This window comes from Crocodylus siamensis, chromosome 15 (genome assembly GCF_052110815.1).
Source record: "Crocodylus siamensis isolate JL-2025a chromosome 15, ASM5211081v1, whole genome shotgun sequence".
NCBI classification, from domain to species: Eukaryota; Metazoa; Chordata; order Crocodylia; family Crocodylidae; genus Crocodylus; species Crocodylus siamensis.
Window position 1 is genome coordinate 42,749,211 of NC_143409.1, and position 144,179 is coordinate 42,893,389.

The 144,179-nt window shown below is 48.8% G+C and overlaps 1 protein-coding gene across 1 annotated transcript; it reads left to right on the forward strand.

Annotated features, from left to right (window-relative positions):
• Positions 1 to 42,332: 42,332 nt before the first annotated feature.
• Positions 42,333 to 117,374, forward strand: INSYN1 (inhibitory synaptic factor 1). Its single transcript, XM_090029972.1, has 3 exons — positions 42,333 to 43,006; positions 43,556 to 44,402; positions 115,838 to 117,374. Exons 2-3 carry the CDS (start codon positions 44,238 to 44,240, stop codon positions 116,555 to 116,557), a joined length of 885 nt encoding a protein of 294 aa, XP_089886098.1. The 5' UTR covers positions 42,333 to 43,006; positions 43,556 to 44,237; the 3' UTR covers positions 116,558 to 117,374.
• The last annotated feature ends 26,805 nt before the right edge of the window (positions 117,375 to 144,179 follow it).

The window sequence follows — 144,179 nt, forward strand, 5'->3', positions numbered from 1 at the left end:
ACTGCCCCTGGGACTGGGATGAGTTCCTAGGTGCCTCCAATCTGTCTGGCTTCTTTCCTCCTCTTCCTCAAGCAGTTGTCTTTCAGTATGCCCCCTCTCTGCCTTTTATGTAGCTCCTGAAGTAAGCCCATGTTTCCGTTTGCCAATTGTGTCCCACTGTTTCCAAGTGTGCCCTAGAGACATTAATTGCAGTTTCTAGTTTCCCCCCATAGCCACACCAACACATCAGGTATTACTCAGTTTCCATTAAATGAGCCTACCAGCTCAGATACTAGATCTACCCATCTGGTCAGCCCCTCTGTCCAGGCTTGAGCTCTCTTGGCCTTAGCCCTCCTCCTTTGTCTGCAGCCTTTAGTCTCAGTCCACTGACGCAGGCTTCAGCTCCTCAGCCTTAGATGTCCTTGCATCCCTGACCCTTGCTAGGGCTCCAGCTGCAAAGTGTCTAAGCACCCAAACCTCCCTTTATAACCACACACAAGCCACCAGTCAAACTCAATGCATTCCTAAGAGAAAGTTCAACAAAACTTTTAACCCATCCAGGCATGCTCACACACTGAGTAAGGAAGACTTCTCTGCCCTGACAGCAGCCCCTGCTGTTTATAAGGCTCTCCCCTCATCCTCAACTTACCCACACTGCCAGAGAGCTCCTTCCTCCCTGCCACTCCAAGGTAGAATGCCCCCTCTTTCCTAGAGCCAGTTTATATGCCAGCCCAGCTTCAACCCCTTACCAGTCTGCTGATCCCTAGGCAGCCCTGGCACAGGGGGTTTCTATCATCCCTTTTCAGCTTCATTTGCCTCTGGCCACCTCTGCTGAAGGCAAGCCCCCACCTAGGATCAGTTTCTCCCTCATCAGTGCCTCTGCACTGGTTTTGTTGCCTGGAGCTCCGTTTTGGTCCAGAGCTCAATTTCTGTGCAGCCTCTGATAAGGCAGATTGTCTCCTTTCTTAGTGGGGGCACAGCTGACACCATGCCCTTGCTGCTTTTTCCCCTGATCTAGGTTCTTTGCTCTGTAGGGTCCAGGGCTAAGCCTCTTACCCTGCTCTAGAGCAGCACGCCCAGTCCCAGTCCTTGCCCCTCTAGGCCACAGAAGTTCTGCTCTTAAATGGACCCTGTCATCTTTTCCTGCCCATCAGCCCTTTCCATGCAACAGGGCTTGCATCTTCTGTGATACCCACTCCCCCTAACCCAATGGATATTCACCCAAACATGAATCTAGAAATTTTTAGGGGCTTATCCAAGTTGCACAGGGTTTTTTTTAACCTGTGCCTTTAGCATGCCATATGCTTGATTCTAATAGTACAATATTGATTAAGGCCTTGACTATAGACACCAGACAGTCAGCCACAATATGGACTCATAAAATCATAGAAAATCAAGGTTGGAAGGGATCTCTAGAGGTCATCTAGTCCAACCCCCTGCTCAAAGCATGACAATCCCCAACTAGATCATTCCAGCCAAGGCTTTGTAGAACCAGGCTGTGGCAGGACGGTCCCTAGGGGTGCCGTGACCTCCCCTAGCACCCTTGCCTACTGTGCCGACCTGGGTCTTGAATGCACCTTCTATCTTGCCCGCCACGTCTTTGATCTTATATTATTAATGGGATGCTGCCTTCCTGCCCTCCTTGGCACGGGGCTGCTCTTGCTATACCGGGACTCTGTTCTATTCCCTGTGCTGGTCCTCTCCTAGGGCCTGCTCAATATGCGCGCTCCTTCTCGGGGCCTACTCGATATACTCGCCCCCTCTCCCAGGCCTGCTCAATATACGCCCCCTCTCCCGGGCTCCTTGCCACACGCACCCGCTCCTGGGGCTCCTCTCCAGCTGCGCCCTCTGCCCTCACCGGGCTTCTCAATGGGCTTACTCCCCTTTCAGGACTTCTCAATTACAGGCAGTGCCCGACTCGGGCCCGCCTCCCGTATGTCCCACCGCCACCCGCACTCAGGCCTGTGCCTCGCGCTTCCCGCGGTCTCACGCACACTCAGGCCTTGTCTCCCACGCTTCGCACGGTCCTGCCCTCACTGGGGCTTCACTCACACTCCTTGCCCTCACCGGGGCCTTGCTCGCGCTTCTCGCGCTCGCCCGCACTGGGACCCGCCCGCACTGGGGCCTTCTATGCCTGACTCGGGCTTGTGCTTGCGCTCCTCGCGCCCCTCACCCGCACTCGGGCCTGTGCTCGTGCCTCTCACGCGCCCGCCCGCACTGGGGCCTTCTATACTTGCGCTTCTCGTGCGCCCGCCCGCACTCGGGCCTTCTATGCCCGACTCAGGCTTCCCAAGGTTGGGGCTCAGGCAGCCTTAGCCTCACCTGGCCCCCAGACCCACCTTCTCGGGCCTACGCCCCACTGGGGCTCTTCCCAATTCAGGTTCCCAATTGGGGCTTGTCCCGATATCACCCCTGCTGAGCTGGGGTCGGAATACCCCACTAGCTCAGACCTGCCTTCCTGGGGCTACGCCCCACTGGGCTTCTGCCTACACCGAGCACTTCCCGAAGCTGCCCACACTGGGCTGGGGTCAGGACACCCCCACAACACGGCACCCTCTGGGGTGCTAGGGACTCCCCCTCTACCAGGGAGCTCCCTTGAGGCCTCCTCCACCCCTACAGCCTCACCCGGTCCCCCGGTGTTGTTCAAACAGCCCAAACAAACTCAAGACCATAAGCCTGCCGGCTGAAACACAAAATAAGCCTCCTAGCTATAACCTCTGTTCAACACCACCCTGGCTACTCTCCATCTCCCTGTCAGGGTTCTCGCCACCACATATCATAATGCCCGTGGTCGGGCTGCTCTGCTTTACAGCAGAGCTTCCTGCTGTCCAGACTACCAGAGGGGAACTGGCTCTGGCCTCAGCCTTATCTGTTTATGAAGGCCAGGCCCTGCCCCCTGGCGCTTTGGCAATTCACAGCTGTGCTGCCCTATTGAGTGGCAGCTAAGCCTATATCACCATTATCAGTAGCAGGCCTTAAAAACCTCCAAGGTTGGAGATGTCACCACCTCTCTGGGTAACCTGTTCCAGTGCTTTTACACCCTCCTAGTGAGAAATTTTTTCCTAATATCCAGCCTACACCTCCCTTGGTGCAAAACTAGCACCACCCTCTTTGGAACCCTCCCCCCACCTCCCATGTAGTTAAAGGTGGCTATTAATAATGAGTATCTGTGGAAGATTTTAACAAGGCAAGCTGGGATCTAATGGTGGCTTTGAGATGGGATCTAATGGTGGCTTTGAGATGTCTGGACTAAGGAGCAAAGTCAAGGACTAAGGGTGCAGACACATGACATATTTACTGTAGAGTGATTAACCCTGGATTTTACTTTATAGTAAATTTAGTCTGTAGTAGGGGGCACACATATGATCACTGCTCCCAAGCAGGATGTCCAAGGTAGGCACTATTTCCACTACGTGGCACGGAGTCAATCTGCATTGAGCAAGTGGTGACTCCCAAGGGAAAATGAAAAGGGCACAGCATAGTCAACACTGTCACTTCATCTGGGGTAAACTTGCTTCTGACTTCCTCAGAAATAAACTTACTCTGGAGAGGAGCATTTCCTCCAGAGTACATGCTGTGCATTGTGTATCCTCTCCAGTTTTCCTCATTGGAAATGAGAGTGCTCCAAAGTAAGCGTGGCGTGTGTCCATAGCCTAAGTGTCGCGGGGCACTCCCATGCCCCGCTCCTAAGGAGACGCCCCCAGGAAGGGGAGAGGTGTAGCAGGGCACCAGGGTGCCTGCTACTAGCAGGAGGAATAGAGCTGCTGAAGCACCCTGGAGCAACACAGATGGGGGTTGCTAGGGCAACCAGGCAGGTCATGTGGCCAGGAGGGGGCAGGGCTAGGCCCTTATAAACAGCTAGGCCAAAGCCTAGCTAGCAGTACCCTTCTGGATGCCACAGGAGCAGGAGCAGGAGGGGATACCATCAAGGTGCCGTTAGGTGGGAGTAGGCAGCCTCCCATTCTGAACCTCAACAGCAAAGACGTGGCGGGCGAGTAGAGGGTGCCAGACCACCCTAATTGGCACGGCAGAGGGGCGCTCGCGAGCTCACGGCCGCTCGCGGGGCCATCCGTGACACTAAGCTAATGAGGATGGGAATGATACAGGAAGTCTAGGGAGACCTTTTGGCCAAGAAGCAAAAAACCAACATTGTATTGTGCTTTGGATTTTCATTTCAAACAAAGGATGACCACAAGCCACAAACTTCATACCTAGATCCAAACAATCCCAGGATGTAAGGACTGTTCAAGTGCAAGAACCAGAAAAAATGTTTTGCTTGTCTATTCTTTAGTGTATCTGAGGGGCTCTTGTCACAGGACAGCACAGGAGAACCATCTTTATTAACAACAGCAAAGTACCCTCAATATGAAAGCAGAATAGCAAACAGCAGCACTAGATAATGCAGCTGAGGCAACACCTTCTGCTAGGGTACAGAACATATATACAGACACTCAATACACAACATGCGCCATAAGAAAATGCATGGACTTGAGTGGTGGTCCTCCCATGGGTGGCTGTAGGTTTATTGAATTAAATTGCTGCTGTTGGTGCCCAATGATTCTCTCTAACATGATTAGTGCTCTAACAGTGATGGCCATAGCATGGATTGAATGGTGGCTGCATGAAAACAGCTGATGGCAGAATAACCCCCTGCCTCTTTTATTAAGGGGTGCATGTGAAATAAGTGCATTTTCTCCATCTGAAAATGCCAAGTGACAGGAAAACAAGGATATGGAGTTCCAAGACAGCTCTCCAACCCCAACCAGCCCCATACCAATGTCAATACAGCTGCTGGAGTGTGTTGGTTATAGCCCTGTTGGTCTAAGGATATAGGCAAACAAGGTTATTTGGGTAAATGTGATATTTTTTATTAGACCAACTGAATAGTTGGAAAACTCATTCTTTATTGCAAGTTCTTAGTTCAGTTCAGGTATATTATAAGTGATGCGCACCAGTGTCCCACACACATACATACACACCCATCCAACAAATGAACAAATGGAATTAGCCATTTTCAACACACAGAGTCCAGCATTATAAGTGTAAAACCTGCTTTCAAGATTTGCTCCAGCCTCCCATCATAGGGGAAGAAAACAGATTATGACATCAGGCAAGAAGGAATTAAAAGAAAAAAAAAAACTTTAAATAAAGAAATGAGGAAAAGAAAGAAATCCCCAGCTCTAACCCTTCAAAGTTGGTTCCACAAGGTTTGAAGGCAAGTGGCCTTAATTTCATCAGCTGTGAAAACCCATTAGCATCCTTCTCAAGTCCATTTAAAATATTCATCTGGAAGATATTTTATGCAAAACTGCCACTGTCTCTTAAAAGCAGCTGCAAAATGTTAACATCAACATTTAAACTTCTGATCCATGTCAGCCATCCCCAGCAGGTTTGTGAAAGGTCTTCTCAATGGCACAAACATGGGCCCGATGACAGGGCAGAAGGCAGCAGTGGGGAGTGAAAGAAATCCCCCATGTCCTTAAACAACTTTGAAAAAAATGGTTTCTCTTTAGGGTTGTAATATAATGACTGTGCCTGTGGACCCTGACCAGATTGGGCTCTGTTGTATCAGGCCTTTTAAACAGAGTGTAAGGCCTTGTCCACACTTGCTTGGTCCTGCCAGCAGAAGCTCTGATGGCAGATAGCAGCTGCCACCGCCACGTTGCCAGAGGACATACACATCCACACACTTCTGGAAACCCCCGGCTGTTGAAGGGACACAGAGCAGGTCAGCGGCAGAGCTGACAATGTTGCCGTCTTCTGGAGCCTACATCCATCCACTTCCCAGCTTTGTGCTGCCCGCTGTCTCTCTTGCGGCGACTGTCTCTCACTGGGCGCATCTACACGAGACGCTTAATGCGCAGAAGACTAATTCTACTGCGTATTAGCACGGTTGGCAAAAACTGTGCTAATTACAGCACATTAATAAATGTGTAGATGAATCTACTATGCACTTGTACAGTCCCCAAGACAGTGGGGGTTTGACTGAGATCTCTCTACTATGACACCAATAGTAAATAGGAATCTAGTGGAGGATGGAGACAGAATGACTGCTGAAGTCCGGGGTGGGAATCCAAGTACCAGTGAATGTGTCCCTTGTCCTGCAGGACCAGCAAGGTAGAACAACTCCAATGTATGGCCACCATCATCCCATCATGCCGTGGCACACATTGTGGCACACTATGGCAAGCCAGTCTCTTGGTAAACAGTCCTGGTGACACTACCTGCAGTGATCCAGCCCTGGACCACTTCAAGGAGCCTTCTGGAGAACACCGAGGTGAGATGTTGGACAGGAAAGAACGGCTCGCTGGGGTCCAGCTCCTCTTGCCTACAGCTGGAGTTGAAGGACTCCAGCTTTTCACAGGAGATTTTCCCATCAGATCCAAAGCCCAGGCACTGAGCACCACATACGGTTCCACATCCCACTTCCCTGTGACTTGCGCATGAACGACTGGGGTCATGGGCATGATCTTCTTTATTTCCCTGTCCCTGGATATTTTGAAGTGCCTTTAGGAGCAGATATTGCCTCTTTCCAGAACTCTGTCCAATATTTCCAGGGTTCGCCATTGTTTGCACTACTGTTTGGTTAAGAAGGAGCAGCTCAGATGTGAGAGGGAATTGGAAGGAAGGAATCTCTCAGCTGTGGCCTTTGCAATTAACAAAATATATTATTATTAGCATCCAATAGGTGAGATTTGCCAGTGTCTATAAATATGAGCGGGCGATGATTCAGCAAAACTGCAGCTATTCTTTTTTTATTTCCTAGGTAGCTACAGTGTGTGTGCGAGTGTGTGCGTGTGTGTGGTCCAATCTCCCAGGATTCTTTGCAGATGTATCCATGGAAACACAACACTGCAGAAACCATATGTACTACAGGATAAACCTTTAAAAAAATTCCTCTTTGCCCCAGACAAAATAAACAAGTCCATTTGGGTGTTGAGGAGAGAATCACATGGGTTTGAATGGAGTGATAGGAAGATGCTAGCCAATGCCTGATTACCTGCTAGGGATAGAGGAGAAGAGCAGAACAGCACTTATTGCCAAGAGACTGATAAAGCTAGCTGTGGAGCATGCATACCTGCACGCTCTCCTGGCTCATTTCCTAGATGACAACTACAAGTTGAGAAGTCCTGTCCTGTCCAGACTCAGGAGCTGGCTGAGGTTCAAGCGCAGGGATAAAAGCTCAGGAGCTGGACCTGAGCTCTGTCCGCTCTAGGTAAGCATTTGAAGTCTAATCCAGGACAATGGCAAGCAAAAGTCACTGCTGTGGGACAGCCCCAGGTGAGATGAGATGGCAGGTCTCATGACAAGTGCAAGGTGCTGCATTTGGGGGGGAGAACCAGCAGCATACCTACAGGCTGGGGAACTCCCTTCTTGTCAGTGCAGAAGCAGAAAAGGATCTTGGAGTCATCATTGATGCCAAGATGAACATGGGCTGTCAATGTGGGGGTGCAGTCAGGAAGGCCAACCGCACCTTGTCATGCATCCACAGATGCATCTTGAGCAGGTCCAAAGAGGAGATCCTCCCCCTCTATGCGGCACTGGTCAGGCCGCAGCTGGAGTACTGCGTCCAGTTTTGGGCGCCGCACTTCAGGAGTGATGTGGACAACATGGAGACGGTCTAGAGGAGGCCACTCGCATGATCGGGGGCAGCAGGGCAGGCCCTATGAGGAGAGACTACAGGACCTGAACCTGTTCAGCCTCCACAAGAGAAGGCTGAGGCGGGACCTGATAGCCGTCTATAAACTTGCCAAGGGGGACCAGCAGGCACTGGGAGAGTCCCTGCTCCCCCGAGCACTACTGGGGTAACAAGGAACAACAGCCATAAGTTGACTGAGATAAGATTCAGGCTAGACATCAGGAGGCGCTGCTTCACGGTCAGGACGGCTAGGATCTGGAACCAGCTTCCAAGCAAAGTGGTGCAGGCTCCTGCCCTGGGGGTCTTTAATCGGAGGCTGGATGAACACCTTGCCGGGGTTGTTTGATCCCAGTACTCTTTCCTGCCATGGCAGGGGGTCAGGCTAGATGATCTGCTCAGGTCCCTTCTGACCTACCAACTATGAAACTATGAAGTCAGCAGAGTAGAGCATTGTAAAACCACCACAGAAATAAGTCCTAATTGGAAAACCTCAGCAGGCTGATGATACCAATAAGCTGGTTGCTCCAGGGCACAGCTTAGACACATTGACAGAACAGGCTAAAGAAACTGATCCTTACCCATGATGCACCTGTTCTCTAGACATCAGTCTTCCAGATGACTACACAAACTCTGCGTTCCTGTGGTTTGGCAGGTACATGGATGCTCAGATGAATTCATGCTCCACCCTTACAAAGGATCCCAGGGAATCAATCATTTGCTTGGAACATTCCTGACAGGTAATAAGGAAGAAATAAGGAATAATGTAGGCAGCTGCAACACACACCTGCACAGGTGGCCCTCCACCACTGCATGGCTCTGGCCTCCTCCTGACCCCAGCAGTCTTTCCTGCCTAAGTGCAGGGGGGCTGGATCCAATGATCTCATGAGGTCCCTTCCAGCTCCTCACATCTATGAATCTATGAGCATCCCATGCCATGCCATGCTGCTCTACACCAAACCCCTGGAGCTGGAATGCAGGAGCTGGAGGAGAGAAGAGAAGCCCAGCTGTTATTGCAGCTGGAGTGATGGTGGGGGAGCGGCGGCTACGTGGAAGTCTTCCTACAGCCTGCGGGCTATCAGTTGGACAGCGCTGAACTACTGAAAGAAGAAAGGCTGGATGTGGAAATGATCTTGGAGGCCTCAAGTACTCCACTGCCTCTTCTTGGAATGCAGAGTGTCTGCAAATGGATATCATAAAAATTCTAGTAGCTTTTTAGCTCTTCCTCTGCCAGTCTTCCATATACTTGCCATACTCTTGTTCACTGACACCCACTGAAATCAGTAAGGAATAGGATGTTTCTGCTCCACTCATCCATACTGCACATGCATTCTCCTTAAAAACACCTCCCATCTTTCAGAGTATTTCAGGTGCACATTGTACCTGGTCCTAGCTGGGATGTTCAGCGGCACAGCAGATGCATTTGGTCTGTATATGGGAGACATGTTCAACAGCAAGCAAGGAGTTAATTCATGCATTTAAAACAAATTCTAGGTTGTCTGAACAATAGCAATCAAGGAAGAATGTGAAATGAAAAGCACACAACAAATATTATAATGAAGTCTTCACAGAGCAGAACATTGTTCTGTCTGGGGTTAATTAATCCCTGCCGTGACACGGGAGGCAGATTTACGAACAGCCTTAGTACATCTTCCTAAAATAAACTGATGACACTCGGGGCTTCCAGAGCACCTTCCATCTTGCCATCTGATCTCCAAGCTTTCTAGAAATGATAATGAATGAAGGCTGTGCACTCTCCCTTTTTACAGATGAGAATCACAGGCAAGTGAAAGGAGTTGCCTAACCTCTCACAGTAGAAATGTAAAAGAACACGATCTTCCTTACTGATCCAGCCAATCACACCTTCTCCTTCTGCTATTCTGAAGAGTAAATGAATCATTTCTTACCCCTTCCTAAGCAATAATGCTAAACATAACTCAGTATTACAGCAGGACAACCTTTTCCAGCTAATTTTTTTCTTGCAGTGAAAAATGGAGCTTGATCAGCACCAAAATGCTTTCCCTGTTCATCTGTTTTGTGCAAAATTATTGCACCAGGGGGAAAAAAACAACCAAGAAATGTGAAGAAGTCCCAGTCTTTCACATCAACAGTTTTGAAATGCAGCGCTGCAATATACTGATGGAAAAACAACTTTTCATCTTGAAATCTCCTTCAATCTTTTTTAAGCTTTTAACAATGCTTCAGCCTGCAACAAAGTGTTTCATTTGGCTAGAAATATTTATTTCTTTTTAATTTTTTAGAATTACCAGTGATCTGAAAAAGCAGGTGACTGGGGACAGCTGTACTCAGAGTTTGGCCCTTGCCCAGATATCTAGCAGTAATGCAATTAAGGTTGAATGAACGGGCCGCCATCCCTGGGTGCCAATTTAGAGAGGGTGCAAGATCAGTGGGCACTGTCACTGCCAGCCTGACCACAGCACAGTTGCCCAGGGTGCTTGTTACATCTCTTATATTCAGATACCACAGCGACAGGTGCCTTAGAAGAGCATTGTAGACAGCTGGGGTAACTGTAGGCCAGCAGTTTCCTCCATTACAACTCCTGCTTTGCTGCTGTGCAGCAGTTGACTTTTATAAGCTAAACAGGGTTAGGCTTGAGAGATGAGACCTCTAAGGAAAAGCCAGTGTAGGACGTAGGAAGAATTCAAGCACTTTTCCATAGGAAGCAGTTTTGTGGGAGGTGCTATCTCCTGCATGATCCATAAAAAGGCAGCTTTCAGCACTCTTGGTGACTACTTCTTCTAAATGAGCAGTATTCACTTCCTGCATGGTGCTGCTGTGGGCTGCTAAGCAGTTGCTATCCTCTGCCCCAGAGGTGGCTGCATTTCAGTGTCTGGTGAAAAGACTTGTGTCTGTAAACTCCAGCACAGTGCTCGATGGTAAAAGATGTTAGAGGCATGTGAGAAACTATTAATAACCAGTTATTATGAATAATGAATCATGAAGAGTGGAAACTTTTCACTGAATAGGAAACGAGGTTACTTTTTCTCATGACACTCTTCAGCACTTGTGTCCTGTTGTTTGCGCACCTGATTTGCCACCGCTATAGATATTAAACTGACATCACGACAAGAGGATTGCTGTAATTGCACCTGTCCCTCATAACATTCAAGGAAGGCTAGTTTAAAAGGTTGAAGAAAAAGTCAGATTCATTCCCTCTCCCCACATTGCTCCCCCATCAATGCTGCTGCCTGAGTTTTGTAACCCAAAGGCATGAGACAGGATTGCGCTTGCATTGTGTTATCATCTTTGCCTCCCAGGAAAGATAAACAGAACCCAAAATGCTAAGGACTGGGGAGAGCTCAGACTAGCAGTACAGCCTGGAGTTTATCAACATGCCCCTGTTAATAAAGGCACAAAGCTGCTGCTGATAAACATGTTTGGCTGAGTTGGGGGACTGGAGACAATAGATCTAGGCAGTGTATTAAAACAGGACGGTACCAGCAGGACTCTGAGAGGCAGGCCGTCCGGAAAAAGATATGATCAAAACCCTGACAGGAGCAATAGGGGTCTTTAATAAGCTCTCAGACAGTGAGGCAAACACCACAGCTTAGTCCTAGAAGCAAGACAGCAGTTCACAGACCTGGTCTAGATAGCTAGGGGTAGCGGGAGTATTTGTCTAATGGGTGGTGGACCTGGATTCAAAGCCTTCCAGAGTGACCCTGAATATACCTATACTGGGTCCTGAATACATGAGACAAATGTGGTTTTTTAGCCAGTCCAGACCTCAGTCCCATGCTTGATTGAGAGCAGTCATGGATGATGCCCCTGAAGCAGCCTCCTCCCTGCTATACACCTAGGCATGGTGTGTGGGCAGATGTAACAGGACCCAGCCTCCGTGTCTGGTTGTGGTGAGCCCTTGGCCCCACTTGTCCTACTTGCTCCCCTCTGGCCTCTCTGGGTGTGTCCCTGCTATCTCACCTGCCACATCTTGATGGTGAAATGACACAACTGGGGAGTTCAGAGGCCAGTATGAGCTTTGAGGAGCTTCACCTGGTCCTGCCTATCATTGGGCTCAATTCCCTGCCCAGAGCAGGACTCCTCCTCTAGCTATTGGTCTTAGCCAAAACAGATCTCTTTACTGTAGGGCGTCAACCCGTCCAGAGCAGCCTCTCTCCCCCTCCCTCTCTCCCAACCACTCCCTCTACATTATATTAGGCTACTGCCCCTGAACCAATCATGCCTCCAAGCCTTAATCACTTTAAGAGCTTTAACTGTGGTCCCCAGACATCCCCATACCCACACCCATGCCTCACAGAACTTATTCCACTCCATTCACCAGGCCCTCTGGCCCTATACTGGCCTCAGCTCTCCAGGCCCCTGCCTCTTTCCAGGCTGTTACCCTCAATGTGAACTCCTTGTCTTTGACCCATGTTGCCCACCAGGTCCCAGACTCTTGCAGGGCTCTGTCTTGGCCTTAATCCCCTCTCTGTCCGTGCACTGGGCTCCTGGTCCTGTCTTAGCTTCAGCCCATGCAGCACACTGAGCCCCATATCTTTGCAGGTGTCTATCTGGGCTCCAGCCCCTTATGAGATGGAGTGGCCCCAGAAGACCCCCACTCCAAAACCACCTGTCAGCCACTCCCAAAGCTCTGGTTTCCTGGGACTCTGGGTCCCAGTAACCTCCAGCCTTCCGCCTGCTGGCTCCCTCCAGCTTCCCTGGACACCTAGGCTGACTGGGTCCCATGCCTTAGTAGCCTGGGCTCTCAGGAGTTCCTCCCTCTCTGCAGCCCAGCTGACTCTCCAGCTCTGGAGGTAGGCTTTAAATATACTGGGGCTCCATCCTTTTCTGGTCACCTGATCTCTGACTTCGGGGTTTCTGTTTGGCTCATTATTTCACTTCCCCAGACCTCTGCAGTCTGCCCAGCTGCAGACTTCATTTGCTCCTTAGCTACCTGTCTGCTGGCAAGACTGCCCCTATGGATTATTGTAGAGAATCTCCCCTTCGATTGCTATCTGTACCTTTGCAGCTCCTCTGCTTCTCTTCCCCTGTGCTGCTTACTTCTCTGCAGCTGGCCCTTGCCCAGCTGCCTACACCACATTGCAGCCCTCCAGCACTGCCCACTTTTTTTCTAAGTAGCATGTGTTAGCAGACCTTGCTCCAGTGGGGCATGCTCAGGATCCTCCCTCTGTAGGGATGTAGTGTAGGTATATTTAGTCAATCTGAGCCTAAGTTTCCTCACTGGCAGATGAGGATAACAGCACTGCCCTGCCTCTGAAGTGGGAGACTGAGAGGGCAAATATATATTGACAAATACAATACCATGGTGATGGTACCATATAGGTGCCATAGACTCCTGCATACATCACCAGATGACAGAGGCCCCAGAGTCTGCACATACTCCATGGACAAAAGAGATGCAAGTCCTCTAGGTTAGCTGTGCTTTCTCCCACCACTACCACTTGAGAGTATAAGAGCAGTGGGGCTTGGGCTGAACTCCACACTTTCAGGAGCAAAGCCTTATGTCTAGGAAGAGCAGGCTGAGATTCTGGGTGGTGTGATAGGGAAGAGGGAGCCAGTGAATCAGTGCAAAGTGATGGGCAATGGAAATGGCTCTTGGAGCTGAGTGGGGCAAAGCTATACCCATCCAGCGCAGAGTGTTGAGGGCTTATACCAAGACTAAAGCCCCTGACTTCAGAAGGGTCAACTTCAACGAATTTAGGAGATTAGTTGTGCGGGGGGGGGGGGGGGGGGGGGGGCGGCACTGAGGGCCCAAAAAGTAGAGGATATGGGAGTCCATGAGGGATGGTTGTACCTTAAGGGGACGATCCTCCAGGCTCCGAGTGTGACAGTCCCCGAGAGAAAGAAGAGGGTAAGAGTGCTCTGAAACCCCCACAGCTCAGCAAAGGCATTTGAGAATGCCTGAGGGCCAAAAGGGAGCCTTACACCCTCTGGAAGAGAGGGGCTACAACCAAGGAGGAATACTTCTCCTTGGCTCGTGGGTGTAGGAGGGCTATTAGGAAGGTCAAGGCGGGGGTGGAGCTCAGGCTAGCGACCAGGATTGAGGACAACAAAAAGTCCTTCTTCAAATACATTGGGAGTAAGAAGAGGGCCCCTGTTAGAATCAAATGGTAATCTTGTGGCTACGCCAGATGAGAAAGCAGAAATTTTTAACAAGTTCTTTGCCTCCGTTTTCTTGGACAGGGACCAGGACAGCTCTCCCACCACAGGTAGGGGCAATCTTTGGGATAGCACTGCCAGGCCTTGGGTATGCACAGATGTAGTTAGGGATCTTCTGGAAGGGTTGGATGTTTTCAAATCTGCGGTCCCTGATGCCCTCCACCCATGGGTGTTGAGAGAGCTGGCAGGGGTAATTGCTGTGCCCTTGGCCTGGCTGTACGAATGATCGTGGTCCACAGGCCAGGTGCCTGCAGATTGGAAACTAGCTAATGTGGTCCCCATTTGTCAGAAAGGGAGAAAGGAGGACCCAGGAAACTATAGGCCCATAAGCCTCACCTCAGTCTGGGGCAAAATCCTTGAAAAAATGATCAAGGAGCACATCTGTGAGGGGCCAGCAGGGGAGATCATGTCCAGGGGAAATCAACATGGGTTCATCAAAGGCAGGTCCTGCCAGACCAACCTGATGGCCTTTTATGACCCGGTAGCTAAATCCCTGAATGATGGTGTCGCCGTGGACATGGTCTTTCTGGACTTTAAGAAGGCCTTTGACACTGTCTATCACCCAATTCTCATTAATAAATTGAGCGACTGTGGCATTGATGCCTACACAGTTGGATGGGTAAAAAATTGACTGATGGGGTACACCCAGAGAGTGGTGGTGGACGGGTCATACTCAGCCTGGTGGGATGTGGGCAGTGGGGTCCTCCAGGGCTTGGTCCTGGGGCCTACACTGTTCAACATCTTCATCAACGACTTGGATGAGGGGGTGGAAAACATGTTGTCTAAGTTTGCCAATGACACCAAGATGTGGGGAGAGGTAGGCACGCTCAAAGACAGAGAGGCTGCAATTAGATTTAGACAGACTACAGAAGTGGGCAGATGGTAACAGGATGGGGTTCAGTGTAGATAAATGCAGGGTGCTGCACCTGGGGAGAAGGAATCCACAGCAAACATACAGGCTGGGGAGCTCCCCCCTTGTGAGAACAGAGGAAGAAAGGGATCTTGGAGTCATTACTGACTCCAAGATGAACATGAGCCGCTAATGCCAGACCGCAGCCAGCAAAGCCAACCGCACCTTGTCATGCATCCAAAGATGCATCTCAAGCTGGTCCAGAGTGGTGAAACTCCCCCTCTATGCAACACTGGTCTGGCCTCAATTGGAGTACTGCATCCAGTACTGGGCACCGCACTTTAAGGAGGATGTGGCCTGCCTTGAGAGGGTTCAGAGGAGGGCCACCCACTTGGTTGGAGGGCAGCAGGGCAGGCCCTATGAGGAGAGACTGAGGGACCTGAACCTATTCAGCCTCAGCAAGAGGAGGCTAAGGCAGGATTTGGTGGCTGCCTACAAAATCATTAGGGGAGATCAGCAACAAATAGGAAGGGTCCTATTCCCCCCAGAAGCACCTGGGATGATGAGGAAAAATGGGAAGAGTCTGCTGGAGAATAGGTTCAGGTTAGTGATTAGGAGACACTGTTTCACTGTTAGGGTGGCTAGGATCTGGAACCAACTTCCCAAGGAAGTGGTCCTCGCTCCTACCTTGGGTAAATTCAAAAAGAGGTTGGATGAACACCTGTCTGGGGTATTGTGATCCCAGTGTGTGCTCTGGCCAGTCGTGGGAGGTCAGACTAGATGATCTGTTCAGGTCCCTTCTGACCCCAAACTACTATGAAACTATATTTGTCTAGTGATAGGGTAAGTTTTATTTACTCAGCCAACCTACCACCTATCAACCTAATGGTCTGAGAGGGGTTGCTATTGGACATCTATTGGATGTCTAGCAGCTCACACTTGCTCCCACAAAATTGCATCAACACCTTTGCCCAATGTGAGGCAAATGTACGCTCAGGTATACACTGCCTTATCTGCAGCAGGAGGAGTCATCTGCACATGCCTGCAGCCTGATTGGCTATCAAGTCCTTGATTCTCATTGGTCCACATCAGATAGGCAGATGAGTGCTTTTGGCTCACCAGAAATCTTCACCAAAACTCCTCCCTGAAATGTTTTGGGCCAACCTGAAACAATACTTTAGTTTTTCGGAAACCCAAAATTAAACACCTATTCATAGTTTCATTGTTGGTAGGGTCAGAAGGGACCTGAGCAGATCATCAAGTCTGACCCCCTGCCATGGGCAGAAAAGAGTACTGGGGTCAAATGACCCTGGCTAGGTGATTATCTAGCCTCCTTTTAAAGACCCCCAGGGTAGGAGCCAGCACCACTTACCTTGGAAGTTGGTTCCAGATCCTAGCTGCCCTGACAGTGAAGTGGCGCCTTCTAATGTCTAGCCTAAATCTACCCTCTGCCAGCTTGTGACCTTTATTCTTCATTACTCCTGGTAGTGCTCAGGGGAACAGGGACTCTCCCATTGCCTGCTGGTCTCCCTTGGTCAGCTTGTAGAGAGCCACCAGATCCCCCCTCAGCCCTTTCTTGTGGAGGCTGAACAGGTCCCATAGCCTCTCCTCGTAGGGACTGCCCTGCTGTCCCCTGATCATGCGAGTGGCCTCCTCTGGACCCTCTCCATGCTGTCCACACCCCTCCTGAAGTGCGGCGCCCAGAACTGGATGCAGTACTCCAGCTGCAGCCTGACCAGTGCCGCATAGAGGGTGATGATCACCTCCTTGGACCTGATCGAGATGCATCTGTGGATGCAGGACAAGGTGTGGTTGGCCTTCCTGACTGCCTCCCCACACTGCCGGCCCATGTTCATCTTGGCATCAATGATGACTCCAGGATCCTTTTCAGTCTCTGCACTGACGAGAAGGGAGTTGCCCAGCCTGTAGGTATGGTGCTGGTCCTTCCTCCCCAGGTGCAGCACCTTGCACTTGTCAGTGTTGAATCCCATCCTGTTCTTGTCTGCCCACCCCTGTAACCTGTCCAGATCTAGTTGTAGCCTGTCCCTCTCCTTCAGTGTGTCCACTTCTCCCCACTTCTTAGTGTCATCTGTGAATTTGAACAAGGTGCTTTTCACCCCCTCGTCCAAGTCACTGATGAAGATGTTGAACAGTGCGGGCCTGAGGACCAAGCCCTGGGGGACCCCACTGCCCACACCCCTCCAGGTCGAAAATGACCTGTCCACCACCACTCTCTGGGTGTGGCCCTCCAGCCAGTTGGTGACCCATTTGACTGTGTAGGTGTCAACGCCTACAGTTCACACAGGTCTGGTTGACGATGGGGCAGTAAGGCAACTGGTTCAAAGAAGCTCGAGATTTCATAGGCAATGGCCTACTTCATCAGATGCTGGAAACAGACTGCTAGTAGTCTGCCCTGCCTTCTGCCTGTCTTCAGGCTAACCACTTCGAATAGTGACCACAAGCTGCTAACATGTGATGGCTGAGTGACAGGCTGTGAGAAGGAGTTGTAGAGATCAACCCAGCTCCCAAGATGCAACATCTTCTGACATGCGCTCATTCTCTCTCACAGTGACCACCCCTTCCACTGGCATTGATTGGCATCCTTGTGGTGGCCTCTGCCAGGGGCTTAAGAACAAAATAAACTATACTGCCTGCTAAGAGTGGGGGGTGAGACAAGTTTTCTAGGCACCCTGAGCAAAGATTGTCTAACTTGCTCTATGAGGGTCCTTATAAAGGTTGAATCTATTACAACAGCAGGCTGTGTGTGTGTGTGTGTGTGTGTGTGTGTGTGTGTGTGTGTGTGTGTGTGTGTGTGTGTGTGTGTGTGGAGGGGGAGGAGGAGGAGGAAGATCTCTGATCTCATGTGGTGGGGAATGTAGATCCCAGCTTCGGTCCCCATGGGCAACCCATGTGCTGTCAGTTCCCCTTGCACTGATATCCTCCTGTGTCTGGGGATGAATAAAAGCTTTGGGGGCCCAAAGTAGAGGTGTCAGAAAATCATGAGCACCCTGCCCTTCCCTTTTGCTAAAAGGGAGGGGAGATCTGAGCTAAATGGAGTGTGCAAAAACCACTGATAAAGGGCTTTGGTCTCCAAGGCTGACAGTCTGGCATCTTTTCCAGCTCTAAATTCACTGATTACTTTTTTTCCCCTCCTATTTATATCCCTTTCTCCCTACCCCCATCCCGAGTCATACTAGAGCATCTCAGCTGAGCCTTCTCCAGCACAGCTCTGTCCCCATAGAGGTACAAAGTAAGGACACCAAGTAGAAAGTAGGCTAAGGTCATTGCAAGGCTTTTACAAATGTAAATGAGGACCAAGGAGCTGGGCTAATGCTCTATACAAGAGGCATCCCGTCACTCTATAAAACAAAGAATCAGATTAGCCCAAGGTCCCCTTGAGATGGGTCACAGGTGGGGTCACTGCAATCTGCTTGATATTCTCTTTGCAGGGGTCTCACCATCATGGGGTCAAAAATCATCTTTGTCAAATGCACTTTCATCCACTGTAGCATCTCCTGCCAGTCTGGTCCTGATCTCCTTCTATGTTTTGCTACTGTCTTTCTTGTAAGACTGGGTCAAAAAAATTGATCCCAGGAATGGTTTTGCATTGGAAAATGTTTCTTTGACCTAACTGAAAGTTTTCACAAAATAATATTGATTTTAATACCCTTTTTTAAAGGGAAAAAATGGAAATTAATGTTCTGAAAATATCAGGATGTCCTTTTTTGCTATGCAAAGGTTGATTTTTCAATTTGAAGTTCATAGTATTTCATGTACTTTTTTTTTAAAAGCAGCACAATTTGAATTGATAGAAACAAAGTATGTTGACTGCCCCTAAATGAACTGTTTTCAGTATTGTTTTGTATAAAATGATGAAAGATTGGCTCCCCTATCAAAGTGGGATAAAGAAACAGAATGTTTGCAATTTTGTAAAGCCATTTTCCAATCATATCTAAACCACAGCCCTTCTGAACACTATGGAGATGCCCAGAATCCTGATATGCCGACTCCCCTAAACATATATCCCAGTCCCGGCATGTAGCATCCTCTGCAGTCACAACCTTGGGGTCCCCCACACCTCCGCTGATAGCCCTCAGCCCCGACCAGCAAGCCTGCTGGCAATTCTAGTTCTGAGCCTCTTGATCATGATGAATTATGACAAACTATGCTGCACTCATGTTTTTTAATTAATTTCTCTATTAAAGATTTCCACATAAAATACAGCAGCAAATAAAGATCAAGTCCAAACAAGACAAGGTAATGTGCAAGTCGATAAATGTAGAACACAAGGAGGGGCCAGCAGTCAGGCTGAGCAGCTTTTTTAGAGCAAGGACATTCAAAAGGGTCTTGGCTGAGACCCACCAAATTCATCCCTCCTGCGAGTTATGTTTGCAGTCCTGGAGCTGACCACCATGCATATGTAGCGGCAGTGGTCTCAGATGGGCCTGGAGTTTGAACAACTTGTGCTCTCCTCTCCTTTAGCCATTGCCTGCTGCACCGATTTCCAGGGTGCGTGGTGCATTCAGCATTGGCTCAACACAGGTAGCTTTCTCCCACTGATTCTTGAACAACAGCTGCAGGAGATGGGTCACATCCAAGAGATGCTGCATCTCTGGAGGCTTTTCTGTAGCTAGACAATTTTGCTGTGCTTGCTTGCCCATCAGTCCTGAATTGAGCTCTTGAGTCTATCAGCATGGGAGGCACAGCCAGGAGAGGGGAGAAAGGTGGGAAAGAGTCACCAGGCAGTGGTAACTACATCCTGGATGCCAGTGCTCACATCTCAGTGTTGCCACAGGTCTTGCCTTCTGGCTGTCAGCCTATGGAGTGGTGAAGTGTTCACATGGACCCTGAGGGCAACCAGAGGATGAAGGAGAAAAAAGCCTGATCCCAAGTGATCTGAAACATGATACTCCATCTCCAGAGCCAGCCCACAGAGAAAGCTCTCTGAGTGATAGTGTGACACAGTAGCATCACTAGGGGTGGGTGACCAGGCCACCAGTCCCAGGTGACCACTTATGGGGAGGAACAAGCATGGTAGCTGCTGCAGGGCCCACTGCCACAGCCACTGCACCCACTGCTGCTGCTACTCATGGCACAGATCCTGGTTGTTACACCTGTAGCATGAGACCGTAAGCATTGGGAAGCCCACACAGCAAAGCATAAGACTCCAGAGCCAGACACCTTCTGTTTGGTGCTAGCTGGGGTGCTAAGAAGTTGTCTCTTTCTTTAAATAGTCAGCCCTTCTCTTTTCTCCCTCCCCACACCCCACAACCAGGGGCCTTAAGAAGCATGTCTTATAACATCCCAACCCAGTGCCCAGCCATGTCCTTCCCCCCACCTCATCATTGTCCAAGTTCATGAGGTTTTTTTCCCCTTGCCCCTCCCTCGGCCCCTCTTCCTTTGCAGCTCAGGGGTGAGACTTGCCCCTTTCCCCTTACGAATCTCACTGTGCTTGAACTTGCCCATTTGTTTTAAATCACGGAGAGGTGCTATCATCTTGGAGAGATGAATCTTTGACTCTTGAGTCCCCTGCTGGAATAAGCTTCCCTGTGCCCCTGAAACAACTGCCTGGCATGGCACAAGTAGAGAGATGAGCTGGAACTAAGAGAGCGTGGGACAATTAGCCTGAGCCAAGACCCACAAAACCTTTCTATTGACTTTAATGGGACTTTGGATCAAGTCATGAAGGGGTGGTACATGTTCAGTGTATCAGTTTTCTCATATCAGAGCCTCAGTTATTCATTTTTCAGCCTAATTTGTGCAAGTGGCTTTGGATAAGAATGCCCATATTAAAGGAAGAATGGCTCAGGTACTGGGGAGAATATTTCTGTGTGCACAAAAGAGCTGGACAAATTTCTTTCTTTCTTATTTGTGGAACTATTTCTCCCAGAAGGCATGAATGGATATATATACAGACAAAAATAGAGATAGATATGGGTATCTATGTGGATAGACAGATTTTTTTTTTAATGAAGGAACTGTTTGTTCCTTTTAGCCCTGCTACTTCCATCCTGAACCATGCATCGTAGTGAAATGTAATGAAAAAAATTGCTCACTGAACTCTTCTAGTGTCAAAAATCCCTTGGTCTGAGTTCTGTGCAAAGGCTCAGGCTCATAAAGGAGGTTTCTCATTTCATCTGAGCTGGTTTTCCTGTCTATTTTTTCCCCAGAGGTCACAGAGCCAGTAGGAAAGCTCTTCCTTCACTGACCTAAACTTGAGGCCATTCTGCTCAACAGCACAATACCCTGCTATTGAGAATGGCGCTTCCTTAATAAGCCTCTTGGCAAACTACATGGAGAGATGAGCATCAATACCACATCTGCACAGCACGAGAGAGCTTACAACCAATGTTAAGACAACAACTTTGAGTTTATTATTTCCTTTGGCATTGGGAGCATTAGGAAGTCACATGGTAGTGATGAGGAGCCAGTCTTTGAGTAAGGAAATTGCTTTGAAGCTTTCCTCATATCTATGCTCATGCAATTCAATCCCTCCACACCCACTCCTGTTGCAGCTCTGATGCAGAGGCATAACAGGGCAGCTTGGTGCCCTGGGCAGCAGCAGTACAGAGAACAGCAGCAGGTCTCAGCTTCCAGCAGTGGTGACAGCTGTTATTTCTGTGCCCCAATCTCCCCACCACCCTGAAGAAGTCAATGCCCAGGGCTGCTTCCCTAGTCACCCCCTTTTAGTTATGCTACTGCTGTGATACATCTCAATCTTGCTGCACAACATCCCCTACTATTGCAATCCTTGTCCCTTGCAGCCATATTGATGCCCTTCATTCTTGCACTGTAGCCCGCCCCCGCCTGCTATCCCAAGCTACTGGTGGACTAAGAAAGGATTGGTCATTCCTGGCTTTCTACAGACAAAGTCCCTTAAGCTTTGGATTAATGTGTTCCTCCACCCACAAACAATGATTGTTCTACAAGTGCATGTACCTCACCTCCCCCTCCTGCCCTCCACTTACCTAGAGCACCTCTATGACTGACCTGTTCTCACAACCAGCTTCACCACTGTGGGTTTGAGACCTCCTGTGTGCAGTTCTGTCCATGGTTTTCACAAAGCAATCTTCCTTCATAGAGCTCAAAGTGCTAGAAAATCAGGAAACCCCTTTTTATATGCAAGGAAACTGAAGCAAGAAGCAGTAGCATGACTTGCCCCAGGTCATCCAGTAGGACAGTGGCAGAGCCAAGACTAGAACCTGGATACTCTGTCCAGCGCTCCTTCCATGAGACCTGCTGCCATACAAACTGCCCAGCAGGGAAAGCCACGGTCTTTGAGCTTCACCGGAGTTGAGCCTGCTGCAACCGGGCCCAAACTCGCTGCTGTCTCTTCAGCAGCTAGGGAAGTGTTTTTCCTTCCACTGCTGAGTGCTCAAAGCAGCAGGATTCATCTGATCCAGAAAGCAGGACCCCATTGGTACAAGGAAGTGCCTCCTCCCTTCCTAATCATCACAGAGCTGAGACTCAAATGCAAATGCTAGCATGCTGCCCCTCTGCTAATTTCCATCCACCGTTTGCCTAGATAAGTTTCGGTTCAGTGTGATCCCTGAATAGATTCAACTTCCCACACTGGGGTGATTAATAGTGGTTTTCTGGTAAAACAAAAGGCCATTAAGACCTCTAATATTTGCTTTTGCTGCTCCCTGCCTACTTCATTTCATAGTTCAATGAAAGTTCTGTGTGCTTTTCCCCCCAATGAGAAATTAATAAGAGAGCAAAGCCACATTGATTTTGGATTCCTTCTCTGCTTTCCAGGGTTTGGATGAGAGCTGCTCTGCTCTCTTAGGAGTGGGGGCAGGGAGGACTATCCCCCTCCTCGTCCCTGCTTAAGCATTCACATCAGGTTCTGTTTTATGATATCGTGCTGATGCCTCCGTTGCACTGGTCCAAGCTGCCTGTTAAGGACATTATGCTGCGTTTTTAAAAAGAGTTTTTCCTCTCCCCCTCCACCTCTTGCAGGCTAATCAATAAAGGTTTTAAAGCAGTAGGAGGGAATTGCAGTAGCAAATTGCTGCCCCCTTTTGGGGACCTTGTGGAGGGCTCTGATCCACAGCCATGCAAAGGCCGTATGCAATGACCTTACCTTGCATGGCAAGGTTCTTTCGGTAGATGTGATATCTTTTATTAATGATCCCTTTTATTAGACAAACTGATCAGTCTACCTTGCATGGTCGTTGTCAGCTGCTGCGTCACACAATTACTAACACGTTTGACCAGGGAGAACGCCTGGGAGGATCCCTGCTTTCAGATGGGAACAGAGGGAAAGTTCTTGAGGCAAGGGAACCTGAATCAGAGCAGATGCAAACTCAAGTCTCATGGAAAGCCACACTGGTGCCTTAGCCACTGGATCACCACCAGGGTGTTAGGCCCGTTGGTATAACAGCTGCTGTGCAGGCAGAGCTGGAATTGTTGGACATTTCTCCTTGGTACTCAGGAGAGTAGAAAAGAGGATTAAATGTGTCATTTTGACCAATTTTGAGATGTCCTTGACATTTTCCTGCAAATAGGAAACCATCTGAGGCAAGTTTTTGCACCTTCTGAAGTCCTAAGATGATGCCATAAATACCACCTATGTCCTCATCCAGTGTGTCCCATTCACACATAGCAGCCCTGGCAAAAGCAGGAGGTGCAATGAGCAATGGTGGATATTTGTTCTGGACAAGCCCCTCTAGAGAAGTTCTTGCAATTGGGGATTTTGACTAGGGAAGACATTTTAAAGAAAGTTCTTCAGGCTTCATTTGCCCCCTATTCACATGTTTTATATAACACACGGGGCCACTAAGTGCTTGTAGATGTCACGAAGACAAGCCCTCTCTTTTGGAGAACTTGGGACTGAAAGATGCAATGCCCAGGGAGAACTAGGGCAAAAGGAGAGACAGACTGAGCAGTGGGGAATTACATTTGTACAGTATTATTTGTATGAGAGCAATTCCTAACAGCCCCAACTGAGACTGGAACCCAATTGTCCTAGACGCTGCTCTCGCTACGTGCAACACAATGGGACCCCATCTCAACCAGGGCTGTCTAGTATGACTAGTGTACCAGTTACTGTGTTGTCAAAGTCACTTGTCCGAGTTTTCTACTTAGTTCCTAAGCTGATGGATTCTGTTACCTTCCTTCTAAAGCTGCTTTGAAAAAAAATGTCACTGGTTACAAAAAAAATGGTGTCTTTTGTTGATTTACAAAAAAAGATCACATTTTTCCATTCCTGTCATTGTATTAGTTACCCTGACACACTCTCACTGGGTTGAAAAAAAATTCCACTGCTTTATTTTGGCCAAGTTTTTTATGATTGTGACACTTCTGTGCATGTATCACAAACTCCCAGCACTCAGGAACAAAATGCAGATCCTCCCAATGGCAAGACCTGTCATGTCAGCAATGCTTTTTTTCCTGCCTCCCACCCAGAAGTCACTTCGTGGCTGAAAGGAAGAAGATCCCTGAAATCTTTTCTGGAAGATCCAGATGTCTGAAAGAGGATTTCTGTTGTTATTGTTTTGTGCTGGTAGAATGACCTATATTAATTGAACCTGCCCGGCATATCCAATGAGGCTGTACTGGCTTGTTAACACCCTGGTGACCGTGCAGCCTGATCTGAGATCACTGCCTGTTATCTGAGGGCTTGCTGCAATTCTGTTACACTCGTTCATTGCTCTTGGCACACAGCTTTGCCCCTTCGTTCCCTATACTTCTCTCTCTCTACCTTTTTCCTGCTCTCCTTTTTTCTTGCCCTCTCTTTCTCCATTGACCACCCTTTCCCACCACCTTCTGGATTTGCTTTTCATAGCACAGGTCTGAGTCTTGGCTAGGACTCTGAGTGGATGATAAAATAAAAAGGAAGCAGATGAAAGAAATGAGAGCACAGGCCAGATTGCTATGTTAGGGACTGATTATTTTTTCAGACTAATGTTCAGCCATTTCTCAGCACCGGGAAACCAGACTTAAGGCACAGCCTCATAACTACCTTCATGCGCAGGCTATTTATTGCTCCTTATATGGTTTCCTGCCAGGTTCACTTTAAGCCCTACATCTTGCAAAAGCCAGATAGTAAGTTGATAGCTCACTGGAACCCAAGGCTGGAAATGGAAGAGCACTGCTACAAAGCGTCATTACAATGTATGGCTTTACTCATTCCCCCTTCAGCTTTTGCTTGCTTGAGGTAGACAAGCAAATCGAGTTCTGGGCCTGGACTGTTTGAAGAAGCTGCTTGTGCTATGAACCATGGAGGTACAAAAAACCAGTTCTGTGGCCAAGTTCCCAGACCAAGGGAATAACTCCAAATCCTGGTTCAGCCACAGCACTACTGTAGGTAGGATGCTAGTTGTGTCTCTGCCTCAGTTTCCCTTGTTATGAATTATTGGCATTGACCTTCAGGGCACTTGATTCCATCTGTAGTGCAATGCAAATACATGATAATTACTAAAGGGACAGTGCCAACACTGATTTGTGAATATTTCCAGGTTCAGTGCGCTGCAAACCCCCTGGTTTATAATCCATGATTATTTGGATGGACATTCACGAAGACGTCAGGAAATCTCAAAATGTTGCTCAAACTTTAACACAAACTATTACTTCCCCAGGAATCCAAACCTGAAAGCCTCTTCTGCATAATTTTGCCACTGAAAAAGACTCGGTCACCTAGTCCAAGAGAAGATCCAGTAGCATCTGATTTAAACGACCAATGTGCAGTGTGATTATGGAAGAGTCAAAGCAAACAGCCTGTGCATACCATGTCATTTGAGAGAGATTCACTAAGCTATTTAAAGGCAAATGCATAGATATGTTCCTAGCCACTCCAGATTGATTTATAAAGGAACAAAGGGTGGTGTTTTCCAAACTGCCTAAATGTCAAATGTGCGTAAGTCTCACTTGAAGTCAAAATGACCTACAAGCATAAGCCCCATAGACTTGCTCGATAGGGTTATGCTCCTAACTCACTCAAGTGGTTAAAAAAATTCCCCTATAAATTCTTACAGCTGGAGAACGACAATCTTGCTTATACTGAGTAGCCTCTTAATCCACAAACGATGCCACTGAAGACAATAGGACTACCTCATAATTTTGGTGTGACACAGTATAATGCACAGGCATTAATTGGATGAAGCCTAGCATGGTAGTGGAGCTTGCAAAAGTAGCTCTTCTGATGATTTCTACCATCCAGGGCTTGAATTTAGTGGGAACATGTTTCAAGATTTTAGCAGCATCTAAGATAACCCTTAGACTTTGAACATACACTCCAAGGGTGATCCTAAACCTATCCTATACCCAGAACCAAAACACTAATATGCTGTGCACACACCTTCCCTGAACATGAATATATTATGCATGTACATAGATGGACTCGCTGGTGTCCCCTCTCTTGCATGCATGCTATATACACAAGCCTTCAACAGATGCACATGTATAAATGGACTGTCATATACACAGATGCATGATGTCTGCACACAAACATGTGGTCCCTCACATATGCACTCCACCACGCATAGGCTATATGCTCTTACACATGTGCACATAATGCACGTGCTCCCCCATGACCATGCACACATTATGCCACTCCATCCCAGCCCTGAAAGGGGGAAGGCGACATCAGTGAATAATTTCTAAACAGTACAGTTCCTTTATAATGTCACCCATGAATTGTAGACACCAAGTTAAGCTTAGATGCCTCTTAAATTGGCCTCAGTGCCTCACGAAGATCCTTCAGGGTCTAAATTGAAAAGATTTAGAAACCCAGCACCATCCTGCGAGAAATGGAGAGGGCCTGAAAGAGGCCAGAACTGACTTTTGGTTATCAAGGTAACTCCAGGACTGACCCCCTGTTTCAGCAGCAGGATCTGTATTTCATTGCCAAGGTTGCACTGGGGAGCAGGCAGAAGGGACCCTATACATTTCCCTTGTGAAACCAAAGAGGCGATGAGGACAAAATGGGATTTTTAATGAGGCAACTGGACACAGATAGCCCCTGTGGTTCCTTCTGACTAATGTAGTCTGTGCTGTTCAAATATATGAAATGGGGTTTCAGGGAAGGGACTGCTGACACTAGGAAGACATAGGGCTTTGGTGGTTTTCTTTGCTTTTCTGTTGATTCCATAGGGGATCCCAGCGACAAAATAAACCATAGTTAAGCTAGTGACAAAATCAAAAGTGGAGGTAAAAAAGAAAAATAGAGCTTTTCTGCTTTCTCCTAGGAGATCAAAAGCAGAACACAGCCGCACAGAGAAAGCAATCTACACCAAGCTGGATTCTGCACGTCCCGAGTATGAAGTCGCTGCAAGCCTGATCCAGTAATATTCTACACACACTGGGGCAAATGCATCTTTGATCTAAATCAATGCTTTATCATTTAGTTTCCCATGGAAGTGACCCTTATCTACACCCACTGTGGGGCAGTCTGGCTTTGCACATGTAGGAACCACAAAGACCCATGTACTACTAACCAGGAAAGATTGAGACCATCAGCTGGTGTAAATCAGCGTAAGTCCATTTGTTTAAATAGTAAGTATAATGGAGGTAAAATACTTGGTACAAGCTGGAGATCCAGCTCAGGGTGCAGAGGCTTCTTTCACCAGGTCATTGTCTTCACCCTGTGTTGCTCCACGTGTGTCCACCATGATGCCTGCATCATTTCCCTCCTGTCACAGCTTTGTACATTGGGGAAGATGTCCCCTGTAGTCTGAAGATTGATAGGGCCTCCATGGTCTTGTTGGCAGAGAGCTCTGCCCTGGTGTACAGAGAGCTCTCTGATGTATACAGGCGTTCTCCACCTGCCTTTGGTTATCACTAGAAAGAAGGGCCAAGGTCACTGCATTACTACGTTCTGGTGTATACAATATTGTCCTACCTCATGCTCTAGCAACACCAGCTCTGTCCTATAGGGCTTTATCTTGACACAGGGCACAAGGTGGCTCAGGGCGGCACTGTGATCCATCTCCCTTGTGGAGAAGGATCACATTCAGAAAACCCATTGGGAAATATTACCAAGGAGGTGTCCTCTTGAATGCCCCCTTTCCTAGTCAATGCTAAAAACAGGTGCCCATGGCTAAGCAGATGGTCTTTCCTATCTCCTTCCCTGGGGTGACCTCTCTGTGCCCAGGAACTACCACCAGGATTATACCAAGAGAAGATGAATAGAACCAGAAGCTTTATTAGGAAGGTCGGTCACCTACTTAAGCCACTGGCCTGTAATGCAAAAGATTGGGATCTAAGTCCTGATTTGGCTAAATTAATTTTGGGGCAACTCATGTCATCTCATGGCCAAAGAACCCCATCTTTAAAACAGGACATTAGACAACCTCAATGGGAGCTGATGGTATCACTTCATCAGTATGTGTGAGGTGCTTGGGACCCAAGAGAGACATGGACTGATAGCGGAAGGCAATGTTCTTGGCCTTTTCCCAACTCAGGCCTGTGGAAACCCAAGAGAGGAAGCTCTAGTTCTGCAACTCATTGCATTACTTTGTTGAGAGATTTAAAGCAAATTCACACAAGGCAGCACAGCTGTCTTCGCTTAGTGGGATGGTAACCAAAGGGGCTCCCCCACCCCACCATCTCTTTCAATTTGCTTTTCCCCTCCATTGTTTATGGCCCCTTTAGAAGCTTGGGAAGAACATTTCATTCTACCATTTCTCATTGGCCTTTGCTACATCAGTATCAGACTTTGCTGCTTCTCTGTTGTTTCTGAGACTAACGTGGCCACTTTCAGTTTATTACTTCGTGGACATTCCAGGGCTAATGAATTAATGGCCACTGAAGTCAATAAGTATCTTTCCATGGATGTCAATGAGCTGTGGATCAGACCTCTTAACAATATCAACGTAGCTATCATCAGTAGAGTCAGGCTAATACAGAGTATTTGGGAATCTTAGGGATGCATCACCTTTGCACGCTGAAGTGGCATTAAAAGTAAAAAGGAAAAGAAACATCCTCCCATCTCAGCCCAATAGCCACACAATTGCCTGGAAAGCAAGGGACCCATGTCTTAAGTCAGTAGAGCAGGTTCAGACCTGGATCTCCAACTTCCCAGCAAAGTGAGACCTTGAAACTGATGAAAATTGGGACGTGGGTGTTTCTGAAACTACTTTTGGTAACAAGATAGGACTATCAAATGGAAAAGTTTGCAAAGCCCTGATTTAATGTCATCATTTTTTTCCAGCATTGTTTCAACTTTGGAAAATATCTTAGTGATTTCACAGAACATACTGGGATGCAAATGGGTCATGCCCTTGAGACAGCAGGAAAATCCCTGGTATATATATCAATTAATGGGACAGACTATGTGGTTTTGTGTCTGGGACACCAGACTCAACCTCCACAAACCTAGCTTCTATTCCCAACTTTGCTATTGATCTAATGTGTGACTTTGTGTAAGTCACTTCATCTGCCCATCTCACAGCAAGGTAGGTGGTGGACATTCTCCAATGAATGATATTAAATCCAGCTGGCAGTCAAATTCTGGCTCTCACCCAGATAACACAGTCACATATGGAATATTTGCTTAATTAGGATCAGTAATGTTTAAAGACCAACTAAAAACAGGCCCCATTATGGTAAGCACATTGCAAACACAGATTAGTAAACATTGCCCTTTACCAGAAGATCTAAATAGACAAAATGGGTGGAGATGCGGGGAAGAATGATACAAGATATAATCATGATTGATAACTTAAAGGTCTTTAGTGCTTGTTTTGTGTCCCGGTGTCACCAGTTGTGATATTCCGCATAGGACTGAGTCACACTATTTTAAGGATCAAGTCTAAAATTGCTCTGGGGCAAGCTTGATTGTATCAAAGGCTGCTCTCCTCTGGGGAAGTCAACAGAAATTCTCACATGAATAAATACACTTCCCTTGAGGAAGAATTGGCAGTATTGGACCCTATGGTTTAAAGGTTACATGGGAAATGGGTACTGGGAATACAAGGGAAAAAAAACAAGACTTCAGAACACAGCTGTGAGCAGAATAATTTTAAAGGAGATTCCCCCCCCCAAATATCTTAACATATTCACTGCAGGTTTCCTCCTAGCTCCTGGAATTCAAGGCTTTCCAGAGCTGGGCGCTGATAGCATGTATTTCTGTATTCTCACATCTCTCCTAGATAATCTTTAGGGAAAGGAAAATTGACAAACTGGTGAAAAACTGAGTGACGTTCCAATCAAAATACAAAAGAAACAGAAATAAATGGCTCTGGAAAGAATTGCTATTTAATTAGAAATTACATCTGTGCCAGTGAATCACAGCGGGAAAGCTATATATCAGCAGGCTTCATAGGGAAGGGCACCTGCCACTAGCATGAGAATTGCCGACAGCAGTGTGTAGCCTGGTTACTAACATTAGTGGGTGAACATGCCACTGACCTTTGCTGGATGCTGCCAGACCTGCTTTTTCCATGGACTATGGACAGCCCTGACCACTAGTGGCTGGGGATCTAGGGAAAAGACAGAAGCCAAGATGTGCTAGGAAACAGTCTGGGTGACGAGTTGTTGGAGCACAGCTGTGACATACATTAAGTGACAATACACCACCTCACCAGGGATTGAACCAGAGCCTTTCAGAACTACAGGCCTAAGTTACAGCTCCTTGATCTAATGCCCTTTGGAAATCAGGCATGGGAGGGGGGACCTGAAATGCCTTCTCATCTGTGGGTTGCCTTTGCAGTTTGGCGATGCCCCGAAAGTGGATTAGGACAAAGGTGTCACTTCTGTAAGTGGCTTCCTGGGCCTGTATGGAGTTGCACTGAAGACAATGGGCTTCCACATAAGCACAGATTATATCTACCCAGCACAAATGCAGAATCAAGGCCTGATTGCCTTTTATGTGCAAGGAAGAAAATGCACTAATTCCAGAAAAGCACCAGGTCTCAATGGCGAGCTTGACGGTTGGTGTCCAGACCCCTATACCTGCCAAAAACAGCTAGTTCAAGCAGTAAACAGATTGACTGGTGCTTTCATTCTAGTGTCAGGAAAGCCTTTAGGTGCATGCAATTTCCTTGCCTTAATGCCTCGATGTACAATGCCATGGGTCACACCCAACATCACTCTCTGATGCCAAAAATAAATTAGGAGAACTTTTACCAATCTGCATGCCTGATCTCAGAATGAAAGTAAACTGAACAATGATGCAGGTAAATAAACCTCCTGGTTTCCAATACCCTGAATTAGCTCCATGCTTTGTGGTTGTCACTACCACAGCAATTGGCAGGGCATTTGTGGCTGTCTGACACTATTTCAGAAGGCCCAAATCAGACTCAAACACAGATCAGCTCAGTAGGTATCTAGAAATCTACAGCTTCCAAGAGCTAATAGGAGTGGATGAGGATGTGCTATTGGCTTTCAGAGGTGATAGGGAATTAGGGTGATGTTACAACCTAAGGGTTTGATCCTGCAAGGTGACAGACCTATTTACTGCTCAGGGTCAGTGAGCCCATCCCCACCAGGAAACTATAGCCCACCCTTAATCAAAAGGAGGCCACTAAGTGCACAGTAACAAAACTCTTGAACATAAACGTGCATGGGGGAATGACAGGGAAACAGCCCCACAATCATCTTGGCAGCACCTCCCCTCCCCTAGCTAGGGTCTCCTTCCTGGTCTGGTAGGTGGCAAATTTGGCCACAGTCAAGAAAAGGGCTGCAAAGAGACAGAGGTGGTGGAGATGGATAGATTTCCATGGCCCAGTGAGGCTATGGGGAGTTCAAGCCCAGCTCCTCAAGGGTATTGTAGTACCTAAATCCACCCTTTAGATTCCACTGAGCTCCTCAAAGCCTCTGCTCAGCTGCCACCTAATCCCAGAGGTGCAGAAGTTTCCTCTTATCAGCATGTATACCGCTGCCTAAATGCTCCACACCACCCAACACCTGTGCAATAGGCCTCTAAGCTGCCACTTGGAAAACAGGAGCCCCAAGGTCTCCAAGGACATGCCATTAGAGGTTCTCAGTTCCTAGAACCCATTTGCTAACAGGAGAGGGTAGGCAGCATTAACCTGTACTCAGCAGTTCCAGGAACAGCTAATGCTGAGATCAGAGAGATTTAAACAAGCAAGGCATGGAGGTCATAAAATCCTTCAAAGCCCCCCCACCCCCCTCCCCAATAGAGCAAGGCCCCCTCCTTTGTAACCAATGGCCTTGAAGAATGCAAAAGACCCCAAATTAATGGCACATTGATAGGCTGGGTCACCTCTGATGCCTTCCTGGCACCACCCACTGGAAAATTAAAAAGTCTCCCAAGTCTAAGCTCTTATAGAGAAAATATCATCTGAGAAGCTTTTCTCCTGTAATAAGAAAATCTCCAATAAATCAGATATAACGAAAATCATAAATAAACATTGTGGAAGGAGAGAGAGAGATTTTGTGCAAAGCGGTGATAAAAAGGCACTTCTCATTACATTGCAAGCCAGAGATTCATCTAGGGATGGGCCTGAGGCCCAGAGACTGGCTCAACAGCTGGCATCAGCCTTGGCCAAAGTTTTATGGTACCTAGATAAGGAGATTTTGGTTCAGTCCTTTTAGCGATGGGGCCAGCTGCAATGTTCAGGTCTGAGTCTGGAAACAGTTCTGAGGTTGCACGGGACAAGATAAGGTAGGGTGGATAAGGGGGAGCTTTGGGCAGCACTGGTCAGGGATCAGAAACTACATGATGGTTTGCACTGTAGGAAGATGGGCAAGCAAGGGCTGGGTTCTATAGCAGGGAGCTGGTAGCATGGCAGAGGGATGAGCAGAAGGGTCAGTGATGGGTGGCACAGAAGGATGGGTAGGAAATTGGTGGCATAAAAAGTGGATGGGCAGGGAGGTGCAGAGGTGTGCAGGGGATGGGTGGCTTGGATAGGGGATATACAGGACTGTGCAGGGGGGAAACTAAAGACCCAAAACTGAAAGCTTTTGTTTTTTTCCTGGGGCAGACAGGCTGTTCCCTCCTTGGCACAGGCTACAACTCCCCAGGAGGATGCGTTTGCTTTCTGGGATGCTGGTGCTTGGAGCAACACCATCTGCCATGCTCACCCCAGCAGAGTGCACGAGGCCTTTGTACGGCAGCAGCTTCCCCACCAGAGAAATAAAATACAGTTGAAGAGTGTGTGTGTGTGTGTGTGTGTGTGTGTGTGTGTGTGTGTTTGGGGGGCATCTTTCCCATCTTTGTGCTCCTCCTGACAAGCAATGAATCCACTGGCAGCTGAGCCATTATGCCACGGACCAGATGGGAACAACACAAACTCTTACATTATCAGAACGGCTAAAAGGGCTATGGCAGCAGACATCTTCTCTTCACGGGCCTATCTATTCCCATGTGCAACAGTGGATTCAAATGCAGCAGGCCTGGACGGGAGCTCAGAGGGCCTGGCTGCTATTTCGAGCTCCAACACACACCTGATGTGCAACCTCTGAGCCTTGGCTGCCCACCTTGCATAGACATCCCACCCCCAGTGATTAGACTGTGCACAAAGAGCAGTCCCAGCCACAGTAGGGTCCTGGAAGTGCTACTCTAAGACTACTTAGAGATGTCTGGTGATAAAAGTGTTACAGACATTGCAGCTGTTTTGAATCCCAATGTTTTAAAGGGTGGGAATCCTCCAGCCAGCAGCATCTGCTACCAGCTCATTGCATCTTCCATTTCAGTGCCACAGATAGGGTGCCAGCATGGGAGGGACAGGGCATGGGAGGCTACCCAAAGGGTCTATGATGCCCCAGGAAGGGGCAGTGAGGTGCTCAGTTTCCATCGAGGTTAGTTTTGGACAGTCAGGAACCGAGTGGAGGAAAGACTGAAGGGACAGCTCTCTGCTCTAAAGGACTCAAGAAAGATGGTACAGGCAGTTGCTTGTACAGGAAGGACTTTCACTGAAGGGAGGCAGGATACAGCTCGGTATAGCTAGGTCTTCTAGGCACACATGCTATCTGATCTGGGACACAGCTGTAATAGCTCACTGGAGGGAAGACAAGGAGCTTGGACTGATGGGTAGCAGGAGGGGGAATGTTTGTTGGAGCGTGTGCATCTGTGTACACACCCATATTTTATCCCCCTTTTTAGTGCCAGAACTTTGCTACCTTCAACTTAATTTTACCAAGATCTTCAGTCCTCTCAAAACTCCACTTTTTGGCCAATTCACTATTCGTCAAAGCAACCTCCCTCAGCTCTCTGCATCTTTCTCTCTCGCTGTCCCCCAGGGTCAAATGCCACCTGCTCTTTAAGCAACACAGCATCACTCATCTCCCACCTGCTGCTCCTCCCTGGCTGCTGAAGCAGAGGGGTGAAGGCAGGGAGATTTATCATCACTTGTTTGCATCCCTGGCTTTGGAGTGGCATCAGCTACCGCCTTTCCTTTCATGCAAATGCAGGCAGTCCTCGGCCTTAGAACACAATTAGTTCCTGAAAACCACGTCTTAAGTCAAAATGTCATAACTCGGAACCAATTTTGCCATAGGAACAATATTATAAATGGAGGATTGGTTCCTGAACCAAGGCCTGATACCCTATTTTCTCCAAGAATAACACAGAATTTTGTGCTCAATCAATTATAGATGAGTAATATAGCTACATTAATGTATTTATTTTGTAAATAGCAATCACGTTGATTTGGAAGAACTTCTTTGAGGTGACTTTGCTGGACTTTTTGAAGTGCTCTTGGCTGGAGTCTTCTCAGGAGTCTTGGCTGCAGGTTTTTCTGGAGTCTTGTCTGCTTTCTTAAAGAAAGTGTCCAAGGAAGTTTGGACAGATGCTCTCCAGGAATGGGCAATGCTGCAAACTTGTTCACTGGCATGGTATGACATTGGACCAAGCATTGTAAAGTTGAAACTGACATCAGAAAGTCAAAAAAGGGTGTTGATTTATAAATGTCTTAAGTGCTGTTCGTTGTAATTCAAAACATCTTAAGCCTGTAGAACCTTCTTGGACAGAAAAAAGTCTTGCAAAACTGAATGTAAACCAATCCTCCTTCCCAAGGTGGCTTGAAATTGTCTGTACCCCGGGCAAGACAATGCCATCCCCAGGGTTAAATTCTCAGCCGCATCCAAAGAAGTGCGGACATGCGGTATATGGTGCTGCAGACCCATCTGCAATGCCACTCACCACACATGCAATTGTTCCCTGTGCTGCTACATTGCAGCATGGCAGGAGTGGGGCGGGGGGGTTGACCCTAGAAGAACCTGGGGTCAAGAAAGACCCACACCAATTAAAAGTGGGGTGGTGCATGTAGCAGCAGCATGTGCTGCTCAGAACCAGCGCCTGGCCAGCTGGAGCCACGCTCCAGCTGCAGGCCAGGCTCTCAGTTGCAGGAGTGCTGTGGCTGCAGCTCCAGGAGGGCCCCAGGACACATACCAGGGGTACAAGGTGTGCTACTGCTACTTGTCCTTGGGGAAAAAAACTTCTGCACTTGTGTGGACGTGGCCTATAGGGGTGACTCAAGATACCTATAGAAAGGATCTCTTTCCCTGGTAAAGATTACAGCTACTGCTTCAGGGCCTGAGGACTTTGCTCCTTGTTACAGTGAAGAAGACTCCTCTGTACAGGATGGTTTGCTGTGATTGATTTGATCTGCAGAGCTCTGAGTCCTGATCCACACCACACTCAGGTTGCTGGCTGCTGCCTTCACTACTCTGTCTTCATGCGACCTACAAGAGGCACCAGAAGGTATTTTTGGTACCTGCTGCTAAAACCTCTCTGTCATCTGCACCCTCTTCCCCGTGCATCTGTAAGACAGGCTGCAACTGCTGTGAGGGAAGGCACTGCAAAGCTTGACTGGCTCTTAGACATGTGAGGTCTGGCTTTTAACTCCCAGTCCCAGGTTGCTGAGCCCTCATGGAAGAGGAGGGAGAACTTAAATCTGAATAGCCATCATTATTGTAATTGGGGAAGTCATCAGCCCTTGGGGCGGCTTGGATTAAGCCTGGATGAGCATCTAAACTCTCAGAAATGTTCACTGAACTCACTCCTTGAATGGTTCTTCCATCTCTGTCCAAACCCCGTGGCCATTGCAGCCTCTGATGGGGACATCAGCTTCTTGAAGCTTCCCCCTGCTATTGACTCCAGCTGTTTCCACACTCTCTACCTGCACTCAATCACAACCAATGGATAGCTGCTTTTATAGCCTTCTCCAGCCAGCCACGCCATATGACAAGATGTCTCTCAAAACAGACAACCTCCTTGGGCTCTGGAACAGCAGCTTCAATACATGTCCCTCCAACCTGCAGCTCTCCTCTGCCTACAAAGCATCACAGCACCACAGAATCAATAGACCCTTGACTGCAGGTGTTCAAAGGCCTGATCTTGTTCCAAGGGAAGTCAGTAAGAGGTTTTCAAGGGATTTCAGTGTGACAATAGGACAAAGCTGGACCCCAAAGATAGGTCAAGAAAGCAGGGCTTGTATCAAAACCCAGATCTGGATTAGGATTATATTGGGATTTGTGGGTCAGATACAGGCTGTGCTAGTGGCAGGGTTCAGATGCTGCCATGGCAAAATCTCATTAGTTGTTCCCTCTGCACTTCACTTGAAATTGGTGGCTGTCTCTCAACAGCAGCTTGATTTCAGCTGCCCTCACAGCAGACCTTACAAATGGTCTCAAATCTGAGCTGGAACCATAATGGCCTAATTTGGATCTGGCAATCAGAGGGGGTGGTGATTGAGGTTGCACTTCTCCTCTAAAAGTCCAGCTATGCTTTGCGGCAGATTTGTCGCTTGCAAAGAGGTATAAGCCTTGCAGGAGGCAACATGACTGATGATGAACTCCCACTAAGAGCATATGTACACTGGAAAGTAATTTCACATTAACTTGGATCTTGTGGGGATCAAACTGTCTTGTATCCACAAATCATTTCATTCCATATCAATGGATCCACTTTAGGAGCAGATTATTTCCAATACAGGAGCAGTCTTCTTGTATTATCATTTTTGTGGATGCATCCACCCTTCAAATGATTTATTCTGCTTCTCACAGCCCTCTTCTTGCTATCTCACACTGCATTGCTCCATACCTGTGTCACCCTGTTTATTTACCTGTGCGCCAACCATAGCCCTAGTTCAGCATTTCTCAACCAGTGGGTTGCAAGTCAAAAGTAGGTTGCAAGAATATACAAAAGGGTCATGAACTGTCATGGAAAAACATGGGAAAAAAATCACAGATTGTATCCTTTAAAGGAGAAAAACGTGGGAAATTGCAGGTTTCCCCTTGAAGGCTGGCAGGAGGCTAGCTACTTGAGCTAGTTACTCAGTTGGGACTGGCCATAGATGTTTACAAATGGGTCCTAGTACAAAAAGGTTGAGAACCACTACCCCAGTGCAATGATTCTCAACTTTTTTAGATTCAAGACACCCTCATTAGACTCAAGGTACCCCCTGGAAAATGCAGGCTCCTAGCTTTCAACCATTGCTTGGCTATGGAAAATCAATAGAGCAATTCTTCTGTTGCAAAGTACTCAGAAAGACCTCAACAGGGCAGGATGTTTTTGACACTCTGGATTCCTGTTTGAAATCTCTGAGTTTATCTTGAGAATCATATGCAAGTGTTTGGACACCTAGCAGTGCTAATATTGCACAACAGCCTAAAGGATCTCACTGCACCCCAGGGTGTTTCAGCACCCTGGTTGAGAATCACTGCTCTAATATGACCTTGAACTGAAGTCACCTCCCTGTTTAAATGCTGACATATACTAAGTTGTATCCCCTTGCAATTCCAACCCATGGCAAGTTAATTCTCCTGAAGGTATTCACCATTATTTAGGGCCTGTATACAGCAGTCAGGTCCTGAGCTTCTGTGTAGACCTAGGCTGAGCTCCTGGACTTTGGGACAGGTCCAGTCCCATCTGACCCACAATCACCAGAATGCCAAGATATACAAGAGGACATTGCAGCAAATGAAGGAGATGAAGCACACCTGGAAGGCAGTCCAGTGCCACAGAAGTAAAAGGAGCTCTGTAAGAGTTATAGTGTGCCAGGCCCACAGTGAGAACTCTGGCAGAGGATGCTGTGCTTGTGCCCTACTACAATGGAGCTGGACTGGGAGGTCACTCTGACAGCACTGGGAAGTGGATCTCATCCAATAACTATTATGTGCTACATTATGATACAGCTGCCTTGGGCAATTTAAAGGTTAAGTGTCAGTGACTCACAGGCCTGGCAAGAATGGGCATAAATCAACACACACAGGTTCTCAGAGGGGAGAGGAATGACTTTCCTATGACTGTGTTTGTATCCTCAAAGGCAGTTGATGCAATTCTGCAGGCTTTATCCAAGGAAAAGACCCACTTGCTCCTTTGTGTTTCACTGGAAACTGCCTTCCAAAGCTGGCAAAAGGGCAGGGCAGGCACTGAGAATTAAAGTCCATAATGCCGCTAATCTCAAGGGATTAACTAATCCACACTTTATATACACACACTCCCCTCTGAGTACCAGGTCCCCTTGCTAAGACCCTGCATGACAGTTCAGAGGAACCCATGTCCCCTGTAAGCATATGGCTAACTGAAAGTCATTAGTTCTATTGGAAATACTTGTTGTTCATTGATTTATTTAAGTCCTCTTAAATATTTGCCATGAGGTTAGTGCTGGTGTCAGAAGTTGTACTGACAGCTCTAGGGCTCCGCTTAGCCTCAGAACAATTGCAGGGAAGACAGTAACTCCCATCCAGACTCCCCCATCCTGCCCGTGTGCCTCAGTGCCGGCCTTTCAAAACCAAAGCTTTTGAGATCAGAGAGGAGTAAGTCATCATGGCCCCTTCAGTTCTCTGCAGGAACAATTAACAAGGGAAACAGGCATGGTGCTGCTTGGACATGGTTTTGAGATCCAACAACCCACTTCACCAAACCAATGTAGAACTACGGTCATTTTCTGCAGCTACCGTCTTTTAACAGGATGGGAACCAGCAGCCTTGAGTGAAGAGGATCATCAAGCTATTCCACTAAGCTCTTTCTCTCCTAATTATACCGGAGATACAACAGAGATACAGCATTAGCTTACATTACCTAGGTACAAGAGCCACTATCAAAGCTGAGGGGAGATGGCTGTTTAACTTGGTGGAGGTTCATTAGGGGTTCACACTACTGGAGTTTGAGACCAAGAAGTGAAAATGCTCAACTGAAAAAGCTGCACTTCACCTAGCTCGACGGCAAGCCCTTAAGGAGCCAGGATTTCTTATCCACATGGGTTGAGATGCCGTACAAATTTTTCATTCCTTTGAAGTAAGGGTCAAGTTTACAGCAAAACCTGAAACCAGAGAAGCCATCTGTGATGTGATTAGGTCTGGTGGTGAAAGCTGCGCACCAGCCAGCCTACGTACACAGTAAAATAACATGACTATCTCAAGGCTTTGTCATTACCACTATGAGACACACCAGTCATTTTCACATTCCTACCCTCCAACCATATCTTGCATGTCTCTAGCCCACTTCCTTCTGCCTCTGCACTTCCTGACAGATACACGCAATATCCGCAAAGTGGCACTGTACCACTGTGGCCTTCTAGACCACAGGTGGCCAACCAGCAGCAAGGGTGCCACAAGTGGTATGGGCAGCCTCTGTCCGTGGCATGCCACACATCAGCAAGGGACAGACAGCACAGGGCAGGGAGCAGAAGATCAGAGGAAGGGAATCAGAGAGGCAATCGGGGAAAGCAGAGGGCCAATTTGGGGCATGCCTGCCAAAAAAACATTGCCCGCCACTACACCATCACTGCAACAATAAATTTATGATGTGTTATCCCTAGAAAATGTTGTCCATGATGACATATGCAACAGCACTGACCCAGCAGGGAGCAACAGCATGCACGGGCACACAGGCACAGACAACGTGCACATACAAATTGCTCATTCACAATGTTGAATCACCCATGTCAAAAATGGCTTCCAACCATGTCATTGAGAAACTTTCTTATCCCTGTGCTTTGAATAGAGGACTTGAGGTGTGTAAGGGTGATTCCCCACCCTGATATTAGGGATGTGACCATTAGCTTTCCCATGAAAAATATGCCATAAATTAACCAAGTTTTGAGCCTTTAGAAGTGGCATACAAAAACCTAGAACTCTGGGTCCCAAAATGATACCTTTTATTAGACCAACTGGAAAATGGCAAGAAAACTGTCCTTTTCTGCATGCTTTCCGGATCAAAGTCCCTTCATCAGGCTCTGGGAAAAGTGTAGATGGTACAAGATGGTAAAAAGTCCCCATGGGGAACCTAGGTTCTCTCTTTTCCCCTCCATCTTGGTATTCACTCTCTCCAGTCCTATGTGCCTTAAGAGCTAAATTCGTGACCGCCACCCAGCTTCCCCCATAGTCATGCTTGTCTCATGGGTGTCAATCAGATTTATGCACCAGCTTGTACATGAATCAGTCCCCTTAGCTTTAGCCTGCTGGTCACTCTTTGCTGCAGACTGCCAGCCCAGGCCCACTCCCTCTGGCCCAGCTTCCATCTCACTCAGCTTGGGCCTTTGGCCCATGTCTCTGTCCTGGGCCCCCGATCACCCCTCTCTAGGCTCCAATGCTAAGCTCTCCTGGCCTCAAGCCACCTGTACTGCTCATGAAGTTTTAGATCCTAAACCTCCCAGCCTCTACTTGCCTGTCATGAGCTCCAACCCTTGCCAGGGCTTCAAACACCTTGTGCCACTGAGGCACACCTTTGGTCTTAAGCCTCTATTTACCCCCTCCCCAGGCACCCTCCTCTAGTTCAAATCTAGGTGCACCACTCATGTGCCCCCCCATCACCTCTTCATCCCCACCCTTTTTGGCCACAACCCAAAAATAAGCCCTCCAGCTATAACGCAACTTCCCAACTGGGTCGGAGCACAAATCCCAGCTCCTTGGCAATATCACTCAGCTCCCACCACCTTGAGTCCTATTCCCTTGCAAGTCAACAATGTTCAACTTGCATTAACCCCAGGAGCAATCTTGCATCTACAGTCTCTGCAGCTGTCCTGCCCAAGAGCTCTTTCCTCAATAGCTCCCAGAGCCTAACTGACCACTCAGGCATGGGGCCTGGGTTTATATGGCTGGAAGCCACTACCCATTTTGGTCATGTGCCTTCCCCAGCTCTGCACAGGGTTTTCCCCCTCAAAGGCCAACCTGCCTTCCTGCATCCACAGCCAGCTGAGCCTGCTGTGTCCTCCTAAAGGGGCAGGAGCCTCTGGGAACTCTTCTCCCCTTCCCTCACTCCCCAAATAAGAGGGTCCAGGTCCCTAGTGCTATGGAGCTTCATAAAGGACCTGCAAAGGAAGAACACAACCCTTGCCCTTAGTCTCAGCAAAGAATAAATCAGCAGTGCCTGCCGTAGAACAAGGTGGGCACTTCCCACCTTGCCTGCCTCAGGGAGCCATCACGGGGTACTGCGGCTTTCTACCACTTGATGGCTCTTTGCTGATTTTTTCTTCTATGTGATAAACTTGCACCCAGCATTTCTGGGGTGTGGCTTCAGGCCAACTCACCGCATCCCTCATCGTATGCACCAGAGTGGATTCCCTTCACCCTGCCAGCACTTTGAAATTGGGACTAACTGAAGGCAAAACTGAAGGGAGAGGACAATCCAGCACCTCCACATTGTGGCTTTGTATCAAGGACCAGTAGGAATAAAGTCTGCTGTACAGCAGGGATACAACCAGTGCTGCAGCTCCTGATTAGAGGGTGTGCACTGGGCTAAATCTCACACAACTGGGCCCCTCACAGGCCCCTCCCTGCCCCTCCTGCAGTGGGACTCTCTTAGCTCCTCTCCACCCGGGACTGCCAAACTCAGCTCTGCTCCTGCCTCCCTGGGTCCTGCAACCAGTTAACCCAGTGGTGCTCAACCTTTTTGTCTGGTGGGCTGGACAGGCAGTGCCTCATCTGTTTGCAGGCTGGATCTGGCTGAAGCCAGGGGTGGATGCAGCGGGCCTCATCCAGCCATGCAAAGGGGGAGCAGGGGGCAGCCCAGCCTTAATCCAGCCCTGGGGGAAAGGGGCTTTTGACCGGCCCCGCGGCCCTATCCAGCCTTGGTGTAGGGTTGGGGGCATCACCCAGCCTCCACCTGATCCTGAAAGCAGGGAAATGGGGGTGGTCCAGCCCCAATCCAGCGGCGGGCCGGGCGTGATCCTGCGCCGCGAGGATGCGGCCAGCTCCCGGGCTGCGCCTGGCCGGGCTCCCGGCGCGGCAGCTGCGGATGCCTGCGCGGCTTCGCCCGTCGGAACAGCTCCTGGCGCTGTGGAGGGAAGGAGGCACAGCTGCATGCAGGACTTGGGGTTTGGAGATTTGGCAGGGTGGAATCTGGGCACCAGATTCCCCATGGGGAGCCCCACAGGCCAGATGTGATGGCTCCACAGGCCACATCTGGTCCACGGGCTGGAGGCTGAGCACCCCGGCTTCGCCCCTCGGCAGCTGCAGAGAGAGGCTTTGCCCTGAGCATGAAAGCCCAGGCGCGGCGGGCGCAGGGAGGGCAGGTGTGGGGACACCCAGGTGCAGAGTACCGTACGCCCACGCTGCGCCGAGCCTGGTAGATGGGTGACGATGTAGCTCGGCCTGGTGGACGGGCGCCACCGTGGCCCAGGCCGGCGCACGCGGCTTCTCCCGCGCGTGCCTCAGTTTCCCCAGCAGCCCCGTCCCCGGCGCCGCCCTGGCCCTTTAAACGCCCGCCGAGGCTCTGCCTCCTCGCCTGCCACAGCACCCGGCCGAGCCGCCGGAGCCCGCGGGCCGGCAGAGCCGGGCTGGGCCGGGCCGGGCCGCAGCGCCGCCCCCCGCTCCCGCTCCCGCTCCCGCAGGCGGCGGGCGAGCGCGGCGCGCGCAGGCGGCGGCGGCGGCGCAGGCGGAGCCTCCCCTCATGGCTCCCCCCGCCGCTGGGCAGCCGGGCGGCGGCGGCGGGCGGCACGGCCGGGCGGGAGGCGACCCGCCGCGGGGCTCTGAAGCCGCCGCGTCCCCGCCGGGCCGGGCGTGATCCTGCGCCGCGAGGATGCGGCCAGCTCCCGGGCTGCGCCTGGCCGGGCTCCCGGCGCGGCAGCTGCGGATGCCTGCGCGGCTTCGCCCGTCGGAATAGCTCCGCGCGGGGGGGCTGCGCCGCTCCTGCCCCGGCGCTGGGCTGGGCTGGGAGGCGGCGGCCGCCTGGACCTCGCCCGCGGGCTGCGGACCGGCCCCTGCTCCCCCCCGCAGATGCCGGGGCGTCGGATCCGGATCCGGATCCGGGGAGGCGGCGGGGGGGAGGCCCCCGGAGCCCTTTGCCTCCCCTCCTCGGAGGAGCAGCGCGGACCAGGGCAGGGAGCCCTTCGCCGGCTCTCGCCCGAGATGCTGCCGGGGGCTGAGCCCCCCTCCCCACTCCTCGGCTGCCCAAGGAGATGCCCGCTGGCCCCTCTGGGCACCGCCAAGGCCAAGGGACAGCGGCCGTGAGCCCCCAGCCCCGATAGCCCAGGGAGCGCAGAGAGGAGCAGGGGCCAGACCCGCCCGGGCTGGAGGAGACGGGGGCGCCGGGGCACTCCTGCGCACCAGTAAGTTGCCTGCTGCTTCCCGGGGCTCTTGCTGGCTCCTTTGATTTCCTCCTGCTTCCAGCCTGCACGTCCCCCCGCCACATGCCTCTGCTTGCTTGCCGGGCACCCGGGGAGGGGGCAGTGGGGCACACGGCCGTGCCTTTCCAGCCGCCCAGGGCAAACCTGGGAGCTCTGCACCCCGGGGAGGGGCTGGGCAAGGCAAGGCAGAGGTCAGCGGGTGCCCGCGTGGGGGAGAAGTGGGGGGCACTTTGCTACTGACTCTAGAAGGAGGCTGCGTCTGGGTATCCCCCCCCGCCCCCCCACTGCAAGGCAGGGCTGGGGGCATGGAGAGGTCCTGTGGGGTCAGGGCTGGGGATGTGCTCTGGAGCCTGGGATCCAGGGCCCCCAGGCTTGTTGGCAGCTGGCGGTAGAGTGATATGGGGACATCCCTCGAGGTGGAGGGGAGCGGGGCCAACTTCCTTTCTTCCCCCGTCTCCAGCCTGGGGTTGGGGTTGCCTGCAGGCTCTAGCTGCCCCCATTCCCCTGATGCTCTCCTCTTTCTCTCTGTAGGAGGCTGCTGTGGACCTGCTACCCTCCAGGAAGCCATCGTGGGGGTTTAGGTGCATTCTTCATACCCCCCCACTTCCCACTGCAGGCTTCCCCGGAGCAGGCCTGGGTGGCATCTGCTTCCTTGGATGCGCCTGGGTAGAGCTCCCCTGCGTCCCCCAGAAGAGGTGGCTGCTGACGCCAGGATCCGAGCCGCCCCATCGGGGGCCCCCCAGGCAGGAGCAGGGCAGGTGAAGCCTGAGGATCACAGGGCAGGAAGTGGGGGGGTAACCCAGGGCCAGGATCCCCAGGCAACAGTCCCCCTTGGGCCATGCTGATGCCCCCTCTGAGCCACCTCCCCCTCACTCCCTAGCCCAAGGACTCCCATTGCTGGCAGCCAGGACAGGGACCCCCCCCTTTTACCCCCCCTGCCCCTAGGCAGCCCCAGAGGTGCGCATCGCAGTGCAAAGCAGCAGCCCAGCCAGTGGTCTCCAACAAGCCCTATCCTTGGATCCCCCCCAGAGCGTTACCTAGCTTGGTGGCGGGGGGAGGCGAGAGTGTGGCTGGGGCTCCCTGGCGGTGGGGGACGTTAAGATGGTGAAAGCTCCCCAGCCGAGAGCGGCTCCGCGGACTCCAGGCCACCAGGCTGGGGGGCAGCAGCATGGACAGCGCCGCCTCGCCCGGGCACCCCAGCAGCTGGTGAAGGATGAACGCGCGGGGCTCGCAGGACACGCAGCCCAGTGACGACCCCGGCAGCGGCAGCAGGAGCCACAGCGAGAGGGAGCGGATCCGGAGCCGTATGAAAATGGTGATCGGGCAGCTGGAAGGGATCCTGCAGGAGCTCAAGGAGGTGGCCAAGGAGCTCCGCGAGGTAAAGGCACCAGGGAAGGCAGTGGCCGGGTTGGGGGCATGTGGTCTCCTCCAGCAAACTTTAGGAGAAGCATCGTTGGCCTGGAGTGGGATCCACTGGGTTCTGCTGGCTATATGTGTCTGCTCAGGGTTGGCTGAGTGTGCCGTTTTTCCACCCCCCCCCCCCAAGTGCAGATCATTCCCAGTGTCCTGATCTGCGCTAGGGGTAGGGATGGGGGTGGAGAACTATCCCCACAAAGCAGCCCAAGGGTCCCTGGCTTTCCCCTGCTCCCCTGGCTGGGAGATCAGATCAGATCCACTTTGAGATCTTAGAGAAGTAGAGATCAATCCCCTTGGGTGAATGGAACAGCTCCATCCCAGCCCGGAGCTGGAGGTCTCCATGACTGTTGCTTGGTGCAGGAGAAACAAGAAGGATCTGAGCTTGCAAAAGGAGGGTGCATTGCCTGCCCAGCCCCAGCTGTTGAGCCACGGTTCCCTTAGCTGAATCAAGCCCAACAGGGGAGCAAAGGTCACTAGGCTGTAGGTGGATTGGGTGCGCCCCAGTGGAGCTTGGCCCTGGTGTGTCTAATGTGGTGGCGCCCTACAACGTGGTCACTTGCTGACTCTTCACATTTCTGGCTGGTTTCGACTGTTCGGTGCGGCTGTCACAATTTGTTTGCATGTAATATCCTTGCTTCCTTCCCCTTTAAGAGCATGGGGAAGGGGTGGAGAGATGGGGGGGCTATGTCTTCCAGTGACCCCAGGAGGTGCTGAAAGCCATGCCTGCTACTGGTTGGTGGGGGGAAAAGAGGATTGAATTGAAATGTTTGGCTAAATTTGCCCCCATGCTGTGTGGGGCTAATTAGGGCAACAGCCTGTCAGTCTCCCTAGCAAAGGGTGGAGCTTGGCTGCTGGAGAGAGAGAGAGAAACTTGCTGCTTTCCAGCTGGGTTTCCTTGGCTTGTTTGTTTTTTTGGGAATTTGCAGTGTTGCAGAGTGCCACAAATACCATAGAGAAATCTTGAAATCGGGGGATTCCCCCCACTGCTCCCTGCTGCCTGCAATTTTAGTCGCAAAGGCATTTTGCTCAGACCTGTGAGTTCTTGGCACCTTCCTTTTTTGCGTCTTTTTTTTGTCTGGATAGCAGGCCTGGAGCTGCACAAGCTAGTTTGGGAGCATGTGCATGGATGTCCCAAATTGAGGCAGGGCATTAATAGGTTCTGCTAAGATCACAGGGCCCAGTCCGTAAACCCATATAGTGTCACTGACTTCCTTGGCTTTGTGCTGATGCAGCTGCAGATCTGTTCCTTCAAAGCCTTCTGACTTTTTTTTCAGCCTCCTGAGATTCTGTAGGTTTGAGTTCACTCCTGAAGCTAAATGAAGGAAAAGGGCCCAATTCTTCAGCACCTGGAGCTTTGTGTTGTGAGAGCACGGGAGCAGGTGACATCAGGGTAGTGGTGTCTCATACCGCCTTCACTGGGGTTAATGATGGAAGGTGAACCATGCTCTCTGACCCCTTTTCCCCCACCCTGAATGCAGTTTGATGGGACCGGTATCCTGGCTGACCTTTTTCAAATGTGACCACTTACTGTGGGTCACAAATGTTTTGGCCTTGAGTTCCTGCAACACAGCACCTCTGGAATTCAGGGCATTGGTGTCTCACCCTGGAATCCCAAAATTTAAGGCCTGTAATATACAGTCGTCCTATATCTGGTCCATCTGAATTCAGACGTTGGCCATTTTTGCTGCCACCTTGTTCAAAGCATAAATGTAGATTGAGGTTTGTCTCAGTGAGGAAGTGTCAGGATGCTTGTTTACTGTTCCTGTGAATTAAAATAGGTGCAGGGAGTGGGCCCCAAATTTTCCACAGGTTGCATGAAGGGGATGGAGTAGCAACTTTGGGACAGAAGTTGGGACATTTCAGCAAGTGGAAATAGAAGGTCTTAATGGAAAACACTGGACAGCCTAAAATGTAGTACTAGAAACTGTGTATAATAAATGCCTTGTGCCAGCTTCAACTCTTACTTGACTCTGAGTCGTACCAGGGATGGATTTTGTTCAGTGAATTTCCACTTTCCAGTGGTTTAACCTGGACTCCCTTTCTTTTCTCTTGTTGCCCCTTCCCTTTCAAGGCTGAATAGGGCCTTGTCTGCAAGATGGGGAGGGTCACATGGTGTTATCCTCACATGCCCCTGTGTGTCCACGGTGTGGCAGGAGAGTACAGCTGCTGCTTCATGGACCTGAGCCAAAGCCCACTGGAGTCAGTGGGGACCATTATTAGTCTCTGTCAGGCTCTGTATTTGCACGTCCAGCAGCAATAGCCACCTGAAGAGTGTTGTGACAAAGATAATACAAGGGGGGATTGCGTTCACCCAGGTGACTTAAGGGAGGATTGCCACCCCACCATGGACCTCTGGCTGAGCCCACCAGCTAACTAGGACCTTTTTTGGTCGCTGGAAGCTGCATTCATTTCTGTTCTTTCTCTTGGCCACAGCTTATAGCTGCAGTTCAGCCCTTGCTACCTTCCCCAAAATAGCTCTTCCTGGGAAGTAGTAGGGCAGAGCTTTATGTGGGAGTTGGATGGGACTCACGGAAGAGCCTCTGGATCAGCTCCTACTCTACTTGCCTTTTGGCTACTGGGAGTTCCTCCAGCACCAGAAGTCGATGTGCAAAAGGCTCACAGAGGTATGGAGCGAAGGAGGGACTGCAGCCTGTTGCGGCTTGTTGCTTTGCTCCCTAATCTGGTTATACAGAGATACTTGACCTGGGTGCTGGGGTGCGAGCTGGCTGGGGAGACTTAGTGCATGTGTGGGCATCTTAGCAATGATGAATTACTAAGTCCGGAGCTGTTGGGTTCATGAAATACATGTGTTTGTCCTCTTTGTCTCATGGACTACCTTGTAGTCTAGAAGGTATAACATGTCATTAGGACAATCTGGCTGATTTATGTGTCCTTTCATTTTGGTTGTAAGCCAGTGTAAACTCTCCGTAGCCCTGCTATGGAGACAGCAATGCCCAGAAATCCTGGACAAATAGCTAAGCTGAATAGAAGGAAAAAGACGAATCAGCCTTGTATGTGATCACTTGACTAATGAGTAACTTGTCTCTCCTTTGGAAAAAGCCATTCATACCTGCCACAGGGGGAAGTAGAAATGATAATGTTAGTGGTTTTGGGATTACGGAGCAAAAGTGGGGATGGAGGGAAGAAGAGAGAATGTGTGTTTTCATGGCTATCAGCACACTAATAGTTAGAAAAGAAATGCCTCTGAGGGCAGGATTGCTGATCTTGTAGTTAAGAAGATCCGGGTTGTAGTCCAGGCAGGCTGATTGTTAGTAAACTCAGCTGGTTAGACTGTAGTGCTAATAATGTCTAAATTGTAGGGTTTATCCCTGTAGGAGCCAAGAAAATCAATTTGCATGTCCATGCAGCAGGGAGTGTGATGTTTAACTGCCTCACTAGGTTAAATCCATCCATGCCTATAAAATACCCTGAGATCTTCAGATAGAAGGGCAGAAGTGTGGGTTGCCTTATAAATCCTGAGAGCTAGTGAACAGAGCAGTCAGGATACAGGGCTCCTACCCCAGCTCTGTTTCAGTCTTGTGCCCACCCGAGATGGGCAGCTGCTCAGAGAGCTCTTGTGTTTTATTTAGAGAGCTTCATCTCACAGCTGGCTTCTTGGAGCCCATAGGTTTGACTCTACAACAGACTCCCACGCGATCTGTTCAGCTCTTACAAATGCAGTAGGGGCAAGCCAGGTCGGTGCTGGAACAAAGACCTCCAGGGAAAAGTCTGGCTGTGGAGTTGGATGGCTCAGGGCCTGTTCTCCACCTGTAACGTAGGTCATGATTCTGATAGTGGTTCATTTATTCGGTGGGAATGCGCGAATGAGTTGTGTGGCAGGGTCCAACATTTAGTACCTGGTTCGTTTCCCCTCTGAATCAGAAACAGCTAACGTTTCGGCGTGATGCACTGTACATTGTACACTGACAGCCTGCGCTTTTATGTCCTTTTAAAGTTTGCTTGGAACTTCTCACAAAAGCAAAGCCCCTTAACCCCAGCCTCCTGGCCCAGCTCCAACATAATAATTACTACCTAAAATCCCCCCTGCCATTTCACTTGAAGCTGCCTTTTCCTTTCTTTGCTTTCTGGCCTAAACTCACACTCATTGTTACTCCATGGTTGTTGCTCAGTTAACCAAGTTTTCAGTGAGACGGCAAAGCAGCTGCTGGAGTATTTGCAGCCCGCCTTGATCTAATATATTCTGAAATCCTTCAGCATGGAAGGCAGGGAGCATGGTATTAATACTGATTAGCAAGTGAAGGTTAGCAGGAACGTTCCTTTTACCAGCCAAGCCCAGAAGAACGTGTGTTAAGGCTTGTCCCTTTTGTGCATCGTAGTGTTGCCCTTGGGTTGGTCATTGGCTGTCCACATGTGACTCTCAACCTTGGAAAGCATCTTTGTGTTTCTAGGTGAAGTGTTTCAGTTCCTAAGGGATTCCTGCCTCCCACTGAGAACCAGACCTCGTTCTACCCCAGGATAGCTACAGTTTGGCCTCAGAAATGTAAGCAGTGTTTGGCTTGCATGCGTCTCGTCTCTAACAGAGGGAATCTCCTGTGCGTCTAAGGAACACGTAGACGTGTTATATCTGAGAGGAGTAAAGAGAAGAGGATGTTTCCTTCATGCTTTTGAACACATTTCCTGTAAAGTCAAATTCACTGGTTTTTCACTTTACAGTTTCTGCCTTGGTTGCGGGGGAGCCCTTCTGAACATCAACAGGGGAACCAAAAGACCCTAATAACAATCTCCTAGAGGATTTTAAAAAATAATAATAATCAGAATGTGAAGCCATTTTTCAGTTATGGTGAGATGACTTCACACTGCTCTGACAGCTTTAAAGAGGCTTTAAAATGAGAGCAAATATAATTTATGCTCACTTTAAAGTCTTTCTCGTAGAGTCATAGATTTTTAAGGCCAGGTGGGACTCTTCTGATCATTTACCCTGACCTCCTTCATCACACAGGCCAGAGAGGTGTAAAGAGACCTGTGGGGAAAGGAGAATCCTGTAAAGGTTGTAGTATCAGAACTGACCTCAGCTTTTTGATTGAAATTTAACTTGAAAGAAAGATTGGACAAATGATGTTGCTTTGCAGGAAGAAAATGCTCTTCTCAGTCTTCCCGTACAACGGGTCGTTTCATAGGCTTTATTAGTCTGTGGATGGGGGGAAAAGCTTTTGTCAGGTTTTATACATTGAAATGTTTGACCTTTTCCTAGCTATGTACCTTTTTATGCTAATTTATTGGAATTGAATGTTGTAATAATAACAGCAGCATAGTGCTTAGCCTCCCCCAAGTGAAGTTTGCATCCCTCTGTGCCAGGTGCTGTACAGTGAGTGAAAGGCAGTTCCTATTCCAGAGAATTTGCAATTGAAAGAGAGATGGAGGGAAACTGTGGCACAGAGGCTTTAATTTTTTTTTTTTTTTCCATGGCTTCATGATAGCTGAACTGGGTTTTCTGCAACCCCCTTCTGCTGCCCAACCCACTAACCCACACGGCACCACCCTGACTAGGAGGTTTGTGCAATCACCCAGTGGTCAGAACCAAAACAGCAAAGGTTTGGGGCGCAGCCAGGGACACAAGGCAGAACTAGCTCAACCATCTGACTTCACACGCCCAGTCGAAAGAATTCAGCTTGTGGAGGCCATCTAGTCACAACCATCCACTCCCACATGAGGCAGAAATGGGTGTTTCAGTAAGCGTTTTGCTCTGAGCAGCAAGCAGACCTAAAGAAAATGGAGCTGGTTATACCTCATGAGAGCTGGGTCTGTCTCCCAGTCTTATCACTGTCACCTTGGGTACTCCTTCCTTGCTTATTTTCTAAGCTTTTTTGCCAGTCTGCCAAGTGGAAACAGGGCTCAGTGAAGATCATGACCACACAGAGGGTACTTCATCACTGTGAACCTCAGGTCCCCCTATCTATTCACTGGGAATTGAAACCCTTCCCCTGTCTCTCTTGCCTAGTTTAAACTACAAGGTTGTATGATGGGCAGCTGTTCTGGTTGTATGTGTGTGTGTACAGTAATGTCTCAGTCTTGGCTGGGAAGGGGCTCTTAGGGGTTCCTTTGGCATAATAATATGCATAGTCATCTGGCTGTATGTTCACAAGGAGGAAGAGGCAATACAAAAAAGAGCATAAACCCTCTTATTTATTCACTCTGGATTGTCTGCCTATTCTAAAGGTGGCAGTGACCCCATTGCTATAGTCCAAGTTTTAGCAGCTATTGCGGAATTGCTCCATGCCCCAGACTTTCTAGTGCTGTTCCCAATCTGGTTTTTTTTGTATCTTGATTAAAAGATTCCATCAGTTGCATGGAAACGGGTTGTGCAGTGGAGCTGAACTCTTCAGGTTCTTGGTCTTTTCCATTTGAGGAGCAGGATGTGATTTAGGAAGAATTTAAGGCTGCGGAGTGGGGTAGGGATTCCCTTATCTGAGCCTTGGTTTCCCTTCTTACCCTCTCGCTCTGTTTAGATTGCAAACACTTTGCCAGAAGCACAATCTCTCACTAAGCATCTGTATAGTAACTGGCACAGCTGGATGTTGATTGCCAGTTGAGGTTGCTGGGCGCTCTAGCACTCTGGGCTAGCACAAGGAGTTTGTCCCCTTTCTGATCATCCAGCAGAGATGTCCAAAGGTGCCCAGCACCAGGTAAGCCAACTGCCTTGAAGTGAGTGGTACAGCTCCCCATGGCCTAACTGTTCCCAGACACAAATCAGCCGCTGACTTTTTTTTTTTTTTTATTTTAATGGGAGCACCATTTGGCCCACTTGAATTTGAGAGAAAATCCCACCCAAAACACTTTTGCTCCCCCTCCTGGCTGGCAGCAGTCTTTACAGTGTGAGCTTTCTTCCTCCAGGCAGGCTGATGTCAGCCTGTTGCTGCTGGTTTCTGCAGGAATGAGATGCGAAGAAGCTGGGTAGCATTGCGTGTCGGGCACCCCTTCGCTGAAAAGATGCAGCAGAAATAGCAGATGGCAAGAGACATGTTCAAAGGACTTGGAGGGGTGGGGGCCAGCATTCATCATCAGGAGACCTGAACAGGTTTACTTTAGAGCCAAAAGCTGCTATGACAGTGGGAGATGTGATAACAGGCTACTTCTATTTTTCCTTTCTTATAGCACCAGATTAAGGGGACATAGGCCAAAATGGAAAAATCCTGAAAGGAAACAGAATTTACACAAAGCAGAATTGACTTGTGGCACTTCCTGTTACTGGATACCAGACTAGACCCAGATCTTTTTATGGGTAAAGCAAACATCTGCTCTTCTATTAAACAGGAGAGAAAAAATACAAAGGACATAAACTATTTTATTTAGGCAATAAGGCAACCATGAACTGCGAGAGTTAGGAAGAAACTCCTTTTTATAGCCAGGTTCGTCTGTAACTGTCCATTATGTGGCTTCTGAAACAACTGATGTTGGCAACTGTCAGAAATGGAGCAGTGGCACTGATGGCTTATTAGTCTGGGCTGATCTAGCAATTCCTATGTGCCTGAACCAGGTTCATTTTAACTTCGTTAGAAATGCAAGATGAAAATGATTAATTTTTGTCAAGTAGAATAGGGCAAAACTGGTCTGTAAAGGAATTGTATTTTTCAGCTGTGACCTGGATATTAAAATTGGTGGCAAACGCCAGCTAAGAGCCACATGGCTAGGGGCAGAGGTGGAGCTGGTAGTTTTCATTAGCACTTCTCTGTGTCTGAGTGCATAGAGACCTATGGGCCATGGCTGGGTTTTGTGTGGGTTTTTTTGGGGGTGGGGTTGGTTTTTCTTTGGGGGGGTTGAAGGCCTGCCAGCACCTGCCTGATGGCTGTTTACTGCAGGACCCTTTCACTGTCCCCAGAACAACCCTGCCTCCCTACTCTCTACCTTGCCTCCTTATGCAAGGGGCATTCCAGTTGGCCTGCGGAAATGCTACCAGGCAGGTCTCTTCTGAATGGTTGAGGATGTGATGGGAGACGCATCCACTGTGAAATACACTTCATTGCTGGTGTGCAGTGTACCGTCCCAGAAGAAGAATGGCCCAGTGATAAATTTTACCATGGAGTCCAGCAACCAGACTGGACATCAGCTACTTCGAAGCCCTGGCCAATTGAGCTGTGGTTTTCCCTAGAAGAACCATATAGTGTTCACAGATGCATAGACTGCTTATGTGTGCCTAACATATCCAGGACATGAGGCCATCGCCAGAAGCGGAGTCCTAAAGTTTAACAGTTTAAAATACTTTAACAGCATGTCCATATAAGTTTATGGCAATTTATACCATTTATACAGCGATTCATTAAACTGTACACAACATGAGCTGGGTGTATAACACACCATCCCAAAGACTTGCCAAACAATCCGCTGGAGCTAGAAAGAGCCCTGAGCCTTTTGCTGCGTCTTTGTTGGGAAAAGCTGTGAAAACATAGGTAGGAAACGTGCTGACCAGGGTGTGCAAGCCCTCAAGCCTTCCTTTCTTGCTTCATGTCCTTGTGACAAGGTATTTAGCAGTATTCACAGATTTCATTGGAATCTGACAGGCTGTGACATGAGCGCCTCTGCTATATTAGTGCCCACACCACCCCATCCCTTAAGCAAGAGGCTAAGATTGCACAAGGACAGCACAAAGAAACTCCACTAGAGGGCATTAGCAGAGTGGTGGGAAGCCCCCCATGATTTCAGGTCTGATTGGCATGAACCACCCAAACTGAAAGCGAGGGGTTGCAGACTTATGTGGACTGAGTGCACATCAAAGAACTGTGTGAGTCTCTGTAATGAGACAGGTTTGAATTCATACCCTGGCTTCAAGATGCCAAGTAATTTGGTGATGAAGGGATGGGTACTAAGGAATCTCATGTCAAAGTTTAGCTAATGCTAACCCCCCAGAAGGAATATTCCTTGGCTTTTAATGCTTTTGAAATCCAGATCCAAATTTTGCAGCTCAGTCTCCATGTAACAGGGACCACAGGTCTGCCCCAGCCTAGCAGCCCATCTGCCTGTTATGGTTAGGGTAGACCATGTTCTGTAGCCAGGCACATGCAAGGGGGTGATGTGGTTTACACTACATTCAGCCACAAATGAGTCCTCAGATCATATATCTATATACGGGATACAGAGCAAGAGTTGGACTCAAGTCTTTGGAGCTGTAGGAATATACTTTAAGCATGTAGCTGCCAAACCTCTCCCTCCATGGTTTGCATGTATGCTTGCATGTGTGTGTGTGTGCACATGCACACACACATGCACAGATACACACAGAGAAAACTTAAGTTAGAGATCAGGCTAGTAGACTGCATGTTCCAGTCATACAAACCAGAAACAGCAAGAAAATAAACAGCAGTCCTTATTCAATGTCTCACTTGTATCCACCTTCCTTCCACCGCTCGCATATTCACCTGCCTGAACAAAACCCCAAAAAGCAGTCTTGAACTTGAGCAATTGCTGTTTACTGATGATAGGTTCATGTGTTTCCATCATTAATATGGAACTAGAATGGATTTCTTGAATTGTAGTGTATGCAGTTCTGTAAACGGCTCAGTGTTAGGCTGTGCAGGTAGCAGACCTGGTTGCAAGGCATCTTTAGCTGATGTGTTATGGAGAAGTCATGTGACTGGGTAAACTGGGCTGTTTGTTCTAAATTGTAGGCATTTGGGGTCAAAAGGACAGCACAACTGTGTGTGTGTGTGTGTGTGTGTGTGTGTGTGTGTGTGTTTGGTTTGAGTTCAGGCCACACTTTTGCTGTTCTACAGGTAACACAAGTTGCAGTACCTGTACTTACAGATGTCTAGCACTGTCAGGTTGTCTGAAACAGCTCTTGGTATCAGTTAACTTGAGAGGCAGAGGCTGGTGGGGTAGATCAAAAGTTTCCAGCCCTCCTGATGACCCACACAAATGTCAATATGTTTCCACACAGTGAGATTTTGGGTGAATTTTCTTCTGGTTGCTGTTTTTAAAACCTCAGGAAGTCATACGCACAATTCTGCTGAAGGGGCACTTCTCAGGTGGTCATTAATGATGTGTTCCTCATTTTCTGGGTGTCCAGCTTGTCACCCTAATTTGCAGAAGTGCTGAGCACTCACAGCTGCAGATGGAAGTCAGTGGCAGCTGCGCCTTGAACGTGTGAAGTGCTATGTTAATGCTGTGCAGGCCTGGGTGTCTCAAATTAGGCACTCAAACTTAGTGGACACTTTATCTCTCTCTGTGCCCTTGCTCCTCAAGTGTATAATGAGGATAATACCACACCCTTGCCTCCAGGAGAGCGTGGATGTGAAAATAAATCAGTTCTGTGAAGCCCATGGATGCTCTACTGATGAGTGTCATACACAGAATTATTCATTTATTTTTCTTTGGAGGAGAGTTTGAAGGACAGGCAGTACATAAGGAATGGGTCCATGCATTGAACAATGAAGAGAGCATGAAGAACTGCATATCTGCTCATCCATTGAGCACCAGCCAAAATGAATGAGAATCTGTGGCAAAAATAGTATGTGATCACATAATCAAAGATCGCAACAGAGCACATCAAGTGGCTGAATTACATAAACAGTCTTAATTCTGCTATTCCCTGGTTTCAAGTACTTGATTTTTGCAGTCTGAGCACTGTTCTGGGGTGCATTTTTATGTGCTATATCAAAACTGGATGCCTAAAGTGATTTGTCTACTTCCGTATGTAGGTACCTCAATGACCTGATTTTCAGCTGCCAACAACTTCCATATAGTTCCGCCTCATGAAGCCATTCCTTAACTCCGAATGAGCCATGTTGGTTCTAAACTGACCCTGGAGCCCATCATCCCATTGACTGAAGGCAATGAGAGTTGTACATGGAGTTCACATGGCAGCAGACCCTCAGCTCTGTTGACTTCAATTAAAGCAGCTATGATTTGTGCCAGCTGAGGATCTGGGCTGATATCCAGACCCCAAGCATTCTAGCACTGCAGTCCAGACCACTTAGCTGGGTACAGAAATAGTCCTTGCACCATGAAAGCTAGATGGGGAGAACACTGCAAGGTTGAGATCCTGAGGATCCAGAGCTGGCTCAAAATCTTGCCTCCCCCTTCCCCTCCCAAGAGAAAGGCCCACTTCAGACTTTGATTCAGATCTGAGTCTGTGGGGAATTTAGATCCGGTTGTTACAGCCTTCTGTAATGGAGTTACAGCAGGAAATTGGAGCAGTGATCATCATCAGAGATAATATAGAATGACATGATAACAGAGGCACAGAATTGCCAGTGCTCGTGGTGTATGGGGTAGTGCTATGGGAGAGAGCAGTGTGGAGGCAGGAGCAGGGGGGAAGGGAATGGTTTGCAGAGATCTGGAAAGAGATGGGCAGGTGCTTCCCATCAAGCAAAGCTGTCAGATCAAGGAAGGTGGGAGCTGACTCTGTGCGGAGGCCCCCAGCTATCCCAGATGTTCCCCTCTCTGGTGGCCAATACATGAGAGGCAGGCAGCTGTGGGGAATGTCGAATTCAGCTGAGATATGAAAGCTAGGAGGCAAGGAAGAGATGGATCCCATGCCTCTTCCTGAGGGCATGATGCAGTTGGCCTGCTGGATCTAAGGTGACAGATAATGCAGATTTGCCTATTATGCAACCCTGCTGCCCTAGAGACATGGGGATTCTTTAACACAGCAAGCTGAGCTGTGCTCCAAACAGTATGCATTACCTACCGGGCTCAGGGAGGCTGCTAAGAATTCAACACCAAGCAGCTTTTACAGTCCTAGGGGCTCACTTAGATTAAAGGTAAATCTCAATTAAAATGAAATTATATATACAGGCCTGAAAGTTCTCGTTGAGTGGCGACAACATAAAAAGAACCCTCTCAGTAGAGCTGATTGAGCGGGATGCCAGCTGGGCACTTAATAATGATTGATATGGTGTCCCATGATCACAGCTGTGCTGAGTTGATATGCTGTTGATGGACGTATAAAGCAGAGCAACTCTGACAGCAGTGTAGTGAACTGGCTGGTGGGTGTGTGCACTAGGCTAGGGCCTGGACTTAACATTGGTCAGCTGAGAGTCATAAACCCTTATAGTGAATGGGGATCCTGTTTTATCCCAAATGATAAGAGACATGTGCTTTAGGTTCTTGGTCTTTCTCAAAAGCCCTAATGTACAACTTTGGGCATGTCTACACTGTGGCAGAAGGGCTTTCAGGCAAGGCAGTGAGGAAATGAGACCCACCTAACTGCTTCCATGCACCCACCCAACAGCTGCACTCCATGCACAGCAATCCTGGAAATGAGGTGGTGAAAACACAATGCTGAACTCTGTGCTCAAGACCTGGCTTTCCAACCTACTTAAAACCAGTGGTTTGGGGCACCCCTTAGGTGCCCTCAGATCCTCGTGCCTGGGACCGATGCAAATAGAGCCAAAGTGGTAGCTGGGATGTATTTCCTCAGTACAGTGACTTAGTGCCCTGTAGGCATATCCTGGTCAAGGTCTTAGGTAGTCATCGATTTGCTGCAGTGTTAGTGGATTCTCAAACTAGGGTGCGTGTACCTCTGGGCATATGTGGAGAACTTTCTCAGGTATGTGAGAGTAGGGCATAGGAAAGCAAAAGGGAAATGAAGGGGAAAGCAGAAAGAAAAACAAATGGAAGCCAACTATACCATATCCCCTAAGCTACTGAAGAGGTTACAATGCGGTAGTACTGGCATGAAGTGTTACCTTTTTATGATTATTATCCATTACAGAGACCTGTAGGTGCACACAGAAGTAGAGCAAACTTAAAAAGGGGACCCTCACAGGGAAGTTTCAGAGCTACCAACAGAAGTCATTGCCCTTTTTGAGCTCTTACAGACTGACAAGCTACTTGATTGACAGGAATGCTCCATTCTTAATGAGCCATGGTCTGGTGTGATGAAACCTGTCATTGAGCACTCTAGGGTCATGGTGGGTGGGGTGGGGTGGGGGGTGTTGTCGGCAAGGGGCAAAGGACTGTTTGGTTTTGTTCCTGAAGGAGGTGCCATTGGGTTGATTTGGGCCCTGGTAAAAGATAAGGTCAGCATTAAGTAAAGCAACAATCGCCACTCCACCCTTTGTCCCTGGGGATGAGAGTCCTGCTCAGCACTCCCAAAAGTTCAAGAGGAGGGGGCGGTTGGCTGTAGCCCAGTGTGACAGAAACCTGAGGAGCTCAGCTGATGGGAACCCCACAGGCAGGACAACCACAATTACAGAGTCTTGATCTCCAGGCTGGTCTTGGAGCAGCCACCAAAAATAAGCCACAGCCACCCTTACCTCTGCTCTGTGCACTCCACGGTCAGATCTGGAGGTGTGGTGAGGCCACTCTGGGGCATCCGCTCCCCACTGCTGAACAGCACGCAAGAGGCAACGGTCGTGACAAGAGTGGAAGGGAATATCCAGTTCTAGTCTTGGAGCATGCAGAACAGGAGTGAGCTGAGTGGAGATTATTTTCCAGCAGCAGCCTCAAGAGCAGTGCCAAACTGGTACACAGAAGTCCATCCTAGTGTTGGATCACCCTCATGCCTCAAGCCTCTGCTGAGCCATAGCTTGCAATATCTCAGCAGCCCAGCATCTCTCTCTCTCTCTCTCTTTCTCTTTCATTCTTCCTTTTTAATTGAAATGCCCGTGGAAATAGTTTGTTTGAATGTGTATATTCCCTGGTTGCTTGCTCTGCTACTAATTTCATGCGAATCATTTCATGGGCCATTTTGCATATTCCCAGGTATTTTGCATATGACCATAAACATTAGCTCATCGTCAACACACCCCATTGCCAGCAGCAGCGGAGGTAAAACACAGTAGCATGATACTTGGCAGCTTTAATCATTGAGATGTTGGGGTAGGCATGAGGGAGGGTGTCCCTAGGTAGGTGCATTAGTGGACGGTGGGGGATTTTGAGGTGCCTGGCAGCAGCTTAGTACCAACTAGGTGCTGATGGGGCAACCTCAGTGTGGTGAACAAGTTAAACAGCTGAGGGCCATGGAGTAAGTGCTGGCTGGGAGAATAGCACAGTCTTCCTGGTGGTGGAAGGATCCTGGTACCAATGAGTCTTCTGTTCCCACCAGCATGCTGGCATCATCTCACCCCATTACTCTCTACTGTTCCTTCCATGCTGGGGCATAGTGAGAGGTAAAACAATCAGGCCACTGGTTTTTGTGAAGCACATGCTCCCCAGGCTATTTTATTCTTCAGCCCAACTTAAATGAGTGACAGGGCTGCCAGATGGCAGGACAAGCCAACCAAGGACATGAGAATTACATGAGATGCCTGGCATCTGGGAGTCCGGCGAATTTGCAACCCAAGCACTGCATGCATGAAGGGGGGAGGGGGGTGGGAAACCTGCAAAAAACCAATGTGGAATTGATTGCTTTGTTTTCCAAGCTGAATGCAATGCACAGCGTGAGCTATAAAGAATCTGATTTTAAAACACTCTTTACCGTAATGGACTGTGTTGCACTTCTTTGTTTGGTTGTGTGGTGCATCTCAGCATAGATCCTTCAGTGATAACGTGCCTATGCCAATTTAGATCTGATGAGAATCAGGCGTATAAATTTTAACCTGAAAGTGACCCATTAAGTTGTCTCTTTAGGCCTCTGTGTTTGTGTGCGCCAGGTACTAGATGATGTACTGTGTTTGGATGTGGCAAACACTGGATTTTATTCTTCTTGCAGTTTCCCGAGCAGTTTGTGATATGATCTGTGAAACTTGTTGCCCTGAGGTGTCAGAGAGCTTTCTAATTCTGCAAAGAAACAGGCAACCTTTACACTGGAGAAGGGGGGGTATACGTGTGTGGTTTTGATTTTGCAAAAATACTGCTGGCTGGGGTTTGTTTTTGTAAATGCAGGGATGATTCTGATTCTGGAGCACAGTTCTTTGTTCCCCACACAGTGTGGGCAGGCTTGGATAAATGGATCCATTTTTGGCCCATATCTCCTTTATAAATTAGAAATGAGCTTGAGTCACATCCTGGATTCCGATGCCATATATTTTTATTAATTTATTGCATTTCAGTGGCATAAAGGGAGCTGGATATGCTAGGCACTCTACAAACACATGGTCAAACCAGTCCTTCACTATAGACCTTGTAATCAAAATAGAGACCAACGGGGGGAAAGGTGATTTCTCAAGATCGTGCTGTAGATCAATGGCCAAACTCGGCATAGAACTCAAGTCTCTTAGCTGCCTGGCTGTTTCTCTAACCCCTGGCGCAAACTGCCCTCCCACCAGCCTATTTGCATTCTGGTTGGTGGGTTAGTGTAGCCCTCTGGTTCTGAACCTTTTTAGACTCAAGGCGCCCTCAGAAAATGCCAGCTTTTAGCTTCCACTTGTTTTTTTGACTGCAGAAAAAACAACAGAACGATTTTTGTGTCTCAGAGAACTCAGAAAGACCACAGCAGCGCAAAATGTTTTTGACACGACAGATCCCTATTTGAAATATTTGGGTGTATCCTGTGAATCACGTGCGGGTGTTTTGCACACCTAACAGTCCTAATACTGCGCAGCACCCAGGGGCACCCTTAAAAGATCGTACAGCACCCCAGTGTGTTGTGGCACCCTGGCTGGGAATCACTGGTTTAACCTATTCATGAGACAAAGACAAGAGGAAGCAGTGATGGTTGGATCTGAATGTGCACTTCACCAAAAATCAGGGGTGCTCAGCTGTAGAATTCTAGCTTGAAACTGTCTCTGTTTTATCAATTTATTTATTACAGTTATCCCACAGAGAAATGCCACCTTTCTTTCCGCAGGTATTAATCTTGGTAAATTTCCCATGAAGTTGTCCATTTTATTCTCGATTATACTTTAACAACCTCTCTTTCTCCCCCTCTCTTCTGTCTCCTCTCTCTCTTTCTCTCTTTTCTTTTGTGTATATAATTATTCCCCAGAACTCCAAGACAGGGCTGTATTATGTGGAGGGAAAATGATTATTAAATCTTTGACTGAAATCGCACTTTTGAAATAAAATAAAGCAGGGAAACGGGTAATGAGTGAGCCTCCTCTTTGGCATTTCCAAACTGATTCACTCACATCTACCTCGTGCTTGGTCAGCCCCAGATGCATAGTCATCTGTAGCCCTAGCATACTGGCAATGCCACCTGTCAGCTCTGTGCAAAGGGCAGTGGCTAGTATCAAAAGCCATTTGTGAGCCTATGGTAATCTTCTCTACAATCTTTTGTAAAAGCCCAAGGGGAGACATGGGCAGAGGTGGCTGGCCCATCAACCCCACACCCTCTTGACTTCATTTTAATCTGTTTAGGCTGGGAGCTCCGGCTGCAGTGTAAGGAGCTTCCTGCATGCAGGTCTATCAAGGCACTTTATTCTCTGCTTATTGCCATTTTTATCTCAAGTTCAAGGTTCTCCACATGATCCTGAGGATCCCCGTAGTCCTGACCCACCGTCAGGCTTCTCCTGGGCAGAGTTCCCCTGTTAGGTTGACAGATGTCTGCACACCAAATACCTTCAGCTTATGCTTTGAACAGGAGTGGAATTCAGCTGTCTGGGTCCTCCCCATCCTTCAGACTCAGGTGGACGGAGGTGGCTATGGTCTCCCATGGAAAAAAAGAGAGTTTCTTTCCCCAACAACTAGCTGCTGTGGTTACTAGAGAGGGAGATATTCCCACATGCACACACAGCTCTCCATGGCTCACAGTGAACAGTACTATTTTTGGCACTTGCTGTTTATTCACTGTTTCTTCCACAGATCTCCCCTGTCAGCCTGGCTCTGCTGGTTTCCTTTCCACCCCTGCTCCCAGCCTCTCTCCTTCCACTCAGCTCCCTGAATTCAGAGTTGCCTGCTCCCCAGTTTGATTTTATAAGAAAGGACCCAGCTCAGGGGTCACAGCTCAGCATTCAGCATCCTCTTCCCCCCACCTTCCCCAGGCACCAACTGGGCATTCAGTTCTTCCTTCTGTCACTGCCTCAACATACAACCTTGGACCAGGCATTTAAACTCGGTCTGAATTTGCCCATTCTCTTTGATGCAGTAATGCTGGTCTCCAAAGGCTTATTCTGCCTTGAACCTGGCATCTGGGGTCTGATCTCTCTCGCATTTTGAGGCTGATGGGGTCTGTTGGTGGTGGTGACTACCTGCCCCACCTGGCTCCAGAGAATCATCCAGTGGCTCTGTTTTGACTGGAGGACTGGTTCCGTTTAGTAGATTTTCCCCTCCTTGAAAAGCCTTCCGTTATGTCTCTTGTGACTGTTTGCACCACATTTAAGCCACTAGTGTGGCCTCTGGGTTGTCCCTAGGAAATGCTGTGTCACCCATGTACCGAATCCTTTGGACAGTCAAGGGGATCCTCTCACATACTGTCTTGCCACTCTTCAGGTACCTTTACAGCAGGAGTGTCCATCCTTTTTGACTGTGGGGCCAGATCATGAACTTTTTATCACCCAGTGGGCCAGCGAGCCATATTCAGATACGTCACAGCAAGTGGTATCACATCGGGAAGTGATGTCCCGTGACCTTTGACACCAGTGAAGTTGCAGGAAGTGACAATGAAATGGGTCTGGAAATGTGGTTTAAAATCCAAAATAAAAACAATATAAAAGCAAGACTGAAATAATACCAAACACTTGACTAAAATAAACACTTTTGCTTTTACTCACTTCTCAACGAATGAAAGAAGCATAATGCAAGTTGACAGATCAAATGTGGAAAAGATACTAGCCAGAGTGGAAACTAATCAAAGCAACAAAATATGGGCATTTTTAAGAATAATCTTCAAGAAGATTTACTTTTATTGAATTAATCACTTGTTAGTAACACACCTTTAACAAGTTGTAACAAGTTGAACCCCCCAGTCCCACACAAAGAGAAACAGAAGCAAACACAATCCGAACACTGGACAGTATTTTTGCAGACCTGGTGCCATGCCCGGGTTGACATGGCGCTGGGTGACGTGGCATGCATGCCCAGGTTGACATGGCGCTGGTTGATGTGGCATGCATGCCCGGATTGACATGGCGCTGGGTGACGTGGCATGCATGCCCGGGTTGACATGGGGCTGCAGGACCCACTTGGCTACAGCCGGGTTGACCTGGTGCTGCAGGACCTGCCCGGGCAGAACCGGGTTGGCACCGGCCAGGAAAAGCAGCACGCAGGTGAAGCCGGCTTCCCACGTGCTGCTGGGGGCGGAGGGGGCCGGCCGGGTCTGCACCGGCCAGCAGAAGCCGCGGCGGAGCCGTCTGCTGCGCGGGACTGACCGGTGCAGGCGCGTCCCATCCCGAGCGGCACACGGCTCCGCCGCCGCCTCTGCTGGCCGGTGCAGACCCGGCCGGCCTCCTCCGCCCCCAGCAGCACACGAGAAGCGGCCCCCTCGGGGCCTCGCGCGCGGGCGCCCAGGCCTGGAGAGCCGCAGCGCCCGGGGGGAGACCGGCCGGGGGGGCAGGCGCCGCCTTGCTGTGGGGCAGGGCAGGGCAGCGGCGCTGGCCTGAAGCGGGTGGACGGGTGAGGGGGCAGGCGCGGGCCGGCAGTGCCAGAGGCCGCTGCTTGGCCTCCCGCGCAGGCCGCTCCAGCGGGGCGTGGGGGCGGGGGCAGAAGCACGGGCGCTCCCAGACGCGCATCCTCCCCGCCGGTGACCGGCTGTCCCGGGCCCGCGAGCGGAGCCGCTCCTCCGCCACCCAGCGGCAAAGTTGTCCCATGAAGGCCCTGTCTTGCGCCTGCCCCGAGCCTGCGGCACCGGCAGCAGCCACAGGCAGCACGGCCCCCGGGCAGGGAAGGGTCCGGCCTTGCGAGCGACCCGGCCGGGCCGCCCCGCACTGACATGGCGCGTGTGGGAGCCTTGTCCCTTCCCCAGCCCTTCAGCAGCCATTACGGAACCTGCTGAGGGACAAGGGGTAGGAATGAAAGCGAGCAGTGTTTATTAAATGCCTCGGTGGCCCGTGTGTTGGACAAGCCCGCTTTACAGCAAAAACCTACAGTTGTGCACATATCAGGGAGCTGTAGAAAATGGTGTTTAATGATATAAAAGCCATTGAGTTATTGGGAAGATGCGTGATAACCATGCCACTGAGGCCCATGTTTTTAAAGGTTTTTAGGTGTCTAAGTCCCACTGACTTCAATAAGAATTAAGAAGACAAGTACTTTTTTAAAACCCTGGTCCTTAATCTCCACTGGACAGGATCTGATTGCTGCTTGTGTTGAGTGGCACCTTGCTGCTATCAACAAGGCTTCCCAAGATACTCGATATTAATTCACCGATCAGAATTTTGCTTTGGTTTACCCATCTGTAAAATGGCATTAATACTTGACTTATCTCTCCAGGGGGCTGAGAGAATTAGTTAACGTTTCCAAAGCCTTCCAAGCCCTTGGTTCAAGGGAGCTCTATAAATGTGTGTGTTATTATAATAAGTACCTTAATAATTTTGTAATCAATAGGTGATTAGTAGAGATTACTTTGGAAAGTAAATGGTGAGAAGATGGCTTATTATTCTAATAACATGTTTTAGAGACCTAGGTAAATGATTTTCAAACTGTTTAACAGATGATACTTTATCAAATGATCCAGAGAACTCAGACACGTTGGAACAGACAATCCAGCACAATCATTTATACCTATCACTGCTGCAGGAGGGGGGTCTCTCTGTAACCTGTCTTCTCATCATATGCTCAGAAACAAGTGCTGATTAATCATTTATTTGTTATTAATTATTTACATGCGTTGCCTTCCTTGGAAGCTGTTTTGGGAAATGGGAGCAAGGCCCTTTTCAAGAAAAGTTTGTGTGATTTTCTTCCCACTAGTTGGTGGAGCGAATATGCAGCATATGCATGTTCAAGGCTAGCTGTCAAGTCCACTAGGGGCTGGTAGAGGCACTGGCTTGGACAGCAGTGCTCAGAAAGCTGCTGGTCAGGAGAGACAGTGCAGGTTGGTATCTAGCCTAGCACTTGGATGACCTGGGTTCTAGTCCCAGTTAATCCCATCCCTAATCCATCATGTGACTGTGAGCAAACCAGTTTCTCTCTTTCAGTGTCTCATCTTCTGCAGCTGTAAAAAGGGAGATCATGGTGCTTTTCAACTTTGTTAAGCACCTTAAAAATCAATGGGTTGAAAATGAGGGGAAAAAAATTAGCTGGTGGTAGTAAAGCACCAGCCTGGGCTGCAAGAGATCTGGGTTCTACTCCTGTCCCTGTCATAGACAAGTGATTTAAGCTCAGTGGACTGTGGGTTCCCTCTGTAAAATGGGGATAATAGTTCTGAAATTGCCTTTCTTGTGACCTCGTTGAGATAACATCGGTCTCTTGCTATGTGTATGTACAGTGGGGGTCACAGTTTTGCTTAGGTTCTCTGGTGGGATACAAATACTGTATTTTCTTGCATACAACATACCCAGGAATAAGATAGGTGCCTCGGGCACCTATACACATGCAGCAGGCTGCTCCAATGTGCTGTAATTACAGTGCATCAGAACAAACATGATTAATCAAGTCTGCTGGACCATGGTAATTACCACTCTCCAGCGTCTTGTGTATTAGTATCCTTGTGCTGAAAAATAGCAGGGGGTGGGAAGCACTTCAACTAAAGCTCATTTAATGAGCTTTGGTTAAAGTGTCTCCGCCACCATTTTTCAGTGTGAGGACACTGATACATGCGATGCTCTGGGTACTTTAATTAGAGCAGCTCTCAGAGCCACTCTAATTAAAGCCCGTCCCCCTCCAACATCCGGAGGACATGTATAAATGCCCAGGGGCAACATGTAGGGAGTGCATGTGGGCGGCTGCTGACCCCCGGTCAGTCTCCCTCCTCCACCCCCTGCCACCAACAGTGCCGGCAGCATCCATGGAAGCTCTCCAGTTACCACCTCGTGCTCCCGCTACTGACAGCACGGCCATGCCCCACCAGCTGCCAGGGGCACGTGCCATTCATGTAAATGCCCCTTGTTTTTGAAAGCCAAAATAAAGAAAAAGATCCTTTCCTTGTACTAAGTAACTATGTATGCTCATTGTTCTGCTCCCTGTACATGGTGCAGTTACTTTCACTTCCACCTGTTAGAAGCTTAAGAGGCAGAAACTGCTGCTGCCATATTTTATTCTTATAATGCACACCCTAATTCCCAGCAGCTGTTGGTGCGGGGCAGTTAGGTGAATGTCATGTGTGAGAAAATACAGTAATGCTAGCTAGCACTTGCAGCAGGTTATGGGTGGGCTTGTCCAAAGGGATGAGCACTGGCTTACTTCTGTTCTCCATGAAGGATCTGGCAGTATAGAGCCCTTTGAAATACCATTCTTCTCTGCTCAAATCACTGCACAGACTCTGGGTCTGATCCTGAGATTCCTGGATGAGCAGGAGCAGCAAGTGCGCATGGTAAAGCATCTGCATATAGGAGACAGGTGTAGCTAGAACAGGGCTCAACAAAGAGGCAGCAATTTATTGCAGTAATTAGCTTGCCAGTGAGGTTTAGATGGTCCATATTTCCCTCTGTCAGAGGGGCAGAACCCTCCAAACATGGTGGGTTGGTGGGGGTGCAAAGACTCTGAACAGCTTCACGATGGAGCTTGATGTCTTTGTGGAAGGGTGTTCTTGGAGTACAAAATAAGGCAAGTGATATGAGCCTTCAAATGTTTGCCTACCCTCCTGAAGGGGTTAAAAGGAAACCCAACCACTTTGTGGATTTCTATCAGAGAAGATGGGTGTTTGGTGGGGTACGTTTTTGCCGGTAGGACAGAGGTTGAAGCTAGAGAAAATGGTCTCAAGGTGTAATGCAGCTTCCTGTTGGACGTTAATAGGCCTCCAGTATCCTAGGGCTCCTGAGGCAAGTTGGTGTTTTGGGGGTGCCTGGTGTTTCAGAACCCAGGAGCCTCTATGGCTTTGGGTATACAAGTGAGGAAAGCCAAGCCAGGCTTCTAGTTATGGTCATCTTTTCTGCATTAGGTTGCCTTCCCTTGTTCATCCACCTTCCTTCCTCTTAAATGTTTAATATGCATTGAATATGTGTTGCATCATATTATATTGTATTAACCTTTCCCTCTGGGCTTTTGTTGGTCACCTTCAGATGAGTTGGCTCATGGGCTACCTTTTCCCCCCTGGCTTCTTGCTGGGCTCTTTGGTCTTCCTCCAGAGCATTATACATTGCTCATGGATAGAGTTGGGAGTGTAGCTGTGCTATGAAGATGCATGAACCTCTATGACTTCAGTGGGGGCCATGAACATGGACGTGAAGTCTCATATCTTCCTGAGGAAAGGGGCAGGAAAGGTGCCTGGGAACTCACTCCATCAGCTTCGTGGGATGACAACACCTTTAGCAAAGCTCAGAAAATACTGATTTTTTTTTTTTTAAATGACCCCCCCCTCCATATATTCTGAACCTTTATCCTAGAGTGGCATAGAAGGAAAAACTAGGGTATGTTTGAGCTACTAGAGACAGCTGGGGGTGACTTTCTTTTTAATCAGCTGACGCTCTGTTTAGGGCACTGTATTGGCAGGTACATGGGCTTACCTATTGATCTGCTAATGCAGTAGGAGTTTGGCAACTGCCCCAGCACCGTTTTTTAAGCTCTCACCCGCATTTGCTTCACTCAACAACCAGAAGTTAAAAGGGCCTGCAGGTAGGACTTTAGCCAGGGGCTCTGGTGTTTAAATGTTAATGGGGCTCCTCCCTCTGCTCCAAGAGTAATGCCTTGAGTGCCAGTGGGTCTAGTCTCTCCTCCCACCTCTCTCTCTCTGCTCAGAGAAGGCTTGCTCCAAACAGTGTTGAAATTGGAGACCATTTCAGTGAGCTTTGGATTATGTGGTAGCAAAATAGCCATGAAGCAGGCATGCTAAGTCAAGTTAAGCAGGCCTGATGCATGGTTCTTCCTAACAAGCCAACAGCATAGTTTCAGGCAGATTTTAATACACTCAGATCTCCCTGGATCCTCCAAAGCAGGATCTGCAATGGAAACAGTCCTAGGGCTCAGTTCCTTACATCAGTGCCTGCGTGGGAGCTGAGCGATGGCTTGAGACCAAAGCCCACCGCCTCCGAGCTCTGGGGAAGTTACAGCATAAACCCAAAATTCTATGGGAGTCCAGGCACAACAAATCCACAGATGGGGAACTGGCACTTGAGTTTGAAGGCCAGTGCTACAGTGTTGACCGGGGACACAAGTACAGAGAGTGCTTGTGTTTTGGGCAGTGGATGATGCAGAGAGTGTGAAGTTCCTTCTGGCCCAGAAAGTTGCTGTTTGACATGAGGATAATGTTACTTTTTCTCCATAAAACTCTCAGTGCTCTTTAAAAGAAGGGATCTATCTTCTGCCCCCATTGAACTGTGAAAGGAAGCTGACACCTAAGTTTTCCAAGGGGGCCTCAGTTTTTTTTTTGGTACTTCAGCTCACAGGTGCTTAAACTTAAACCCAAGAGTCCTTCAGTTCAGAGGTGCTGGGCATGCAACACTTCCAGAGAAGTCAATAGGATCTGTAGGAACTCAGCGCTCCTATGAATCGGACCCCAGCTACTTTTTAGATTTAGCCTGGAAAATGAAGGCTCTAAAATCAGAAGCCATTTTCAAAAAAAAAAAAAAAATTGGGTATGACTTGGACTTATTGTTACTGGATTTCACCCAAAACCCAACTCTCTGGGCTCCTACTCTCATATTAATGGTTCTCACTATTTCATGGGTCACAGCCCCACTCTTGGGCTCATAATCCAACTTCTGGTCACCTCACAGCCCTGTGTCTGGTGCGATTCCCTCTGAATTTCTGTGTGGCTTCTGTCTCCACTCACAAGGGCTGTGACTCCTAGTTTGGGAGCTGCTGTCCTGCATGATAGCTCAGTGCTGACAACGTGCTGTGGGAAGTCCACCAAGCTGGGGAGGTGATTGGGGCCCCCACATGTGCTGGGCTGGTGATAGCTGGGATCTCCAAGGGAAAATCCCATTGAACAGATTTCTTCTGTGTTTCCTTCACTCATGCCCCACACACTAAAACAGCATGTGCTCTACCAGCTGTTCTGCCAGGCTCTGACCCATGAAAGCCCGGGATTTTTTTCTGTACCCTTATCCTTATGTTTCCCACATAGGTAATGTGGGGGGTGGGGGGCATGTGCTCCCCCACCTGCCATGAGATTGGCCACCGCCGAAGCTGCTGACGGCTTCTATAGGCAGTTGCCGCTCGCCACTGCCTCCCTCCCCATGGGCCGTCAACCTCACCACTGGCATCTGCAGGTGGTCCCCGCTCGCTGCTTGCACGCCCCTCACCACCACCGCCACCACCACCAGCATCTGCGGGTGGTCCCCCTCGCCACCACCAACACTGATGCAGTCCCTACTCACTGGCATGGTGCCCCCCAGTCTCCGGAGGCACCAGTCATTCCTGATTTCCCCCTGTGGACTGTGTGCTGCTCAGCCCTTAGAGGGGCTTATTTCAATGCCTTTAGCCATCTCTTGATCCATGGAAATATGACTGTTCCCTCCACCCCAGCAGGGACACTAAAACTAACACAGGGTCACTGGTGGCAGATTGGTAGACTGTCTTTCTTGCTGTGTGACCTCTTCACCGCTTGATCCATTTATCTATTTGCTGCTACCATTGTCATCCCAGTTACCAGGCAAGGGACTCTGATCGCCCACAACTTTGTGACCAGGCCCCTAGAGTAGGGCTGGACTAGGTCTGTGTTTTCCCACCAGGGCGTGCAGCTCCCCTATTGTTTCATCGCTAATTGAACCATAATGAGCACGGAGGCTGGGTTAGCATGCAGGCATCATACACAGGCAGGCAGCCATGTGAGCACAGTGCACAGCTTCTTGCTCATTAGACTCATTACAGGAAAGGCGGGTGTGCTGCTGATGGAGGCTAGAGCTGGAGTCGCTGACCAAATGGAGAGATGAGAAGGGCTAGTGAAAGCCTTGCTCCCCACCCCCAAGCTGGGGAAGGTCCCATCACGGGGATTAATAGTTCTCTTGCTCTGTGTTTGCTTCTTGGCTGCAAAATAGCATGCGTCTCACTTTGCACCGGGCAGGAACTGGGCTGGAAACAGCACTAGGTCTCAAGGGGCCTGCTAAATTTGGCGCCTGGTTACCATGGCAATCAGTCCCCTCTAGGACTGGAAGGGGTCCTTGTTGGCCAGGGAAGCAGCCCGGAGCTGGCAGCACGTTGTACGAGCTCCATCTTCAAACTGGTTCGGCTTTTAGCCCCCTCTGCTCCGACGAGAAGGCTGTTCCAGAACCTCGCTGCTTTTGATAATTAGGAATCACCTTCTAATTTCCAGCCAAAATGTATTCATGGCCAGTCTATACGCATTTGTTCTTGTGCCAGCTTTGTCCGCTCACTTAAATAGCTCCTCTGCCTCCCTGGTGTTTACCCACCTGATGTATTTATAGACAGCAATCATATCCCCTCTCAGCCTTTATTTTGCTGGAGTAAACAAGCTAGGCTCTTTTTATTCTGCTCTCATTTGATCGGCTTTCCTCCATTCCCCAGATTCTCCCTGCTTAGTCCCAGTTCATCTTTCCTGAGCCTGGATGATTTGTGTATATCATAGGCATGTCCGGCATGTGACTCACATGGCTACCTGCACACCGTAGTACCTGGACACCACCCCATTGATCCTTACAGAACTCCAGGCTGGTTAAAAAGGATTACCTCTTTTTTACAGAGGGGAAGCTATGGCACAAGGTAGCTTAAGGAACTTGCTTAAGGTCACGCAGGGAGACGAGTTCTAGTTTGGGATGCATCTTTCCTCCAAGCCCCAACACATCCAGCCTTTTCATTTGGTAATCTTGCAGTGTGTGTTAGAGATGGATGAGAATGTGGAACTCCTCTAGGCCCCATCGTCCCCTGACCTCGAGGGCATCTTCAAATGCCAGAGCGCATTATCCAGGCTCCCTCTCTCTTTATAATGAGCCAAACCAAAATTCTTGACTTGGTCACTTCACTTCTTTGGCGATTGTGGGGCTGGGGCCACAGTGACACATTTGATGCTTCTCAGAACTGAACCTCATGAGCTCTGCACAACTTAGCTAAGAAAACCAAGAAGAATGGACTTTCTTGGGCAACAGACCTTGGATGTACTGAATGCTAGTTCATGCAGACATCCAGCTAACCCAAGCTTGCTAGTGCCCCTGGAGCTTTGACTGAGCCTCCTCTGTGCTCCGAGTCCTCAAGCCTGGCTGCATAGTCTGTTGGCTCTTGCCCAGGTGCAGGCCCTCAGCTGGTTGAGCAGCAGTTAGGATTGAGATCAGATGGACTGGTTAGGCCTGTATCCAATTACCTATCTATTACAGCATTAAAGGCACATGTGAGAGTCCCTGACTCTTCCCCATATGCACAATGGAGAGAATATTAACTCCTCACTTCTTGCCTTGTTGGCTATTTCAGGTTGGTTTTAGAAGCTGTGTTGACCAGACAGCAGCTTATGGCAGGGGCCTGTGACCATGGAGGTCAATGTATGCCCTGAGTTGGGGCAAGTCTCCACACCAGCTCCAGGAGACTTTGCTTGTTGCATGACTGAGCCAGTGCTGCTTCAGTGGGCTCAAAGATTCAGCGTATACCCCCTCCCCTTAACCCTGCCTCCTTTTCCCAATCCTGTCCCACCCAAGTACTCGGGCATGGCACCTGTAGGTTTAACACTCAGAACCTTTTATGACTGAGTAGGACCTCAGGGGGGTGCAGCAGTCTTTCCAGTTCACTTTTACACCTCCCTTCAGAGTTCCCAAGGGAGGACAGCATTCAGAAGTGTTGGGCACTGAGATTGTAATGACCTCCTACTCCGTTTCCCCAGCTCTTGATATAAGCAGGATTAATACAGTAACATCTATCTGCAGACAGACATAGTGTATATGATTCTCCTTGTGTAGTCATTTACACCACAGCAAAGTGAGCGTAAAATCCCCGTCAATCAGTAAGGTAGCATTTTTATGCCAGTTTTGCCATGACATATGTGAATACTCAAGGCAAAAAAGAGAGAATACTGAACCTCTTGGTATATGCTGTAGTTCACTGGTAGAGCTGGATTCTCATTTCACTTGTTGCATTGCGGTAAATGTGGGGTAAATTCACTGAAATCGGTGCCATTTCCCTGGAGTTACATCAGCCTAACTAACAGCAGAACCTAGCTTGGTTGCTTTATGCCTTAGCAATAATGGGATATATTTACAGATATACCCAAAACACTATATATACAGCAGACAATAGGCTTGGTACCCAGGGCAAATAAGATTGTAATATAAACCCAGCTCTGGGAGCCTCTGACTTATAAGCCTTCAGTAGCTTTTTCTGCAGTGTTTTGTAACCAGAAATATTGAACAAGATTTCTCAGTGAACTGGATGGTGCTCATTGTACGGAGTCCAATCCCCATACAGCAATCTGGGAACAGTAATGTCATATTTTACATTTATATACAGTGCCCACAGAGCAAAAGCACTTGCTAACTGTATATTTCGAGAAATCACTTCCCTCACTGCTGAAGTGGAATTCGGTAGCTGTTTAACATTGCATAGCAGTTTAGGACAGGAAGTGAGCGGTTCTGTATCCAAGAGAAATAAAATAAATGAAAGGTAGCTGGTCACACTGAGATTCTGCCATGAAGGCACCAGAGCTAATACCCTTGGTCTTGCAAAGTGTCTAGGGTTCTGTAGTGACCATGTACCCTTTCACTAGTTTTAACCAGAAGAGGGGAAATGCAACTTTCCTGAAACTGAAAAAGTGAAAGTTTTTGTCAAAATCAACACACTCCTATGACAAGTTTTATGATCCTAAGTTTCAGAATCAACAAATAGACTTTTTTTTTAATTTAAAAAGAAATGTGTCCATTGAAAAATGTCCTGACCAGTTCTAATGCTCGCTCCTTGGTGCCCTTCAGCCCAACTGGCTGATTCTTTGTCTCAGGGATACACTCGCTGATCCCCAACCCCTCATCAACCCTCTGTTCCAGATTGCTTCCTTTCAGGAAACACAGCTGAATTGATGGAGTGCTGATTCACTTCAAAGTCTTTATTGTGATAAAGTAACAGTCAGATCACAATGCTTTGATTGCAAGCAACCTTCCATTTGTTTCACCAATCTCACCACCTCTGATTTTCAGCAAAATATGCATTATCAATTACTGACCAGACTGCTGCTCTTAACATAAGCTAGTGAATCCATTAGCCCATTCAAATGGAAGCCTTTGAAGCACCATATCTTCCTTACGCATTGTCCATCAATGATTCCCCTTGATGCAAAGGCAGCTGCTTAGGTTCTGCAGAAAATTAACTAATCAGAATAATAAATGTAATAGCCAAAACCTGAGCCTAAAAAAATGAGCACCTAATTCTTTAGTGAGGTCCCTGAATAGAAAGTGGCTTGATTTTCAGCAGTGTTGATTACCCAGCACTCTGGTTGGAATTAATGCCTCATATGCTCAACCTTTCTGACATACAGCGCCTAGACCTTTTCAAGGCACCAAATGAGGAGTTAGGGCTAGACACCAAGGGTTTTGGAAAATATGGACCGATACATCTGCCCCGGTAATGTTACAGAAACATGCGATTTAGAACAACCAATTGAGATGAGTACTTTATAGCCCAATAGGGGCAAACTGCCATGGTTTCTGATAGGGGGAAAATTCCATCTAACCCTTTAAGCTCTATTGGGACCCACTGAAGACCATGTCAAAAACTCCCATAGTCCTAAATGGAAGCAGGATTTTTCCTTCTCCCATTGGGGTGCTGTCGTGTTATGGAATGGATGTCATATTTGGGTCTCTACACCCCAGGTTAACCTGCTGTATTATTCTATGCCTTTTTAGCTGGTCCTAGCCTTCAAACTTCAGATGGGAAGAAAGCTGGTCTTGAGGGCTAGATGCTACACTAGCACTTAAGAGGTGTGGGGTCAGTTCTCAGCTTTGTCCTGAGCTGCTCCTGATAGCTGAGCAGCAGCTCAGGACAAAGTGCTGATTTAGTGCATCTATGCTACTGTCTCCTCACACCTTACCTCTTCAGGTATCAAGAAGACAAATTAATCAATGAGTGCCACGTGCTCCAATGAGAGGGTCCATGGAGTTGCACTTTTGTGCTTGCTGCCTTTATTTACCACTCTTTAGTTTTTGCTCCGGGATCATCTAAAGACAGTTGACCTGGGCTGAGTGCACGAGTCCAACCGAGGATATGCCATTGCTTTACTAATTGCCACAGCAAGAGACAGTCCCATTGAGACCACAAAAATAAGAGGTAGAGTGGAGAAGGGCTGATGACTTGCTCAAGTTTATGGTCAGATGAGTGAAGGCTCCTGAAATGAAAACCTTCCTCAGATGATCTAGTTGGGGATGTTCCTGCTTTGAGCAGGGGGTTGGACTAGATGACCAACTGACGCCCCTTCCAACCTTAGTTTTCTATGATTCTATGAAAAAAAGAAAAGAAATCCACTTGGATTGCAGTATCCCCAAACCTTGGACACCATGAAAGTCCAAGCTAACACCAAAACTTTTTTTTCCATGTAATATGCTCAAACAATGGGTTTTGTTGCCCTAGGAAGCTATTGCGGCCAAGAATCTAGCACAATTTTTTTTTAAAGGAGGGGAGTTTATATGACCATCAAGAACATCCTGAGTAGTCATGATTATCAGTAACAAAAATGTTGGAAGGTGCATTACACCTCGTGCCTCAGGACTTAAGCACATTTCTGTTAGAGTAGGATAAGGCCTAATGACGTGGGATGATGATCTCAAGTTGGCCTTCTGTGGAGTTCCAGTGCCCTGCTCTGAAGCATCCAGCGCTGGACGCAGTCAGAGAGGGGAGGCTGGGTGAGGTCAGCCTTGAGTCTGATCCTGTCGCTACCCACACTGCTTCAGTTTCTGCTGGCTACTTCTTGCCATCCCTGTGACTCAGAAGGCAGGTAACATAAGCCAAGGAAAGGGTGTGTACTGAACAGACCCACTGCAGTGGCCACAGCCATTTTGTCATGGAGTGAAGCAATATCCAGTGCCTGATAAGACAGGAGAAGCTGGACAAATGAATGGCTTTTCCTTAGGGAGGAAACGGGAGGTGCCAGGTTTTGGTTGAACTGCAGCCAGAGCATCTTTGAGTCCCTTACTCTGGGAAAAGGAGGGATGGTTTCCTCTCCTCTCAGGGGAAGGGTTGTAAAACCTGAATGCTGCAGTGATCAAAAGAACAGGAAAGCAAGTTAAGTACCTTCCCTACTCCATTCATATCACGTCCTCTCTTTATCATTCTCTCTCGTATACACACACACATACACACCCATTATACCCAATCATCGGACATACGGACAGAAATAAGCTTCCTCACTCCCTTCCACAGCAGAGGAAGCAGCTTGAAGCCTGGACCTATAGATTAAGGGCTGTTTCTTGTGGGATTGAAAATGAAAAGCAGGAGCATGTTGCAGGAACATGTGAACTTTCACACCTCACCCATGGCCTGGTTTGGGTGCTGGCATGGTGGTCTACCTGAGTCAGGATAGAAGGACGCAGGGACCAGGGCTGGAATAGTAGGAGGAAGGATCTGAAGATGTATTGTGTGTATTATTGTGACTGCTGGAGAGCTGTGTGGACCCAGAACTAAAACAGATGAGAAGGCAGAATTGGAATGTATGGGCAAAGCTGTAGGAGCCAGGATTGCAATAGCAGGAGGTGGTACCAGCTGGCAGAGCTGAGTGTGAGGTCTGGGATGAGAGTACCAGGGGTTCCCTGCATCATGTAGAAAGTCCTTGGGCACAACTGTGGGGAAGGCGGGTAGGGCAGGACTTGTAGGAGGTACTGTGGGTCAGTGGCAGCCCTGGGGGCAGAATCCTGCAAAGCCCCTGCCTGGGCACCTCTCATTGTCTCTGTGAGGATCTGTGAGGATCAGGCCTCAAGTTTGCAAGTGCTGACTTCATCCCCAAATCCAAGGGCTTGCTATGCCTGGTCCAGATCCTTCACTGAAGCAGATGTGCCCTGCAGCTCCCAGTCAGGCCCTCTGCCCTGTCACTTCCAGTGTCTTATCAGGGGGACTGTTTTAATGGGATTTGGATGGGAAGACTCCAGCAGAGCAGATCAAGAACTCTAGGATGGTCTGCCATTTGACCAGCAGAAGACTCCTTGTCTGGGCTGATAATGCTCCCTCTACCCCAGCTCTGAGCCATGGATGATGGACACTGGTGCCCACGGTCTGGCAGCTCCTGCTACAGACAAGATGGATGAAAAGTGGCATTGGCTGAAGCATGGTGTTGGGGAAAGCAGTGTCAGAGACAAGTGTAAAAGCATTTAAGGCTCATACTGTGATGTTCTTCACCCTCAGGGCTCCAAAGAGGGAAGGGGATGCAGTTATCCCTCTGTTCCAAATGGGAAACTGGAGCATAAAGCGGTGCCAGGACTTCTTTAGTCAGGCTCAGAAAGTCAGGGGCAGAGCTAGGAATTAACCCAGGGATTATAGATTCCAGATCTTGCACCCTGGGCATTGTACCCTGCTTTGTACCAAATGGATGCTCTGTGATTCCCCCCCTCCTTTGATTGTAGTACTGTGCTGCTAACCAGTGCTTTGCCATTTGAATGAAATCATGGCAATAAGCAGGTGCTCTTCTCTCTAGACAGGGCAGAGTTGGGCTGTATTCAGATGAATTCCCTGCTACACAATCAGCGCTGGCTGCATCTGGGTGAACTCTCTTCAGAAAGTGGTGTGCTGGGCTGTATCTGGGTAAACTCCGTTCTTGATAGTAAATTATGATCTGTGTTTATCCTCAAAGCAACATGATGCTGTAACCAGGTGCTGTCTCCTGTTGCCTGGGCAGAGATCTAGCCAAACCTCTCTGGATCCTACACTGGGCAATACAGAGCTGTGGCAGAGGTGAACAGGATGGGATCTGGAACTTGCAGTGATGTGAGGTTTCTAAAGCATACAACTTCCAGAGTGCTGGGCGGGATGAAAGGACTTCCCTTTCCAGATAGGCATGAGTAATTACTAGGTCATGGTGTATGTAAATAGTTCAGTGCCGGGCAATAATTGAAGCATATTGTATCTGGAGGGAGCAGTGTTGGCCAGTATCCAACATTGATTATACCTGGATCCTGCAGTGCTGTGTCTGATTCCACTCTAGACAGTGCAGCGTTGGGCGATATCCGAGTACAGGATACAGATCATACTGTGCTCTGTTGTGTCAGCCTGGTGGGGCAGTACTGTGTTTTTCCATTTGAGAAGTACCATGCTATTTCTGTGTATTTTGCTAGCGCACACTGCAGTGCGCTCTTGATCCCTTGTGTTCTGGCAAGACTTTGTAGCATCATGTTTTATCCACCTGTTATTCCTTCTCCACGCTGCAGTGCAGTGTTCTTCCCTCCTTGCACTCCTGAGTATATCTCCCCCCCTGTAGTGTGCAGTGCTGAGCTGGAAAAGAAAAGGCAGCCCCACCTTGCAATGCCTAGGCTGTTGTCTGGGACAAGAGCCCTGCAATGTTACTTGACTGGCTTGTTTTCATGTGCCTGACACTGCCCTTGCAGACTCCAGGATCCGGGCGTCATCATCACTGCTGTCTTTCTTCTCTCAATGACAGCATGGGAAGAGCAACTGCTGCCAAAGCCCCCCACCAGCAGATGTGGCTAAAGCCCCATGTCTGCCAGCTAGATCTGGCCCATAGGCTGTAGGTCACTGACCCCTGCTCTATGGTACGTTAACTGGTTTGCCAGTTGTGTGGGTAGATGTGACCAAAAATGGCTTCTGCTGGTTGAAAGATTTGTCTTTGAAACATTTTTCTTTTGAGGCAAAAGAGTTTTTCAGCAGATTTTTTTTTTCAGTTTGCACAAAATATTCCATGTGGATTGGGTTTTGTTTGGTGTTTGCCTGTGCAGTAAGAATCTGGGACCACTTCATGTAGCAGGTTGCACAGATTTCTTTTACTCAAATCCATTTTTGCCAAAACCAGTTTTTGAGCATCACAGATTTAACCCAAAAAAAAAGCCCCTCCCTCAAAATTACCACACAAAAAAAATTGTTATCAGAGCCTACAACTTTGTCCAAAGCTTTCTATTTGGTGGCTTAAAAGAAACTTTCCATCTTTTATTTTGGGAGGAGAAATTTTTGTAGAAAATTTAGGGAAACTGTTTTGGGTTTTTTTCAGACTTTGATCATAACGAACAAGATATTTTCATGTAGGTCTGCTTGAGAGTGGATATACACACAAGGTCCAGACTCCTTACAAGGAGATTATTGAGAAACTTAGTCTGACATGCAGTGGTATAACTAAGGCAGGGCAACAGGGGCAACTGTCTCAGGCGCCGGTGAGGGTGGAGGAGTGAAGAAAACAGCTTTTGCTACAACCAGGTGATTGCAAACATGGCAGCAGCAGCAGCAACTGGATGTCATTGCTACCCATGTGTGCAGCAGCCACTCTGGGCACCTGGCTATGTTGTTACACTACTGCTGACGTGGGTGTCCATTGTAGGCCAGTCCAAGGCATTGATTTCACAGGGGTTCTTCTTTGCAGTGATGTATTTCCTACTGTCTGTTCAGTAGATGTGTGTATTATATTCTGCCACATGCAGACGCACATGCACACACATGCAATAAAGGACAATTTACTGGTGTTTTCCTCTACTTAAAACAGAGGACTGGGTGCCCAAATGCCTGAGTTCTTTTCCCAGTTCAGCCACTGACCTTAGCACTGAAGCTTACCCGTCTGTCAAATGGAGATAATATTATTTATCTGTGTCACTGCAGGGTTGTTGAGCTGAATTAATCAATGTTTGTAAAGTGGTTTTTGATCACTGAGTGAAAAGTGCTGTGGAGAGCACTTTAAGATTGTATTAGGTTGGTGGGGGGTGTGCATCGGTGCCCTCTACCGAATAAAAGCCAGACTGCTCAACTAGGCGTCATAGGTGCTATACCTCTCCGCATTATGGAGGGTTTTCATTTAGTATAAAAGCTTCATGCCTGATATTTTGGAGTAGGAGGATCTTTAGGTTTTGTATGGTTGCTCCCCTGAGGTCCAGAGCGATCGTGGCATGCTGCACAGTGACAGCTGTGACGCCCTAGTGGGGCACCCTAGATTTGTTACAGCACAGTGACTTTGCATTGGATCTCTCATGGGTAGGAAAGGCGCAGATCACAGCACAGCCTGGGAGGGCCCCAAGGGCTGGAGCTGAACAATGCGTGAACAATGCTAGCACTTCCTCAAAGGGAAATGCAAACCCGCACGTGCCCTCCCAGAGGGGCCCTTGCCTCAGAAGCTCCCCCGAGTCTCCCGTGCAGCAGGCTGGGCGGATTCAAGTCTGTTCCGCTGCGTTGTCAGGCGCTCCCCCCGGTGCCAATTCAGTTCCAGACATGATCTGCGACTTGACAGGTAATGAGTTGCCTCCTCCGCATAACCCGGTCTCTCTGATAATCAGCATAATTAGCACTTACATAACCACTGAACTCTAGGCACTTTGCTAGGCAGCAGTGTCAAGCTCATGGTACAGATTAGGAAACTGAGGCACAAAGTGAGGTTGGTATTTGCCTGTGGCCACTCGGAGAGCTGGGAATGGAAGAACATGCTATCACCTGGCTGCCAATCCCTTGCCCTGGCTTTTCGGGTGCAGTATGTGAATGGCTGTTGGCTACCCAACTTTCTGCAGCCAGGTCTGTTCCACCTGGCACTGCCCTTGAAAGCTCCATGAAACGGTCTGGCCTCGCTAGCTAAACACCCTCCAGCTGTGGTGGGAAGGGCATGGGTTTTCGCCTGTTAAGTTTAGCCCACAGCTTGTACTGAATAGCAAATGGGTGATGAACGTGATGCTGAAGGCCAGAGAGGGGAGGGAGGACTTCTTGCTGGAGCTTGCTTGCCCTTTCCCTGTGTTAGCATTTTGTGAAGCGCAGCCACTCAGTGATGGATTTCATGACCAAGTGCTGCTTTTCTCCCTAGAGAGGGACTGACAGACAGTTCCCTGAGTTAGCACAATCACTGCGCCGGGACCTTGTTTTGTAAGGCACTATATTGTACCTTCACAGCCATGGCACCCAGGCTTTCCACTACTCACTCTGTAGCCCTTTTCACCCCCTCCTGTCTCGCACCCGATTCTTCCCGTCTCGCTCTGATTCTCCCCCTTCCCATCAAAGCTCTACATTTTGTATGTCTCTTTATTTGCCTGAGTAATTAGATGTTTCCCAGGGATTTCAATGCCGGCTTGTCCCACCCCTGCCCTTTCCCCATACTCCATGCGCAGTGCCTGCCTGCAGCAAGGCAAGTGTACAAACAGCACGCTAGGCAATAATATTGTATTGTGCTCAAGAGGGTGTTTTCCCCTCTCATTTAAATCCCTAATTACACCTGTCTGCTGAGCCTGCACAGGGAGTTTGGAAGCCAAGCTGGCTTTCATATATGAACAGCATAAAGCCTTCAGAAATCTCAACAGCATCTGTAGGAATTGAGTGCGATTTCAGAAATGACTGAGCAACTGGGACGCTTGGCACTTTGGCTGGGAAATCTCTGAAATGCAAAGGGACTCAGCTGATCCATAGGCATGCATCATCTTCTCCCCTGTTTTACTGGAGTGGCAGCTGGTGTAGAAAAAGGTGAAGTGACTTGGCTGAAGTTGCAGAGTGAGTCGGCAACATTGCAGGGACTGCTTGAATTCTTACTCCTGTGTTAACACATTGAGGCTTATCTTACATGCATGTGACACACACATTGTTTTGAGGGCACAGACATTGGTTGTTTTTAACCCTCAGTCTTTCTTCCTTAACCCTAACCTGCTACCTAGAATTAAGTGTGGCTAGCAGCAACTGTATTGTGCATGTTTGAATTTACAGTGTTTCTAATATGTTAATTTATGCTAAAACACAAGGAAGAATCCAAGCCTAGATAAGCCCTCAGCCCTGCCTATTTGCTTTACTGGAGAAATTGAAAAGAAGTATTTTATGTTTGCAAGGTTAAAACTTGGAAAGAAGTTTATAGGCTTATTGGCTGGGATGATCTAGTTGGGGATGGTCCTGCTTTGAGCAGAGGGTTGGACTAGATGTGACCTCCTGAGGTCCCTTCCAACCCTCATTTTCCATGATTACTGGGGAATCTTGAAGATTTGAAAACCGCAAAAGAAGGATGGTTGCTTGATATCACTATCCTGGCTTTCGGGAACCATAGCTAGAGTTCCTGCGTCTGCCACTGATTACCCTTTGCAAGTCACTTAAGCCCTCTGAGTCTGTTTCCTCTCTGTAAAATGAAGATTAGTCTGATGTCTCTTACTACTTGTTTAGACAGCACCTGGCACCACAAGGCCTTGAACCCATTAAAAGCCTCTCAGCAGCAGTGGGACACTAAATCAATCTTAATAATGATTTTCTATCCATTTGCAGTGGTTCCATCCTGTCCACCAGATAGTTTACTCAACCTAAGCCCAGCAATATTTTAGTAGGGATAGTGCTTTCTTAGCCTGCCTATTCCTTTTAGTTGCACTTGTGCCATCCATATCTAGCCATGTTCCACATAAGCTCAAGAAGCCTTCAGCCCTGTACAGATCAGAGAGGTACTTATTAGTCCTTCTGCCCTATGCTGGTCATATCAGCTCCTGTCATTCCTTCTGCCTGCCTGTGCGCTTGCTACACCATCTTTGACCTAATCCCTCCTACCATCCCGTAGCAGATTCTTGCAGCATACTGCACACATTTGACTGTAGCACTCTGCAGACTTACAAGAGCCACAGCCCAGCTGCAGGCAATAGGCATGGATTGCTGGTTGCCTAGGAGGACTGGTCCAGCTGATATAGATAATTGACTGGCCACAAGTAGTTAAAGATGCCCAGGGAAGGAGCTAGGAGAGAGAGAGATAGCTTGGAAACTGAGGGGTGGCAGGACCAAGCCAGGCTACTTCTTGGAGTCTGAAAAGAGCTCTAAGTCTGCAAGGTTGGCAGCAGCTATATCACCACAGGACTGGAATTAGAACTAGGCAGAGAAGGAAGACTGCAAAGTGGAGGGAGCAGTAGTGAGCTGGAGGCACTTTCTCAGAGCTTGTGGGGGTTCAGGATTATCCATGCACCATGTATGGACTATGCTAAATATATTGAGCTTGGATTTATGTTCTGGTGTTCCCAGGAAATAAAGACCTGTTTGAAGTTTAAAAACTATTTGAGCTAAGCAAGAACCCTGAGCTCATTGCACATCCATATACTTAGCCCTCCAGCTTATTTTCGTTCTAAACCTATGCCTGCTTATGGGCTGGCTTGGCTCCCACCCACTTTGTAGTGAGAGCTGCAAGACCATATAGGCCTCTAACACCTTCTTGTAGTTCCCTTTGAGGGACAAACAAGTTCTCTCACAAGTAACTGGGAAAGAGTCCTAGAAGGTACAAGTGCAGAGAACCAGGGGGTATATCCCAGAAATAGTGAGGATGCAACAACATGAGGAATTGTGCTGTGAGGAGGCTCCTTCCCAGAACGGGCAATCTTGCATGTCTGATCCCAGTGCTAATAGTCTATGCTAGCAGTGCCGTGTAGATACAGCCTGTCAGTCAGTAAAAGGAAAAGATGGGAAAAGGCAAAGCTGATCAAAGAAAAACGTGGTTCACACAATACACAATTAGCCCGTGGACAACTTCTGACTGAGTTCAGCAGGAGTCAAAGAGGGATTGGCCATTTACAGGGATAAGAATATCCTGAGTTAGAGGAGTTAATGCTAACATAAAGCATGAAAAGGATCTAAAACCTCCTGCTTTGGGCTTAAGCTGATCTCTAACTAATAGAGATGGGAATGAGGCCTAATATGGGGGCAGATTATCCCACATCTGCTCCAAGGTTTCTTACACCCCTTTGAAGCAGTCATGGCTGGCCACAGTCAGAGACAGGATCTGGGACTAGATAGCTGTAGGGCCTGAACCAGTTTAGCTGTGCATGGACAGACACCCATAGACATAAACCAAGATCTGAGCAGCCCTCTGTGTACTCAGTATTCGAGCCCCCTGTAGCAGGAGCACATTCACCAGCAACTTGCCTAGGCAGGAGGTGTCAGCTATTTGCAATTACTTGCTAACAAAATTCTCCTTGCAATATAAAACATGGCCATATCTTCACCAGCTCCTAGAAATGCCATGGGGAGCAGTCCTTCCAGATCCCAGCCACAGCATGGCAGAGGGACATGGGTACCCCAGAGCCAGAAACCCATGCATTCTCCTCTTGCCTGTGACCCCCGCAGATTAGCTCCCTTGGTCTTAGCATGGCAGCCCTACTTAAGCCTCTGCTTCTTTCCTGCCTGTGTCCTGACCCTGCTTGGCTAACTCCAGTGACAGTGTGCTGTGTAATTAGCTTTAAAGCTGTTTTTTAAGGAAATAAAGTGCCAGCATGAGATTGGATCCTTTCTATAGGACCGCAGGCCCAGAGCAGCTCCTGCCTCCTATGTACTGGTATTTTTTCATTAGTCCCAAAATGGGAGCCCTTGGTTACATTATGTCCCCCAGCTGGGCTTGCTGTGCAGCATCTTGATAGCTGTCAGGAAGAAGGACAGGAAGGTGGCAGACCCAGAGTCCATTGCAGATGGGCTGATGGGTCTGGGTCAGGTTCTGCTGCTGCCAGGAGCTGCTCGTACCCGCCATACTCCAAGTGGACATAAAAAATCCAAGTTGGTCTTCTTCCCTGCCAAGAGTCTCAGGATGTGTTGTGGGTAGTCAGAGGAGATGAGCTCAGGTGTTTCCTCATGCAGAGGATTGTACCCTCAGTTCACTGGAGGTGGATACACAAATCTAGTTCAGGGCTTTCTCTACTCTGGGGATAGCTTCTAGGCTCCACTCCAGGGGATCACAGGCTCATGTTGATGCATGCCCTGCTAACCTTTTCATTCCTGGAGATATTCCTGCTGCAACAAAATCACTTGGGTTTCCCCATACCAGTTGCCCCAGAAGTCCATGCACATCAGGGGTGCACTGAGTCTCCTCTCCTGGTCCTTCGACTCACAAGCTTACCTCCTAGGAGCCACCAGAGCCATCCACAGCCAGAGGGATCCCAGTGCAGATCTGCAGAAAGCCCCTCCACCATTGCAGCTCACACTGCTCCTTCCCCGGCCTGATCTCCATGCCCCTTCTGCTGAGAATTGCAGCACACGGTAGAATTTGCTAGCAGAGCTAGCCTTTCACTTCCTGGCCACAGGCCCTTGTCTACAGGTGACTGTATAGTTGGGAAGCATCTTTGTCACTTAAGCTCCGTGTGTCGCCTCCTCCTTCAGCTTTGTTCCCTTTTACTCTGCACCAGAAAAGGCCACTGAGAAAACTCTGCATTGTGTTCTTCCCTGTTCTCTCCCCTCCCTGTCTCCCTCTCTCACTCACTCCCTCATTCATATTCTCTCTCCCTCCCTCTCTCTCTCTCTCTCTCGCTCTCTGCCAGTGATCATCTTTGCTAAGAGACTTTGACAATCGGCCTCAGTAAGTAAGAAAACTAAAACCTACTTTATATTTAAATCCAGCTTTCCGCTGTTGCCATTTCACATGCGTACATATATATTTTTTTCTCCTTCCCCCTTTTAAAATAGAAAGAGCGAAGAGCACATTTCTAAAAATAGATCCAGCTGTCTTGTCTTAATATGGCTTTAATCCTCAGGAGCTGTGGCGAGGGTAGAGGGCGGATGGGAACGGTGGACGTTCTCACATCCTTGCAAAGCGCTGGTCAAGTGCACAGAGTCAGTTTAAATAGAAAAAGGAAGCCTTGATTTTGAATTTGACAAAGTCCACATGTGTTCACAGTGGAAAAGCTAGGTTGGAGATTAAGACAACCTTTCTGACTATGTGGGTGGCCAACCAGTGGAACAGGCTGCCTAGGGAAGTTGTGGCATCTCCATCCCTGGAAATCTTCAAGCAGGATGGACACAGGCACTTGGCTGGGATGGTGTAGTCAGGGATGATCCTGCCTTGAGTGGGGGGCTGGATGAGACGATCTCCTGAGATTCCTTCCAGCCCTAATTCCATATAAACTTACGAAAGCAAATCCTGGAGCATGGCCACTTACGCTCACTAAAGATCCTGGGACACTTTCAGTGGTGTTAACCCACCAGACCTCATCAGATTTCAGCACAAAATCTGCTCTGCCTCCTACAATGCCCACTGAGATTTCAGAAGACTGAAATGCATTTTCCTCTCTTCCCCTAAACTGTCAGCAAAAGGGCACACAGATGGTAGCATGACCTAGTGCCACAGATAGCAGCTCGGGGCCCAGGAGCTCTGGGTTGTGGTCCCAGCTCTGTCACTGGCTCACTTTACCTCTTGAGGCAAGTCAGGCCCCTCGTGTGTGGCTTCATCTTCCCTCGGACCCTGTGTCAGTTTATTTGTTGGGGAGCGGAATATGGGTTGTCCCATTACATGCTGTTGTAGCGTCCAGGAGCTAATGCAATGTGATGTTGTTCAGGGATGCTGTATTGCTGTGCTCAGGCCCAGAGGTTGCCGTACATGAAACCTGAGAGAATTAATTCCAAGTTCATAAGAAAAAGCATAGTAAAATATCCTGGCAACACCTGGGCGTTACTGGAGGCAATGGGAGTTCTGTCATTGCCTTCGCCCACCTTGGACCTTCCCCCAGCTTTTTGTCAATCTTCATATTTCTGGCCATGGCAGGCTTGACTTGGTGATGGCTAAGAAACAGTCTCTCCTTGAGGAGGAATTTATCATAAAATTGCCTGCTGCTTGGTTCCTTGAACCTCTTCCTAGTGATGCCCAGTGCCAGAAACAGGAACCTGGGCTTGATGGATCCAGTCTGACCAGTCTTCTGCTCCAATATGCACTGGTGATGCCTCTTCCAAAGGAGCCACTAAAACTCACAGAGATTTTCAGTTGCATGTTATTGCATTTTAGGGGGTCTTTCCCCTTACCCTGATGTTTTTTGGTTCCCTTGTTGCCCTTGAAAGATGGTAAAAGAAAGGAGAGAAAAGAGTGGTGCAGGGTGGAGTCGCAAATAATTTCCTGTTGTAAATGAAATCTGAGAAAAAAGACAAAATACATAGGACAGTTGTGATGTTTAGTTAAAAATAGAAGCTTTTTGTGATGGAGAAGATTATCATTTGAAACACTTCAAGCGGTGGCTGCCATTTATTATTTTTCCCCAACCACCTGGGATCTTGCAGGGACAGAAGGCATCCATGAGTTAAGAAAGTTATTGCTTTTTTGGTATTGTAGGGGTGTCCATCCCTGTTGCTGTCTGAAGAACTCATTGTCTTAAACCCAATTTCCAGTTTATGCACTGTTTTTGCAATTTCCCCATCTATAGATCCCAAGGCACAAATAATTAGTTTTATGCTTAAACTTTTCACGCCCCAGATTTTCTTCAGTTCCTGCCGTAACTGATCATATTTGTCAACCTTTTCTTGCATTTTCAATGCAACATTCTCATATAACAGAAAAGTTCACAATGAAGCACTTTCCTTCTTTTTTTAAAAGCAGCATATATGAGCTTCTGCCATAAACTTAAAAAATAAAACCACTGAAAATCCCATAATGCTCTCTACAGCTTTGTCTGACCTATGACAGTAATACTTCTGTCCTACTTGTAGCCCACATTTCTTGCAGAAAGCCTAGGGCACAATACTGCTAATTTTTTTATATTGTACTTTATACTCATCTCTGGTCAACTGAGTGCTCCCACTTGTATTATCATCATCATTCCTATTATTATTATCAGCCTATTATAATCTACTGTATTTTTGGGCCAACGAGTCTATATGCATGTACATGATGGACTAGTCTCTTGCATTTTTTCTTCTTTTTTTTAAAAAAACAAGTGATTTTTGAGCTATTGGGATAGGGATACAACATCATAATGGTTTTGATGACCCACCTTCTTCCAAAGACTGGTATGTTCCAAATATCCAAGCTATCCCTTTCCTGAAAGTTGACTTCCCCTGTTGCAGGATGAAACTTCTTTGAAGTCAGGAACTCTTACTTGCATGTGTCCACACTTGAGCCACCACTCTCTCCTAGCTGGAAAAGAAATGCTTTGTTACATATCAAGCACTTTTGTGCTAACAGCTTGAGTGGATTCTCTGTTAGCTCACATGGTAGAGGTCCCATTTGTGGGCAAGAGGGTGCAGTTGGATCTCCATCCTGTACAGGTAGTGAGCTCAGTGCACTAAGCTTTCGTCTGCCCTCAAAATAGTTGGAAATCCGTGGACATTGGGACACCCTTTGGAGGATTTTGGAATCCAGCATCTCAAGGGTTCCCTCTTTATTCCCTGCTAACGGTCCCACTTCCCCTGCCCATCCCAAAACAGTTTGTAGACCTCAGCAGTATCACTCACCATGCTGAGGAGGAAGTCAACACACAGGAGAGGAGGAGGCATAGGGCTGGAATGATTGCATCGCATGGTTGCATGGTGAGAACAAAACTGAAGAATCCCAACTAAAACCATGCTGCTCTTACCCACTAATTGCAATTCCTTCCCACTGCAATCCTAAGATCATTTGTTAAAGAGGCAATACCTCAATCTGTGTCTCTTGACGTCAGTCTTAGAGAATGGTTAACCTAGCAAAAAACCTAATCTGTTAGTCACTGTGTGATAAGGAGTGCTCATCTCTGGTATACCTTGTGTGAATGCATTGTCTATGACAAATCTTCCCCAATAGGCACAGGGGAAGACATCCATTTCTCTCGCTTTTCCTCTTCCTCAGAAGGAGGTTTCAGTGCAAAGCAAATTTGCGCAGTGATTTCTCCTAAGTGCCAGGCATCATGTGGCTTTTAAGGCTTTGTACCACAGTCCAGTGATTTGCTACTTCATCTTGTTGTACCTGTGTTCCCTGCCTTTTATTCCTTTTGATTTCCTCTAATCCATTGTAATCATGTCTGCTTTCACTGACCCTCGTTATCTTGTTTGGCCCAGCATGGCAAATTTGCTTGCTTTTTTCCTTTTTGAACAAGTGCTGGCTTTTTGGAAGGCTTGCATGTCAGGAAGCTGCATCCAATCTGTGCTCCAAAGAAATCATCCACCCCAGGATCCCAGATGCTCCACACGGTGAACTGACTAGCGTTACACAGCTGGACTAGAAATTTAGGGCAGAAGGTGTAATAAAGTCCGTGGCTTCAGGGCACTTGCTTACACTGGACCTAAGCATGACCTCCCCCACACGTACACATCTTGAGCATGCGGGCATGCTCCAAACCCAGAAATTTGCCAGCAGGTAGGAGAGCAGGTTTTGGGGACAAACTCAGAACAGATTGAGTGGCAAACTTTTGGTTTGGAGCATGCCTACAGACTCAGATAGACAGGATGATCTTGGGTCATTTTGGTTTAATGAAGACAACCCAGGGTGGCTGACAGGACTTTAAGAGGTTTGTGTTCAACTCTGGGTTTGGTGGGTGACCTTGGGCAAGTCCTCTCTGTGCCTGCTCTGTACCTCAGTTACCCCGTTTGTAAAACAGTGCTGATTTCCTTTGTAAAGCACCAAGGGATCTACCAGTGAAAAGTCTGCATAGGTAACAGCTAGGTCATATTGCACTAAAATGTAGCAGCATCCCTGTAGACAGGACTCCATTAGATGCTGGCATTTTCACCATCGTGTCCTTGCCCTGGAAAATCCAGGCTGACTATTGGGAGATGCTTCCTGGGTGTGAGACTGGGATAGGATCCCAAAAAGTGAGATCTCCTGGGTCATTAAAATCTAGCCCCTGGAGTCACAGGCAACCATGTCACATAATCCCTAGGAAGGTTCTTCTGACTCTGTTTCTCCTATTGCGTGGGTCGCTTAGGACCAGACTGGACCAAAGATAGCAGGAGCTGTCACTTCGCTGCACAGAGTTGGTTGGCATAGATGACTGCTCAGTGTAATACTGTAAATCCTGCAAGCCCCAGTGATGGTGGCACTGGGCACTGAATATACACGCTCTGACTACCCCACCCTCCCCCAAGGAGCACATGCATGTGAGGGAGAAAACATGGACGAGAGAGGGGACCAAAGTCACACCTGCAGCTGGGGACAGAGAAGCCCTGCTAGCTGAGCACTGCTCTAGCCGTGACACCATGCTACCTTTTCAATTGCCTGTGGCATCAAAGGGCATACCTCCAAAAGGATTTGCAGCAAGTGTGCTCTGTCCCCTTTTGCTCAGCAGGCTGTGTGGCCTGGTGCCCAGCACAGGAGGGCTAGCAGCCAAGGGGTGCAGCATGTGCTTGTGATGCATTTGTGCAGTTTCCATTGCTTTCCCTCCTGCCTCTTTTCACTAGTGCAACGTGGGTTCAAAATGCCTCTGGGGGTACAATGAGAGACTACTGGGCAGCCAGTATGTTGTGCCAGCTTTTCATAGAGAAGGTGGCTGCCTGAGGGAGAAGGGGGTGCTGCCCGGGGGGGGAGGTTCAGAACAGCCTATGGAACGGGATGTTGGCAAATAATGGCCTCATCTTGCAGGGGGGAGGCTTGTATATTTGTGGCTACTCCAGCGGAAAGGAGTTCCCATCATTTCTCTGTCTCTGCATGAGGCACAGCTCCAGGCAAGGGTGAGAAGGGCCTTAGGAACTGGTCAGATCATTCAAAAACAGGGGAAAAGGACCCCACAGTTTGAGATCTGGCAACATAGTCTAGCAGCTAGAGCAGGGGGCTGGGCCCATTGAAGGCTGGGTGGGTATAATCTCCCCTGGACCACCTTGGGGTCATCCTCCCTTTCACCCCTTTGTTGCATCTCTGGGGTAGGTTGGCTGGCAGAGAAGCTGGGAACGGAGGCCTGCATTAGCCCCGATGAGTGGCAAGGAGTGAGGGGCATGCTGTTATCACAGGGCACAGGGGAGAGCGAGACCCTTTGAGGCTTGGTGGGGGGCCCTGTCCAGCCAGAACTTGAGGGGACACAGACACATCAGAGGCATGTGGGAGAGCTGAATATGTAGAGCAGCCAAGCATGAGGGACGGAGCAGGGAAGCCCAACCTGAAGATGAAATGCTGGGCTGTGCTTTGAGGGCAGAGCAAGTGCCATGAGATGAGGTGACCAGTGACCACCCACTTGTAAGAAACTCCACTTGTAAGGGAGGTCTCCTTATTGGCGATGACTGCCCAAGCCAGGCATTGCTTGGGAAGCATCACTACGATATAGGATCTGAGCCTTTGATTCCCCTTGGGTTGCTGAGCATCACCCAACAAGTGAATCCCTGGGGCCCTCAGACCCCTGCTGCTTCCATGCACACATGTACACACATACACATGGGGACATCAGAAGAGAGGGACGTGTTATAGCATTTGTGGATAGGTTGGATTCAGAGGAAACTGCAAGCCCCATTCAGAAAGCAGGATAGACCTTCTGGGCTCTGCTCTCCATGAACCTTCAGCTCCAACAAAGTCAACCTTGGATCAAGCTCTGAGGGCACCAGTGGAGCTGAGCATCCTTCACTCGGCTGATATAATCTGGACATAGACCTGTCCTGGGGAGCATGACTTCCTGAAGCATGGACCTGCCTGAAGCACGACACCTTCTAGTCAGGGGTTTAGTCAAGGCCTCCCCTGAGCTGTATACCTCTTCCCCCACCCCAGGCCAGAGTGCTGATCTCACAGCAGGTGTGCTGCTCCCCGCCATCCTCAAATCCACACAGATGGCATAAGACAGGCCAGTGTCCCAGTGCGGATGCTAGGGCCTGGTACGTGATGCTGTCCCTTCTGGGGAAGATGTAGAGACTCTAAGGAAAGGGTCTGCAATGGAAGATGCGGAGCAGAGTTCCCTCTTCATGGTCCATGTGTCCTTCAGTGTCATAAAAACCATGACAAGGGGGTTGTTTTCTCCTTGCTTGTGGCCCATGGCTGAGGAGTGGACAGTGCAGCAGTGTCCTGGGCACAAATAGCAGCATCTCATCAAGGAGGAGGAGAGAACCTGCCTGCTGCTGGGGAGTGGGACAGCCATGAATCCAAACAGACAGAGCAAAGCTCTTACTCATGTGTTGTAATTAGGCAGCATAGAAAAGGGATGGCGGGAGGGCACCATGGGAGAAGATGGGTTGGGGTGATCTGGCTTACAGTACAAGGTTGAGTCGCTGTAAGGGTGCAGCTGCAGAGAGGTCCCTCTGGGATCACGAAAGGAAGGGACATTCCCCGCCCCCCCCATCCACCACTGACACCGTAGCATCAAACCTTAATTAAAGTCATAGGCTAAGGTGTCTTTGATGGATTTCTAATCATGTTGCAAAGTCTTCCAGGAATTTGGCATGACTGGCAAGCCCTGTTTAAAGGAGACATGAGACTGGGATAGCAGGAGGGGCTGACAGGGCACAGGATCAAGGGGCACCATTAAATGTGAAGCCTTAGGGCTGGAATAGCAAGGGACTCTGGAAGTTTGCGGGGAGGTGCGGTGGCAACATGGAGGTCTGAAATAGGAGGAGGTGAGGCTGAGCATAAGCCCAGGAGTGGAGTCATTAGAATTACATTCAATCATGGACAGATGCAGTTGCAGTGCTTTTCAGAGGTGCACAAAAGCAAGAAGGAGCCTGGGCATGGGATGCATAATCCTTACAGAGTTTAGGAGTGTGGCTGGTCTGTTTCCTACCAGTTCTTCTAGCCGTGGGGATGATGGATCACAGGCAGGCATGTAGCATTCTGCATCAGGGTGGGCAGCCTGCAGCATGTGTGCCACAAGTGGTGTGGGCAGCCTTTGTGTGTGGCACATGGCAGAGCTGGAGGAAGGCGGGTGGCACAGTTGCAGATAGGGCAGGGAACAAAAAGCCGAGCAGCAGAACGGGCAGGGAGCACAAGTCAAGGAGCAGAAAACAGAGTGGTGGGTTGGGCAGGGAAAGGGGATCGGAGTGCACTCAAAAGGAGTGACACACCTGCCAAAAATGCTGGCCCCCACTGTCCTGGGTTAACCCTGGCATGCCAGGAGCTAGGCCTATCCATGCTGAAACACCTGTCCAGCCATGGGCACGTCTCTGCCACACGAGGTAAAAGCAAACATTTCCCAGCGCCTTTGAAGCACTGCTACTTCCAGTGGAAATGCACAGTCACCTGGCGTCCCCTGGGAAGTGATGTTCTGAGCTGTCATCCTCCCGCATACCAGTGTCCTACACCAAAGGACTCCATGCAAACGAGTTAAATGTGCTGATGGCACACAAAACAAACAGGTGGGGGTGGAGAACACAAAACCAGCAGCAGATGATATTTACCATTTACCAGCTTTATCCCTGTTGCGGGGAGGGGAGTTCTCAACACAGAGAAGGCAGCGGGGCCCACGGGAAGGAGGGAGGAGCAGGAATTATTTACAAAGGGGAACAGATATGACTAGAGGTGGTGGACGGTCAGGCCAGACTCCAGGCTGGAGGGTACAAGGGGAAGTAGTTTCTGGGGTGGGTTGTCCTGGTTCAGCGCTGATTGCTCTTGAAATCAGCTCGTATGCTTGGCAGGTCTTCACAGGAATGTTCTCTTTGCTTTTCATGGGCATGAATGCATGCACACGTGTCCCTTGCTTCTCCATTTGGCTTGGACCTTAGGTTCAAAAAACCAGAGATGATGGATGCCTTTGGGTCACTTCCTTTTTCAAAGCTGAAATCACAACAGGTGCATTGTTTCCTTAGAGATGGAGCTGCAGCCTAGATCTGACCTACATGGCTCTGTAGTGGGCAGAACCTCCAAAATCAAGGTGTTGAAAGCCAGAGCTGAACTCAGACTTGCTGCTTTGTTTGACGGTTTCCAGGCACTTGAATGTATTTCTTATTTAAACCTTAAAACCCACTGTGAAGCAGACAGCAATTACAGTTTTCATTTTACAGAGAGGTAAACTGAGGCCAGCGACAGAATTCAGGCATCCTGACTCCTACTCCTCCTCTGTCACCATGCTGCCTCTCACTGCTAGGAATAGAAGCCAGGCGTCCTCGCTCCTATTCCCCTGTCCAATCCCCTAAACAACCTTCTTGAGGGATAAAATAAATGACAGCCAATGTCCCTTTAACTAAGCAGCGTATGCTGAAAATGTGCAATTAGTGGTTTTGTTCCTGCCTCTTGGACATGCATCCATTTCTCCCCTGGCATTTAACTAATTGGTGCTGAAGTTGCCTACACTTTCTGTAGTGGAATCAGGACATCCCCTGTCACTGATAGGCAGGAACTACTGTCGTTTGTGTTCTGCAGCCCTGCTGACAGCTGTGGCTTGAAGAGTGGCAGAGTGTGTTTCAAGGAGCAACAAAATGTTGTAAGAGCATCTCCCACTGCAATGCGCCCCTGGCTGTAATCTCCTGGCTTGCACTGTGCTTCGGCTGGAGCTGCAATGGGAGTCCATTATGGGCTTAAAGGCATATGGCCAAGCTGAAGGGACAGAGGGTTTGGGGGTGGGGGGGGGTCAGGGAATTGAGAGTCAGGACTTCTGGACTTCATGTCACTGATTTGCACCATGATCTTGGGCAAGTCACTTCACTGCTCCAGGCCTCAGTTTCCCCGTATGGAGATAATCCCATCCCTTTGCTTTACAAGAAGAGTGTGAGACTTAATTAGCATTGGTAAAACCATTTGAGTTCTTCACCAAAGAAGTTACCAGGGCCATGCATTATCACTGCAATCTACAATGTCACAGCTGTTTAGAGCCTCTCAGCCACAGCAGGACAAGAACACCCATCCTCCCAGCTCCAAGGAGGAGACACAGTTCATTTGAGCCGCTAGAGAATCACCTCCTGTTTCTGAAGAGTAAAGTGCTTCTGGCCCAGGATGGCAGTCCTTTGCAGAACCTTTTTATAATGGCAGCCCCCACCCTCACCATTCCCTAGCCCACTGGAGGGGCTGTGGAGCCAATAACTCTGCATGATACCAACCCCAAGCAGATTGAGCAGGAGGAGCCCTGCTGACTGATTGGGAAGAAGGAAGCAGCTTTCCTGTAGTTGCTAGATTTATTGATCAACAGCAGTGATGGGGGAGGGCTAAGCAAAAACCACAGGAGATACTTTCTTGAGGGTTAGGTCCCATGAGTTATCAAGTATAATGTTTGTTTGAGTGTGGTGCTGTCTCTTTAAACGTTCAGAGAAAGGCAGCATTGGATCTGATATTATAGTGCTTTTAGTGCCACCCGACCTTGTAAGGGACAGGACACCACTGCCTGCAGAGCATCAGTTGACCTTCCAGTAACCAGGGTTCAGTGGCTGCAATGTGTGTGCACAAGGGCACATGTCTGTGTGTGTATATCTCTGTCAGAGTTTTCCCATTTTTGCTTGAGTGTGTGCCTGAATGTGGCCATGTGTGCACCTGTATGTGTACAGGTAGGCATATGGCACATTTGTGTGTGTGTGTTTACATGAGGATGTACAGGGTGTGTGCTCATGTGTGAACATAAGTTTGTGGGCATGTAGGTGCACAGAAGTGTGAGTGTGCAAGTTAGTGAATGGGTGTGCAGTCTTAACAAGTGTGTGTGTGTATGTATGTGTGCACACGTGCATGCAGATAAGCATGAAAATGCATATCACTATCCATACCATGCTTTTATATCTGCATGTCTCTATCCTCCATGGAAGTCTGTGGGAGCTGCTGGCTGTTTAACAGTTCTGAAAAACAGGTCAGTTATGCAGGTGCCCAAAGTGTGGATTTGGCTCAGCCCCTCCTCAGTTTGACTATTTTATGAATCTTGTCCTAATTTTCAGGGTCAGCCTTTCATAGTGCCTGGATGAGCTGCAGGTGCTCAACACTTCAAACAGCCAGCCCTGCTGCCAGATCATTAGCAAAAGCATAGATCTGGGGAATGACTGCATTAGAGCTAAAAACGTCTTGTGGTTAATGACATACTGCAGCCCCAAATGGAGAAATGGCAGAAGAGGGTTCCCTGAGCTCATATTGCTGTAGTAGAAAAGAAGTAAATGATCAAGCAATGGCCTGCAGGCCGGATCTGAGCTGTGTCATCCAGCCCATGCGGCTCCCATGGCTCTGGAAATCTGGTGGCATGGTGAGTGGTAGCCACATTAATTGCCTTCTAGAGCCGTGACAGCACTGCTGCCCCTTGTCTTGCCACCAAATTTTTGGACCTACAGGGAGCTCTGAAGGCTGGATCGGGAGAATGGAACCATATCATCTGGCTGTGGAGCGGCCTGCGGGGCCAGAAAGTTGGCAGTAGGAGGAGTGGCAGCTGCTGTGGTTCCAGAAGTCAAAGCAGTTAACACTGCTGCCACCAAATTCCAGGCCCGTGGGGCAGATAATGTCACCCCACGCTCTGAATCCACTCTCTTCAGCTGGGTAAGTTGGACACCACTGGCTTAAACAAGTTAAGAGAGTTTCTGAGTTGTGGGTAGAGAGAGGTCAGACCCTTTCTTTCTCTTTTTCTTGGAGATAAAATCTACTGGCAGTGATCCTAGTACCATCAATTCCATCAAATGAGTTAAGCGTGGCCCTACACTGGAGGCAATTTTGGGAGGCTGCATGGCTAAGTGGATAGACCTGACTGAGAGATCAAAGATCCTGCCAGCTGTGCCTCTGACTTGTTGGGTGAGCTCAGGCAAGGCACTGAGCCTTGGTTTTCCACACCTGCAGAACATCAGTGCTTAGTAAAGCATTGTAAGATCTCCAGATAAGCATGCTAGATAAAGGCTAAGTGTCCTTTTTATATCTATTATAGCACAATATTTGATGGTATCTGTTTATCCCTATACAAACTCCTCCACATCTCTCCTCCTACCTATCTACCAAAGGGTAATTTGGTCAAAAATCCTCCCCTTTATACCAGATCTTAGTATGGTTCAGGATCCTGATTAGCTCCACCTGCTTTATCTGTCCCATTTTAGAGACCAGTAATCATTCTCTTATATCCCAACCAAAGAATCATCTCTTGTTGGCCCTGAGGTATACATTAAGGAGGAACTGATCTATTTGTAATCTTCCCTGAATCAATAAAGAGCAAATTGGTTCATAGGATGAGATGATACCAAATTATAGGTCTCTGCCCAGAGACCAGAACAAAGGGCTGCTATAAGTTAGCCCATAGGCCTGGAACTGGGGATGGAGATGAGAAGGCCCTGATAAAACAGGAAATCCTGTCCTAGGGAAATAATAATAATAAAAACTCCCTGGTGGGTACTCAGAACTGAAGTGTATAACAGCCAAGTGTAGGAGGATGAAAGGGAAGCAATAATAGAAAGGTATTATTAAGCATTGTAGTAATAGGGCAGCCACATGTGGTACCTCCAGGAGAATTGTCTCAGCAATTTTCTCCCCAAACAATCACTGTGGCAGCCTCCTTCCCTTGTGGATAGCGTAACAAAGAACATGGTAAAGTGGTTATATAAGTAGGGACCTACTTAAATTGCGGTTTTGCGATTTTTGCAGAAACCGCAAAAAACCAGCGATATCTGCAATGGCTGCAAAAAATGGCATTGGTCACAATTTCCCAGAAAATCAACTAAAAAAAAACTTAAAAAAAATAAAATGCTGGCTCTCCAGTGGAAGCCAACAGTCCTCACTGCCACTCCGACCCGGCCTCACAGTCTGCCTGGGAAGGGAAGGCGCCAGCTGTGGGGGGGCAGCATGAAGGGCAGGCAACAGTCAAGTTGGTGACTGCCCCCTCATCCCTTTTCCCCCTGGGGCCTCTCTGCCAATCATCACGGAGGGGCAGGGCTGTTGTGAAATGCCCACAAAATAGGCTCTTTGGGCCATGACAAAGCCACAAATATTGCTTTCTCTCACCGTGAGTTATGCAGATCCCCCATATATAAGTCATGCATGCCATGGATTCGGCCAGATTCAACAAGTCTTCCCCTCTTGTTCCCTTCAGGGTTAGAGTCATGCACACATACATACACACACACTTGTTAAGACTGCACACCCATTCACTAACATGCACACTCAGGGATGACAAAGGGCAGGTCTGAAGAGCAGGGGTGAAGAGCATTAGGAGAGGGTCAGGTAACCTTTAGTCTGCCTTGAGGTGGGGGTTGCTCTCATTGTCCATGTAGGGTAGAGAAAGCACTTTGCCTGCTTAATCTGAACTGATTTGCGCTCTGAGGGAGTCTTCCATCTGTTCATCAGCAGTGATTAATTAATGCAAGTAAAATTCATGTAATTGTCCTGCAGATGGTTTTATGTATACTCTGTGTGTTATATAATTATGGATATCAGGTAACTCGGCATGTTTGCACAAGTGGTTGGATGTGAGTTCTTCCTAGACTGTTGGGAGATGAAGGTCGAGCCATTGGCATTTGGCAAATAACTCTCCTTGGGTTTGCAGTAAATGTATTAAACTTGACACATGATCTCAGTATTATAACAATCAGAATAACTCCTGATTAAGATGCATTTAGCACAGGTGCATCTATCCCACATCTATCCGAGCCTAGTCTTTGTCCCTTTCTCTCAGGTATATAAGAAGTTCCTGAATTTGGTATTGCCTCTGTATCTAAGAGCTTGGTTCCATTACCCAAAGCAGAAGCATGCTGGTGATATAGATTATATCTATAAAGCTTCCTGCAGAGCTCAGGACCACTGCCAAGAAACAAGCCCCATGCACCCTGGCTCCTTGTTTCCAAGCCAGCAGCCTAGTGAGCTCAAAGGAAGCCTCACAGCAGCACTGGCTCATGTACTCGGGTCTCTTCTATGGTGTCTCCATTGCTTAGGTGTTGGGCTTGGGGCACTTTACCAAAGCTGTGTTAGATGTTTTCTAACCTACCCCAGAGTATAGCGTACTCTCCAAGTGCAATGGGATTGTTCCTGTCATAGAAGAAAACTCTTTAGTCTTTCTCTATTCATAGATGTAACCTTGGGTATGTTGATGTAAGTTAGGGCAGTCTTCCTTGGAAGATTGTCTGAGTGGGAGAAATTTTACTATATATAAGTTTTGACCTTCTGTGATTGCACAGTTGAGGTAGAAAAGCCAGTGCAAATTCTGAGCCAAATCATGCGATTTTTAGTCACTCCTTCGTCAGGTAAATTGTCGTTGAGTCACTTGTATTTTGAGTCAGGACTGGGTAAAAATCCAGTTTCATTAAGAAGAAAGATTTAAAGAGACTTAGCTCGAATCTTCCACTACCTGCAGAGATATAATAGAGACATCACCTTTGGGCTCAGGTTGACGCTAAACAATTTAATTCCCAAAGGAAAATCCTGGGAATGGTTATAAATGAGTGAGAGCAGGAAACAGATACTGAAGTTAGACTGCAACCTCAACTTTAAGTTTCACTACTGGCAAAAGTTCTAGTACAGGCAGCGTGCTCTTAGCAAGGCAGCTGTATTCAGCAGTCAGGGTTGCCAAGATTGTTTCACCAAAGAAACAATAAAGGTTAAATGGAAATTAACCACTTGAAAGTAGGATGTATGACATGGAAAGGACTAGTGCTGTTTTCTCCTTTTGTCTAATTGTACCTCAGTGCATATGGTTTCAGAGGAATTGCCCGTGTTAGAAAAAGGACAAGGAAAGCTAAAGGTCCTAAATCAACTTTAGCTCTTCTACAGCTGACTGCCCAGGTGGGAGTATGACTAGCTGGGTTTTTTTTAGTGTAGTCGTCACAAGAACTACAAAGCTACCAGCAAACAATATAGCTATTATGAGGTTGTGGAGGACCAGCGGTGGCTTGTCTTAGCACCAGCAAATTTGTAGAAATGGGTACTACAGAGCTACGCTGCCAGCCGTTAGGGGGCTCTGGTGAGTGTGTACAAGATGACTGAGGGCCTTGTTGCATTTAGAAATGCAAAAATCTAGAACTCTTGCTTCCAAAATGATACCTTTTATTAGACCAACTGAGACATTGCAAATAAAAGTATTTTTTTCTGCAAGCTTTTGGGCTGATGCACCCTTCATCAGGCTCAGGGAAAGTTCAAGATGGTAAAAGTCCTCACATGTAGGAAATAAACTTCGTTTTTTGTACGGAGGAAGCAGAAGCTGGAAAACTGACACTCTGGGTCCATGAGAGTCTCTTTCCGAGCTTGCTCTTTGTTGTGTAGATCCAGCAGGATTTCTTCCCTGTTAGTGTCAGATGGTAGGCAGGGAGGTGTAGAAATCTTTCTAGTTCTTCAGCAGTGAAGTTTATAATCCAAAATCAGCTAAAATTTGGCATCTTCCATGTTTCAGGGATGTATGTGGTTGCCATGTTGGTCTCAGACAAAAAGAAATCTAGAACTCTTAGTTCCAAAATGTTACCTTTTATTAGACCAACTGAGAAATTGCAAAAAAAAATCTTTTCTGCAAACTTTCGGGCTCATGCACCCTTCATCAGGCTCAGGGAAAGTTCAAGATATCATTTTGGTATCATTTTGAAACCAAGAGTTCTAGATTTTTGCATTTCTTCTCTTCTCAGACCAAAACGGTACCGTGTTGTTACATTTAGCACATGTTATATTCAGATCGTGGTAAATGTTAACACAACTTAAACTTTTCTGAGCAGTTGTACTTTGATGCTTACTCACTGTAGATCCTAGTATCCCACCAGTCTTGAACCAGTTGGAGATTCCCGCGCAGTCCTACAGCTGGGACACGCAATCAGTGGACCATAATTGGTCATATTATTTCTGTGGAGCAATCCCACATTAACATAAGGCATGTTGCTTAATATGATTGGATACTCCTCACTCAAAAAGGCATTAACTTTGCTACAATACGAGAGCACTTAGTATGTGTTATCCTGCTTGAATGCTTGTACATCAGCGTTTTAAATTCAGTCAACACGGGCTAAGTGCAACATGTAACAGTTCCCTGAGTCTGTTGTGAGTGGAGGGTGTTGCAAGTTCTCATTGAAGGGATGGAAAAAGAAAGTCTCCTTGTGATGAGTGAGGAAGGGAGAGCTTAGTATAAGGACTCGGCTCCCCCTCCTCCCGTCCTCCCCCGAGAGAGCTGCAGTAGTCATGGGAGCAGCAGAAACAAGAAGTAAAATAAGTACAAGCCTCACGGATGAATCGTGCTCCTTGTACTAGACAGCACAGCTGACTAGATCATTTTTGTTGCTCAGTACAGAGAGTCCATAACCTGCAATTAAACAGCAGATTCAAGTGCTCTGTTCATTATGGCTGGTTAAAAATTGATAAGAGAATTTCCATGACAAATCTCTGGCCCAACAGAAAAAAGCCCACTTAGAAACCTTCCCTTAATGTACCCCTTTTTCAAAAATTCAGTAAAACAACAAAAAGTTTTGAAAGCTCCCCGCCCCTCTCTTTTTTCCACTAAAAAAGTAGAAAATAGGAACAAAGAAGGGGGAAAGTTGAGGGAAGGAAACAGAAGGAAATTTGTTTTGTATCAGAAAGTTTCCATGAAAGCTTTTGTTGCAGTTGGAAAGCTACTTCTGGTTGGGGGAAAAAAAAATATTTCAACAAAAATATTTTACCCGTGACTACTGCTCAGTACCAAGGAGGGGAGAGTGAGAAAATCCCATGAAAGAAAACTCCCATCTACAGGGTGGCTGCAGATTGCCCACCTAGATTCCAGTTTTGTAGTGTTTTGTGCGGCAGTGTCCTCAACATGGACGGGAGGATTTTCCTTTAGCCACCGAGTATTTTCTCAGTTCCCCCACCACATTCCTCTTTCCTGTGGAGCTGCCGAGCATGTCAGCCCCCTGCATTATTGGTTAGTTTAGCAGATCGGTCCAGATGCTGTCAGGCCCACACCTTTGTAGGTTCATCCAGCCTCTTCACCTTTCCTGAGGCCTCTGCTGTGGTTATTCTGTACGTGTGGCAGCTTCTGTTGAATTGCCCACTGACTTACACTCTCGGGAGACCTGAGATTTTCCTGGCATCAGGGGAGTTCATTTTGAGGTACGCCGGGCTCTGGAAAGTCCAGAAGAAGCAGGCTCTGACGAGTGGATTCTGCCAGAGCCTAGTGGGTAGGATTGACTTGGAGACACTCAAATGGGACCTCAAAATTGAGTATGGATTTTAGGGTCAGGTGGCATCTTGGTGTCCCCTGCTAACCCACAGCTCAACCAAGCAAGTGCCTTGTTAAGGTGGCAGACTGGTGGGACCTAATCAGCTGCTTATGTCCAGCACATATTTGATCTTGTAAAGACTGGACAGCAACTAGAGATGGGAGAGGGGGCCAGGAACATGAATCAGTGCTCAAAAGACAGGAGGGCGAGGGGTTAAAATACATTCCACCAGTGGGCTGCATGCAGGCCTTGTGCTGGAGATGCTGTCAGTAGGTCTGTGCCAGAGGGCTTACTTTAAAGCAGGGGTTCTCAAACTGCGAGCAACTTAAAAGAAGGCTGCAAACTTCCCAGGGGGTACCACGGCAGTGCAGGGAAGCAGTGTGTAGCTGCAGCACGGAGGGCTGGATGGCAGCGGTGGCTGCCACGTGCGAGCTCCCTGTCCCCTGCTGCTGCCATTCAGCACTTAGGGTCATGGTCATACAAAGTTTGAGAACTGCTGCCTTAAAGTGTGCCACTCTGCTCAGGAGCTCCAGCCAAAGGTTGGTGGCCAGGGCAGGTGTTGGTGTAAAAAGGTGTTTAAGGCATGCTACACTCCCCACCCTGTGCCCAGGCTGCAGAGGATGCACATGTGTTACAATTCCTAGCTATGGAACATGGTACTTCAATGCAATATGGGGAGATCTGTGCTTCCCGCTTCACAGAGGCCCTGTGACAGCCAAGTGGAAGGCTTTCTTCTGCCAATCCTCCTCATCACACCCAGAGGTCCTTTGATGTCCTGATCGGTGGAGAGGAAGGAGGTAGGACAAAGGATCCTCAGCCTCATGTCATGTGAGTGCTGAAAGTGAATGTGGATCTGTTGTTCATGGGAAGTTTTTGGCTGGATATTTCCTCAGCAAGCAAGCAACAGTCCAAGGTGCCCCCATAGCCAAGCTGTGCTGCTGAGGCCAGCCTCCTTACAAAGCATGATGCTTATTATCCTTCTCTTTTCACAACAGCACTTCCCCATTGTGGATTTGAGGTGATAGCTCAAGTAGTAGAGCTTTTGCTTTCCAGGGTTATAAGGTCAAAACCTGCCCTCCCTAGTTGGCCTTCCTGAAAAGCCTCATGACTGGGACAGGAGCAGGATTATGGAGGAAGTTGCCTAGAGAAGCTGTGGACTCTCCCTTCCCTGGAGGCTTTCGGTAGAGGTTAGGTAGGCACATGTCTAGTTTGGTTCAGGAACAGCAAATTCTGCAAGGGAAGAGGTTAGACTAGAAGACTCCAACATGCCTTCAAACCCTATGATTCCCTGTTTGAATCTAACCAGCAGACAAGCTGCCTGTTGACAGGAGGTCCCAAGCAGATGTGTGTGGAGCAGGAAGGGAGACTTTGCTAGGTATGGAAAGCATGAGAGGTACGTACGTTCACGTGGATGTCTTGCATGGTTGTGATGCAAAGCAATGACATTTGTGCTGGATAATGGGGAGTATATTTTTCCTCTGGTGAATAAGGCCCTAAAGGAAGCATAGAGCAGAGAAAGGGATTTAGTATAGGACCACTCAGCTGTCATCCTGGTTCTTCCACTGACGTAGTGCAAGTGCAAGTGCAAGAAAAAGCGGTGGACATATTGAGGGTAGCAGGCTGAGAGACTGTTACAGAGTGTTTTTCAGATATGTGGAGGTCCTGAGATACAGGTGTTTCCATCAGTGCAATCAAGACTGTAAATACATGTTTGGAAAGGACTTCCCATGCCTCAGGTAGAAGGCTCTGCAGAAGCCTAGGTCTGGCTACCCTCATTTCCTGGTGGTAAAATGAAACCAAGCTAGACATACGCCCCAGCACCTGCCTAGTAGATCACCCTGGTCCTACAAGGCTGTGCTCCGAACCCATGAGAGAATGGGTGTTACAGACCGTGCAGCATGGTACAAGCAGTGGGTAAGTGGCACAGCTAACAAGGACTTCTAGAATTCACCATCCGGCACAGGGTGTCAAGGGCCTGCAGCAAGGCAGTAGCCCTAGATTTCAGAGGGCCAACTTCAACGAGTTGAGGAGATTAGTGGGAGAGGCGCTGGGGTTCCCGAAAGCAGGGGAGCTCAGTGCCTAAGATGAGTGGTCGTTCCTTAAGGAAATGATACTCCGGGCCCAAGGGGTGGCCATCCCAACAAGAAGCAAGGGGGGCAGGAGTGCCCGAAAGCCCCCCTGGCTCATCAAGGGTGTCTGGGAATGTCTAATTGCCAAAAAGGCAGCGTACAACCGATGGAAGGGTTGTAGGGGGGCTGTCAGGAAAGCTAAGGTGGACATAGAGCTAGGACTTGCATCCAAGATCAAAGATAGTAAAAAGTCCTTTTTCAAATATATAGGGAGGATGAAGAAAACACCGGGAAACATGGGGCCCCTGCAATATATGCTGGGCAATGTGGTGGTTGCGTCAGAGGAGAAAGCAGACCTCTTTAACCAATTCTTCACCTCCGTTTTCTTGTGCAGGGACTGGGACTTCCCCACCGTGATGCAAGACGGACTCGAGGGGAACGCCTCCAGACCTCAGGTTGGGGAGGCCTGGGTTAGAGAGCTTCTGGAGGGGCTGAATGTGTTCAAATCAGCGGGTCCAGATGCTCTCCACCCCAGGGTGTTGAGGGAGCTAGCAGGGGTTATTGCAGGGCCTTTGGCACGGCTATATGAGTGCTCGTGGTGCTCGGGCCAGGTGCCGGATGAATGGAAGATAGCCAACGTGGTCCCCATCTTTAAAAAAGGGAGGAGGGAGGACCCGAGCCGTCAGTCTTACCTCAATCCTAGGGAAACTCTTTGAGAAGATCATCATGGAGCACATCTGCAATGGGCCGGCTTCAGGGATGATGCTCAAGGGCAACCAGCACGGTTTCATTAGGGGCATGTCAGACCAACCTGATTGCCTTCTATGATCAGGTCACAAAAGCCTTGGATGCAGGTGTTGCTGTGGACGTAGTCTTTCTGGACTTCAGCAAGGCCCACCCCATTCTCATGCGACTGTGGCATTGATACCTACACAGTCAGATGGATTGCAGATTGGCTGAAGGGTCGCACTCAGAGGGTGGTGGTGGACGGGTCATATTCGACCTGGGGAGAAGTGGGCAGCCGAGTCCCCCAGGGCTCGGTCCTCAGGCCCGCACTGTTCAATTTCTTTATCAGCGATTTGGACGATGGGGTGAAAAGCACTCTGTTTAAATTTGCTGATGATACCAAAATTTGGGGTGAGGTGAGCATGCTAGTAGGGAGGGAAAGACTGCAGCAAGACCTGGATAGGTCACAGGGGTGGGCTAGCAAAAACAGGATAGGTTTCAACACTGACAAGTGCAGGGTGCTGTACTTGGGCAGTAGTAACCATCAGCACACTTCTAAGATGGGAAACTCCCTTCTTGACAGCACGGAGGCAGAAAGGGATCTTGGAGTCATTATTGACTCCAAGATGAACATGGGCCAACAATGCGAGGTCATGGTTGGCAGGGCTAACTGGACCTTGTCATGCATCCACAAGTGCATCTCAAGCAGGTCCAAGGAAGTGATCCTCCCCCTCTATGCGGCACTGGTCAGGCCACAGCTGGAGTACTGCATCCAGTTCTGTGCACCGCACTTCAGGAGGGATGTGGACAACATGGAGAGGGTCCAGAGGAGGCCACCACATGATCTGGGGATACCAGGACAGGCCCTACAATGAGAGACTGCGGGACCTGAACCTGTTCAGCTTCCACAAGAGAAGGCTGAGGGGGGACCTGGTGACCGTCTGTAAACTCACCAGCGGGGACCAGAAGGGTTTGGGAGAGACCTTGTTTCCTCTAGCGCCCCCCCCCGCATAACAAGGAATAACAGCCACAAGTTGTTGGAGAGTAGATTTAGATTAGACATCAGGAGGCGCTACTTCATGGCCAGGGCGGCTAGGAGCTGGAACCAACTTCCAAGGGAAGTGGTGCTGGCTCCTACCCTGGGGGTGTTTAAGAAGAGGCTTGATGCCTACCTGGCTGGGGTCATCTGAGCCCAGTTTTTCTCCTGCCCAGGCAGGGGGTCGGACTTGAAGATCTATAAGGTCCCGTCCGACCCCACTTCTATGATTCTGTGACTTCCCAGATACATTATGCTACCCTTTTCAGCACCTCACAACAGTATCAGGCATTCAGCCTGTGTTCTGCTTCTTCCCTGAGCTGGCGGTATAAAGGTTTGAGAATTTGCATCGCATCTGAGCCCTATAACCCATATGTGGCTGTCCTCAGTAGAGGGTACCAGGATGCCCATTGTAGCCTGAAGCAAAACCTCTTCCCCCAGGGCTCAGGAGTTGAGCTTCCAGATGTCCAGCCAAATCCCAGTCATGCCAGTTGGATACCCTAGTTTTACACAAGGCCTGGGGAAGGTCTCAAATTGAGCTGTCCACCCCACAACAGAGCACAGGGCTGCAGAGCAACCACACTCATCTGAGAGTGGCCTCTACCCAAGGGCTTCCTGGAGTCCCAGGTCCAGGGGCCCTTTTCCCCAGCCCACTCCCGGCTCTCCACACCAGCACGGTCTCTGGTGTGTGCGGGGCTCCGAGCTTACCCACCGCATCACTGCAGAGAGGTGCTCTGTGCAGGCAAAGCTTAACGTTCGGCCCTCTGCCAATTCCCCCTGAGGAGAGAACAGTGAAGGAGGGAAGGAAATCCAGCAACTCTGCCAAAAACATGCACTTAAAAATGCTGCTGATTTTAATTTTCACTTCGTGCTCTGCCTCCCACACAGGAGTCAGAGAGAAATACCACACACGCACGCACACACACACATATGCATGCATGGCTGTGCAGAAATAACAGAATGCCTCAAGTGTGAGCGATCTGAAGCCAGAGCCAAGCCAAAAACACGATCCCGAGACACCACCTATGGGGGAAAGTAGATGGAAACAGGAGGAGCTTACTCTGGCAGCACCCAAGTTGGCTCAGGGCCCCCCTGGCACTAGGGGCTCCACACACAGCCTGGCTTATGGCTACTCAGCAAAGCAGTGCCGGCCTGGGAGTAGTGGGATACCCCCAGTACATTCTTATGCCACCTCTGTGGTGCTCCTGAGAAGGATGACCACATCCGCCTGCTCCCATTCATCTTCACCCAACCCAGAAGTCAGGCAATGGGAAGCTGTCACCCCACTGCTCTGACTGTCTGTCTCTGAGGCACTTGAGAGCAGCAAAGGGCTGCCACCCTCAATGCAGTATTGCCTCCTCGTTGCTGTGACAGGCAGGTTGGAGGGGGTGGGTAGGACAGGTTCAAGGGCATCCCCACCCAGGAGTGCCAAGGTTTTGGCATAGACATACCCTCAGTGGCTTAACTAAGGGGGTGCACTCTCTTTCACACTGGCAGGCGAGGAGGAGGGGGTGCCCTTCTCTGAGTGTCACTGGTGGCAGCTGTGCTGGGTACTGCTTGTAGGAGGAGAGGGTTGGGAGTTGGGGTTTTACATCAAATACAAGTGAGTTCCAGCTCAGCAGCTTGCTCAGAGCAACGGCCTTGCTCTGAGCACAGAAGGTGCCTGTGATGCGCCCATGCCTCAGCCCTACGGTAGAAAGACTGTGGGGCAGAGAAGGCTCCTGTCCCATGGACAAAATCCGTCAGGCCTCGTTCCAACCAGAGCAGACCCCCCTCCATCAGCCCCAGGCTTGTGGTAATACTGGAGGCCCCCAACATAATTGAGTGGTGTGGGGAGGGGGATGCCACTCAGAAATGGAGCACCCTGCAGCACAGCACTCCCCGGGAGCTGGCGGCTCTGCCCTGAGCTCTGGAGCCAGCCTGGCCAATGCTCCTGTCTTCCTTTCCTTTGCTGCATCTCTCCGTTTTATGACATTTATCATTTCCCTGGGCAGCTGAGCCAAGCAGGTTATTTTCGTATGCAGCCAAGCCAGGCAAGGCTGAAGGATACCTTGCCCTCCCTCTTCTCCCAAGGAAACCTTTGATTGTACAAGGCAGGGATGGGAAAAAACTGGTTCATCCAACCCACTTCTTCTTCACCCTTTCCAGCCTCTTCCTCACCAGACATTCTCAAGGGCTTTCTCCAGTGAATTTTCAGCACCCCAAGCAATGGAGACACCGCTGGAGGTGAGGGGCTCGAAACCCCTTCCCTCACTCTCACAGCTATTGCACCATCATTGTGATAATGGGCACCTTGAAGTGGCTGCAGAGACCAGGCCCCCTTTCTAGTCTGGTGTGGTTCCATTTATTGCCCTCTTTAGCCTCGTACCTGAGCTGCTTGTGATAAAACATGCACGTGGCATCATTACCATTTGCCTCTGGTTGTTCTCCCCAGAGGAACAGTTGTGCAAGGCACTGCACAAACACTAAGGAAGAAACAGTCCTTGCCCCAAGAAGCCTCTAGGCTAAATCAGCAAGAGGTGGAAGACAGAAAGAGTTAGTTAAAATACAAAAAAATCCACAAAATACAATACCAGGGGATCAGATGGATCTGCATTGCCAGAACTGGGACACAGGCAGACTCTAGCTCACATGAGGGCTCAGACTGAGCTGGGAATTCAGCCTAGATACTCAGCCCCTTGTGCTCTCATTTAAATCACTTTGGCTTCTGTGTTTTTTTCACAAAGCCCTGTTCCTCCTTCCTTTCCATCTCACTTCTGACACCTTTCCTTCACCTGCTCCCCCTACTGAGCCCTTACCTTCTTCTCTAGGAGCACAACAGACCAGTCCATCTCCCCTTCCCATAAAATTCCTATCACTGTAGTTTCCAGGTACTCCACAGTCTTTAGTATGCTCTTATGCTGCTATTTCCATTGTACAGATGGCAAACTGAGACACTGTAAGGCTAAGTGACTTGGCCAGGGCCACACAAGAAATCTGTTGTAGGGCAGGGAATTTAACCCAGGACTTCCAAAATTTGGCTCTCGGCCACCTCTGAAGTAATGCGCAATCACGGACCTCTGAATGATTTGGTACTAATTACATCCTCGGCTCAGCCGGGAATCAAGGTCAGTTCCCTCCAGGTTCATCATTCATGATGGACCATGTGCAAAGGAGTGAGGGGTGACAAGAGGGTGAGGAGGCATAGAACCACAGATGTTGGCTCAGTATAAAGCCATGGCGTTATCTGAATTGCAGACAGGTTCGTTGTCCAGAGGTGTTTGTTATAAATTAATCTGAGGTCTTCAGAGCTACCCAAGTGATCTGAACCCCCGCATAGGGCACAGATCCTGAAAGAGACTTAGGCCCCTTTCTCCTATAGATTCCAGTGGGAAATAGGCACCTGTGTCACAGTGGGTGCATCTACAGGAGGTGCTATGTTGCTGTAGTGATGAGCTACACTCGTTGCTACTGCTCATTCGGGTAAAAAATGACCCATGTGATGCCAGGACTGCGCAGTACCTGTGGGTACTACACAGTCATTTAGCACTAAAGCAAGTACAAAATGACTGCACAGTACCAATTGTGCAGCCAGGGGCATGTGTAAACATGGCCAGTGTGGATCAGGGCCAAACTGTCCAAATCCTTTAGGAGTCTTTGAGAATTTCAGCCTAAGTTTATGAAATAGAACACATTTCATATGACTTTCTTAAATTGTGTTAGTTGTGATGTTGACATCAGGGTCTTGGTGCCCCCTTTAACAAAGAACAAATCTAGGCACAAGGAGATTGTATGAGGAACTTCTCAGCCAGTGCATCTTGTATCTGTCTGCCCCACAGCACCAGCAGTTCACTCTCTGGGGAAAGCTGGCCAAGTACATGCTCAGGGAGTTGAGGAAGAAGCCAACCCCATTCAAAATGTACCTCAGTCCTAACAGCTGTAGCCCTGCTGCTGTCCCAGTATTGGGTTCCACACAGCTTTGCCAATGCACCTTTGTCTTGTCCCATTGTATTGTATAAAGCAGTGGTTTTCAAACTTTAGTTTGTGGAGCCCTGGGGGTCTGCAGACTGTGTCTAAGGGGTCTGCAAAAGATGACTGTAATCAATGAAAAGTATGTGAATACCCACACTTACAATTCAAAGAAGCCCATACCTCCATTCAAAATGTTTTGGGAGTCCGCAAATGAAAAAAGGTTGAAAACCACTGGTATAAAGGAAAAGCCAGTTCATTTAGGCAGTAGTGGGAACAGTTTCAGGCCATGTAAAGAGTAAGCTTACTGCAAGTAAATTCCAGCAGGATCACCCCAGCCACTCTCAGGGCAGAATATGGCAGCTGTCTAACAATGTTGTATATCATGTACCTGCACAAGGGAAATGAGGAAGGGGTAATGCTCTGCAATGACATATGTTTCAAATTCTTCATGAGCCCAGTACCCAGTGTGTGTAGTAAATACATGCTCAAGGATGTTGCTTCTAGGCACAGTGCTTTCATAGGGGCCTTTTGTGGAACTTCTTGCACAGCAAGGGAAAGATCTGGCTGCTGCTAAAAGCTCTGTGAGCAAGTGCACAGCAGGAAACTCTGTAGAAGCTATGTCTTAGGGCTATGAATAGCCCTCGTGAATGAACTACCAGCCCACCTTTCCCTCTCAGACTGCTGAAGAAAGCCATTCCCCTGCACGCGGCCCTCCCCTTTGGCCCTGAACTCTCATTGGCAGATTGCTTAGGGCTAAAATCTGGCTTTGCAGCTGAATGTTGCTGATACCAGACCCCAACTGCAGTCTAAATGCACCAGTGAAATGAGCAGTGGATTGAACTGGAGCTAATGGGTCAAGGGCAAAGAGAGGGTGAGGAAGAAAGCAGGAAGCAGAAGAAGCTTCCCTTGGGCCCCACTTCCCTCTGCTGCAATTCCTCTGATTTTAGGTGGTAGCATAGGTCTGAATTTGCTCCTGATCCATGAATTCTCCAGGCATCTTCCTAGCCCTGCACAATGTGTGGCCATTTGATGAAGAGGCACTGCCTGCTGAGTCCAAAGAGGAATCATTCCTATCTATTGACAGGACTAGACGAGGGCAGGAGTTTGCCCAACATGTAAGAACATACATGTGCATTAATTATTCTAACACAGCTCAATGCCCAGAGATCCAAGAGGATGCAATTCACTGCTGGCCCTGCACTCTGGAAGGGATTGAAATGCTGTTCCCCAAATTGGCTGCAAGGTGGTGCCAAAGAGCAGAGCATTGGGTACCACAGAGTCCTGGTGGCGCCATCAGCCCCATTTGCCCTCTTAGGACATGTATTTTCTGAGCACCTGCCAAGGACAGTCAAGACCTTGCAGGTCCCAGCTGGACCTCCCTTTGTGGGAACAGGGATGCAGCCACAGTAGGATGGGTGGGAAGGCCTCATAGATGCAGCTGAAAACACCTGAATCCACCCTGTGTAGTGCAGCATGTGTAGACTATGGTGGAGAGCAGTGCGTGAATGTCCTGACCACCCATTGCCAAGCCCACCCCGTAGGGCTGGTGAGAAGCTGGAACAGCCCTAGTTTAGGTCAATCGATTTGTAGGTGCTTTACCCCATAAGAATGAGGGACCATCAGCACTGCCTAGAGCTAAGCCAGAGCTAAGCTAGCTGCCTCTATGCTGCCCTGCTACTGTAGCACAGCTGGGCCTGCAGCCCCCGCCACCCTTCCAAGCTTTGAGCCTCACACAATCCTGTTCATGCACTTCCAGCCTGATCTATAACTTCTGTGCTCAGAGCCTCTCCTGAGCACAGCCTGTCAGCTGGGCCTGCCTGTGGCTCTGAATACCCTTGAAACTAGTTGTGAGACCCACCAAACACATCTTCCTGGTGCCCTCTTCTGGGTTTGGGCCCAGGTCTCCAGAGAAGACCATGCTCAACCAATCATCAAGACTGTATCCTGGGAGACTTCTGCCCACCTTCGCGGCCTCCAGTGTGCCAGGGGTACAACAGGGATGCTCCACCTGCATGTGCCAAGATGTTCCATGAACAGGGAGATGGCACTAAGCCACAGTCCCATGGTTTGTGGTGTCTTCTTCCTGTGCACAGTGTTGGCTTGGCTGTAGGGCCAGTGAGCTGGTGAGGCCAGGGAGAGCTGGTAGGGCCACACAGTAGACCCTGCCCTATCGTAGTCAGTACCATGAAATCCCTTGGACATCTGCGGGCAGGGGAATTGCAACCAGACCCTTCCTCTGAGAGCTGGGGAGGAGGTATACTCCTTTTACACCCTCTGCCTGCCTGGTAGGATGAGGTGGAAAAGAGAGGAGAAAGGAGGACAAAAGAGGATGGAAAAGGAGGTAGAAAGGCAGTGGGTAGGGTAGGGAAGATCAAACTTTCACTGGCTGATATGTGAAAGGGGTTGGGAGCCTCAGCTTGCTTGCCCCCCCTGCCTTCTGCTGCACTGGGCTTCAGCATCACAGGATGTCTGGAGCCTGATTCTGCTTAAATCTGTTTCTGACATTAATGAGAGCTCTAGGAGTGCCCACAGAGTGATGGATCAGGGGCATTTCACAGCAGCAGGCACAATGTAGAAGCCACTTGCCCCATAGCTAGAGCATCAGCAAGGCTCTGGTTCTGGATCCCATTTTAGGGACACCCTCCTCTTCTCTGGGGCTGATTGCCCCTTGTGAGCATTTTTGTGGATTTCCTAACTAGTTACTGTGGTGGGTTAATAGTGCAGGGTCACCGGCAGGGTGGGTTTTTGACACTGCTGCACTGACTTCTACCGCTTGAGCTACCAGAAGTGGTTTCTTATCTAGCAGCAGTAGCAGACTCCTATTCTGTAATAGCACAGCCACTAGGGGATGATGGACTACACCTTCCACCAGTGTTTTACTTTGAGGAAGACAGAAAGATGGACCACTTCCAAATTTGCCTCTTTATTCCTCTGCCCAAAGCAGTTTCCAAACACAGCCCCACAGGTTTTTCTCTGGCCCTAATGTGAACCAGGACATCCTGGTCCTTTATTTTTTATTTTTAAAAGGCCTGTTTTATTAATGACTAAAAAACCACTGCCGCATTGCTATTCTTGCTACCCTATGCCTACTTCTTGCTATTCTATGCCTGTACACTGCCCTATTCAGTACTCTGCACTAAGAGGAGCAGCGATGCTCTTGGGTTACATGCCCAGCTGCAAGATAGCCTCCAAAGGGTTCCCAGAGAAAGGATCATCTCTGTTATTGAAGGCAAGACACCTACAAAGAACCTCTGCAGCTTGGATTATAGGATCAGCTGCCCTATGCTACAGACTCATCTGCCTCCAGAGGGTAAAGAAGTATCCAGCTAAGTACATGGGCCAGCCTTATGTGTGTGTGAGGTACTAATCCAAATTCTGGTCTCAATTCTGTGGTGCTAATCTGGAGTCAATGCCTTGATGGATTAAAACTGGATTGGAGCCTGCATTGGAACCTGGCTGATGGCAGAAGATTGTGGAAAGTCTCCCAGGATACAGTCTTGATTCTCCCTGGCTGTAAATGCAGCTTGGGGGCAGTCTGGCACTGGTGCAGGGAGGCACAAAGGAAAATAGAAGGGGGTGGTCTCAGGGTGGGCCCTAGCACACTGTGTCAGGGCTCTGACCATGTCAGGAGTTTCATATTAGGAATAGGGGAGATGGATGGATGTGCGTAGAGCAGGGGTCCTGCTCTCTCCATGTTGGAAGGAAGATTCTGGCTAGGTATCAGCTAGACTGGAGGGTGGATCCCAGCAAGAAGAAGATGGGGAACCACAGGTTTAGTAATCCTAGCCAACATCATGGCCCCTGGTACACACAGATGCATACACAGTCAGTGAGACACCCAGTCTCTGCCTTAAACAGATTACAAGGCAAGGTGGACCCTGTGCCAGACCCTATGTGACTCTTCCACTGTGTGGCTTAGTGAGTACTGAAGTCCTCCCTTCTCACGGACCAGTGACCAGCAGGGGTGGCTGGCAAGTGTCCACCTCCACTGTCTGAGTGCAAGGTGTGTTAGCCTGTACTCCCATACTGGAGCTGTCATGTCACAGAGCCAATTACTTTATCTTTGCATTTGATCCTTCAAGGCAGAGCTGGACTTTTCAAGACTAGAAATCTGGAAGAGGGATTGAGGGAAGTGTCAGTTGAAGCCACCCTGGAACAAAAGTGGTCTGTTCTCTTCTTGTTGCAACAAGACCTAGAAAACTCCTTTTGCTGTGGGTGAAACAAAATGCTTTCTCTCAACTGACACAACAGGATTGGGGGTTAACCTTTTTATTTTCTTGATTACATTGGAGAAAATGTGGTCTTGAAAATGCCATTTCAAAACAAGGAGTAGAGTTGCATCACGTGTCACAAGGAATCAAACTGAGTCAAATGCTGAAATAAAAGGTCACCCCCTTTCTCCCCCGTGGTTATTTCATGGTCAAAGCTAGTCACTAAATTCAGCCTGAGGCTTAGGGAGGTGAAGCGAGGCTGCACAGCAGGCCCAGAAGTAAAACCAAGTTCTTTTGACTCACAGCCCAGTAGCTGTAGACTATATTGCCTTCCCACGGCTTTGCCTCTCTAGTCCTGGGAGCTGGCTCACCCAGTACCGTGTTTCTTCTGCCTGGTCCTGCAGCCAATCCACACTGCCTGCTGCACCTACTCCTCATGCTCTGTCCAAGAGGGTGCTTATATTGCAGCCTGGTGCAGAGATACTGTGGCTACCTTCAAGCAAGCCAACTTGGATGCCAGTAGTAGTCTAGTCACAGCAGCCCAGAGCTTTGCCTGGGCTAAGTTACCCTGCTTCTAACTGTGTATGTGACAGCAGTTCGCTAGTCATCACAACCAATCGTCAAACTCAGCCAACATTGTCACCTTCAAGCAGGCAAGAGCAGTGAAAGTTCTGCCTGTGAAGGGGCTGCAGGATTGCTCCTTTGAAACAGTAATCTGTAGCTTGACCCTGTGAGTCCCAGGTGAGGGTAGCATACAGGAGGCCAGCAGTCCAGTCCCAATGTGGCTGGTGAGCTGAGACAAGCCATTTTCCCCTTCTGTGCCTCAGGTTCTCCATCGATCATGAGGCTTATAACATTTTGCAACTCGGACAAGACCTTTGAGATCAGCTGTTGAGACATGTGAGCTGAGGGATGGGTTTTGTTATGCTCATGGAGGAAGGATGGACTGATCTTTGGAGGGGCACTATATATAGAGGAATTCTGTATCTGGTAACAAAGAGACTGAGACTGCCTCTGACCTCAGAAAAGTCACTTGTATGTGCCTCAGTTTCCCTGGCAGTGCAATAGGGAGTGACAAGCTGTGCCAGAAGTTGCTGAAGGGGGAAATAGCTCATGGATGTGAAGCATTTTGAGTACTGCAGTGCAGGAGACACTGTTCAAAGGCACTGCTTTATTGGATTGCAGCAGTGATAGTCGCACCTATGGGGCTCTTTGCTTTTCTCAAGTCCCAGCCAGCTAACAGACAGTGGGAAGGCAGGCCAGGAGAGTCTTCATGGGATTGAAAAGGTGTTTTTGTTATAGAAGAACAAAGTCAGGAATGGGTTTTAGAGCAGGCTGGGATGTGGATAGTGTTAGCCTAACACCACTGGGCTGGAAGCAGGAGTTGGATGGGAAGTCTCAGGGAAATCTTTGGGCTTTATAGACTGTGGTCCTCTGAAGACATGCTTCCTTCTGAATTAGTGCCTCCTCCCAGGGCCAGAGATTGATGTGCTGCTGGAGGGGCTGTTTTGGGAATGAGGCATAAGCCCTGGGCACTTTTTGCAGGGCTTGGGGCTCACTCCAGTGTGTTGCCCATTTTCCACTTGGGCCTGGCTGCCATCAATTCCTTTCTCACACCAGCTGCTGCAGCATCACTCTTGCTCTACCACTGTGCAGTCTGGGATGGCAACCTGTCTACACGAGGAGTGTTTTGCACCAGAACTGCTGCACTGATGAAACCAAACCAGCAAGAGCCTCAGCACCAGTGGGCTGCATTGATGTGAAGTGGGCTGTGGGCTCTGTGCTCCCTCTGTGTAGAGAGGACCTGACTGGTGTCTTTCTGGCTTCCACACCAAAGGAAGCTGCAGTCTGGTGACAGTTCCCTTTATATGTGAAAGCAGAACCACATATGTGGTGCGAACTAAAGAGATCCCAGAGCCTGAGTCAGTGGAGGTCTGTACCAGCTGAGTGTCCAGCTGAGGCTTACTCCACCCTTGTTTTACATTCCTCCAGGCCCCATGTAGGAGAAAGTAAGCTTCAGTGGTTGTGAAGCACCACAGCTCCATTGACGACCAGGTTTTCTACACTGTTCACAGGGATGTTAGGGCAGCTCAGATGTTCTGCTGTGTCTCCAGAAGACTGTAGGTGGGCACCTGGCCATTGAAACCAGGGCATCAAAGGCAGATGGACGCACTGGAGCACCAAGGAGTGCTGTAGCAATCCTCATGTCCAGCTGCCTTGGACTCCCCAGCCTCAGTGACCAGGTGTCCATTCACAGCTGGACTGACTTGGAGGAAGGGTTCATGAGTATGAGCCCAGAGCAAAGCGTTGCACTCCTTCCTTCTGGAGTGAGTGGTGTGAGTAAGGGAGAATTAGTCCCAAGATGTTTGAATACAGTAGATTCAGGCTTTGACTTTGCTATACCAGCACCCTCTCCCCACAGCCACCTCCAGTGGCTGCCTGCAAGGTGTATCAAGTCTCTGGAGCGCTCTTGTTTTGTGTGTGCTTGGAAATGACTCTGCTCCTGGGTAGATAATGTGCTTTGCTCCCCTTGCCGATGTGCTTTCTCATCCATCCTTTCCATCGCGGCATTGACCCTGGCTTTGTCTCAGCATAATCAGCAGCATGTCCCTGGCATGAACTGCCTGAATGCCTCCAGCTTTGTTCTTCTTCCACAGGAGGGTGTGAGAGAGAGAGGAGACAGAGAAGAGATAGTGAGAGAAGGGAGCCAGAGGGAAGTCGCTGAATGAATGCAGGAGGAAATAGAGAGCAGAAGAGAGTGAGGTGGAGAGGGAGAAAGGAGTGGAGAAGTACAATAGACTCACAGGGAGAGGGGAAGAGACGTGTGTCCTTCTGTCGGCAAACAGAAGTGTGTCCCGTGCAATACACAGAAGCCTAACCTTTTGTGCTGGGCGGCAGCACCATGTGAAGGAAGGGGCCGAGATTCTTGATCTTCAAAGTGTATTATGGAAAGGAACCAAGAAGTGAGGCTCCTGTAGGTTGATGCAGTGACCATGGCATGCCATGCTGGCCTCCCCCACCCTGGGAATTGGGGGCATTGGGGAGTGAGCCTCAGCCCTAGCTCCCTTCGCCACACAGCTGCTGCTGCAGCCCACCAAGAGCTGCTATGCCATGTGCTGCTCCAGTCCCAGAGTCTCCTCCTTTCTGCTTAGCCATTCAGAGTCCTGTACTGCAAATACATTTTTCTTGAAGGTTGGTGCAGGAGAAGCTGCCCAAACACTTGGGGAGTGCGGCAGGGTCCCAGCCATTTGCATTAAAGCTCCTCCACCAGCGCAGGCCTCACAGGGCTGGAGAATGGGATGTGTTACTCTTGGACCCAACCACGGCAACAGAAAATGGCCAAAAAGTTTAAAAAACCTAAATGAAAACATTGCTTGGGTTTGGTTCTGGTGTTTGCTGATGGGGAGGTTGGGAAGGAAAGGTGGGTTCTTGTGTTTGCTGGCTTGGCTTACCCGCATCCACTACAAAATGAGGCAAAGACCCAGCAAACTCATGTCACTTGTGGCCTCGTGTGAACTTAGCCCAGGCAGGGAGGAAATGTGATGGTAACCCACAATTTTACAGTGTGGTTCACTGTCTCCTGCTAGTGGCCGCAGCATTTAGGGGGTTTGAGTTGCCTGAAGGATATGAGAGACAATCTTCTAGTTGAGGCAGTAGAGACTCCGGCTTTCAGATGCAAAAATTTCAGATTCAATCTGGGCAGCTGGTGACTTACCCAGAGACACAGCTCAGTTATGCTAGTCTGCTTGCCTGCTCTGCTCTTTACCCTGCCATGGTGATGGTGAGTGGTGCCTCCTTTCCCTCTCCAGCAGGGGCAAGGGCAGGAGCATCTGGGCCCCCCTCCAGCTCTCTGCTGACTTCTCTCCACCTCCATTCACAGGTGGTGAGCCAGATCGACAAGCTGACCTCTGATTTTGAGTTTGAGCTTGAACCGGATGACTGGACCACAGCGACCGTGAGCAGCACATCCAGCAGCGAGAAAGGGGGCGGCACGTTCGACCTCGGGCAGCTGGATTTCATGACCTCGGACATCCTCTCTGACAGCTGGGAGTTCTGCTCCTTCGTGGAGGTGTCCACCCCCTCCGACTCTGGGGACGGCTCGGAGCAGCAGCAGCAGCAGCAGCAGCAGCAGGGCCGTCAACCTGACTACAGACTCATGAACGGTGGGGTGCTGATCCCCAACGGCCCCCGGGTAGAGACACCCGACTCCTCTAGCGAGGAGGCCTTCAGCTCTGTCCCCAACCACAAAACCCACTCCCAGAGGACACCAGGCACACGGGAGCGCGTCCGCTTCAGTGACAAGGTGCTCTACCATGCCTTGTGCTGTGACGACGATGAGGACGGTGACAGTGAGGAAGGCAACACCGGGCCACCGCCCTCCGAGGACGTTCAGGAGGAACCCGGCGAGGCAGGACACAAGCCACCAGCAGGACCTGCCTCCAAGGTGCCCCCATCATCCCTCCGGCACCCCCCTCACCTCAGCGCCGCGCAGCAACGGAAGCTGACACGGAACAGCAGCACTCAGACAGTGTCGGACAAGAGCACCCAGACGGTGCTGCCATACGTGTCGGCCAAGCAGAAAATCAAAGGCAAAAACTGAGGAGAGGGCACAATCAGAGTGATGGGACCAACTGGAGCAGGGGAACGAGGGGATGGGGTGGGAGGGACAGAAATATATATATATTTAAATAAATCAATACTGATAATAAAAACAACATGAAAAGGTGGAAACTAATAATAATGTCCAACTACCTAACCATCATTTTTTGAGGCTCAGGGAATTTTAAACTGTTTTGCTAAACAAAAGAGTCAGATAAATAAGCCGTACAGAATGACAAAAATAATATAACAGACACACGCACGTGCACGTAGAACAAGAGACACCCCCCGTGGAGAAGGCAGGAGGGGAACAGAGCTGGCCAAGCAGCTGATCTCAATTACGAGGCTTTTGGGTGGATCCCACCATCAAAATGTGGTCCCTCCTTCAAGTAAGGGTTGCAGACAAACTGAGTCAGGCAGGGCCGAGAAAACTAGTTGTGGGGTGGAGGGAGCGTCCAAGTGAATTATTAAGACCGAAGGATCACCGCATAACAGAAAGCTAAATCAACTCCCTTTGCTACTGGGTTGCATCTCAGCATACCAGAGTTTGAGCCAGGTTATGAAATTCAGATCCACCTCTGTTGCTTGATGAAACGTCCCCTCTCCTAATTCTGAAAGAAATCATCCAGTTAGAAACTTGCTTATTCATAAGACTGCAATATTTTATTACGTTGCATTTTTACTAACAAATCCATTTCAGAATGGCTGGGCCCCAGACCAAGTCAGTTTTCGTAGCCAGTCAAAATGTTTTTTGTCTTCCAACCCAAGTCAGCGAGCAATTTCTTTTTGTTCAATAAATGGTTTTCATGCCAGCCAGATTTTGCGGGTCAAATGGGAATCAAGTCCTGGTGGGGGGTTGGGAAAGGAGAAAGGGAGAATTAAATATTAGGGAGGAAAATGATTCCCAGGTAATTCTGGTTGGACTTTGATTCTCATTGCCTGATTCTCTTCTCACTTCGTACCAGTTTCAGAATCACAGAAGAATAAGATTGGAAAGGACCTCAGGGGGTTGCATCTAGTCCAGCTCCCTGCTCAAGGCAGGATCATCCCTGTCTAAACCATTCTAGGCAAGTGCCTGTCTAACTTGATCCTGATCTTAACTCCGAATGACAAAGACGCTACAAACTCTCAAGTTAACTGGTTCCAGTACTTAACCATCTTCGTAATTAAAAAGTTTTTTTTTCTAACATCCAACCTAAATTTCCCTTGTTGCAATTTAAAACAGTTACTTTTTGTCTTGTATCTTCCAGACATGGAGAATAGTCTATCCCCAGCATCTTTATAACCATCCTTCATGTATTTGAAGACTGTTATGAAATCCCCCTTGGTTTTCTCTTCTTCAGGGTAAATAATCTCAGTTCTTCAACCTTTTCCATGTAAGTCATTTCTTTTAGACATCTAATCAATTTGCTTGCTCTCCACTGGACTCTTGCCAATCTGCTCATATCTGTCTTGAAATGCAGTACTCTGCAATACTCTTCACTGGACAGAGTACTTCAGATGAGTATGACTAGCCCGGTTCACTCCTGTTAATACATGGCTATACACTATTCGCCCTTTTTGATAACATTATTACACTGTTGACTCATAGTCACAAGGTGATCCACTATAACATCCGAGTTTTAGTCTGTAACACTGCAGCCTAGCCAGTCACTTTCCATTTTGTGTTTGTGCATTTGATTGTTCCTTTCTCTTTCTGGGTGTTCACATATGTCCTCATCTAATTTTATCTGATTAATTTGGACAATTTTCCAATTTTTGAAGGTCAGTTTGACTCCTAATCCTATCTTCTAATTTATTTGCTACTCCATCCAGTGTGGTTTCATTCACAAATTTATTAAGTGTGTGAACTCAGTTTCATCCTCCAGGTTATTAATGAAGATACCAAACAGTACTGGACTAAAGACAGACCCCTAGGGAATTTCACATGATACCTCCCCCTGAGTTTAGACATTGATCCATTGATGACTGACTACTCTTTGAGCAGGTTATTAGCCAACCAGTTATGAACCCAATTTATAGTAATTTCAACTAGCCTGCATTCCCCTAGATTACTTATGAAGAATGTCATGGGAGACAGCGTCTAAAATCTTATGGAAGTGATTAGATTTTACATCCACTGTTTTTCCCCCATCCACAAGGCCCATCACCTTGTCACAGAAGAAAATCAAGATGGTTAGCCATGACTTACTCTTAATAAACCCATACCGTCTGTTTCTTATCACCTTGTTATCCTCTCGGTGCTTACTAATCAATTGTTTGATAATATGCTCCAGTATCTTTCTGGGTATAAGAGTTACGCACCAGCATAATGCTGCTAACTTCCCAGGAGCCAATCCTAATATCTACCAAGGATTGTGAGAAGATAATCAGCCCTCTCGTTTCATTAGATCTCAGGAGAAAGCCCCAGGTGCTTAAGGCCTTGATTTGGGAATCATCCCTTAAATACATGCTTAATTTTAAGCTCATGCTTATATCACATTACCTAAAAGTCACATGCCGCAGATTGCCACTGCAACTTATGCGCATGGTTAAAATCAAGCATGTGCGTAAGTGCTTTTCTGAACTGGCGCCTTCAGGGGCCAGATGCTGGTGTACTTATAGGGGTATAAATCTGGAGTAACACTGTTGCCTTGAACAGGATTATCCCTGATTAACGCATGGGATTTGCCCCCCAGGCTTTAATTTTCAAATCATAGGTGCCAAAGAGGCGCTTGTGACGTGCAAGCTGGTGAGAGTATAGAACATGCAGCCTCACAACCTTCGCCTATATGCACACATGTCCGCCTGGGGTATTCGCCTGGATTTTACAAGCACAATTTAGTCCCCTGTTTGTAGCCATTAGCTGCAAGAATCTGAGCTCTCTGTGGCATTTATAGCACTGTCTGATTCTGGCCATGAACAATAACAACACATTCAGTGAGCCAAATAACCTAAGTGCTCCACTAACCAACCAAGAAATCTACAAGGGAAACAATCAACTGTTCTTAACCTTTTAGACCAACAACTCTTTTATCTCTTCCCACACCTTGGGCTCCTGAATGAATTTAGCCCAGAAATAGGTACCTTTATTCAGCAAAAAAAACCTGTGTTAACGATGAACTCTCCAAGGTATCACAATAAGCCACACCATGAAATAAAGTTTGGAATATGCACTTTAAAGAAAACAAGAAGAGATGAGGCTATTTGGTTTATTGTATTTGATGTGTAATTGGAGCTGGGAATATCAGCAAGGTGGGTGCATTAGCTGGCTTGTTCTGTTTGCCTTAGTACCAGGAAGGTGACTGTAGGTTAGCTACAGGAATTGATTTCAGAGAGGAGGTCGAATCCCATAGTGCGGGGGTATCAAACTTATTTGGCCACCTCCAGGATGCAATCTGGACTGCAGGGCTCTTGGCAGGCCAGATCCAGACCCCTCTCGACCAGAATTCAGTGGCTGGACCCTCTGGGTATCCGACCCCTCCAGGACCCCCATGGGCCTGGTGACACGGCTCCTTGGGGCAGAGCCAGCCTATGGTCTGCATGTTTGCAACCCCTGGCGGTGGAGGATTTGTGTGTGTTGTCAATGAAGACAGTGTCAGGGCTTCCATTCCCTCCCGCAGCACAAGATCCATGCAAAGCCACCAGGCTTGGTTTTTCATATCTTGCTTCAGTACCACATGGGTCTGTTAGGCTACCAAATAAGCCAGAAGTGCTTTACACTCACTAGCACAAGGGGTCACAACACCATCCTCCATTCCCATATTGCTAATTGAAAACAGGAGTGTTGGCTAGGTGTGAAAGGTGCTAAGGCAAAGGTGTTTGGTGCTGCGGGCAGGAAGAATGACTGAGCTACACACATAATACTGTTTAGGATGAATGAATGCTCACAGTTCAGCATGATGGGGAGATCAGGGGCCTGGTAGCTTCATCAAAGTCCATGACCAGGCTGCAATGTGTTCTCACAACTCCACACAAGGATAGGTGTCAGCAGCATCCTTCCCACTTGGGAATAACTCTCCATGTGAGCAGGCTCTGTTCAGCCCTTTGCTTCTCCCAGCAATGAGCTGAAGGTGGCCATGACTCTTCTCACACGGGCCCGCAGAGCAGGGAGATCAATGTGCCCAAGCCTGGTGGGTGGCACTGAATGTCCCAGCCCTTCCTGGCATGCACCAGGCAAAGTCACTGCAGCACAGTTTGGCCCAGGTCTCTCACAGGCCAGGTGCACTGTACCCCTGTGCAGGGCTTTGGAGGCATTGCTTGTCTCTTATGCTAGAATTAGACCTAAGGAACAGAAATCAGCACCCAGCCATTAAAGGATTAATTTCTGAAACGTGATCAAGAGCACACCAAGCTAGGCAAGGAAGGAGGGGCACATGTTGTCTATCTAAGAGCATCTGAAAGATGCATATACTAGGGCTGGGGAGGATTTGATGAATGTGATGCAAGGCATAAGATCTAAGGGCAAAAGACAGAACTGGACAAAGAGAAATTGAAAGTGGTAAGCAGGGGAAATGTCCTGATGGGGACATCTCTGAGGTTATGAAACTGTCTCCCAAGGGATGGCATGCAAGCCTCATGGGTGACACAAATGACAAATGGACTGGTCTAAAACTTAAGGAGCTATGTGGACATTTCACACCAGCTGAGCTCAGAATTGGGGTGGGTGGGACAGACACTCTGGTCAGCCATTGCTAGCTCTAAATGCCATGGGTCATTCAGCAAACCATGGGCAGGAAGGCAGGGCAGCTGGGAATACCGGTTGCGATTCATACCTGGTTAGAAGACGAAGAAAAGACCTTGGCCCTGAAGCTAGACAACAATGTTTTTGGTTGACTAGTAAATTTGACCCCAAAAAGGACATTTCTAGGGGGCATTATTTGTGGAAGATGGTGGAATTCAAGAAACAAAAGGGGCAAATGCCAGTATTTTGAATGTCAGTATGAAGAATGGTTTGAAATGCTGGTTTTCATTTAATATTGTCCTGATTTTAAAGAAGAAGAAGAAAAGAAGAAGAAGAAAGCTTTTCAAAAAGAGTTAAATAACCTGAAAACAAAACATAGCTGTGTGGGTCAAAAAAAAACTCCTTGGTTTCACCTGAAATGAATTTTTCTTTTCTTTTTTTTTTGTTATTCATTTGAAAACATTACTGTTCTGTTTCACCCTAAACTAATTTTCCTCCTGATTTTCAGTTTTGCCAGTGTACTAAAAACACCGTCCTTTATCCAGTTGTACTAGGTACCACCTAAGTCCTAGGCCTCACCACAAAACTGAATGTTATCCAGTAGATGCACCCATTTTCCTCAGATTCTGCTCACATCTCTTCCAGTTGTTACTGATACTCAACCCCATGCAAGCACTGCCAGATCCCACAGGAGCAAGATGGAGGAAGGTAAGTGACAGCTAAAAATATATCAACCCCATTCAAAATCCCAGGACAGAGTAAGTGATAGTTTTCATTAGGAATTTGGGTCTTCTCTGCTCTGGTAAGTCTATGACATCACAAATTGCAGTGGAGTAAAATAAGAGTGACAGGTGACCAAATGCTGGAAGTGGTTTGGTGTTATTAACTGCTGTTTAACTCTGAGTCCAACAAATATGGGGGCGGGAGCGTTTAACTGTATCTGTCCCTTCAGCTCAAGCCTGGACAAGCCAAGATCTGTTCAACAAAAGCACAGGACAAAAGCGATTATAGCCTGAATTATCCCAAAGTGTCTCCTGATTTAGCTGCCACAGCATTAGGAGCCAGACACTAGTGATCTAGAGCTTTATTCTCGCAGGAGATGAACACCTCCAAGGCAGTCGATAATCAGGGGGAGTTTGCAGCACTCAGTGCCTCTGAGCCTGGGCATGATATATTGGACTGCCAATTCAGGCACTCAAACATGGGCAGGGGAGAACAGTTCATGTCTCTGATACTCCTCCAGCAGCAGCAGCCCACCTGGCCTCAGTGAATGGATTCCAATGGGCCAAGTCTTTGGGTGGGTGAGTTAACCTCACTTCAGTGATTGCGCTGGGGCAGAGGCTGAACTGGTGTAAATCAGTATAGGACCATTGAATTCAGAACCAATGAAAATCAGCACAACTCCATTGATTTCAACAGTTCTCTGTTGATACCAACTTGCCTGAGGTTGTTTCACCTATATAAAGCAGTGAAGACAGGGAACAAATCCCTTAACAGGTCCCCTTTATAGCAAGGAATGGGAAAGTGGCTTCTTTAACAGGGATGGAAGCTTCCCCAGCACCCAACTGTGAGCAAACAGCAATCAGCGGGAGACTCAGAGCATTGGAGGAAGTTAGAATAGCGATGCCTGCTGTCTCTCTCAGCACTGGCATCACCAGGTTTCCATTCCATGCTGCCCAGATGCCTGCTTCCCCCTGCTGTTCCCAGCTCCTGGAGAAGAACGTGAATCGATATCGCTTCCTCTCCCGTAATTAATGCCAATGTGCTGCTGCTGTCACTTCTAGCTGGGCACAGATGCTGCGGGCTGCAAGCATCTGGCTGGCCTCACTCTGATGTGCCACTTTGGTAATTCTGTCCCTTTAAAAGCAATATTTCCTGCTCTGATACTTGAGGTAGGTCTTTGTGACATGCTCCATTTCTATGGCATCCCCTGCAATGAGAACAAATAGGCTAGAGCTGAGCAGAGGTGGATCCAGTGGGGGGGGAGGGCCGATTTTGGCCTTGGTTTGCAGAGAAGATTGGGGACTTTTAACCCCAATCTAGGGCTGATGTCAGTGGGGCTCAGGCACCGCACAGCTAAAGCTCAGGAAGCACATCCCAGCCAGGCACTCTAATGTCAGGTCTAAAATTTGGTCTACACAGCCAGGAGTACATCCATACTCAGAAGTCTCATGTATCAGCAGAACCCCTTCTCTCTGCCTGCAAGGTAAAACCACCTCTCCGAGAGAAAGAAGACCTTGGCTGCCATCTAGCAGGAAGAATATGAGATCAGAACCTGCCCTTCCTACCAGCAGTTGTGGTCCCTTCAGCAGCTGGTGCCCTTCTGGGGTGCACATCACACCTTGCTGACACAGCTGAGGAAGCAAAGATGTGGGGAACCAACGACACGGTGTGGAGCTGCCAGGAGCCATGCAGGTGGGTTCACACTCTGGCAGCTTCCCTGTGGCCAGCTGCCGTCTGCTGGCAGACGCTCCTCAGAGGAGACAAGGCCCAAAGGTGGTACACGTCCATCACTGTCTAGTGAAAGAGAGTGCATACGTTACAGAGCTGCTGCTGCCCCAGCTGTGTCAGCAGACCTATGCTGGCTGTTCCTCTTGTGGAGATGTGGTATCCAGTATCAGAAAGTTATTTTCTGCTGGCCTCAGTATAGTGTCACTCTGAGTGACTGAAGCTCTACCAATGGTCCTTGTCTCTAGGTACAGCTGGGGCAGGACCAGACCAGGGATTTTGCTAGCAGAGCTACATCAGCTAGGGTGTATGAAGAGATCACACCCCCTCACTGACATACTGGTATCTGTGCCAGCAAAATTTTGTACCGTACACCAGTTTAGCTACACATCACCTTCTGTACTTGGACTGTGAGCTCCTTATATCTCCAGGGCACAGGACTTAGCTCTTCACCTCAAGCTGTATTGATTTGAGCTTTAACTTTGAAGAGCTTCTAGTTTTAATGTCCAAGACGTTTAAGATGGAAGCTGTTACCCATGCAGATGGTTTTAATCCTCATAAGCCAAGCCCTCCATGCACCATCTGAAACAACTGGGAAGGGGAGGGCTTCCTTCAAAGATGCATGCAATGTAAGCCTACTCCGTGCCTACTGCACAAAAGTGTAGACCTGCACCTGCTTATGAGCATGGTTTGTGCAGCACACTAAGGCCACTGCTCTGGGGATTAGGCAACGGGTCTTCTAACCCTTCTTCAGTTGGTTTGGTCTCCTGCACCTCTGAAGAGTGCAGCCTTTTCTGAGACTATGGGCTTGATGCATTTTTTACCCCTTTAATCCTGATACTATTCCACGTTGTATCTCTTGTAGTTTGTCATTTACTCCTCTACTGAGTTCATACTGCAGGTGTTATTTATTTCCTAGGGCCCATGGCTTTTTCTTCACTACTGTTATTGCTGTTCCTGACACCACATTGCCTTGTGATCCAGTATCCAATGTTAAATTAATAAATGCTCCCGTTATTTTCTGACCGATAAACCATTTGCTTTCTTCTGCAACTTTGTCCATTGCCCCTATGAAGAATTACTCTGAGCTAATAGTGTTGTTGTCATCCTCCTCACCCATAACTGTGTGCACTGTGCTGGTGCTCTTGCAGACATAGTGCAACATAAACCTAATCCATTGCAGTTCTTTCGTTTCCTTGCATGCATGGACCACTGACTTGTTTTGTGCTGGTTCCCAAAGTATGTGCAGCTCTGTGTATTGGATTCAGTAGACTTCAGCTTTGGGCTCCTGCCTTAGATCTCTTTTCTTGTAGGAACTTGACTTGTCTATAACGGCCACACTGGCAGAGCACTATCCAGTCCACAGGATCTTTAGGCTGAGTGGGTCATTTCCATTGCTTGACAGATCCTAGTGGATTTGTCAAGGGTTCATATTGAGCAAAGGGAACTGATGCGGGGATGGGGGGGCATGTGCCCCCCCTGAGATTGGCCTCGGAAAGTGGGGCAGTTTTTTTGCCGTGCGAGCCGATGGCATGTGGGGGGGTCGGGGGGGAAGGATACTAAGCTGCGGCACAGAAGCATAGGAGGGATGTGGGGCTTTTGGCTCACCACGGGTCAGCCCACAAATTGTGCCCCCACAGACTCAAAAGGCACCAGTCACCCCTGATTTTGAGCCTGCCGCTACCTCCCTCTGGGCACATCGACATGTGGCGCTACATTGCCATACGAATGCACTACAGTGACGTAGCATTCGTGAGCATCTACACATGACCAGGAGCTATGATGCTGTAGCAACACACTATCCCATTATAGCATGCCACTACAGCAAAATAGGGGTGTGCAAAGTGGGCCCTATTCAATTTGGATTCGGATTCAGCCTGAATCACGGACAGCGATTGGATTCATTGATTCAGATCTCTGTCCCTGATTCATAGTTTCATAGTTGGTAGGGTCGGAAGGGACCTGAGCAGATCATCTAGTCTGACCGTCTGCCACGGTAGAAAAGAGTACAGGGGTCAAACAACCCCAGCAAGGTGTTCATCCAGCCTCCTCTTAAAGACCCCCAGGGTAGGAGCCTGCACCACTTTGCTTGGAAGTTGCTTCCAGATCCTAGCCACCCTGACTGTGAAGTAGCGCCTCCTGATGTCTAGCTGAATCTACCCTCTGCCAGCTTGTGACCATTATTTCTAGTCATTCCTAGTAGTGCTCGGGGGAGCAGTGACTCCCCCAATGCCTGCTGGTCCCCCCTGACTAGTTTGTAAATGGCCACTAGTTCCCCCCTCAGCCTTCTCTTTTGGAGGCCGAACAGGTTCAGGTCCCATACCCTCTCCTCATAGGGCCTACCCTGCTGCCCCCTGATCATGCGAGTGCCCTCCTCTGGACCCTCTCCATGCTGTCCACATCCCTCTTGAAGTGCAGCGCCCAGAACTGGACGCAGTACTCCAGCTGCGGCCTGACCAGTGCCGCATAGAGGGGGAGGATCACCTCCTTGGACCTGCTCGAGATGCATCTGTGGATGCAGGACAAGGAGTGGTTGGCCTTCCTGACTATGTCCCCACACTGCCGGCCCATGTTCATCTTGGCATCAATGATGACTCCAAGATCCTCTTCTGCCTCTGCACTGACAAGAAGGGAGTTCCCCAGCCTGTAGGTATGGTGCCAGTTCTTCCTCCCCAGGTGCATCACCTTGCACTTGTCAGTGTTGAATCCCATCCTGTTCTTGTCCACCCACCCCTATAGCCTGTCTAGCTCTGATTGCAGCCTATTCTTCCCATCTAGCATGCCTACATCCCCCCACATCTTAGTGTCATCAACAAATTTGAACAGGGTGCTTTTTATACCCCCTTGCCCAAGTCACTGATGAAGATGTAGAACAGTGCAGGCCCGAGGACCGAGCCCTGGGGGACCCCACTGCCCACATCCCTCCAGGCTGAAAATGACCCATCCACCACCACTCTCTGGGTGTGGCCCTCCATCCAGTTAGCGACCCAATTGACTGTGTGGGTGTCGACACCACAGCCCCCCAGTTTCTTAATAAGAATGGGGTGAGAGACAGTTTTGAAGGCCTTCTGAAAGTCCAGAAAGACTATATCCACTGCTACCCCTGCATCTAAGGATTTAATGACCTGGTTTTAGAAGGCCATCAGGTTGGTCTGACAGGACCTGCCTCTAATGAACTCATGTTGGCTGCCCCTAAGCAAAATCTCCCCTGCTGGCCCCTTGTGGACATGCGCCAGGATAACTCTGTCAAAAAGCTTGCCCAGGATCAAGGTAAGACTAACTGGCCTATAGTTTCTTGGGTCCTCCTTCCTCCCCTTTTTGAAGATGAGAACAACATTGGCCTGAATGCTGATTTGGAGAATTAGCGATTCGGACACAGGCACAGCTTTAAAAGATTTTCCTAAATACCTTGAGGTATCAGGCATGGCTCATGATTGCTGCAATGCTGGGGAGATGGAGCATCCCACAGGAGCATGGGGGGGCCTCCATGTGCTCAGCGGCAAGCCCAGAGGTGGACCAGAAGTATTTCTGGTTCACTTCTGGGTCTGCCAGGGAACACATGGACCCCGGCCCCCCATGCCCCCTGGTTCGGTGATCAGCCATGATGGGACTCCGGATGCCCCCTCAGACCCAGGAGGCACCAGTCACCAAGCAGGAAGAGCAAGGGGGGGCCCTCAGAAGTTCTTCTGGTCCACTTCCAGGTCTGCTGCTGAGCACGCTGGGGAGCCCCCCGTGCTTCTATGCACTCCACCATTGCAGTGATCACAAGCCCTTGCTACCTAGAGGTATGTAGAAAAAGCATTTAAAGCTGTATCTATATCCAAATCGCCGAATCTCTCTGAATCGATTCGGAGAAATTAAAGGGTCCTCTGCATCAATTCGAATTCCAAGATTTGCCCACCGAATCAGGCCTAATCTCTGCTGAATCAAATCAGGGACCGAAGCTTCGCACAGCCCTACAGTGAAGTAGCTGCTAAAAATAACTGTGCGCCATGCGTACATCGCAGTACGGGTTGTTACTGCACCATGATTTAGTACTTCCTTTTTGAAGTACTAACTCACAGCACAAGTACCAATGTCACCATTGCGACACATGTAGATGAGCCCTCTAAATATTGGTTTACACATTGCACTGAGATTGGGTTTCTTATGTGGAACTCAACTTCCCCTCCTATCCCCCCAAAATGCAAAGCTGGTCTCTGCCTGTGATCATGGAAAACCACATGCTTGAGAACTTGCTCTGGCCAGCAGTAAGACTAGTACTACCTTCTCTCTGTCTGCCTTTTGGCCAGCACTCATCGTTGGCAGATACAGAGTGACGTGCTGTTTAAACCTTCTCCAACTTTCTTCCTTGTTTCCAAAGAGTTTTAGTTCTGCTGGGGCTTTTAAATCCCCCATTCTTCTGCTCAAGGTAATTTCTTCATTCACTTTAAACCATGTTGTTCAATGATCACCCAGAGCCAAGGACTGAGGTTCTGCCTGATTAGCATTGTAAAATGTGAGCTTCTGCCCAGCTCAACAACCAGGTCCAGCCAGCTCCTGTCAGAACTGTCTAAAGCAGGGGTAGGCAACGTTTTTTGGCCAGAGTGCCAAAAAATCCACAATATCTACCTTGGAAGGTGCTGCAGTGCCCATGCCAGAGCCTGGAGCAGCTGTTTGCAGCCTCTCAGCTGCAGCCAGCCCACAGAGCCTGGTCTGCTTGCAGAAGGGCTTGCAGCCTCCCAGCCGCCTGCTGGGAGCAGCCTGGGCCCTGTGGCTAGCAGCAGCTGCTTAGAGCCTGGGCTGGCAGCGGTATGCTGAGCAAAATAGCCTTGCGTGCCATGCTTGGCACATGTGCCAGGGGTTGCTGACCCCTGGCCTAAAGGCACAATTCCTCCCAGGCATAAGGCCCAGTCCTGCCTTACGCCTGGGAGTGGCCAGAGCTATCAGCCCTTCCCAGTTCTTAGTGAGTACCACTTTCTGATAAAAAGAAAGAGCTTGCTTTGTAGCAGATGCCTCCTCCTGCAGAGAAACGTTATAGCTTCAGCAGATGGATCCAGCAGCCTGATGAGCGTTCTCAGGTGCTTTCATTTTCATCATCTTTCCTAGAGTGCCTTCCATCCCACAGGATCTCAGAGTAGTCCCCAAACAGGCCAGCTTCCCACACTGCTGGGATTCAGCTCCTGCAAGCAGCAGCTGTTTAATAGCATGCAAGGATGCTGCACAACTGCTCCAAACAGGAGGCATAGAAGAATCCCAACTCAGCCTGGAGGATAGCTATAGGTGGGTGGATGACAAGCAGCTTGATGTGGCCCAGAGGATGGAGTTCATGTTCCTCTTTTCTAAACAGTCTCATGGAGGGCTTGAATGATAGTAAAGTGATATTTGACTTCCTCTGTAGCAAGGACTGTGGTGTTTTTCCTTGGATCTCTTGAGTGTATTTTAACAAACTGCTTCCTGTCCTTGCAGTGGCAGGACATTGGCAGTGCCCTCATCCCCCTGATTTACCTGTAGCAAGTTTGGGCACTCTTGGTGTTTTGGGGCATTGGACCTGGTAGTTGCACAAGAGGGTTGTCTGTGCAGTTTTGTTTTGAATAGGGTAGATAGCCCCTTCCAGAAGATGGTTTAAATCAGTAATTCTCAACCAGGGTGCCATGGGGGGAGGTGGGGGTATGCAACATTAGGTGTGAAAAAACCTACACACGATTCACAAAATAAACCCACATATTTCAAATAGCAATCCATAGTATCAAAAAAAATCATCTGGTCTTTCTGAGTTTTTGCAACACAAGAATTCCTCTGTTATTTTTCTGTAGTTAAGAAATGAGTGAAAACGAGGAACTGGATGCCTTTAAGTCGGCAGGCCCGGATGAGCTCCATCCGAGGGTACTGAAGGCACTGGCCGACATCATTGCAGAGCCACTGGCGGGAATATTTGAATGCTCGTGGCGCACGGGTCAAGTCCCGGAGGACTGGAAAAGGGCCAATGTGGTTCCCATTTTCAAGAAGGGGAGGAAGGAGGACCCGGGTAACTATAGGCCAGTCAGTCTCACCTCCATCCTTGGCAAAATCTTTGAAAAAATCATCAAGGCTCACATTTGTGAGAGCCCGGCAGGACAAATTATGCTGAGGGGAAACCAGCACGGGTTCGTGGCAGGTAGATCGTGCCTGACCAATCTAGTCTCTTTTTATGACCAGGTCACAAAACGCCTCGACGCAGGAGGAGGGGTGGATGTCGTATACTTGGACTTCAGGAAGGCCTTTGATACGGTATCCCACCCCATACTGGTGAACAAGTTAAGGGGCTGTGACTTGGATGACTGCACAGTCCGGTGGGTGGAGAATTGGCTGGAGGGTCGCACCCAGAGAGTTGTGGTGGATGGGTCGGTTTCGACCTGGAAGAGTGTGGGCAGTGGGGTCCCGCAGGGCTCGGTGCTTGGACCGATACTCTTTAATGTCTTCATCAGCGACTTGGACGAGGGGGTGAAATGTACTCTGTCCAAGTTTGCAGATGACACTAAGCTATGGGGCGAAGTGGACACGCCGGAGGGCAGGGAACAGCTGCAAGCAGACCTGGACAGGTTAGACAAGTGGGCAGAAAACAACAGAATGCAGTTCAACAAGGAGAAATGCAAAGTGCTGCATCTAGGGAGGAAAAATGTCCAGCACACCTACAGCCTAGGAAATGACCTGCTGGGTGGCACGGAAGTGAAAAGGGGTGGACTCCAAGATGAACATGAGTCGGCAGTGTGACGAAACCATCAGAAAAGCCAATGGCACTTTATCGTGCATCAGCAGATGCATGACAAATAGGTCCAAGGAGGTGATACTTCCCCTCTATCGGGCGCTGGTCAGACCGCAGCTGGAGTACTGCGTGCAATTCTGGGCGCCGCACTTCAAGAAGGATGCGGATAACCTGGAGAGGGTCCAGAGAAGGGCCACTCGTATGGTTAAGGGCCTGCAGGCCAAGCCCTACGAGGAGAGACTAGAGAAACTGGACCTTTTCAGCCTCCGCAAGAGAAGGTTGAGAGGCGACCTGGTGGCTGCCTATAAGTTCGTCAGGGGGGCACAGAAGGGAATTGGTGAGTATTTATTCACCAAGGCGCCCCCGGGGGTTACAAGAAATAATGGCCACAAGCTAGAGGAGAGCAGATTTAGATTGGATATTAGGAGGAACTTCTTCACAGTTCGAGTGGCCAAGGTCTGGAACGGGCTCCCAAGGGAGGTGGTGCTCTCCCCTACCCTGGGGGTATTCAAGAGAAGGTTGGATGTGTATCTAGCTGGGGTAATGTAGGCCCAGCACTCTTTCCTGCTTATGCAGGGGGTCGGACTCGATGATCTATTGAGGTCCCTTCCGACCCTAGCATCTATGAATCTATGAAGAGGTTGCATATTCAGGGGGAGGGGGAGCCTTAAGTCTAAAAGGTTGAGAGCCATTGGTTTATAGATGATCCTGTCTCAAATTGCACAAGATGGTTTCCTGATGTTCCTTCCAACCCTGCTTTTCTGTGACTTGATGAAAGGAAGTCTAATAGCAAGGCATGGTTATAACTCTGACACCAAGGTAGATTTGGCCCATATGGTGTCAGACAAAGATCTGTAGAATGTCTTAAGCTCGAGACACAAATGGCACTCCCCATTTGGCTTATATAGGTATCATTGTGCCCAATACAGACCATCATGCCCATCTTTGGTGTCTCTAAAGACCACCTTTGGGGAATTTTGCCAGATGGAGACTCCCTTCCATGCAGGTCAGTGGGAGTCTGAGTGTAAGACCCTGCTCACCAGAGGATAGGAAGGGGGGAGGGAGGTCACTTGGTAGGTACTGGTGGCAGTGCATTCCTTGGACAGAGAATCCCCCGGCTTCTCAGTGCTGCAAGGATCCATAGTCAAACTGCACTCTCCCACTAATGGCATGGACCCATGACACAGTTGCATCAAGGTGCTTGGTCTTTACACTGGAATATAGGAGTAGGCCATTATAAATTATACCAACCTAGGACTGTATGTTATATTACTTGAGTCCAGAGTAGCACTGCCCTTGGGAAAGATCGGGGTAAAATTATACTGGTATAAGGTAGATCTGTATAGGTGTTGTGTGTTCACTAGTTATCCCAGGGCAGCCTTTTGCAAAAGTTATGACCTGCTCCTCCCTCACCTAATGGCATGGTACTGTAATAGCCACATGCTGCATTCATCCATCCCACAATAGCTTTATGCCTGCCTGCTTCAAATCCTGGGGTAATTTGTATTGGTTAGTTATCCCAGTGTAAACAGGTTGTTGGTCCAAGCTCTGAGGCAGAGCAGTCTGGCTGCTAGAGCACTAGTCAGGCAAAAAACTAATAACAGTGGTGAAGCAACAGGGGTGCTAAAGCATCATTATTGCCTTGTGCCACCCCAATTGTTTTCTGCTTCTTGACTCATGCTTCGATGCTTATGTTCTTTGTTGTCTGCTTGTACAGCTCATAGCACGCTGTGATTCTGGTCTGTAATTGGGTCTCCTAGCTGCTGCCGTAATGCAAAATCTCTATCATCTGTGAGGCCTTTGCCTCAGTTTCCCTACAGGTAAAGTTGGAAAATACTCCCTTCTGTTACAGGATGATGAAGTGCTTGCGGCAACAACAAGGTTGGAACTCCGGACCTCCAGCACTTATCCACCTTAGCGGGAAGCTGTTGTTAGCACTTACTGTTATATGTGGGCCAGTCACTAGAAAGGGATAGAGATGTAGGCTTCTCTAATGTTGTGTAAATGTGGTTTAAGGAGCAGTAGCTCAAAGGGCTAAGCATGAGCTGGAAGTGATGGAAGATGGTAGTACTGGACAAGCAATGGGATTCATTTTGGACGGTGAGGACTGGCTCTATACATAAATATCTTCTTCTCAGCCCCTGGTCTGAGGTAGAGGAGACCCAGGAGACTGGGCATAGAACTAGTTGGCATGTTTTGGACAATTTTGATTCTGCTGAAAAGTTGCTTTTTACCAAAAACTGTGATTTTCACCAGAAAATGGTACGAGCATGAAATGTTCTAATTCACCTCTGAGTAGCAGGGAGGTACTGCAGATATACCCACACAAATTGGATACAGGACATAGAGGGATTCTCTGGTTTGGGTTTGTGCAGGTCAGGCTCTGTGATCACACTGGTACAATCTGGGCTTACTATCTATGACTCTTTTTATTGATGGACCCTAGAGAGTCCAAAGAGATGGAGAAATCTGGATTCAGAATTTTTAAACCTCTTTTATTGTGCAGAAGCAGGAAGCCCAGAGCAGCTCCCGTCCTCTGCCCAGCATCCTACTAGCCAGCCTGGCTGCTTAACTGCTCAGAGGCTGGAGGCATCTGGAAGACGCAAGCTCACATTGTTCTGACAAGGCACGTAGGAGGGTTATTCCAGGCAACGGCGATACCATTAGGTGATTCACATATTTAAATCCCACTTACACAAAAGTGGCGACACTGGGAATATTAATCAAGGATTTGTAGAAGAGGCTTGTTCCCACCTTATGAATAACATTTCCCCCAGTACCGGGCTGTAATTCCATCGAGGGGCTCAGGTGACATTGTACTACACAAAAACCTTAATGAGATAAAGCCCTAGAAAATGGGATGTTGCATTTTGTGCTGCTTAATGTGTGTTTGATGATAATCTGATTAATACCATAAGTGAAGGGGTTTGAGTGGATCCGGGGGTGGGTTGATTACATAGTGGGAGCGGGGAGCATGGACGATGGGCATACATGGAGGTTTGAGGAGCTTCAGGGTGAAGGAAGGAGATATCAGAAATGTAGGTGGCTCAGGGGAATGGGGGAAAGGCTGGAGACTCCAAGAGATACACTGGGCTGGGGGGCTTGGTGGCAGTACTTTGAAACAGGAGGGCTGGAGACCCCAAGGGTAGGTGAATGGCATAGAAGAGGACTGGGGGGGTCTGGGATAAAAGGGTCTGCGTTTCCCTGCAAGTTCACTTCCTGTCCTACACCCCAGTTCAGTGCTGTTACCGCAGTGCTCTTTACAGTAGAGGTCAGTCTCTTTATCCCCATTTTACAGCTGAGGAAACTGAGGCACAAGGGTGTGAAGCAACTTGTTGGAGTTTACCCAGCAGGCCAGTGGCAATGACAGAAATAAAAGACAGGTTCTCTCAGGCCAGCCCCTTTCATGCCTAGCAAGGCCCCGTATTTAGAAAACAAAACCAGAGGCATGGCAGCAAATGACATCTGACTGAGAGGGAGGAGTACTGCTGATTGACTCACTAGTGCTGTCCCCTCCAGCACTTAGTGAGCTGCTTGGGGAAAGTCATTTGTAACCGAGCTGACTCCACAAGGCAGTGGACAATCAAGAGGAGGCAGTACACCCCCACCTAGAGCCTGTCAAGCCTCCCTCGCTCTGTCCCTCCTCCTCCCCCCTAAACCTCCCTATCAGTAGCTTGGGAGCTCTGTCAGGAACCTGCAAACAAATAGCTGTATGAAGCAGCACTTGGGATGGGGGCAAGGGTGGGGACAAGGATGCAGAGCGGGTTCTGATAGCACCAGGGACAACCCTGGATGGAGCAACTCCCTTGCAGTTCATCTGTTATTCTCTGTGTAAACACTTGGGTATTTTTTTATGAGCCTATTATAATCTGGACCATTTTAAATGAATGATTAACTGCATCCTTTAATAACTCATTATGAAGGGTGCCAAAAATGGCATCAGCGATAAATTTGTAACAGCTGAAGCTGTCGTGGGCTGTTCTGACGTGCAGTCTTATTGTCTGACACAGATGCTGGGGAGCCCGAGCTGATCTGCACCTGCTTCTAACAGAACCGTCCGTCCATAAAGGAGTCGTATATGTCCACTAATAATGACCACTGGGTTCAGATCAGCTCCATGACAGGACTGTCCCCACAGGGGCTGCTAATCTTTAACAGCTGGTGGGAACACTTTAAGCAGACCAGCTCTCCAGTGGGAAATGCAGGTGTTGAAAGCAGCATGTGTGGTGGGAACCCATCAGCTCCAACTAAATGTAGACAGGTCATTTTGACTCCCACGATTAGATATTTTGCCCCGACGGCCACTCGAACTGTGAAGAAGTTCCTCCTAATATCCAATCTAAATCTGCTCTCTTCTAGCTTGTGGCCATTATTTCTTGTAACCCCCGGGGGCGCCTTGGTGAATAAATACTCACCAATTCCCTTCTGTGCCCCCCTGACGAACTTATAGGCAGCCACCAGGTCGCCTCTCAACCTTCTCTTGCGGAGGCTGAAAAGGTCCAGTTTCTCTAGTCTCTCCTCGTAGGGCTTGGCCTGCAGGCCCTTAACCATACGAGTGGCCCTTCTCTGGACCCTCTCCAGGTTATCCGCATCCTTCTTGAAGTGCGGCGCCCAGAATTGCACGCAGTACTCCAGCTGCGGTCTGACCAGCGCCCGATAGAGGGGAAGTATCACCTCCTTGGACCTATTTGTCATGCATCTGCTGATGCACGATAAAGTGCCATTGGCTTTTCTGATGGTTTCGTCACACTGCCGACTCATGTTCATCTTGGAGTCCACCCCTTTTCACTTCCGTGCCACCCAGCAGGTCATTTCCTAGGCTGTAGGTGTGCTGGACATTTTTCCTCCCTAGATGCAGCACTTTGCATTTCTCCTTGTTGAACTGCATTCTGTTGTTTTCTGCCCACTTGTCTAACCTGTCCAGGTCTGCTTGCAGCTGTTCCCTGCCCTCCGGCGTGTCCACTTCGCCCCATAGCTTAGTGTCATCTGCAAACTTGGACAGAGTACATTTCACCCCCTCGTCCAAGTCGCTGATGAAGACATTAAAGAGTATCGGTCCAAGCACCGAGCCCTGCGGGACCCCACTGCCCACACCCCTCCAGGTCGAAACCGACCCATCCACCACGACTCTCTGGGTGCGACCCTCCAGCCAATTCTCCACCCACCGGACTGTGCAGTCATCCAAGTCACAGCCCCTTAACTTGTTCACCAGTATGGGGTGGGATACCGTATCAAAGGCCTTCCTGAAGTCCAAGTATACGACATCCACCCCTCCTCCTGCGTCGAGGCGTTTTGTGACCTGGTCATAAAAAGAGACTAGATTGGTCAGGCACGATCTACCTGCCACGAACCCGTGCTGGTTTCCCCTCAGCATAATTTGTCCTGCCGGGCTCTCACAAATGTGAGCCTTGATGATTTTTTCAAAGATTTTGCCAAGGATGGAGGTGAGACTGACTGGCCTATAGTTACCCGGGTCCTCCTTCCTCCCCTTCTTGAAAATGGGAACCACATTGGCCCTTTTCCAGTCCTCCGGGACTTGACCCGTGCGCCACGAGCGTTCAAATATTCCCGCCAGTGGCTCTGCAATGATGTCGGCCAGTGCCTTCAGTACCCTCGGATGGAGCTCATCCGGGCCTGCCGACTTAAAGGCATCCAGTTCCTCCAAGTGACCCTGCACCACCTCAGGGTCCACGCATGGAAGTCTGGTGCCTTGCTGCTGCCTCCCTACACTCCCAGTGAGAGACTTGTCGTGCCTCTCGCTTAGGAACACTGAGGCGAAGAACTCGTTGAGGAGTTCAGCCTTGTCCCCTCTGTCCATCACCAATTGTTTCTGCCCATTTAGCAGGGGTCCTATTCCTCCCTGGGCCTTCCTTTTACTCCCTATATATCTAAAAAACAATTTCTTATTGTCTTTTACTTGGGTTGCCATCCTCAGCTCCATGGTAGCTTTGGCCTGTCTAACTGCCTCCCTACAAGCACGAGCAGAAGAGGTATATTCCTCTTTGGTGATCTCTCCCTGTTTCCACTTTTTATGTGCTCCCCTTTTGGCCCTTAGTCTGCCCTGGATTTCTCTGGTCAGCCAGGGAAGCCTCCTGGCCCCTTTCCCTCTTTTACCTCGCACGGGGATCGTCTCGCTTTGTGCGAGAAGGATAGCTTCCTTAAGGCACAGCCACCCTTCTTGGGCTCCCATCATTTCAAAACTACTACTCTGCAGTGCGTCCCTCACTAATCGCCTGAGTTTGCTGAAATCAGCTTTCCTAAAGTCCAGCACGTTCACCCTACTGGTTACCTTACCCACTCGACGCCTTATGTTGAATTGTACTTTTAGGTGATCACTGTCCCCCAGATGGCTACCGATCTGTAGGTCCCCTACTATGTCATCCCCCGTTGCCAATACCAGATCCAGTAAGGCATTCCCCCTAGTGGGACCATGTACCTCCTGCGTCAGGTGGAGGTCCTGTACACAGGTTAGAAACCTGCGTGAGCGGTGGGACTTTGCTGTCTGTGTCTCCCAGCAGATGTCCGGGTAGTTTAGGTCCCCCATGACCACTGCCTCTTTAGCTTTTATGGTCTCCGAGAGTTGCCTCAGGAGCCCCAAATCTATTTCTTCCCCTTGATGTGGGGGTCTGTAGCAGACCCCTACCACCAAATCCTTTTCTCCTTGCCCCCCATGTAGCCTAACCCACAGTCCTTCTACTTCCTCATCCTTTGATTCTGTCTTGATGAGGGTTGATGTATATTGCTCCTTAACATAGAGCGCAACCCCTCCCCCCTTTTTCCCCACCCTGTCCTTTCTGTACAATCTATAGCCCTCAATATGTACCGCCCAGTCGTGGGATGAATCCCACCAGGTTTCCGTCAGCCCCACTAAGTCGTAGTCGTTTAGTGCAACCAGGAGCGCTAGTTCATCCTGCTTGTTCCCCATGCTCCTAGCATTAGTATATAGGCACTTGAGCCCTGTGACTGGTGCTTTTGCTACCCCCTCGCTCCAAGTCCTAAAGGGCTTTTTGTCTCTAACCTTCCCGTTCCTTACCTGTGCCGTATTGCTGTCCACCCCCTGTCTTTCACGTTCCCAAAGCTCTCTTTCTTCAGGCTGGGCTGTCCTTGTGGGTGCCACCTGGTTTGGTGGTCCACAGCTTCCCCCGCCCTCATCTCCCCCTCCCCCCGACGAGCCTAGTTTAAAGCCCGCCGGAGGAGATCCACCAACTCCTTTAGAAATGTCCTACCCAAGGCTTTTGGGCCATCAGGCTAAGAAATGCCGGTTTCCATGCCTTGCACACCTGGGAGACATGTCTGGTCACCTCTGATTCTCCAACCCAAAATACCAGCTAGACTTTTACAGCTGTTTTTTCTGAGGGGGCAGCGTGAGGCTGGATGGAGGATCACACCTGTCCCTCTGGAGAAGTAGTGAGGTGCCTTACCCGCTCGGGGAGAGGGCCCCCAGTGTCATTGCTCTGGAGATGTCTAACTCCCCTTATGATTCTCACTCCTGTCGTCGGTTCTCAGGGAAATTCCAGCCTCGCTCCCTCGGTGCCTCAGTTTCCCCCCCTTCGATGAGGAATTCACTCCCTCTTGACCTACTCAAGGGAGGTACTGTGTGACGACCCACACCCACGGGTGCCAGGTGCCTGGTTACTGCAGTGACAAGGCCACACCAGCACTTTAGGTAGGTGGCTTCGTCTTGCCTCTGTGCTGAGCTCAGTAACACCCTCGATTTCAATGGGCTGGAGATCAGGGCACAGAGATGCCTGATTCTGCTCTCTTAGCACAACGAATCTGAGCGACGTGAACACATCCTACCTCAAGAAGCTGAGAGGGTGGCAAGGGCTGTTGCTGTTTTTAGCCTGTATTCTCTGAGGAGCTGTTTCTCCAACAGACAGGCGCAGTGTACAAAAGGCTTGTCAAGGAAACAAATGCAAGGAGTGTTTTTTTGTGTGTGTGACTGGTGACTCTTCAAAAGGGGAAACTGATTTGGTTTCCTTTTCCTTTTTTTCCCTTTATTTTGACAGAGTGTTTTGACAGATCAATAAAGACGTCGACGAGGACAAGGAAACATTCTGGCAAACACAGATACACACACACACACATGCCCACGCACGCACACACATACACGCACATAACTCCCACTCCACCTCGCTCTAGCTCTCTTACCTAAGCACAGGAGCATTAGAATATAGTCTGCAATGAGGCAGAAAAGATGTTCCCCTTCCAGTCAGGGGTGTCACACAGCTTTGCCAGCAGTCATGAACTAAGCCTCACTCCCCATTCAGCCACCCCTCCGATACTGTGCTTGAAGCCATTATCCGGAGGGGGAAACTGAGGCACAGAATGAGGAAATGCCCATGGGCACACAGGGCATCGGTGGCAGAGCTGGGACCAGAACCTTCCCACTCCAGTCATTAAGTATGTGGCCCTGCTCTCCATGCAAATCCATGAAGGAGACCACAATGTGCCCCCCTGTAGGAGGGAATATTCTGCCCTCACTATGCTTTTACCGTACTTCAAACATATGGAGACAGAGCCAGCACAAGGGGCCAACCTCACCGAATGCCAAGAGCCAGTGACTGCACTGTGGTCCTCAGTGCATCTGATCCCTGGGTCTTGACCATCCTTCTCAGCCCCAAGGAACAGAGAGGAGAAGGCTCGGGTCTTGTGACTATCATGTGAGCTAGACCATTTGCCAGGATCAAGCAGAGACCTAGGGTAGCCACTACGGGACAGGCCCAGGTCTCCTGTCCCCTCTCAAAAAATCAGTCCCAAGCAAGCACCATACCTCAGCACTGCCTGCTACTGACTCAGCTGTTGTCCCAGGTTTTGCATCACAAGCACTGACCCTGTCACATCTGTGAGGACCAACAAGGCCACAGATCAAGAGTGGAGAGGTCTGTATAGTAATATTAATAATTATTAATATACCAGCACCTTTCTTCCAACAAATAGCTCCTACTGGGGCCAGAAATACCCTCCTTTCTTCCTGCCTTGGCTTCTAATGCCGACATCTCTCTTGATTATTTCCAGGCCTGCTATGTGTGCTTCATTCAGCCAATTACCAGGGCATCCAGTATGCGTCAGCTCAATGGGGATTACTCTTCAATCCGAAACATTGATGCCACTTAAAATGGATTTCTTCTTTTTTCATTTCTCCCTTGGCTTGGGATGAACTCAAAGGAACTGGCTATGAGGCCATACAAAGGAAGGGGGGATGATGAGTGGCGTCTTGTTAGCAGGGATTAAAAAAATGTCTGAGCCTGGAAAAAAAGAAAGCAATGGTAGAGATGTCAACAGGCTAACCAGCCACCAGGTCAGGAATGGAGAATCAAACCCTTGAACTTGGGTGCAGTTGTACACACCCTGCCTGGTGAAAGCAAAGGACTGAGCCAGGGAAGGTTAGAAATGAAAGGAAGGGTATGAGCTTAATGGTGGATAATATATAAGTAAATGTGTGGTTTGCGACACACATGCTGTTCTAGCTTAGGGCTGACGGTGGCAATAAATTGGTGGGAAAGGTCTCTGGTGTTGCCTGGCTCCCCCACTACTTCCTACCCAAGGAATCTAGCTCTTCCACACACTCCTTGATGCACAGATCAAGCTGTTGGACTCCATGGCTCAGCGTCCATCTGGAAAGCACTCTCCCTTGCTCCCCACCGTTGCCCCCTAGAACAGCGGACGCAGCTGGCATGGGAAGGCCCAGCGAAGAGATTTACTCTGACTCTATCAGCTTTGCAGTGCTGGCCCAGTTCTGCCACCTCTTCCCAAGGATGACAGGACAGAAGCGTCCTCCAAATCCCTCTTTAATCAGCCAGGCAGTGACAGCTGATAATAGCAACAGTACTAGGTGCAAGACACAGGAGGCAACAGTGTCTCCCTAACTCTACACAGGTTAGGCCTTATCTGGATTATTGTGTGCAGTTCTAGGCTCCATGTTTTAAAAAAGAAAGTGGAAAAGTTTGAGAGGGTCCAGAGGCAAGCAATGGAGATGATAACGGGCTTGGAAAGCAAGTCACATGAGGAGGGGCTGAAAGAACTAGGCACGTTCAGCTTGTGGAAAAGGTACTTAAGAGGGGATAAGGCAGCACTTCAAATACTTGAAGGGCTGCCATAAAGAAGAGGGAAAGCACCCTTTTTCTCTTGCTGTAGAGAGGAAGATGAGGACCAATGGCTTGAAGCTGCAGTAAAGTAAGTTTAGACTGGATACTAGAAAAACGTCTTCACTGTGAGAATAGCGAGGCAGTGGAATAAACTGCCCGGGGAAGTTGTGGACTCTCCTGCTCAGGAAGAGGTTGGACAAATGGACAGCCACTGATCTGGAATAATCTAGGCATAGTTATGCTTGTGTCCCTCTGTGGGTATTTCCCATGCTTCTGGGCTTTGCTTGTTGCTTCTGAGTCACTTCCATCCTTTCTGCTGCATGTGTCTGGTTGTTTTTAAGCCTCCTTTAGAGCCACTGAGTATTGGCAACATTGGGAGCATGATGAGTGTGTGCTGGCATGTCCGGGCACTCTGAGGGCATATGTGAGTGTGTGTAGCTGGGAGTGCAGGTTTGTTTGTGTGAGTATGCTCCTGTCAATTTGCTGGTCTCTGGGTGTACGTGCTTATTTATCTCTTGGAGGTTCTGCACATGTCTCTTGTGTAGGTGGGAGTATGTCTGAAAATGCCTCTCTTGCTGCATTAGAGAAATACATTGAATGCTGCATGTGACTAGCAGCAGGAGAGCGAATGTTAGAACTGGGTAGGAAACAACCTTCCTGCCCCATCAACATTTTTAAGATTTAAAACGTTTCCCTTTTTCGAATCAGAACAAACAGTTGAGATCAATGTTTCCCCCTCAAAACAAGGCCCTTCCACCCCCCCCAGTTTTACTATCAATTCATTGAAATTTCAAATCCAATTCACTCAAATTTAGAGGAAAATCATGCCCTTGTTAGTAGGCTTTTTTTGTTTCAGATGTCTCGAGACTGGATGAGTCTATTCTTTTAAAGCTTTCCCCCTCCCCCAAAAAAAAATATTTCAAAATGGGAAATTCATTAAATCTGAGCCTTTCTACAGAGAATTCTAGTTTGGATCAAACTATGTTTTCTGACAATGTCTCAACTTAAAATTCTCACCCAGCTCAAGGGAGTAGCATTGCCAGAGCTGGCACAGGGACACCCCAGCTTCTCCCCCATCTCTTACTGGCCAGTACTGACTACTACAAGTGTGTGTGCCCCTCTTTCACTGCATGCAAAGAGATCCCAGAGAGTAAGAGCTGGCTGAAGTACCTTCCCCCTCCATGCCTCAGGAAATACTGGTAGATCACATCCTGCACTTAGTTCCTTCCATACAATCCAATATAACCCACTGACCTCAGTGGAGTGGTTACAGGTTTATACTAGGGGTGGGTGCCTATTTGGCCTCCTCTGGAAACCTCAGCCTGATTTCCTTTGCTAGAGGCTAATGGTTACTTAAATCCAGAGTTGGCCAGAGATCCCCAAGTACTTTGATTAGGCCAGCAGGGAAATAGCATCCTGCGCATGCTACTTCTTACAATGAACATTGAAATATCCTGGATTGCAGGGACTCTTGGGATCAGTGGGAATTTTCACTTCCAGATCAGTGCACTTCTCATAGAGAGCAGAAACACAGCTTGCCCGTAGGTTCCTTCCAATTTTGCAGTTTTGAAATAGGTGTGCAGCAGAACCTGGCTGTGCACTAAGATGTGTCTAGTCACCCATCATCATCCTGGCCAATCCCATGCACTGGTATAAATCTACTGGGAAGACAGAGGATTAATTGGGATTTGCCCTGGTGGAACTGACCATATGACCTAGCAACATCTAGGATGATTTACTGTCTAATGGGATCCTCCAATTAGGTAGGTTTAGCCATTGCAGAGCTTAACCCCATGCTAACTCTATGTACCTTTTTGTCTCCCTCTAGTGACTAGACATAAATTAGACTAGGTGCGAGTCCTTCCATTCAGGCAGCAAGGCCTTCTGCATCTGGATCCAGAGTTTGGAGTTCAGGTGCCCAAGTAATCCATCCAAAGGGTAGTTTCAGCCAATGGCTCTGCCTTCTCTTTGTAACTGTGATGACACATGCAAATGACTGAGGGTCAAGCTAATTCCCATCCCAAGTCTCTTTGTGTTTCTCTGAGCGATGTCACAACTTTTCTGTGTGAGATCACTCCGTTATCATGGCAATGTTATTGATGTCACCAACTCAGCATTATAACTTCACTGCAGGGGACTGGGACATAGGTAAATAGGGAAAGGGACCGAGGGTCAGGACTGAGGTGCATTGGCAGAGGGGTGGGGTGGGCTGCACCAGTTGCAGGTGCTGTGAGGCTGTGTTTTGTGAGCCCAGGGCAGAGGTAGTGGGGCAAAAGGGAGATGGGCTCCAATTCAAGATTGTGCAGTGTCAGCAAAGTTGTATGTGAGGTGCTTACAGCTGGAGAAACCAGGAGCCCTGTGGGTTGGGACTGAGGGGCATCAACAGAGGTGTATGTTGACATCCCAGGACAGGAAGAGCTGCTGGGCTGCAGGGTGGGGCTGCAGGTCAGGACTGAAGAGCCTAGACAAGAGCTGCATATGGGAGTCCCAGCCCTCGGGAGTTTGAAGAAGAGGCTAAGGTGCTTTGGCCCAGCTTGGGGTGGCAGAGGGAATATTATTTACCCTCTCCCTGCCTACCCTTTCCATAGCTCTCCCTAACCACTGCCAATCATCCTTCTGTCATTTCATTATATTCATCTTGTCGGGGAAGTAACACAGGAACCCAGATGTTGGAAACCAACTCTCCAAGACTTAATTTACTGCCGATTTCTGCTCGGCAGCCAGGGACACGAAGACAAGGGTAATAGCTCCTCTGCTATCCTTCCCCCCATGTTTCTATTAAGCACAAATTTACAACTGTGTGAGCTTTATTTCATGCTCTTCAATAAATCCCAGCAATGGAAGCAGTAAGAGCTGCATTAACCTTTAACACCCATTCCAGGAGAGGCCCCATAAAACAGGGGCAAACATCCAGAGGGAAGGGGCAGTTAGTCCACTCTCATTTTCTGAGGGTAAAAGGTAATAAACCTGCACATTGATATATGAGTGGAAGGAAAACAATGTCCTTGTCCTTCCCCTGGTGAAGCCAGGCAAGCCCAGGGCTAGGGAGGGAGGCCCTTTATTTATATGGGTAGCTGATGTTTTTTGTTTTCTTCCACTAAACTGAAAGAGGAGGAAAAGAAGCTTGTATGTTCACTCTTGTGTGAATTAGAGGCTCATGAATTTGACAGCCAGATAATCCAGGTTAGACAGCCGGGTAGCTAGATAGGAGGCTGGCAGGCATTCCCCACCACTATCGTTCCCCCTACATGCATGCATGCATGTACTTGTGCATACATGCACATGCACACACACACACACAAGCCTCCCTCCCACCCCCCTACCCCCACTCCTGGGTTCCCAGGACTCTCAGTCCAAGCCTACAAATGCCTTAGGCAAAAAATTCAGATCCTACATAAGAGGCATGACCGGGGTGCCAGCAGACTGGGGCATCAGCAGCAGTGGCAGCTGCTATTTTTGTACACCTCTGGACCCAAATCAGTGCCCAGAGCTTGGTGCCCCCACCCCAACTTTTAGTTATGCTACTGTCTACATACCGGGGTCTCAATGATCACCTTCAACCTAGGACTGTTCATGGCTGCCACTGTAGTCCAGGGCAGAGAGAGGAAGTCCCTGTTATACAGCTACTGGGAAGGATATTTCTCTGCATTGGTATATAAGGCTGGGATTTAACCCTTAAATTTCCCACATATTTGAGGGA

What these genes read in the sequence shown, in the direction of transcription:
- INSYN1 (XM_090029972.1), top strand. Translation starts at nt 44,238, where the DNA reads ATGAACGCGCGGGGCTCGCAGGACACGCAGCCCAGTGACGACCCCGGC. An exon ending in TGGCCAAGGAGCTCCGCGAG is followed by an intron (nt 44,403 to 115,837) that starts GTAAAGGCACCA and finishes CTCCATTCACAG; the next exon opens with GTGGTGAGCCAGATCGACAA.